The sequence below is a fragment of the Tetrao urogallus genome (assembly GCF_951394365.1).
Source record: "Tetrao urogallus genome assembly, chromosome: 11".
Lineage (NCBI taxonomy): Eukaryota > Metazoa > Chordata > Aves > Galliformes > Phasianidae > Tetrao > Tetrao urogallus.
The window spans coordinates 1,235,396-1,375,971 of record NC_136824.1 but is presented as its reverse complement, the minus strand read 5'-3'; the positions used below and the strand labels follow the sequence as shown (position 1 = coordinate 1,375,971).

The 140,576-nt window shown below is 49.6% G+C and overlaps 7 protein-coding genes across 9 annotated transcripts in view; 4 read left to right on the top strand and 3 right to left on the bottom strand.

Moving 5' to 3' along the window:
* MAP2K5 (mitogen-activated protein kinase kinase 5) overlaps positions 1 to 1,094 on the top strand; it is a gene marked incomplete at both ends in the record, with an annotated part of 110,928 nt that extends 109,834 nt beyond the window's left edge. For both annotated transcript variants that reach the window (XM_079541166.1, XM_079541165.1), the window contains one exon: positions 990 to 1,094. In XM_079541166.1, the coding sequence (XP_079397292.1) occupies positions 990 to 1,094 (105 nt within the window). The remainder of the gene's footprint in view (positions 1 to 989) is intronic.
* A 6,747-nt stretch (positions 1,095 to 7,841) lies between these two features.
* On the top strand, positions 7,842 to 11,770 carry SKOR1 (SKI family transcriptional corepressor 1; the record flags this gene model as incomplete). The annotated part of the gene is made up of 8 exons (XM_079541039.1): positions 7,842 to 9,788; positions 9,853 to 9,943; positions 10,338 to 10,445; positions 10,579 to 10,647; positions 10,858 to 10,932; positions 11,000 to 11,074; positions 11,507 to 11,572; positions 11,673 to 11,770. 8 exons carry the CDS (start codon positions 7,842 to 7,844, stop codon positions 11,768 to 11,770), a joined length of 2,529 nt encoding a protein of 842 aa, XP_079397165.1.
* A 15,871-nt stretch (positions 11,771 to 27,641) lies between these two features.
* Positions 27,642 to 75,907, top strand: PIAS1 (protein inhibitor of activated STAT 1; the record flags this gene model as incomplete). The annotated part of the gene is made up of 14 exons (XM_079540681.1): positions 27,642 to 27,770; positions 47,292 to 47,736; positions 58,963 to 59,047; positions 59,624 to 59,671; positions 60,194 to 60,284; positions 60,935 to 61,069; positions 63,140 to 63,245; positions 64,773 to 64,846; positions 70,032 to 70,192; positions 71,778 to 71,908; positions 72,184 to 72,361; positions 73,592 to 73,734; positions 74,082 to 74,119; positions 75,611 to 75,907. 14 exons carry the CDS (start codon positions 27,642 to 27,644, stop codon positions 75,905 to 75,907), a joined length of 2,061 nt encoding a protein of 686 aa, XP_079396807.1.
* A 4,788-nt stretch (positions 75,908 to 80,695) lies between these two features.
* CALML4 (calmodulin like 4) lies at positions 80,696 to 83,996 on the bottom strand (the record flags this gene model as incomplete). Its single annotated transcript, XM_079541092.1, has 5 exons — positions 80,696 to 80,793; positions 81,348 to 81,536; positions 81,936 to 82,076; positions 82,967 to 82,997; positions 83,940 to 83,996. 5 exons carry the CDS (start codon positions 83,994 to 83,996, stop codon positions 80,696 to 80,698), a joined length of 516 nt encoding a protein of 171 aa, XP_079397218.1.
* Positions 83,997 to 84,095: 99 nt separating this feature from the next.
* CLN6 (CLN6 transmembrane ER protein) lies at positions 84,096 to 90,378 on the bottom strand (the record flags this gene model as incomplete). The annotated part of the gene is made up of 7 exons (XM_079541088.1): positions 84,096 to 84,410; positions 85,814 to 85,936; positions 86,288 to 86,343; positions 86,462 to 86,650; positions 88,474 to 88,572; positions 89,136 to 89,250; positions 90,296 to 90,378. 7 exons carry the CDS (start codon positions 90,376 to 90,378, stop codon positions 84,122 to 84,124), a joined length of 954 nt encoding a protein of 317 aa, XP_079397214.1. The 3' UTR covers positions 84,096 to 84,121.
* FEM1B (fem-1 homolog B) lies at positions 89,963 to 97,905 on the top strand (the record flags this gene model as incomplete). Of its 2 annotated transcripts, none has more annotated exons than XM_079541087.1 (2): positions 89,963 to 90,018; positions 96,270 to 97,905. In XM_079541087.1, the coding sequence occupies 2 exons, from the start codon at positions 89,963 to 89,965 to the stop codon at positions 97,903 to 97,905; spliced, it is 1,692 nt and encodes a 563-aa protein (XP_079397213.1). The 2 variants fall into 2 exon arrangements, with proteins under 2 accessions (XP_079397213.1, XP_079397212.1); XM_079541086.1 differs by lacking the exon at positions 89,963 to 90,018 and adding an exon at positions 92,682 to 92,929.
* Positions 97,906 to 102,003: 4,098 nt separating this feature from the next.
* Positions 102,004 to 133,951, bottom strand: ITGA11 (integrin subunit alpha 11; the record flags this gene model as incomplete). Its single annotated transcript, XM_079541062.1, has 30 exons — positions 102,004 to 102,078; positions 102,372 to 102,485; positions 102,743 to 102,838; positions 102,943 to 103,053; positions 103,181 to 103,267; positions 103,504 to 103,617; positions 103,699 to 103,789; positions 104,335 to 104,424; positions 104,817 to 104,893; positions 105,737 to 105,835; positions 106,486 to 106,693; positions 107,261 to 107,346; positions 107,957 to 108,067; positions 109,038 to 109,180; positions 109,761 to 109,927; positions 110,560 to 110,690; positions 111,241 to 111,444; positions 111,605 to 111,745; positions 112,003 to 112,151; positions 113,009 to 113,153; positions 113,624 to 113,694; positions 114,361 to 114,526; positions 114,606 to 114,750; positions 114,953 to 115,101; positions 115,996 to 116,123; positions 117,101 to 117,215; positions 117,509 to 117,600; positions 119,094 to 119,203; positions 127,926 to 128,037; positions 133,900 to 133,951. 30 exons carry the CDS (start codon positions 133,949 to 133,951, stop codon positions 102,004 to 102,006), a joined length of 3,579 nt encoding a protein of 1,192 aa, XP_079397188.1.
* Positions 133,952 to 140,576: the final 6,625 nt, after the last annotated feature.

Below are 140,576 nucleotides of genomic sequence, written 5' to 3'. Positions count from 1 at the left end.
GAGCTGCCTAAGCTGGCTGCTGAAACTGCACGCTGTATTCCTGTTCTGATTTTCTGAGGTGTCTCAGCCAGTAACAGCCCTACGATTCCATGGGGCAGCGCGTTGTACAGCCATCCCTCTTTCCATCATACATGAGTGCCCACAGTGGCTTCTCACAAAGGCCTGTTGGGGTTGTGCATAGGTGAGATTTCAGTTTCGTTGTCAAGTGATGGCTCCAAAGGCCACAGACAGCTCACGTCCTGCTGCAGCTGCAACGTAACACTTGGAGGGACGTGGCACTTTCTGTGTGACTCACACAACCCTAAGAGTGAGGGTGCACACAGGGCAAGGTGTGGGGTTTGTACTGACTGAAGTCAAGGGTGCAAATATATGTGTAGAAGGTTACTGCTACGAGTGTGTGTTCATGGTGGCGTGATTCAGGCTATGCCCCTAGATAGGGGAAGCATTTTGGAGTGTGACCCAGTTGGACAATTTCCTTTAGGATTGGGCTGGATTACTGCTGGGTTGCGTTGTGTTAGGTTGGGTTGGGTTGGATTAGATTGGATTGGGTTAGGTTGGATGATGTTAGATTGGGTTGGGTTATGTTGGGTTATGTTGGATTGGGTTGGGTTTGGTTGAGTTAGTTTGGATTCGGTTGGGTTGGTTGGGTCAGTTTGGGTTGGGTTGGGTTGGGTTATGCTGTGTTGTGTTGTGATGTTACTTGCACAAAGGGGCCATTAAAGGGAGAAAATTAAGAGATTGTGGACCTTTAAAACCTGCGGGTCAGTGACCTCAGTGAAGAGTTTGGAGTCCTCCAGCCTCCTCTTTTCTATATCAATGATGAACATGGACAATATGCATCCAGCTGAAAGCCCACTGATTGCAATCCCACTTTCATTGCAACCACAGAATTTTCCAGTGTATTTTTTCTAAAACATGGATGAGATCAACTCTCTCAGGCTCTCTCTCTCTCTGTGTCTGTTGGCTAACCCTTCCTGTCCCGTTTGCAGGGCCACCCGTTCATCGTGCAGTACAACGACGGCCATGCGGAGGTGGTTTCCATGTGGGTGTGCAGGACGTTGGAGGAGCGGCGCTCGGCGCAGGGCGCACCGTGAGCTGCTGGGTCGTGGGACAGAGCTTTGGGCTCCCCCCATCCGGGTCATATTGTGCTAAAAAGCAACACAATCTTTTGGGATGTTGGTTGTTGCCTTCCTCCCTCCCACGCAGACACGTTAAGGAATTCCCTTCACACGTTTCTCTCGTTTAATGTCCTCAAATTAATCTTCAGTTAAACTGTACACAGCCTTAAAGCGAGTATTTTATATCTCTATTTTTTTTTTGTTATTGAATGTATTGTATATTTCATGGCTCCAGAGTATTTTTGAACTTAGTTTTGCTATTGTATGGCTGACCAGCAGGCTGTTCCGAGGGCTGGAGGAGGAGCCGTTGGCTGTCTGGGGAGTGTGGACAACCACAAAACACCTGTCTGAAATGGGTTTGGTATTTTTAAGGACAAAAAAAAAAAAGAAGAAGAAGAAGAAGAGGAAGGGAGAGTGTGGAGTTGCTGGTCCTGGGAAGAGGCCATCACCCCGCTGCAATACGAGCATTGCAGGGGCATCGGCCGTGGTGTCCTTGGATGGCAGGTGCTGCACAGTGCTGCATCCCGTCGCGGGGGCAGAGCTGTGCTGAGGGACGGTGCTGTGTGCCCTCAGGCTGTGGTTTCACTGATAGTCACAGTTAGTGGCTCATCTCCCCGTGGCTGGGAGCACACAGCAGCCCCCGGCACGCGACAGCAGCGCCACTGCTGTGGGGCACGGTGTGAGCAGGGGGGGGAGCGCTGTGCCCAGGTGTCCCTGCCCCGATCCCCTGTGTGCTGTGGGCAGGGGTGGGCACAGCACTCACTGCCGTCGTGCAGAGCGCCCGGCTGTGCTCCCAGTGGAGCAGGAACACTTCCAGCATCTGCGCCGTGCGTTTGCTGTCCCTGCCATCCCTGTGCGTGCTGGGCAAACCGTCGATCCTTATGTTAAGGCACTGGAGGAGCAGAGGGCGGAAGGCGCTGTGGGAGCTGAGGGTTTGCTCAGCAAACTGCACACCTTGGGCAGGGGGGGGAGGATGGGGGTTTCCTTTGCTCGTTTTTGCCTCAGAAATAAACTTTTGCTATAAGAAAAGCTCAGGTAGTGCATTCTATACCAGCAGCTTTAAGAACAAAACAGTGAAAAATTCCTCCCCAGTCCCCGCAAATCGTAAATGTTCCTTTGGAGAAGACTTTGCTTCCTTCCTTGGAGGGATCATTCGTCTTCTTTTGAAGTATAGGGGTTGCAGGCATGAACTTATAGACTAAAAGTTTATCTTAATTGCTCTGATGTCACCGCCTCCCCGGCAGATAACAGCACAATGAATGAGTCAACAGGACCCCACACCTTCAGGTCCTTTTTCTAAAGTGAGACAAATTTCTTCCCTTGGAGCCATGGGGACCGCGGGCAGCTCGCCTGTTTGTTTATCTCCCGCGGTTCGCTTTGGCTTTCTCTGGCTAAAAAGTCTCTCCCTCGGGTTTAGGTAAGAAGCCGGTAGGAGCAAGGCTGTGCCTTGGGGGGAGCGATGGCACCGGCTGGGATCCGGTTGTGATCGCTGCTCCCCGAAGCCCACCGCAGGGATGGGGTGCATCCAGGCTCCGTGCACAGGGGCTGGGGCTGCTCCTCCCTGCTGCAGCTTTCTGAAGCCGGAATCGGGGCGTTCCTCGGCCGGAAAGCTTGAAGAAAACAGCGCCGTTACACCCTGCAGCCACGTCCCGCTCAGCCGCAGCACGGGGCGGTGCTGGTGAACAACACCTGAGCGAGGATGAACGCCCTGCGTGGATGTGGGCGCACACAGGATCATCGCAGGCTCTGCGATGAACCACCGTGCGCGTGTGAAATCTGTGCAGGATTTGGAATGCGTGCAGCTTTCCTCTGCCCGTCACCTTTGCTCATCCCACGAGCCCGGGGCAGCACGGAACACCTTCAGTTTCTCGCGTCCCGTGCCCATGTGCATCCCGCTGCCAGCTTTCCGAAGGCGAAGTGTCACTCTTTGTTTTCTGACTAACAGCCTGTGTGTGTGTGTGTGTGTGTGTGTGTGTGTGTTTGTGCAGGCAGACATCTGGCAAAATATAAAAGCAGAAAGTGGGAACTGCAGCAGGAGGCGGCTTGGAAGGCTGCGCGGTCCCAACGTGTCCCTTCTGCCGGACAGGGACAAACAGCGGCCGCCGACCGCGCAGCTCCACCGACACGTGGAGCAGCTCCGAGAGGCTCCGTGTGCTCCTCCGCCGTCCAGGAGGCGGCACTGACCCTGCGAGCAGCGCGGGGGCTCCGCGGTCCCGCCGGGAAGGTGGCACTGAGGGCTGCCAAGGGACGGGGCTGAGCACAGGGAGCTCCGTCTGCCTCTCTGATGCGGGGAGGTGGGACTGGGGCCGAAGCAAACCCCGGGAGCCGCCCCACATCTTTGGGAGCTGCAAAGCAAGGCGCTCAGGATCCGACTTTTCTGAAAGGCGCTCAGAAGCTTCTTACGCTGTGCAGGGCTGTTCGCAGGCGGCTTGCCACAGCCACCCACATCCCTACAGCTAACTTGTGCCTGCTCCTCCTTGTCCTTCCACCCTACACAGCTCCCCTCCCCCCGGGCAGGACCAACCTGAACCCCAAACACCACAGCGCCCGCAGAGCAGCAGTGCTGCACCCCGTGACCCGTGAGGGGTCCGGAGTCCCAGTTTTGGGGAGCCCCATCCTCCACCTTCAGTGGGGACCCTCAGCCTAGGGCACCAAGCAGCAGGATGGGCTGAGCCGAGCGCTGCTCGAGGTGCTGCAGTGCTGGGCTGCCCGGCGCGGGCTCTGGAAAAAGAAAATAATAATAATAATAAAAATCAAAATGATAATTGAAAAACAAAAGAAAAGGAAAAAGGAAAATAAATAAATAAAGCCACTCGATACGTTCAGATATTTTGGGCAGACGGAAATAGAAAGAAGGCAAAAATCAAAAGCTCGAAGGTGCGCGCCGATCTCCGCCGAAAGCCGCAGTGCGCGGAGCCGCGGTGACCCGGAGCGGCGCTCCCTTCGGGGGGGCGCACAGCCGGAACGCGCTGGGAACGGATGGATGGGCTCAGCTTTCCCCGCTCCGCAGCTCTGCGGCTCCGGCGAACCCCTCGTCCTGCCGGAAGGTCAAGGTTTGTCGGCCCGGGCGATGGATGGCGGGAGGAGAACAACTCGCGGGGGGAGCAGAGCTGCGGGTCGGGGTGCTGCAGGTTCGGCACGGCCCGGTTCGGTTCGGCTCGGCTCGGGGACGAAGCGCCTCTAATTGCTGCCCCGGGCGCACGGCGCTGCTTTAACCCCATCGATAAACTGCGGGCATCGATCGTCAGCGCTGCGTTCCTCCGCATCCCCTACAGCTCCTACACCGGGCCGGGCGGGATGGGGCTGAATTGGGCTGGGAGGTAACCGGGGGGGGGGGGGGGGGGGGGGGAGAGAAAGGTGAGGGGTAACGGGGAGAGCAGATGGAGGGGTGATGGGAGGATGAGAGGGGGGGAACGGAGTGGAGATGCACGGCGCTTGGGAGCACAGACGGGGCATTCGTGAGACACAGCCGGGGGGGCACACACAGGCGCCGGGAAAAGGGCCCCGGGCTCTGTTCACCGCTCTGCGTATCTCTGCGCACCCGCGGGCGCTCCGCACGTCGGGGCGGGGGCAGCGCTGCCGGCCCGCAGAGAGCCGCCGCCCGCTTCCTTTGTCAATGTCCAGTAATTAAAATGTCACCGTTTAATTTTCAGGCCTCTCGGAGCAATCTTTTCCTAATAAAGAGTGTGATCGAAGCGCTCCTTTTCCCCCCCCCCTCGCTCCCCGCAAAGGGCCGCGGAAGGGGCCGTAAACGCAGAGCCGCTGCGGATCGATGGAGAGAAGCCCGGATTGATCGGCCTCTAAAATTAAATTTATTGGGGTCATGGTTTTATATGGTGCTGATACAACTGTTAAATGGGGAACATTCATTTCCAATAGGAGGCGTTTATTAAACTTCCACTGAATTAGACCGCCGTGATTTATGTGGCAATCTCGGCACAGCCCTCCAGGAGGGAAAGGGAGAGGCAGTGAGGGCCCTTCCGCGGCCGTCTCCGGGCGGTTATTTATTTATCCCCACCCCCACCCCCCCGTGCCACGGCTCCATAAGTTTTAACCGAAATTATCCGCCGGGCTCAGCCGGGAGCGGCACCGCCCGCGGGTCCCGTCGGGGCGCCCCGCACCGCCCCGCACCGCGCAGCCCCGGGGGTGGAGGGGGGGGTCGGGGGAGCCCCGCAAACGTCCCCGCTCCCGCGTGCGGCGATCGTTGAGCGTTAATTAGAAATTCATTACAATTAAAAGCCGCGCGCACACGCCTTAATTACATCTGATTTTTAATTCCGAATCCGTGTTTACACAGTAAGCGAGACGTACCTCCTGATTATCCCCAATACTCTTTATACTGTACTAATTATGTAAATTAAACCTAATTAACTGACAAAAACTGCAGTCAATTCAACTGTTCGAAGATAACGGAGGCGGCGAGGAGCGGAGGAGCCGCGGCCGTTCCGCGCTGTCGGGGCGGTGCGGTGCGGTGCTGCGGGGCGCGGGAGCGGGGACGGCGGAGGGGGACGCGGTGGAGGCGAGGATTTGGGCCCCTCGGAGCCCCTCGACGTGAGAGCTGCCCGGTGCGGATGGGGCGTCGGGCTGCGGCCGGCGGTGGCACAGCGAAGAGGAGCGGCTCCGTGGGTACCGCGCGTGTTTAACCCCCACCCGTGAGCCCAACCCGCAATCACGAAAATAAGCGGTGAGAAGATGTGGCAGCGCCGGAGGGTCTCACTCACTCCCGGCTGGAGGAGGAGCGGGGATAAATAACTAAAAAAAAAAAAAAAAGAAAAGAGGAATAATTACCGGCTCGGGTTGCGGCCATTGCGGGAAGGCCGAGCCCGCAGCTTCCAACCTTTGGCTTCTCTCCCCGCCCCGCCCCGACGGGGCGTCCCGCACCCGAATTGCGGGGACCCGCAGCCGCCTTCGGGCAGTGCGGAGCGGCCTCACCGCGGGGACGCAGCGCCGGGATCGGCTCCGCGGCCGCGTTTCTCTCCGCACCGCATCCTCTCGGCAGAGGGATTATAAAATAATCATAAATAATAAACAATAATATAGAGAGATAAATATATATCTATAAAAGCGATAGCCGGGGGCGACGCGCGCCGTTATTAACTTCTGTTTGATCAGTGTAATTGCGCCGATCGCGGCCGGACATGATGATTAATTACAGTTTAATTAATGTGGCCGTGACCAACCCACCCAGGGCGGGGACGCGGAGCCGGGGGGGGGCCCTTCCACGCCGGCGGGACCGAAGGCCACCGGAGCGGTACCCCCATTCCTACGGCCTCCGGTCCGGCCGGCGTGGAGGAGACCCCCGGAGCGAACGAAAAACCGCGGCCGTCGCCCCCCCCTCCGCCTCCTCCCGGCGATTTCGTTACCGCCCTTCTGTCCCCCATCCGCGCATCCTCACCCCCCGGGCGGAGCTCTCATCCCGGCTACGGAGGAAAGGGGAAACGGCGGTGAGAAGGAAGTGGAAGATTCGTTGGGGCCCTAGCGGTGACCCCCCCGGGGAGGAGGGTTTTCGTTGCATCCCGCTCCCACCGGTACGTTACAACGAACCCCGGGGGGCGGCGCGGGCCGAAACGCGGAGAGACGCGCGGTAAATGCGCGGAGGGCAGAAGAGATGCGCGGAGAGCTGCGGATCCCCGCTCTTACCTCGGGCAGACCCGGGCGGGTCCCCGCTCGCTGGCGGCCCCCCGAGCCCCCCCGCCCCGCTCCGCTGTGCCTTAAAGCCGCGCCGTGATTGAGCGGAGCGCATCGGTGATTGACGGCCGCGGGGTCCCGGAGGCAGTTAATGTAAATATGCTGGTGCTAAGTGGGTGTGTCTTCCCGTTATTTTAGCTGTCACCGGATCAATGTGCGGCGGCTCCAAGTACGGATCCGGATCCTCCCTCGGCGGCGCGGTTGCCCACTCGCTCTTGTTGCATCGCGCCCGGGCGGACACGGAGGAAGCGGCCGCCCCGCAGCACCGCTGAACGCCCGCACCGCACCGCCCGTCCCCGCGGGGAGGAGGGGGCCGGGGGGGCCCGCACTGCGCCCGGCGGCGGATGAGCGGCCCCGGGGCGGCGGATGAGCGGCGGCCCTTAACCTCGAGGAGCGCGGGCCGCTCGCACGTCCATCCCGGCTCCGCGCCGCGGTAAGTGATGGCGGTGCGGGGCGGCGCGGGGCGGCGCGGGGGAGCGATTTGGGGAGCGGTTCCCCCGTTCTTTCGTGCGCCGAGCGCGGAAGCCGCTTACAGCCCTCCTCGCTAAGCCAATTTGCCTCGTTCGCTTCCCTGCTGCTACGTGCGGCGGGGGCTGTCCGCCCCGGCCCCTATAATCCCCCTCCCCGCCCCTAATCGCCTCCCGGGGACGCTCGGCTGCAGGGCCCCGGCTCCAAGTTTCGGCCCGGCCGGAGCCGCTCCGCGCTCCCTCCGGTGCGGTGCGTTGGGGTACGGCACAAAGAGACCGGTGTCACCCCCGTCCCCCTCCCCATCTCCATCCCCGTTCCCGTCCCCGTCCACATCCTGATCGCCACCCCCATCCCGTCTCCGGTTCGGACGCCCTTGGCCGCAGCTGCGGAGCGGCGGTGCGGTGCGGGGCTGCGCGGAGCCCTCCGGGGCCGCAGCCGGGAACGTCCCCGCTGCTGCGCCCGGTGCTGAGGAGCGAGGAGCGGGGGGAAGACCGGAGGGGCCCCCGGAGCGCTCCTCACCGACGCCTTTCGCCGCTATTTTGTTTTGCAGGGGCGTTTTCGAGGGGAATGGAGGCGATCGGCAGTCAGCTGGGAAACGGGAGAGATGCAAGCTCCTCCCCAAATTCAAAGCAAGAGCTGCAGCCGTACCAGGGCTCCAATACCCTGAAGCCCAACCAAGTGGGTGAGACCTCTCTGTACGGAGTGCCCATCGTGTCCCTGGTCATCGACGGGCAGGAGCGGCTGTGCCTGGCGCAGATCTCCAACACTCTGCTCAAGAATTACAGCTACAATGAGATCCACAACCGGCGCGTGGCCCTGGGCATCACCTGCGTGCAGTGCACGCCCGTGCAGCTGGAGATCCTGCGGCGGGCCGGGGCCATGCCCATCTCGTCGCGCCGCTGCGGCATGATCACCAAGCGGGAGGCCGAGCGGCTCTGCAAGTCCTTCCTGGGCGAGCACAAGCCGCCCAAGCTGCCCGAGAACTTCGCCTTCGACGTGGTGCACGAGTGCGCCTGGGGCTCGCGGGGCAGCTTCATCCCCGCCCGCTACAACAGCTCCCGCGCCAAGTGCATCAAGTGCAGCTACTGCAGCATGTACTTCTCCCCCAACAAGTTCATCTTCCACTCGCACCGCACCCCGGACTCCAAATACACGCAGCCCGACGCCGCCAACTTCAACTCGTGGCGCCGCCACCTCAAGCTCAGCGACAAGACGGCCACCGAGGAGCTGTCGCACGCCTGGGAGGATGTCAAGGCCATGTTCAACGGCGGCACCCGCAAGAGGACCTTCTCCCTGCAGGGCGCGGCCGGGGGCGGTCCCGGGGGGGGCTCTCCTGCCGCCAAGGCCCCGCTGCACCCCCCGCCGCCCGCCGGCCCCGAGCTGCCCCCGGCGCACAAGAGCCTCCGCTGCGGCGGGCAGGAGGCGCCGGGGGAGCGGGGAGCGCTGGGACTGCCGTCGGGGCACGGCGGGGCGGCGGGGGGGCACGGCGGGGCCGGCGCGGTGCGGAGCTACCCGGTGATCCCGGTGCCCAGCAAAGGCTTCGGGATGCTGCAGAAGCTGCCGCCGCCGCTCTTCCCGCATCCTTACGGCTTCCCGGCCGCCGCTTTCGGACTCTGCCCCAAGAAGCAGGAGGACGCGCTGGGCGGGGCGGGGGGCGGCGAGGCGGGGAAAGGCGGCGCGTTGCCGTCGGGGATGTTCTGGGGACCCCCGCACCCGCACCCCCCGCAGCCGGCCCAGCCGCCCCACCAGCCCGGCGCCGCCAAGGACGCGGCCGTGTACCCCTCGTTCCCCATGTTCTGGCCGGCGGCCGGCAGCCTCCCCGTGCCGCCCTACCCGGCGCAGAGCCAGGCCAAAGCGGCGGCCACGGCCGTGGTGGTGGCGGCGGCGGCGGCGGCTGCGGCTGCGGCGGCGGAGCCGTCGGGGCGGCACGGCGAGCTGGAGGGCTCGGAGCCGTCGGGCAGCGGGCGGAGCAGCGCGACGCCCCAAGAAGGCTCCGGGGCGGACGGAGAGCGCTGTCCCAGCGCGCTGTCCAGGGCGGCCGGCGAAGAGGAGCGCTCCGGCGACGAGGCCCTGCTGGGCCCGCTGCCCCTGCCCAGGAAGGGCAGCTACCTGTCCGCCTTCCGCCCGGTGGTGAAGGACACCGAGAGCATCGCCAAGCTCTACGGCACCCGCGAGGCGTACGGCGGGGCGGCGGCCCGAGCGCCCGGCTACCTCTCGCCGGACTTTCTCAGCGAGGGCAGCTCCAGCTACCGCTCGCTGTCCCCCGGGGGGGACACGGCCGAAGAGCCCGAGGTGGACGTGGAGTCCAACCGCTTCCCCGACGACGACGAGGAGGACACCGCCGCCCCCGCGGAGGAGCGGGAGCCGCCGCCGCCCCGACTGCTGCCCGCGCCCGAGGAGCCGCTCCCCGCTGCGGAGGGGCCGGAGGAGAAAGGGGGCGACGGGGCGGCGGAGGAGGGGAGCCGGGGCCCCGACGGCAGCCCCGAGCGGAGCAGCAGCGGCGGCGCCTACGAGGTGCGGGGCCGGGGCCGGGGGACGCCTCGGGGTCGGCCCCGCGCCCTGACCCGCTGTTTTGTAGGTGTACGCGCCGGAGCGGGGGGAGCACCTGCAGCCGCTGAAAGCCGCCGCGTCCCTGGGAGCCGCCTTCCTCTGCACCCCTGAAGCGAAGGGTAAATCGCACCGCGGGGGGGAAGGGGGGGATCGGGCACGGCACGGAGCCGGCGGGGGCCTCCGGAGCGCCGCTTTCGTTTAGAGGCTTTCGGGAGAAAAAATGAAATAAAATAAAAGGCAGTGAACGGATTTTGGAGAGGGGACGGGCCGGCCGAGGAGCACGCGGGGCCCGCGGATGCCACTGGAACGGCCGTCGGGAGGGCTCGGGGCGGGGAGGGGAGGGGGCCGCCCGAAGGGGCAAAGCTGCCAGCAAGCTACTTTCCAACGGCAAAGCGATTAGGATGTCCTCTAAGAAGGTTTTAACGAGGGCTTTGTCCTTAATTATGTAATTAAGGATATATCAGGACCATACTTTCATTGCTTACGGTTGAAAATCGGTTTATTAACTTTAAGAGCAAGATAAAGAAGACAATCACTCGACAGCAGAGGATTTAGAGACCAGAAAATCCTATCAGGACCAAAGGAGCGTCTCGCATCCCAGCCCTGTAAATACTGACAGAGGTAAGTCCTCACCGCGGGGCGCTGCGCGGCCGCCCAACACCCTTCCTCCCCCCCCCCCCCCCCCCCCCCCCCGCTTCCCCCGACGGCGCGGAAGGAGCTCCGAAATAAAAACAACAATAATAAACCAACGCAGGAGAAGAGCTCGGCATGGAGGTGGCGGGGACGCAGTTGGTGGAAAAGGACATCGAGAACTTGGCCCGAGGTGAGAGGGGGCGGCCGCTGCGGGACCCGACGCCAGGGGATCCCCCGGACGCCCCCCGGGCCCCCATCGCGGCTCGAAGTCTTTGTGCTTTCCGCGGGAGTGATTAACTCCTGTGATTAATGCAATGTAATGCGATTAGCGCCGCGCTGAGCCGCTCCATATGGAAAAGCTCGCGCTCCCCCCAAAACCCGGCCTCGTGTTTTTCAACAGACGAACTGCAAAAACTCGTCCTGGAGCAAATGGAGCTGAGGAAGAAATTGGAAAGGGACTTCCAGAGCCTGAAAGGTACCGGGGGAGCCCCTCCTTGCGGCCGGGGCCGGGCGGGGCGGCACTGACCGCGCTGTGCCCGCAGATAACTTCCAGGACCAGATGAAAAGGGAGCTGGCGTACCGCGAGGAGATGGTGCAGCAGCTGCAGATCGTCCGAGGTGCGGCCCGGCCGCGGCCCGTCGCGATTCTTCCCTTTCTGTTTCGTTTCATTATTATTATTATTATTATTATTATTATTATTATTATTATTATTATTATTCTTTTAAACGTCTTTTATTGGTTTTATTATTATTTTTTAACATTTCATTATTTTTATTTATTTATTTATTTATTTTTAGTTTAGTTCTTTTTATTCTTTTATTCTTAGGGTCGCGTTTTATTATTTCCTCGCATTATTTCATTGCACTTTTACACCCGAGCCACCTACGGGCGCTGCCCCTTCCCCCCCCCCCCCCCCCCGCCCTGTTAAGCCCCCGGCCGAGGAGCGACATTTCTCGCTAATTCCCCTTTCCCTTTACCCGCTCCCTTCGACGGGGCGGCCGCTCCCGGATCCCCCCCGGCTCATTTTGATGCTCTTCCCCCCGCTCCAGACACGCTGTGCAACGAGCTGGACCAGGAGAGGAAAGCGCGCTACGCCATCCAACAGAAACTGAAAGGTACCGAGGCAGGAGGGGGGGCTCAGCCGCCTAACGCGGGGTCAGAAGCCCCCCCTTCTCCGTCGGTGGGGCCGGGGCTGACGGCGATGTCGCTTTGCAGAGGCTCACGACGCGCTGCACCACTTCTCCTGCAAGATGCTGACCCCTCGGCACTGCACGGGGAATTGCTCCTTCAAACCGCCTCTGCTGCCCCAGTGACCCCCCCGGACCCTCCCCATTCCCCCCCCTCCCGAAGCCATGCGCCCCGCGGCGCGCCGCAGCCCAGGGCAGAGCCCACGCAAAGCCATTTCCACGAGGAGCCACGTGTACATAAGGGGACTCGGAGCTCGGCCCTCTCGGACTGGCAATAGGGCGGGACCCCCCCGGGCCCCCCACCCCGCTCCGCGTCCTCCCCCCCCTCCCTGTGTGTCCGCTTCTTCCGCCCTCGTCCAGACTGGAAACAAACGTGGCTATGTGCAATGGATATAAATGTACTGTGATTCTCTTGGTACAGTATTTGTTGGATTTTTATTTATTTATGATGTATATTTATTTTCCCCCCTCCCTTCCCCGCCATCCTCCCTCGGGCCCCCTCCTGCCTCAACCTCCCCTCACCCCCCCGTACATTTCTGGATGTGACAGCACTTTAACGGGCGGTTCGCGACTCCGGGGGGGCACCACCTCTGTACGGGATTTTGGTTCTTTAATAAAAGCCGACTTTAAGCACCGCCTGCTCCGTGCGGGGGGGGGAGGGAGGGGGTTGATCGCTGCGGGCCGCCCCCTCGGGGCGCCACAGCCCGAGGTGCCCTCGCTGCAGCCGCCCGCACCCCACGCAGCTCCTCGCTCCCTTCTCCTCCTCCGCACCGCAGCCGGGAGCTCATTAATGCCCATTTATATGCTCGTTTCACACATGAAAGTATCACATTAATGAGCTCCGGGAGCGGGCTGGGAGGGAGTTTGCGCACCTTATAGCCCGAAATTCCCGCTTCCATCCCCAGCGCCGCATCTCTGCGGGACACCCGACAGCGGCGCGCCGGGGGCGGTCCGGAGGGGCTGAGCAGCTGGGGCACGGCGGGAGCGTTTGGGACGGAGCTGCACCTCGAACACAAGGCTCTCCGGGCTGCGGGTACAGCGCTGGGCCGGGGGGATGCCTCGACGGCCCGGGGAAAGCTGCGTAATGCCCGTCCCGGCGGGGCGCGCACCCCCGAGAGCGGAGCGGCCGCGCTCAGCCGCCGGCGCTCGTTGGTGAGAGAAGCGGAGCAGTTCCGCAGCCTCGGCCGCCACCGCGTGGGAGCAGCCGGAGGTGCAGCTCCTTTTCCCCCCCCCTCCACCCACCAACCCGTCGGGGCAGCGCTGCCCGAACCCCGCGCTGCTCCGGGTGGTGCCGCAACCCGAGGTTGGGCTCAGCTGTGCGGGGTGGGCAGCGGGAGCGGATCGCCAGCACCTGGGGTGAAGGGGGAAAGGGGCGAATAAACGGGCACTGCCCCTTCCCCTGGGTTCCCCTCAGTCCTTGGAGCTTTGCTTTTACTCTGAGGAGCTCTCGTGGGTTTTTTGGGGCCGTCGGTTGAGTTGCAGTGCGCGACCCTGCTGGTATCTCAGCTGGATGCAGGTGAGCCCATTGGGGAGGGGTTTTCCTGCAGGGACGTGGAGGGGATGGAGAGATTGGAGGAGCTTTGAAAGCTTTGATAAGAAGTTAAAATCAGGCTTTGCAGGCTGAGAGGCCGTCAGCTTGTGGGGGTGAAGCGGTTGGGACTCTGCAGGTCGCAGCATCTTGCACTGCACGCTTTTCTTTTGCCGCTCTCTGGTTGGGTTGCTGTGGGTCCCTTGAGATGTGGCACGAAGCGACCCTATGGAGGAACCTGGCCTGGGCCTCTGTCCCTGGGGAGGAGCACAAGGCAGCGCTGGCAGCACTCTGGGCAGTGCCATCACACCCCGAGGAGCCCCTGCAACCCAGAGGGGACCCCGCTGCCACCCCATCACAGTGCCCACCCCTCCAGCCTCTCTCTCCCCACAGCAGCTGTGGGACCATGCTGGTGCTCACCTGCCCCGCACGTCCCCCAGCAGCGTGGGTGCAAAACCCACTCCTTGTCTCGTATTAATATTTTCACACTACTTAGCTCTCATTAAAATGTGCTTTGCTGAATTTAATATGCGACATCAAATGACACAACGTATTAAGTGCTTAATATACTAGAAATTATGAAACTATTATAGTCTAAGTAATATGAAATAATTAGAGTGAATTAAACTTCAGCAGCACAATGAGGGAGAGGCTTCAAATTTTTATTTTATTTTTTTTTTTTTTCAGTCTTAAAATAGTTGAAAGCAGTAATAGCCCACGAAAATAAACAGGCAGAGTTAGGGTTTTTAAATAATTAAAGCAGGAAAAAGCCTGGAGTGCCTGTACTTGAGCCCGTGATGAATTCGAACTGGGGGAAGCAGAAGGTCTGTGTGCTGCAGCTGATGGAGTCGTTCTTTCAGGCCAGTGGCAGAGCAGCTCCGAGGAGCTGAGCAACAGACCTCCAGCCTGGCCAATGCTTCTCCCCATATGCTGCTCCCTGTTGCACTCAGGGCTGCATGCAGGCCTTGTTTGGGGGTGGTGACAGTGCAGTGCCTGCTGTGGGCTTTGTTGCTGTGTCACCTCTTGGTTTGGAAGATGTTTTGCAAAGCTGCTTTTAGAGGGGATGCGAATATCAGACGCCCCCGAAACATCTCAAAGTGGCAGCGGCTGGTTGGAGCTCAGCTGCTGGTCCTGAGATGTGCTCCAAGCTGTTGTGCTGCAGTTGGATGTAATGGCACGTGGGTCTGCAGCAGCAAAGTGCAGCACCTGACTGTGCAGTGGGGCCAGGTCTGTAGGATGCCAGGATGTGGTGTTCCCTGTGCCCAGATGGGCTTCAGCTGTGCAACTCTTATGGAAACTCCCAAATTACCCCTTGAGGAGGCGGTCTGGGGCACAGATGTGCCTGGTCCACGCTGAAGTTTAGGATTTTAGGTCTGGAAAGCAACTGGGGATGTGGGGCTCATCCTCCTGTGCCCTCTGATCCCACAGCTCTGAGCAGAGGGAGCTGATGGAGTTGGAATAGTTTGCCTTGAAATGGTGATGCCAGCTGGGAGTCACTGACCCTGTGCTGGGGGCTCACCAGTGGCACTGTTACAGATAATTTAAGATGCTCTGTCATAATGCAAGGACAGGCTCTGCTTTTGCAGACATCTTGAGCATCAGCAGATTGATGGAGCGGTGTCTGAGAAGCAGTGCTGCTCTCTAACTCAAGTTAGAAGTGAGGAAATATTCCTTGAGCACCATTTAGGTTCCAGCAACAAGCAAAAGATTGGTTGGCTTGGAAAGTCAGAGCGTTATGTACCCACAATTCACCAGTAAGTGTCTAAAAAGTATTCATTTTTATTTATGTGGCTCTTGGATTTTCAGCTTCCACTTGCTGTTGGTGATGAGGAGGAAAAATACTCACCTCTTCTGTCTGTTGGGTCAAAGCTGTGTTTGGCTGCGAGGGAGAGGTGTGTGAGATCCACAGGACAAGCTACAGAGCCTTGGGTCGGGAGGGGGCCCAGCATTTGCCTGGCTCCAGGCCCTGCTGTGGGCTCCTTCCTCTCTGTGCATCCCACGTGGGATGAGCAGCAGCAGTGAGATGGTCCATCCCTTTCTTTGCACCTCAACAGCCTTTTTTTGGGGGGGAAAATCCCTGATATCTGATTGCTGCCTGGCTGGAGGCCCTGCTGCCCTCATCCTGAGTGTTTGGGTTATTGGTTCAGCACAATGTTTGGCTGCCCTCTTTGGGGTTCATTCAGGTGGGTCAGGGAAGGCAGCGAGCTGCAGGTGAGCAGCTGCAGTGCCTGCGTGCAATCAGCTCTGGCTTTAATTAGGCTGACGGAGGTCTGGGTGCTAAGGAGGCTTCCTGTAAGGCATGGCTGAGAGGATGGTGTGCAGTTGCATGAATCCCACATTTACGCTCATGTAGCTAAGTGAACTCCGCAGCTTTCTCCCCCCTGTTCTCTCCCCCTTTACTATCCCCTTTCTATGCTCAAAATTCCTTCCTTTCATCTCTTCCCAGCTCCTAATGAAGCTGTGGCCCCGGCCCTGCATTGACGTGAGCTCTCCTCCCAAATATTTTGCACCCGGTGCCACCGGCCCTGCTTCAAAGCAGGGCTCTCACTGGGGCCCTATGAGCTGGGCACGTACCTCCAGCGGTGGAATTAGACTCTAACGAATGAACTCCCATTATTTTCCTGTGGAACTGAGCCACTGTTGCCACCGTGCGGGCGTTTGGCAGAGAGATGCTCCGCAGCCTCAGTGCTGGGGCAGCAGCGATGTCCCTGCAGTCTGACTGCCCACAGCCACCCCTCTGCCATTGCTACGAATCGGTGCTGATTGCTACCAGGGAGCAGTGGGCTGTGCCACCGCAGCTCCTGCATCCAAGGAGGAAGGAGAGGAAGGAATGCTTTCTGGGGATCCTTTGCTTCTGCTGCCCCAGCTCTGGAAGCAGGCAGCCTTCAGCTGCTGAGGCTGTTAATGTCACCTTTCCCAAGTGCTACGCTTGCAAAGCAACCTGCCAAGTATAGCACGTTTTAATTTGCTCCTTTCCCATGCATTCCTGGATTTACAGCTTGGTTTCGTCTGGCTGCTGCTTGCTGGGAGGGGTGAAGCCCCTCTGGAGGGCTGCTCTGAGCCTTGTGGGTTCCCATGCTGCTCCCTGAAAAGCATCACCCAAAGAGAGGTTCAGGTTTGATTGGGCAGAAATTGATCTCCTGGCATCGCTTATCTATGCAATGACTGCAGCATTCTGCTCTCCCGGCACCCGTACGTTGTTCTGTATTCTCCTTAAATGCTTTTTAGGTAGTGTGGATTCGGCACCGCGGTAATAATGTGCAAAATGAAGAAAAAATGAAACAGCTTAGGAAAAAATGCATTTTCAGTGATGCCCGTGCTGGGCTGAAAAGTACATTTGCAGTCGCTTGCCATCTGCGGCAACTTGTCCAAAGCAAACATTACCCGTCGGGCCAGGTCTGGCTGCGTAATTGCCATAAACCATCACGAGGGCATCCAGAATAGCACAGCCCTGGAACGACTTCGAGGATTAGGTCCTACTCCCTTGAAAAATAAACCTTGGCAAAAGCTCAGCTCTCCCTAATAAAAATTCCATTTTCACAGCTCTAATCAAGTTTTCCAGAGCCGCGGTCCAAATTAGGATCTGCGTGCAGAATATCCGACCCAGGAGAACGGGATGGAGCCTTGCGTGGGAAGCTGTGCCAGGCTGGAAATTTCCAAAGCGCTCAACAGTTCACCTGCACTGCAGCACAGACTGCATCCCCCCCGTGCACAGCTCTGCCAGTGCTGAGCTCCTGCTCGCAGGTGGATGGGTAGCACTCCATGCGGGGAGAGTGTCGTAAGGCAGCTTTGCAATTGCTTAATAATCAGTGAAATTGCTTTCTACCATTATTTCCACTCCTGGATCCAACTGTCCATCAGCAGCTTTCAGCACAAATGTGTTTTTGAATGCTTGTCTTGCAAACAATGGATCCCTTATTGTCTCGAGTTCAGATGGCCTGGTTATACGTAACCATGGCTATCCGTATGACCTCCTTGTTCTGTTGAGCAGTGCAGAGGATGCAAGCAATGCACGCCGTTCTGTGAGCAAACGCAGAAGTGATCCATACTGCACAAGTCACAGTGGAGCTTGGCCGGGAAGTGGCTGTACAGTTGTAGAAGGGAGGCAAACCCAACCACAGCCCATGGCTGAGCCGAAAGACGGATGGGAAAACTCAGGGCAAGATCGCCACTGAAGTGCTCACGTGGGCCCCTGATTGTGGAAACATGCTGAATATGTGATACTATGTGAAGTTAAGTAACACCTTGTATGAAATGCTTGGCGATAAAACAATGCATAAAAAGAACAGATGTGGCAAATTGCAGCTACGGTCTGATCCCTTTCTGGAGTTGGGTTTAGTGGAAACAATGGAGTTGATTGAAATTCATTCTTTCGTTTTCTTTCTTCAGTGTCCACAGGCAGGGAAGTATTTGAAAGAAAAGCAAAAAAGCTTCAAGTGCAAATGGGGTCTTGTATGGAGAGATGTGAGCTCCAGTGAGGGGTGAGGGAAATGGGGGGCCCAGCTCTGCCAGTGGGGCTTCTGCTGCTGCATGGGACACAACCCTGAGCTGTGTCCCTGGTGGCAGAGCAGCTCAATGAGTCTGAGCTTGCCTGGGTCTCCATATTTTCAGGAATGGACGTTCCCTCACCGAGCTGCTGCTTGTGTAAGGCCCTGAAGCAGCACAAGGCGAAGCTTGGTGTCCCCACAGCACCGATGCTGAGTGGAGCCCAGCTCCTGGCCTCCAACCTATTGCCAGCCCCATGGGTTTCTCAAAAGGACCCAGGCTGCACGGCTGATAAGGGGCTGCAGGCTCTAATCAGAGCTGCATCTGCATGCACTGTGGCTCCTGATAAGAGCAGCGGGCTCAAAAGATGGACTCTTGTTTGTTGTGGTACCCAGTGCCCTGAATGTGGGCAAGCTGCTGCTCCAGCCCCTAAAACCAGACCCAGAGCTTTGAACAGCAAAGCAATGCTCCACTGCTGCTGCACAAGCAAGAAGGCAATGGTTGTGGTTGGGGGTTGGTTGGTTGATGCACATATTTTTAATCCTATTTCTAGCTGTTAGCACTGTATATAGGTGGTTTTCTATATCAGCTCATGTTCTGGCTCTGTTGAGACAACAGCTCCATAATAACCAGTCTTCATGAAACCCAGCCCTAGCTGTGCTCCAGGATGGCCCAGGAGCTGGCTGAGATGTGCCATTAGCTCTTGGCATTGTCTGAAGAATTTTTGTTCTTGGATGGAAGAAAACAGGATATTTTGAATGAAAATAGTATAAAAAATGGTATTAACAGCTGATTTTTTTTTAAATAAATAAAAGGCCTTCCAGCTAAGGCTTCTGACTTAAAGAAAGGAAATTTCAACAGAAAGAGGGAAGTGACTGTTTTGAAAGCGTTCGGGGGGGAGGCATCAAACTGAAAGGATCTTGTGCAACTCTGCTCGTTAGGTCTAATGCTAAATCCATCCATTTATTCCTTACCATAGGGAAATCACGGAGGAATGCTAGGAAACAGACAGATCTCAGGTCTGGCTGGAAGCACGCAGCACCTTGCAGGGTGACATGCTGATATTTGTCTCTGGTTTTGAGGTCTGTCTGTTCTCCTCCCCTCCTCTCTGCTGCTGTAGATGGACAGCTGGGGGCTCTGATAAGGGATGGGGAGATAAGGGGCTCTCTGCCACCCCTCCCTGCCCTGCAGCTCCTGCATTCTGAGGCTCAGCTCTCAGTACCCTGTGAGCTCTACTAAATGTATGGAGAAGTGGCTCTCAAACGGAGTGGGTCTCATGCACCCCTGTCTGTGGGGGACATTTAAGTACAAACATATGGGAGAGAGCAGGTTCCCTTCAACCAGCACCCACTGTGTCTCTCAAGAAGACACCCTTAGAGCTCCGGAACAGCTTTCCCTTGAGTAAAACCCATATTATTGATGTGACAGAGTGGGCACAGGCACACCCTGAGGGAGACAGGTAGGAATGTGGCTCCGGCACTGCTCTCAGTGGAAAACAAAAGGGTTTCTGTGACAGTCGGGAGCAAGTGCCAGCCAAAGGGCATGGGCTCCTTTCATCCTGTGTTCAGCTGCAGTTCAGCAAGTTTCAAACCGACCGTCGGCAGCTTTCTGCACCCTGCTTCATCAGATGGGCTGATTGCAACACGAGGATGTGCTGCAACAAACTGAGAAAACTAACTTTTGCCTTCATGCTGGTTGTTTCGTAGCAACGCCTTTTCTGCATGGCCACAACATGACGTTCCATTGCAGGCTGTTCTGAACCAGGGCAGGGGGAGCAGAGCACGAGGAAGCTGTGGTGGGACTTTGAGCTTTGTGGCTTGTGCAATTCCTAATGCAACGTGTGCTGCCTTTGTCACAGGGGTGCTGGTGTCGTGGATCTGGCTGGTTTGGGTTGTTCCTAGCTGGGAGTGCTTCGGTGTCAGTGGAGCTGCATGGGCTAAGTTACGATGTCAAAACACAGTGATGCTGTCACATAACCATCTCCCGTCCTGGGGTCAAGGTTCTGCTCTATAGCTTGGAAACCCATTAGTCCATCAGAAAGCATATGGCCGAGAATGGACAAAAAAATCTTGTGTTCAGGTCAGAGCTGTAGACAAAAGGCTCTTTGTGCTGCGGCCTGACAATGACAAATAAAGAGGAACCTGTTGATCTAAAAGAGAAATTGAGGATTATGAAAAGATCACATGGTGAGAAAAAGGCCTTGGCTGCTTGTCAGTCCTGCCTGTCATTAAAATGCAGTTTGTCCATAGAAATCCTGCCTCCTGCACAGGCTGTTTTTCTGTTCTACAGGCACTGCTACCTGCGTCTGACCGTGCTGGCTCAGGAGCACACAGCAGGAGCGATTCTCTTAGCTGATCCTTTGCTGTGTGTTGGGTGTTGTGTGAAAAAATTAGTTCCTATAGACTCTTCTGGCAGTGTCAGGAACAGTAACTGCTTAAAAAGTGTCCACCCCACCATGCTAAATAGGCACACAAAGAAATGGTAACAAACCCCAGATAATTCAGCAGAGTTATTGGAGGTAAACCAAGAGCCCTGCCTAATGCTAATAATAAGCATATTTCCCAAAGGTAACATTTGATTTCTATCCAGACCTGGACATATTTGAAGCGTTGCCTGCGAGTCGTTGTGTTGCAGATTAACGGGGACAATACAATCTGTGATAACTGTGAAGCCTTCAGCCGGCTCTGAAGGAACAGCAGTAGAACCTGGATGGAATGCTTCACAACATAATGTGTTTTTTCACACTAAACAGAAAGAGAAAACAGAACTGCTTTGGTTTTGTGGGAAGCACATCTGGCAACTGCGTATGTCTTATCGGTGTGCAGAAAACACTCTGAACAGAAAGATTTCTATTGAACGCTGATGGGCTGCCTAAAATGACCTTCAGGGTCTATGGAGTGCACCATGGATTTAAAAAAAATCTATGATAGCCCATTATGTTCTGGAATGTATCCGAGCACGTCATCCCTTGCTGTCTGAAATAAAGGAGACCCATGGCAATGTGCTTAATTCAAACAAAACAGGGGCAGAGTAAGAGCAGAATGCTTGTCCTCTGGTTTTATTTATCTTTATAGCTGAAGAAGCTGAGCTGGGGAAGGTGGCTGGGAGATGAAATGCAGAGGGGAACGGCCCTCGCTGTTCTCTGAGCACTGGTTTGAAATCAATGTAGATAATGCACTTGGAAGGGCTGCCTTGTTTTCTGGTTTTCAGTAAACTGCTGGGCTGCATTTCCCTGTGGTGATGTGATAGTGATGTCTGTGCCAGTAAGAATGTACCTGGGGAAAAAAAAAGTCGGCAATTCCTTGCAAGCAACATTTGGGTAGTTTAGTCTGGGATGCCCTGAGTTTTCTGTATCGAGCAGTGCATATCTGGGGCTGCTGTGTCTCCCTCCTGGTGGTAAAACGTGTTTCTGAGTTCTCTGCAGCTCATTCTGAAGACCCAGCAAACCCTATTTCGACACGAAATCTGTTGGGCAGTGAGATGCCATCCCTCCCTCACTGCAGCCCTACGCGAGCACCCTGCCACAGCAGAGCTGTTCTCTAAGCGCTGCTCTCCCTCTTCTTTAGCAGCCTTGATTTTGGCCTCTGGAAATCAGTGATAAGCTCCAAGTGACTCCAGTGCTGCTGGATTAGGCCTAGGGTCCAATTATCCTCATTAAAAGCACAAACCAATAACTCACAGTTCTAAGAAGGCTTGCTATGGACAGATCCACTGGGGATTTAATGCACTATACTGGAGCTGATGCTTGAATTTTTCTATTTATATATGCTTTGGGAGAATAATTTTATGGGTAAATACGATATTCATTAATATTTTTCTTTGTTAATTCACTGACGCTAGTAAAGAGCTTTGAAGATGAAAGCCGTGGATGCAATAAATATTAAGATGACTCCAACTCATTTTAACGTTGCCAGCATTCCAGCTCCACCATCTTTCATCCAAGAATCTCAAAGTGCTTTCCAAACGCTAATAAATTTCCTTCCAACAGTCCAGGGAGATACCTCGTATTATCATCATCCCCATTGCATAAAGCAGTGTGTTTTACACCATGACGTGGTCAAAGGCAGGTAGTACGGCAGGAATCTGTTTGGGAATGATTCAAAAATTCCTGATTCCCATTCTCCTGTCCTTGCTGCTAGGCAGCATTCCCTTCGTGGGAGTGTGGGGTGACACTCACCTGCGCCGTGCCTTCGTTCCTCAGGTGCTTCTATGGGCTGCCCTTAAAACACAAAGCAGACAACAACAGCGTGCCACACCCAGGGCAGGAGATGAAGCAAACTGAAGCCCTATTGCGGAGGCAGAATCTTAGCATCCATTCTCAGAAGGCTGTTAAAATGGAAATGTTTTCTCAGATATACCACAGCTGAGGATGTGCTGAGGAGTGCAACCGAGCACAAAAGATCTGGGCTAAAGAGCGTGTGCTGCAGCTGAACTCCTACAACTCTTTCCAAAGCAGAGGCTAAGCTAATGATGAGACATGAAGACCGTTTAGAGACAGCATGACTCCAGCAATCCATGAGAACAATGCAAAGTTCAAAAATAGCAGTATCGACTGGTGGAAAAACAACATACATATAATTTTCAGGTAATTACTATAGTATAATTAGCTTTCTTGTTTTCCTAAGAGCCAGCTGAAATGAACTGTGCTTGCTGCTCGAGCTCAGCTTTATTTACAGCGTTCCCAGGACTAAAGTGATTCTTTAAAAAATTGAGATTAAGTAAAAAAAAAAAAAGAAAAAAAAAAAAGGCATGAGTGCTTGGTATGAGATAGCATCTCCATGCTGTGGGTGGAGGCTGCCTGCTGGCGTCTCCTCAGCATTTCATCCAGCTCTGCTCCCAACCTCATTAGACCACATCAGAGCTGAAGGACTGCAGAACAGGAGCAAATCTGCTGCCGTGCTATCCGTGTTACTTCCCTGTGCGGGCAATAGAATGGGAAAATGGTGCGATGCGGGGAGCAAAGAGGCTCAGACTGTAGCCTGCCTCTATCTTGTTCAGATCGCTGCCTGTGGCCGATGCCCTGTGCAAAATTGTTACAAAACAGGACTGTGTGGAAGTGCTGCATTTCACGTGCACAGTGCAGCGGGAGAGCAAAGAGAGGGGGAACGACGTAGCGCTGTAACAGGGATTTACTCTCAAAGTTCTGGAAAGTGCAGTACCTTGAGCTTTTTAATTCTTTTTCTCTGCCACAGAACTCTCCTTATTAGGAACTGTTTGGTATCTGTAGAACTTAACCTCTTGAGTGATGAGGCCTTGCAGTCTTACTTAGAATCACTTGTAATCAAAATGGAAGAATTTGTCCAAAACCAAAAACTTAGTTTTGTTGGTGCTGTAAGTCTGCATGGTTTATTACAAACCTGCCTCACCTCTCTGAAGGTATGTGGAATCAGAAGTTAATTTCTGCAGCTTCCAGTCTTTGGGTTTGGATTGTCTTTGGCCAGGGGAGGACGTGGCTGTGGCACAGCACGGCGCGCTCCATGGCTCAAGGTGAACCGGCCGCAGTGCTTTCTGCTCCTTGGTCCTCATCTACGTGCTGTGAAAATGGGTGCTAATGGGGAAAAATCACAGTTGTGACTCAGCGAGGTGGAATTCTGTTGACAAAATCTGAATTCAGCTCAGCCAAAGGAAATGCTTTTGCAAGTGTAGATGAATATCTCAGGAATGACCATTTATTCTAGCTTTCTTGGAAAAAAAAAAGAAGAGCAAGAAGAAAGAAAGAGGGGAAAAAGAAGATGAACATTTAAATACATTTTCTCACCAGAGGAAGGTGAGCAAATGTACACGCAGAAACAGATTCATTCCTTGGGGGCAGTTTTTTCTGAGATAAAACTTACAGGAGTTACCTTTGGGTAAGTTAAACCACTGCTGGAAGGATTTGGTAGGAAGGCGGGACGCGGTTGCCTTCTTAGCTAGGACAGCGTGTAACGTGTGTGCCTCACCTCATACAGAAAGCAGCTCTCCTATGGCACAACATCATCCAGTGCAATCGAGTTTTGAGTGAAGGAATCGTTAAGGTTGGAAAAGACCCCTAAGATCATGTAGTCCAACAGCCAGCTCACCCCCAGCATGCCCACTAACCATGTCCCTCAGTGCTACATCCAAGGATGATGAATCCACCATCTCCCCAGGCAGCCTGTTCCAAAACATCAGCAAGGCTGCACGGATGGGTTTTCACGTGTGGGTTTTCACGTGAACACTCTGCAGCAGTGCTCACCCAGCCTCTGTTTTTCATTCCGCCCCTTGCTTTATGAAGGTGTTGGACCCAAAGGGTTTGGGCAGGTGGGAATTTCCTCTCCTGGGGAACTGTAGGAAGACCCCGTCCTGTCCATCCTCGCTGAAAGCCACCGCTATTTGACATCGCCAGCACTTAATTTTGACACAGTGCATATGTAGAATAGCTTAACTCCAGAGGGCAGGCCTTAAGAATTAGCAGGGCGCTGTGAGCCAGCAGATAGTAGTGAGCCCATTGATAGCAGGGCAGAAAAGGCTAAGCAAATAGTTTGAAAGAATGGGCTAATTGTGTGCTTATTGCCATTGTCCTGCAGCTGCAGTGCTTTGTATGGCAGCAAAGCACACCGGGAGCCAAGCCTGGCTTGGCATCCGTAACTCCAGCCTGGGAATACAATATACAGGGCAGGCAAGTATCAGAGAGGACAATTAGAAGTTTTGAAAGATTAAACACAAAATTGCAATGGAAAAAGAGTTTGTATAGCTGCCAAGGCTGGCTTTGGGGGCTTGGTGTTGTAAAATGCACTCGTATGTGTACAGAAAAAAGGCAAGTTGATATTTAGGAACTGAAAAAACAGGAAATATGTAGATGAGGCTTGTATGTGTCACACTGTAACGCTGCATATGTAATTAAAGATGATAGTAACTCATTTACATGTGCTTTCCATCCTGCAATAACTTTGCTCTATCAGCAGGCCTGAGGACATAAAACAGGTAACCTTAACAGAACGGTTCAGATTTTTTTCCTCATTTAGGATTTTAGGTGGTTAGCTCCCTGTGCACTTTAATAACACGGGCACCGGTGATGTAATGAACACTTTCCTAAATAAGTACCAGCTTTATTGTGGGCCTAATTTGGGATGGTGGTAATATAACGTTGCACTTAGATGTGAATTCAGAGATGTGTGCACCAGCCGAGTTTCTCTTACTTTACACTGCTGAACTTATTGTACAGCATGCGGAGCAATTCCGTGCACACTGTATATAAAGAATTAAAAGCATTTATTTGATCATTTGATGTGCTGGCTACTCTATTCCACAATTTTCTTTGCATGTAATCAAGTAATTTCCACTCAAATGTATTTCTGCAACCTTTTTTTTCTGCCAGAAATGTCCATTTCAGTGACGCATCTAAGTGGTTCTTTCACCTCCAACAACCTTGGGAATAAAAGATGTTTTTAATGGTCTGATCGTGTTTTAATATTAAGAAAGAGAGATGTTGAGAGCCTCTCTGTAAATGACTTAAAATTCAGGACAAAAATGCAACCTCCACGACTTGGAGCAGAAAGCAAGTTTGCACTGTTAGAAAAAGAGGAAGGTCTTGGAGATTCAGGCTAATGAAAACAACATGTCAGTAGAAAAACTGCATATCTGTATAAAAATGTTATTGTGTCTGAACACGGTTTTCAGAACGTGAGTTATCTGACATGGTGGGTTTTCTGGGAGGTTACAGCATAGAAAAATGGAAGAAATTAGGCTAGAAGGTGCATTCTGGCAGCCGCTGATTTTATTGCAATCCAGCAAAAAAAAAAAAGGGGGGGGGGGAAATGAGCTTTTGAAAATTGGGAACTGAAAATACCAAAGCTTTGAAAGTTTGAGGAAAACCCTGGGTCTTTATTTTTATCTTTTCTCCTCCTTTGTTGGGGGAATTCTTAACAGAAAAAAAGAAAACTGAGTTTTTTGCTTAGGAAAAGAGGTTACTGCCAACTGGGAGGCTGTTTTGGAGGTGTTCTCACCTGCTCTGGTGCCTTCCTGAAATGACAGAATGGGGAGGGATCTGAGTGTTGCTACCACCGACAGATCTGCAGCAGAACTGGAGCAACTGGGAGCATCTCCGAAAAACTGCTGTCTGTTTGACAAAGTTTTTCTTGGCAAAGAAACCCTCATTTAAGTCTCAGGAGCAGAGAGGAACAAAATTTCATTACATGTAAATAATTGTCTAAAAATAGAAGCACAGATTGTTTTTCACATTAAGTTCCTTCTTCAAGCTGAAGTACATAGCACATTACAAAAAAGTGACTATCAAAAGTCTCCACTGAAAAACAGAGGGTCTGTGTTAGCACTGCAAAAAATACAGCGTTTAGGGAGAACCATTTTGAATGGAGTTGTTGGTATCCTCTCATTTAGCTTGCTCTTTTATTTTAAAATTTATCTGAAGACATAGTCTCTTTTATTTAGAGCAAGTTTTGAAAGAGGACACTGTGGTTTATGGCCACGTGTCAGGTTTGATAGCACTATGCCATGATTTAGCAAAGCACTTAAACACATGTCCACATCCCACTGAATTTGGTAGGAAGTGAAGAAGTAGAGGAAGAACTGTTTGCTGTGCAGCAAGCTTCTTTCAGGGGGGGGGAAAAAAAAGAAAAAAAAAAGCAAATGAGCATTTGCCTTCATATGATCATAGATCTTTTTGTCAAATTCTTTGTGTTAGACACAAACCAATAAACCATATGAAGATTATGTTTATTAAACATATTCAATCAGTCAAAATGAAATATTCTAACACGGGCTGGTTCAGACCACTGAAATAGATCAGCTAATTATGGTACGTGTGGGTGTAACGGGTAGTCATCTGACTTTTGCTTTTTTAGACATCTTGCCTAGCACCCTGCCCCCTCCCCAAACCAGCCTTCAGACTCTGCATTACGTGCAGTATTAAGCCAGAGTATCTGCTACTTAGCAGCCTTTTTTCATCGCTCATTTTCTAAACACTTCATTCGATGCGCCAGTGTGCAACGGTAAGAGAAATCAATGGGAACAGTGGATGTTCAGTGTACCTGCAAGACAAGTGGGATGTACCCACGACCAGGAGCACGGAGCAGGCTGCCACAGGGGAGTCCAAAGATGCTCCTGAGCTTTTTCTGCCATTCTGGTCCTGAGACCAAGCTGGGGAATGCTTCTGGATGAAACACTTGGAAATAAAACGTTTGTGAAGGAAGGGGGTTGCTTTCTGTTGTTCAGAAAACAGCACTTCATGTGTATTCTCACCGCAAACAGGATGGTATCAAAAAGCTACTTAGTAGGAGATATTTGATACCGCTATCACATCTTCCCCTCAATGGAAACTGCCTAATTTTAAATTGTGGCTAACTACCCACGTCACATGGGAGACATAAATTATAATTCAGAAATAATCACGAGTAGTAATCTCTTTACTATCGATTCCCCGTGTGGCCTCAAGCATGCTTTCCTCCATCCAGAGAGTGGAGGCATTAATGCTTTTCTATCTCGCACCGCAGATAATGTAAGTGCTTTCTGAATGTATGATGATGAATTTTATGGAAGCTGCGGAAAACGGGCGAATTTGGTCTCACTTAAAAGGATGTACAATATTGACCTTTGCGCCCAAGACCATTTTTCTACCCCGCGTGCTGGAGGTAAAGGCCAAGCGGAAAAAGTGTGACAGCGATCGGTAATTAGAAGGAATAAGAAGCGGAGAGGCAAATTCCAGTTTTAATCAACTTATTGCTGCAGGAATGCGTGTCCACCGCTCCGCCGGCGCCGCCCCAGGGGGGCCCCGCGTTCCCCCCTCAGAGCCCCGCTGAGGAGCGCGGCTCCCCCAGAGCCCCATTCCCTTGGCGCAGCGATGACAGCGGGCCGCGGGGAAACTTTCCGCGCTCAGGGCTCGGGAACGATCCCGCAGCAACGCCTGCGTACGGAGAAAGAAGTGCGGGATCCCCCAGCCCCGTGTGTGGAGCGGGAGAGAGAGAGGGGAAAGAGAGAGAGAACCCTGAGGGAGCGCAGGGGAGGGACAAAATGGCGCCGCGATTCAAACGCTGCGCGCTGCGTGCGGGCGGGAGGGGGCGATGGGGGGGGCGGCGTCCCGGCGGGGTTCACTGCGCCTGCGCCCGGAGTTGCAAGATGGCGGACAGTGCGGAACTAAAGGTAAAGCGCAGCTCCAATTCCCTCCGCGACGCCGCTCGGGGCCGCGCTCCTCTCAGCGCTGCGGGGCGAAGCGAGGCGCTGCGCGGTGACTCCGCGGGGCCGCCTTCATCTGACGGCTGAGGGACGGAGCGGGGCGGGCGGCGGAGCGGAGCTCTCCCCGCCGGGCAGTGCCCCCCCAGGCTTGGGGAGCAGCCCGGGGGGGAGGGGGGGGCAGCGGTCGAGCCGCCCTGAGATCTCCGGGGCGGGTACGGAGCGCTCCGCTCGGGGCCGGGGGCCGAGCCCGATGGCACGGCTCCGTCCGGGGCTGACAGGCGGCCGGGCCCCCCCCGCTCGGCCACGGGGGCCGTTAGGAGGCGTTGGCAGCCCCCCCACGCAGCCCTCCCCCGGCCCTCCCGTCCGTCAGCGAAGTTATTTCTCCTTTAACTCCTCGGGGGTGGGGAGCGAGCCGGGCTGCGGTGCGGTGCTGAGCTGAGGCCCAGCGGGATGAGGCCGTCGGGGGGTGGGGGGTGTCAGGGAGTTCATGCTGAGAAATTAAAGCAAAAACCGACGGAACTTTGCGATCGTTTCGCGTTGGCGAGCTGGGGGTGTGTGGCAGCGAGCTGGAAAGTTTGAGAGTTTGGCTGCGGCTGTCACAGGGCTCTTAGCAGGAGGGCTTCGCTTCCCCGCTCTGCACTTCACATCACGAGAGCCGTACGCATCAGAAGTGCGTCGAATATGACAGAAACTTGAGATTTACAGAGCGTGACCGGGGAAACTTGTCTTCCCGAGGAGCCCTCTGCTTTCTGCACGCAGCTTTCCCGTGCTTTCATTTTCAGGGGCTGGCAGTGCAGGCGCTGTGTATGTGCCCCGAAGTCTGGGCTCTGTGCCTGCCAGACCCCCATTCCCTTCAGTTCCCCTCCTGTCGTTTGTTTTTAAGCTGCCTTGCTTGAGCTGTGTTGCCCTCAAGATTTTTTTCCCCCCAAGTTATCCTTCCACGTAACGAGCTAAAGCATTGAGGTTTGATTCCAGTGTTAAACTTCTGTTAATCTCTGCATGGCGAATGTGTACAGGTACCTGGCTCTGCAGCTTTTGGAGCTGGGCTGGGTGCACGTGGTGATGCCTTTATTAGCATCTGATTTGAGTGCAATGAGGGAATGAAGTTTTTACTCTGTGTGTTGAGCTGGCAGGGTGGTGGTCCAGAGACAGCACTAAAAGGCACATTTTCCCTATGAAAAGTGATGATGTATTGATCTTGAGAGCTTTGAGATCTGCCTGCTGAACGCCCTGTCCTGGTGTCTGCAGCGTTACAGCCACAGCTCGTGCAGAAGTGTATTTGTGCCCACGTGTCATCCCTGACTTCTTCATCGATCTCTGTCTGAATGCTGCTTCTTGAGTACCAGTGCTGAGAAATTATGATTTATTTTTTTTTCTTTAAAGTACTGTTGCTACCTCAGGGACCTGAAGGGTAAATGTCAGTCTGACCGGTTTATTTTCAATTTCACTTCTCGGCTCGGGATATTTAGTGGTACTTGCAGGCTGGGACCGTAGGATGGAAACTGTGCGGTCTGTGAGAAGTTGGCTGGTTTTGGTGGCTGCGAGGGCTTGGCAGTTTATGGAAGAAAAAACCCGGTAGCTTCATATATTCATGCTTTGAAGACTTCAGCATGGAGGGGCTTGACTGCATATTTTTTTTTCCTCTACAACATACGAGAAAAAAAAAAAGAGGTGGGTGGGTGCCGCCCTCTGGGAGGGAGAGGAAAACATGGAAGCATGGAAGTTCTGCTCGGGGTCATGTCTATCATGTTCTGGGTTTTCCAGGAGCAGGCCGGCTCTGTTATTGGGTATTGGGTAAGGTGAGTGATCCTTGAAAAAAGGAGGCTAACAGAAAGCTGCTCTGTCAGGTTTTGGTGCAGGGAACGTTTTCGTGCAGGTGTACATCCCCAGAAAGCAAGCTGTTATGTTTGCTCTTTTTGTAAAGTTTAAAGGAAACTAAGGGGAGGGTTTGTGATCGAAACTCTGCTATTTGAGGAATGAACGCAGACTTCTTTTTATTACTTTAATTTTCTTAGGTGAAATTTTTCCACGTTTCTCCTCTGATTAATTAGGAAGTGGCATTGATTTCAGATCTAGTGACCTTTAAAGCTAAAATCAAATGTAATAATTGGCAGTATCTGCCTTGCCCGTGCAGGGTGAAGTTTGTCAGAGTTTTTCTTTCTCTAAAACTTTCTTGCCTTCCTGTGCAAAGAACCACGGGGTGACGTGTGGGTAATGTACACACATTTAAATTGGGGAATGTGATACAGCGTGGGATATTGCCAGATGCCCCAAGTAAAACAAAAGATCTCGCTTCCTTAAGAGAAACAGCGGTCATCTTGCTTGCTGTAATTTTTCACATAATGTTAAGTCATGAAATAACGTTTCCTGTGATGTATTTTCTTACCACGATCAAGAGCGTTTCAGTTTTGTGCCCCATTAGAGAATGTTTGTCCTATTGAAAGAAAAATAACCAGATAAGATCAAACCTACTTTGCAGATCGTAGCCTTGTAAGGTTACTGAATTCTTTGGTACTCTCCGAGTTCTGGATAAATTGAACCAATATGTTTTTATTTCTGCTGGTGAAACAAGGTAACTGGGAAGTCTGTTCTGCAGATTACCTCCCTAACTCTGGAGGTTGAGACATACGTGAATTTTCCCGATCTTAATTACTATTTCTGTATAATTGCATACAGACTGTAATTTATCTCAAGGTAAGCTATTTAAAGCTCTTTCTAATTGGAAGGAGTATACTTGAGTGATTAAATCTTTCCTTCAATATTTCTTACATCTCTTTAAATTGGTTATTAGACTGTTGTGATCTTTGCCTTCTACTCGAGGCTTTTGGAAATCATTACACAATTTGCAATAATCAATTCAATTATACATGGATCAAAGAATGAAAAAGAAAAGCTTATGTTCTAGTATTGTCATTCTTGATACTGTCCTAAGAAGCTGGTTTGGTAAGCACATGCTGGGAGGTTTTCTCCTTTGTTCTCTTTCCTTTTAAGAAAGTGCCTTTGGGGATTGAAGAGATCCCTGGTGTGTTTCTTGTTAGACACAATTTATACCATTATAAAAAAAAAAGTGAGCCAAGAGTTTGAATGAAAATTCATAATAGCATTTCCACACAGCGTTGATGAAAACGAGCCATTTAAGAGCACGCAGTGGGGAAATACCCCTCCCCTAAATACGGGGAAGTGGAATTTTGGGGGGGGGAGGCTGGCAGCAGGGCTTTCAGGTGGTGCTGCTATCAGTGACAAATGGATCTCTGGTGTGGAAATGCGGTTGTTAAGTTGCGTTGTCGATGCTAATAAGCATAAGCTACCTATTTTGGTATTCAATTAGAATTTTACTCTTCTGTATTATGAGCTATTTTTGCTTAATCCTTTTATAAGTTGCTGGGGTTGCGTGTTTCTGTGATTAAAGGCAATATAATCCACTTTTCATTGTGAAGTGAGTCCTGGATTACGTTGTTTTCATGCCAGTAATTTGGTGCGTGTCAGTATCGCTATATTTTTATCTGTACTGTGGTCTAGGTATCACTTCTCAGGCTTTTCTCTGCAGCATTGGCGTTGCAGATATCAGATGGATAAAATTGGCAGCTGAGCATCACTGTTGAGCTGTCAAAATCCCAATCCGTAACACTTCTTTATTGCCGATAAGGACAGATTGCTTGTTGTGTACACGTAAATACAGTGTCAGCACATTTCCAGTAAAAACCCCTCCCAGACGCCAGGGGCCATCCTGGAAGTGTTTGTGGGCTGTGCAGATGAAGTTTGTATTTATTGCCGCTTGTGAGAAGGGGGAGAGGATAACCGCCGGCTGCTCCAAATATCTCTGTTTTGGTTACAGGGAGATTTAGCAATCACAGTTAAAAAGCTTAGATGGGAAGAGATGGGCGGGGGCAGGAGCACCTAATGTAGCCGTGTTCTCCAGGAGCAAGAGGCGAGTGTCAGCTGCGTAGGGGAGTGCTCAGGGAATGCTGACGGGAATGGCAATGGATCAGGTGCACGAGGGATACTTAAAAGCATCCCTTGGAGCTGGATTGGGGCAGTTAAGATTTCTTCAGATAGAAGTTATTTATGGGGATGGAGATGACGGATACGGTTTATAGTCTGACCTGTGCTTATGCAGAGCGCGGAGATAAGTGTGGACTTGTCACTAATGTGTTTGGCATGACGGGTTTTATTTCCTGTAATCTGTTCTTGTGGAAGTCAACATCTGATCATTTTTCTCTTTAGCGCTGTTACAGTGGAAAACAAAACAGAACTTGTAAACACTTGAGGCTCGAGTGCTGCCTGTAATTGTTCAGAGATACCCCAGCTCTCTCCATGGCTGCCGGCACCTTGCTGCTGTGCAGCCCTGGAGCAGCACTCGTAACCTTGTGCTGGTGGGAGCTGAGCCCCAGGGCTGTGGGTTCCATTGGCAGAGGGATCTCATCTAAAACAGCTGAAGTTGGGGTAACTGTGCCTGCCTTGCTGTGACTCAGTGTTTTCAACAGGTAGCCTATGGACTTCTGTATTACCTGTTGTCCCAGAGGTTTGTGGCTGGGAAATGGATGGACTGCTTGCAGCTTTTCTCTTACGGGGTGATACTGGTGTTTGGCACTGTGGCCCCTTTCTGCCTGCGACGTTGAGTTGTCTCAGCATTGACTGTTTACTTTTGCTGCTGCACTTCCACTTGACAAAATTCTGCTCGGATGTGAGATGCTACAGGTGCTCCTTTCTTTCTGGTCGGAGACCCTGCTTTATGGCCCTCCATAAAAATAAAATCTTAAGAAAGCCAGGAGTGAAGAATGCAAACACGGTTCTGCGTTTAAAAAAGCTGACGACACGTCCCGTGTGCGTTCTGCAGTTAGCTCATGCTGTCCTTGGGGAGCAGGAACTTCACCTCTGGGTAGCAGAGAAAGGAGAAAAGTTTGTTCTGTTCTTAGGGGGAGTGAAAAAGGAAATCATTGTTTGGGTGACGGCTGGGACACGTGCTTGGCAGTTTTGGAGTCCTCTCAGTCAAGCTCAGGTACTGCTTGTCCTGTTGCTGTGTCACCATTCCAGCTCTTTGTAAGCTAGTACGTGCTTGGAGTGTTGGGCTTTTTGAAATGAGAGTAATTGGGTTTTACGATGCAAAAATTGCAAGTAGGACCTTCAATGGTAGTCTGTTCATGAAATTAAATGCATTTCTTAAGAGCAGATTCTTTTGCTAGTAAAAATGGTGGGGGGTGCAAGGAGAAGAAAGGACCTCTAGTAGCTTACAGAAGGGTGTTTATTTCTGTAACTTAACTCAGCGCTGTCAAAGCTATTTTGAACAGCTGTAAGTCATTGCCAAAAACATGGCCGTTTTGGAGTAAATGAGAAACTTTGGGGCTACAACAAAAAGTCAAGGATCTTAAACCTTTGCAAATGAGAATATGTGGAGTTAGGGATGCATGGGATGGGACGTACCGCCTTAGCCAGCTTTATTCTAGTCTTGCAGAATGTTCCATAGCAGGCAATGCTGTGCTGCTGTTCTGTGTGCTGTGGTTCACGGCTTTCTGTTGTCATTTCTCTTCTTCCTTTGCTGATGCTCCCATGTCTGATTTAGGAATTTCTCAGCTCTTTGCTTAATCTTAGTCTCCCGCTGGTATTGGAGGTGCTGCATCCCTGCTCTTGTGTTAGCATGTGCTGAAGGGATGCCAGAGCACTGTAGACAAGCGCTGTATCCCAAAGTTAAAGGAGAATGGGAGCAAGCAGCAGGCGAGTGTTACAGGGCTTGTCGAGAATGAAAGAAGTGGAAAGCTAGTATGTGACTACCCAGGGGTCAATCTAAGCTTGACCTTTATAGGAAACAATATATGAGAGGCTTATACAGGAAGGGACATGATAAGTAATGGAAAAGGAGCATCTTAAAGCCATTGCTTAATGCAAATAGAGCATGAAGCTGTGTGAATAGGCTAGAGTTTGCTTAGCATGCAGAGATGGTGTTACTCATTTATGCGCATCACTGAAGATTGCTCTGTAGTGAAGTTCCCTGGTTTTGTTTAGGAAATGGTAATGAGCTTCCTGGATGTATGCTATTAGCCATGTATGAGTTCTGCTTCCACCTGAGCTGCACAGGCTGCAGGCAGCGCTTCAGTTGCCAGATTCCATCCTAGAGGTCTGTTTTAACAGCAAGACAGATTAAGAAGAGGTGAGTTTTAGTCTTTACCCTGCTTTGGGGCCGATGCACAACCAGCTGCTTTTCCAGAGCAGTAAGCTGTGAAGCAGCTCTTTATCTCTGTAGATGTTTCCTTCACCGTGTTTTACATGTTTATGGTATATACAAAGAGGCTCTTTCCCAGTTTCCAGCCTGGGTCTGATCTGTCTTGCTAAATTCATCAAGCTGAGAGTTCAGAAGGGCTCTCCTGTTAGCTTTTCTAAGTATTGCTTTCAGTTTGACACTTACTTGCCTCCTTGATCCCGACCACAGATTGTACGGTGCTTCGGGTTGAGTGGCCATGAGAAGTCCCCAGTCCATCTCCTGCTCACGGTGGGTTCAGCTGCGAGGTCAGAGCAGGTTAGGCAGTGCTTTATCCGGTCTAGCCTTTAAACCCTTGGAGATGGAGACTGTGTAACCTCTGTGGGCGATCTCTCTCACTGCTTAGCTGTCCTGTGGTGGAAACGGGTTTTTGTTTGTTTTCTGTACCTAGTCCTAACCTTTTGTTTCAGTTTGTGCTCTCTGTCTTGCACCCTGCTGTGAACCCCTTTGAAGAGCCTGGACCTGTCCTCTTGTGCGTGCTGGATGGGGAGTGGAAATGTAGGAACAAATCATTACCAGCTTCAGAAACGTGCACCGCTGAACGCTGAGACCATCCTGATGCTTCTGGGAAAGATGAGAGTTGCTTCAGAGAGCTGGACTTCAAAAGTGGCCAGTCTTCTGTTGGAGGTGGCGGCAGGTGGCCGGCAGGAGCTGGGCATCTCTTCGCCAGCAGGCTCGGGAAGGCTCTTGTCTATTCTGAAAGCTGCTACGTGAAGCTTCCCTGCTCTTTCCTCCAAACCCACTCCAATTAAATATACGGTTATTAAGCAGGCTGAAAGCTGAGCACCTTCTCCTTACTGCTCCCTCACTTTCATAAGGTGCATCCCTTGTGGTTGTAACCCATATGTGCAGACACACAGTGAGTGCTCTCAGAGTCTGTGCTGGGCTAGAGCTGAGTCACAATCTTCAGGCGAAGGTGACGACAGAGGGATGGTATTTGCAGGCAGGTACACCAGGGTTTGTGCTTAATAAGGCAGCTGTTCAGCTTTTCAACTGGAAACATCACCAGTTAGCAGGCAGAGTAGAACGTAGGATGGAAACAGCAGCAAACTTGGTTTTGCCTGGCAATTCAGCAGAGGTGCAGCTATTTATTTGTTTATTTTTAAACACCTAAGCAGAAGTCAAATCCGGTAGGGATAATACATCTGGTTCAGGTAGAGATCTGTAATATGAGCTGCGAAAGTGAGTTGTAAAAAAGTAGCGCGGATGGGAATGTTTTCTGGTATACTCATTCTTCGTGCTGTTTCTTGAGACTCCCTTGATAAAATGATCTCACTTCTGTGCAGATGTTGTATCTTGTTTCCCTGGTGCAAAATAAGGGCCTTTCAAAGAGTCCAAGTATTTGTGTAGATTTTCAGCTTATTGAAAATTCTGTGAGGGACGGCTGTGCTCGGGCTGTCTATGGAGTTGTTAGCACACCTATAAATACATCGCACCAAAATGAAAAATGGAGGAACTTCAGCAGTGCTACAGAAACAAAGCTGTTCTTTTCCTTAGGTTCCATGTTGATTTAGCAGTATCTCAGCAGGGAATCTGCTGAGGCCATTTGATGGCGGGGCTTCAAATTTTTTTAATCAAGTATCAGACAGTTGTCAGTTTGAATTACAAGTACTTCACATAATATTTTTCTGAAGGGAGTACACCCAGGTTTTCATACAGTTTGTAATCTTTGCCTTTACCTCTGCCGTTAGGATCTGACTCTTTCAGCTGAGAGGTAACATTTTTATGCGAGCTCTTGACAATGTCACCTGGAGTTCTGAGGAAACAGCTAAAAATAGAGATGTGCTCCAAACGTGAGTTAAAGAGTGCGAGACCGAGGGTACGGTTAGCTCAGTTTTGTTTCCTTCCAGCTTCCACAAGTGAATGCATAGGGAAGACCAGCAAGGGGGCAGATAGGAGAGATAAGTCCCACCTCCCTGCAGAGCTCTTGCAGCGTCTGGCTCTTTTCAGCTCAGCCCTCTCACCCTGCTGGGGCTGCAGGCTGGGTGAGCTGCAATGAGCCCTTCCAGGTGCTCACGCAGGTTGCTCCTGAGCATGCGTGTGCTGCTTCTGTTCCCAGCATTGTTGATGGCAATTTCTGTTGTTCTGCTGCTTTGCTGCACGGAGGCCCTTCTCATTTTGTTTGGAGTCTGGTTCTGTCCAGCTTTGTGCTCTGATTGCTCTTCTGTGTCGCTGAAGAGACTGAACAGCTGATCCCTGTCTGCTCTGCTCAAGCTGCATGTGGTTCTATGCTGTCGTGTCCATCCCTGCGTTCTCTGTTTTCAAGGCTGAAAAGTCTTAGCTTTTGCTAAATGACTTGTCATCCTTCTGTGACATTTGTGTATTTTTAAATTGAGACAACCAAAGCCATCTACTCTTCGATATCTGGGTGAACCAGGGATTAATACAGCAAATGATGGTTTATCATGTTCTCTACTTCTTTTTGAATAATCAATAACAATACCTTGTGTGTTTGACTGCAACTGAGCCGATAGTTCCACGTCCTGTTTATCGAGGGGCCAGAAGCTGCTCTGGGGGTGGGAAAGGCTGTTCAGAGCCCATTGCTGCCTGCACCCAGCTCGGTCCATCTGTCTCCATAGGCATCACGTTACGTTTACGTGCATTGAATTGCTCTGGCACTCAGTTTCTTGAGCTCTTTCAGAGTTTCCCCTGTGTGCCTTCATCCTTATGACCACATGATATTGTCAGCAACTTTGTCACAGCTGATCACTTTGTTTTCTAGGTCACTAACAAGCAGGTTGAGCTGCATGTGCCAGCGTGGGCCCCTGCAGAACTCCATGCATGACCTTCCTCTATTGTTTTAACTTGGACGGGATTGAAATAGAAGAACTTTGAATAGCAAACGAGGGATCTCTGACCCGTTTAAAAACAAAAAAGCTGTAAGAATACCTGGCTGTGTGCGTGGACTGGATTTTCAGAGTTTCTTTCAACCTGTGCTACACAGTTGTTTTTAAGCATAGGTAGGACTGAGGAGGTGCCCAGCTGTTTGAAGGGGAAGCAGAGATGTGTTGAAACTTGTTGCCTGTGTTCGGTTAATTAGAAAAGCTTTTTTTTTTTTTTTTTTTTTTTTTTTTGGAGGCAGCTTTGTTTTTCAGCCTACGTTCTCATAGCTTAGTGAAGGAAGTGAAGGACTTGAGCTCTGTGTTAGTGGATTAACTGCATTGGCTGCCTCTGGTTGTATTTTTTCCTGAAAGAGGGCTTTTGGTACCTGTGGGATACGGGCTGAGCCAGGTTGGGGAAATAATGCACAGCTTACAGCATCTTTACCTGGGAGGAAACTACTTGTTATCTAGTGAGCCTACCAGGAGACAGGAAGATGAAGACACTTCATCGTGAAGTGCTGGACTGAAACCCAGAAAATCCTGCTTTTGTCAGGAGATCCTAAATCTCTTTTTTATTTTTTTTTCCTTAATGCCTTTGGTCTGTGTATGTGAAAAGCGTCAAACAGAGTATAAATTCATGAGCAAGTGAGAGTCGTGCAGATGACATTAATGAGCTACAGAAGGCTTGTATATATGCAAATTCCTCTTGAGAGGGGATTTGGATGAGTGCTGTTAACGAGGGGGGCAGTGGTTCGGCCACCACAGATTAAATAAACGGGGCAGTGGCTGCAGCATTGCCCCCTGTGCTCCATGGGGAGCAAGGAGAGCTGTCTGCGGGCACTGCTGCCGAAAGGCAGAGCGCCTCTGTGCTCACTTGGTCAGGGTTTCCATGGAAGTTTGAACTGTGCTATCAAAGTTTTCTTAGGCAGCTCTTTTATGGAGAAAGCCAAGTTAAACGCAGTATCGTTTCTGGAGTTTACTTGCAGAGTTATAATGTATTTTAAATCATAGGTGGGGCTGAAAGTTGGCTTGTTTTTTAAAACAAAAAAAAAAGAAAAGCCAAAAAAAAAAAAAAAATCCACCTTCATTCCATCAGGCAGTTTGTTTCCATGCATGGCAGGGGGTTCTTGTGTGAATAGAATTCAATTAATCCAGCATTGTTTTGACTCTGAGAAGAATCCGGTGGCAGCGAAAGGCGCCGATGGCACGTGGCATGAAATGTCCCTTAGCACCGAGCAAGGTTCCTTGGTGTGTCTCCTTAGGCAAGCTTTGGAAGGAGTGTTTCTGTCTGTGCTGTATGTGGGCCAGGAAAATATTGCATAGAGGATGTATTCTTAGCTTTCTAACGCTGCAGAGTGTTTTGTCCTGGGATTAATCATTGCTAACTAATGCGTTCTTAAGCACTGCCTGCTTGTCTTTGAGCCTGCAGGTAACACAGTGCAGTTACTAGATGTAAAAATACGTTTGTCCATCATAGACAACACTGGAAGGGTTGGGAGAACAGAGCAGCCCGAAGTCTGAGGGGTGCAGCAGGAATGTGGTTTTAGGATCACTTTGTGGCAGCCTGGATACATCTCTGTGTGCTGCCACTGGCCAGTGTCATTGGAACTGATGTCTTTGTCTTCTTTTGAGTGCTGGAGAAAAGCAGGAAGGTCTGCTTCCTCTCCTTGTGGCCATTGGCAGCATGTTCACCCACTTTCGACATTGGTATTTTTTACCCAGGTACTGATTTCTCCTCTGCAGTAATAAATGACACTTTAAGATAGAGGTGTCTATCTTATAAATATAAATACATATTCCATGTCATGTTGTTGCGTGTTATAAATAATTCCATATTTGATGCACCTGTACAGTTAGGAATGCCTTAGATTTTAGAGTGCAGTTAAATAGTCAGACCTGTGGTCTGTATTCTACATTGTGCTGTGATGGTCAGTCAGTACGTCATCAGAGTTTGCTAAGCTGGCTTCTCTTGGCTTACCAGGTACCCACACGTGGTTCAGGCATGGCTTTCTTGTGGCACTTCATTGGTATGGTGTTTCTCTCTATCCTAGATCTTTTGTCTCAACAAAAAAAGGAGCTAGGATAGGTAGAAGTGGTTTTACTCAGCATCTTATTGATATAGTTTCATGCATAGCCCCGTGTGTTCCTGTGGTGAGCCTAAATAGTAATATTCCACTGAACTTTTCCCCAGTCCCCAATTAATGCCTTCTTCCCTTCACTCAGACGTGTTTGAAATCAACACTGTGTCAAAGTAGAGGTGAATTCACATTAATCTGTGCTCTGAGAACACTGATGTGCAAACTGGAGGCTTCCTGCTGTGTTGGTCTCTGCAGGTCTGGTGAGATGGTTCCTGTTGTGTGGTGCTTCTTACCTGGGGCTTGGAGGAGTGGTGATGCAAAAGGGAGGAAAAAACCAACCCCAAGCTACATGGATGGCAGTATGATTGCTTGATGGAATATTTGCTTTTCTGCTTATTGACACAGTGGGAACCTTTGCTCTCTCCCCCTCCCCATGCTTATTTCTGCCGTAACAATTAAGAACACTTGTTAGCAGCAATAAATCATTATTCTCGGTGGACCCCTATTATGAGGGAATAGGGTATTTGGCCAGCATTTTTCATAGGTATTTGTTGTGAGGAGATTTATTTCGTTTGGGTTCCGTTTCCCCTTTTGGCAATCATGATATTCTAATGATGAATCACAAGTGTTTCCCATCCGTGATGTTTCATCTGATCTCTTAATTTTCCTGTTCTTCTTCCTTCTATTCTTCTTTCCTTCAGCACTTCCTCCCTCTCCCCTTCTTCCTCTGGTTGGATTTATTGACTGTTGTTTTTATACTCCAATGGCTACAGATGAAAGCAGTACCAAATGCTTCCGTGCCCCCGGTGAGGCACTGGTGGTGCTGGTGTGTGCTTCACAGTGGCAGGGCTGGTGTGGCTGTGGCTTGGCCTCGCAGGTTCACAGCTGCTGCCCGTGGCTGTGTGTGGGTCCTGCAGCTCTTCCTTGGTGCAGGTCACGAAGCCTGGGAATGTGTTTTTCAGGTGGATCTTCCTGAGGAGGGCTGCTTGGAAGTCTAACAGAAGATGCCTTCTTAGCTTTTCTCTTTATTACTTTTTACGTTAATGAGATTCCAGTTACTCAATTTTCCTTCTCCGAGGGCATAACTGGTTACTTCCAAGGGAAGGGAGGATCAATTAGATACTGGCTTCTGCCTGCTGTTCCATAGTTTTCAAATTGTTACCCAAGTTTAATATGATCGTTAAGACTTCTTTGGATGACAGGATAAGTCAGTGATGACTCAGTCTGTATCTTGTGTTGCATCCTAGGAAAATGAGCACTGAGGAAAAAAGACCCAAACAGAACAGCAGCCTATTGGAGAATGTGTTGAGCATCTGTTTGTGTAATTTCATATCCCGAAGTGTTATATCAAGCGAGCTGAGTAGAAAAACTTCATTTATTTACAGTGGACAACTAACTCATCAGTACTTGGTGCTAATGTACAGCACGTGCAGGATAGAGCACTTTGCAGTTTTGTAATGTAAAGGAATAGAAAAGTGTGTTTTTCTTAAAAAAAAAAAAAAATAATATATATATCCTTGGGGGAAAGGAAAGCAGGCATGTATTATAGCATTAATTTGTTTGAATCAAGTGATGCTTAAGTTAGCTATCGCATGTGAGGAACCAACATCTGTTGATGCAGCAGAGACTTGAATAACTGCTGCAAGCAAACATCAGAACTGACAGTGAGAATGTAAGTCCTGGAATTGCTGTGCTTTGCTGCTCAGAGCTTCTCTAAGCTTCTTTTGGAAGCTGCCTCTCCATCCTTGCTGCAACGTGAGTGCATTCATTGAATTCCAGGTACATTCTTCTCCAGCTTCCCTTCTGGATTGACTTCCCAAAGCTAGTGTGCTTCAAGCAGATAGTTCAGATATTTAGAAACTAACCAGAGCTTAATTCTCTGGTGTTCAGCTGAAAAATGAAGGCTAACTGCTCTTGTTTAGCAGACTCCCTATCTCTATATCTCGAATTAGTCACACTGTTCATGTAACCATTGCTTTTGTGTTTTAATTGCAAATTTAAAAATGCATGTGTACTTTTTTTTAAATTGAAGATTGCTGGGCTTAGGAATGAATGATTGCCCAGTGTGGTTTCCAGAAGTTGTAATGTCTTGATCCTTTTGAAACTGCGAGATGATCTTTCAGACTCTTACTGAATGCTGTACAAGATATATTTTGATTTTTAGTGATGCAGACTTGTGGTGTAAGCAGCTAGAGACTGTAATGTGACATGGTGTGTTTAGCAGCTCTTGGGACAGCTGTGTTTGCAGCCCGTGTGGGCTCCACTGAAGTGTATGGCATAGGAATTCTCTCTTGTCTGCCAGCTGAAAGGCTTTAGTTAAGAACGCTGTTAACAAAAAGTAAATTTGTCTGGCAGTGACCCTCTCCCAAATAGCTGAAAGTAATTGTCTTCCTTTTTAGCCCTAGGTGTAAGCTGTTAGTCTTGAGGCACATTGTTTTGTATCCAGGGATGGTCTAAGCTGGTATTTCTGCAATTACTTGTCATGAAAATGATGCTAGTGCGTAGCTCTGTACGAGTAATTCCCCTCTGCGAGGATAAATACGCTGGGGACAATTAAGTCTGAGTGTGGCTGAAAAAACCCCTCAAGTCTCTAAGAACTGGAATGAAGATTAGTACTGTCAGCAACCTTATTTAATAGCAGAAGTCCTAATATAGCTCACCTAGTGGGTGCTGTCTCTCAAGAGCAATAAAACTTTTCTTATGGATTAAGATAAAAACGTGAGTGACTTGAAATCGAACCCAGCACAGACATGATGGAGGGCTGCGCCTCTCCGGCAGATCTCCGCTTCGCTGCACCAACAGGTTGCTGCCTTTGCTCCACTGGGAGAGATTGGTGCAAAATACAAACAGCCCCAAACTCCAAAGTCAAAGGAAAAAAACAAACAAACAACCACCAAACAACAAAACAGAAGAGAACTTTTAGTATGAGAGTATTACAGTAAAAATTGTCTGCTTGGGTTGCTTGTTGTTACTGGCAGCCAGGAGGCTACAGCAGAGGAGGTGGTTGGTCTGTTTTCTCAGGTGCCAAGCGATAGGATGTGAGGAAATGGTTTCAGGTTGCACCAAGGGAGGTTCAGATTGGATTTCAGGAAGAATTCCCTCCTAGGGAGGTGGGCAGGCAGTGACGTGGGCTGCCTGGCACTGGTGGAGTCCTCACCCTGTAGGCTTTTGGGAGATGTGCACTTGGGGATGGCACTCAGTGGGGCGAGTTGGTGGTTGGGCTTGGCCACGTGGAGCATCCTTCCAACCTGGGTGATTCTAATGGGGTTCTTTGCACTGCTGCTTCTGTGGAGTTTGGGGCAGAGCTGAGCGGTTTGGGCATACTCAGCTGTCACGTGAGGACAGCAGGAAATTGCAGGACCTACTGGCCAGAGTCATAGAATCATAGAAACCTCAGAGTTGGAAGGGATCTCTGAAGGCCGTCTAGTCCAACTCTCCCACAGTGAACAGGAACATTCACAGCTCGATCAGGTTGCCCCAGGGCTGATCCAGCCTCACCTTGAAAGTCTCTCAGAAGCTCTTGCAGAGCAGAGTTCCACGCTTTTCAGTGCCAGAGAGGGTTCCTGCTCTTGGAAGGTGCTTGCAGCTGAGGTGGGTTCTTTCAAGGGCTGGAATGTTTATGTTGAAGATGCTCAGCCGTAACATTAGTAGCAAGGAAGCACATTGTTTGTTAGCTCACTGAAATAAGAAACACAGGGTGACTTCAGCTTGGCCGTGTGCTTTCTTTGCTAGCATGGGAGCTAGTGAAAATCATAAATGCAGAGTCTGACCTTAAGCCCACAGCCGCAGAGATGCTAACAGTAGGTCAACCCAGGCTGCTTCTGGCGTTTGCAGCCGATGTCATTTTGATGCATTTTTTTGTGGATCAGAACCATTTTTAATGCCAGGGAGGTGAACGTGTAGTTCTGGTCATACGGCTGTAAAATGTTCTTTATCAGCATGGATAAACTGGTCAAACAGAGTACCTTGTAAGCCAAAGAAACCCAATCTCCTTGTGCGTGCAGCGAAAGGCAAATAACACTGTACCTGCCATTGGTTTGTACCTATTCTTTTAGAGCTGCCCTGCTTGCCTAAACATTGTATGTATCACACTGGGAGACAGCTGAGTTTCTCATTATGAAAACCAATTGCCTCCTTAAAGGTTGCAGTGTGTTGCATATTTATGACCGTTCTTCTGTGCTTTTGCCTCCCTTCCCTTTTGAATTACTGTGACTTCAACCCTTTAGTATTTTGGTTGCATTAGACAAATGCAGGAAGTTACAGCCTGTCGTGGAGGCCTCAGCTCCCATGAATTGGCTGTTTCACTCCCTCCTGTAGGTTTTCGGTAGGCTGGTTTCATTTTATACAGTTGAGCCCTTTTAGTTTCCTCCTGTAAGTCTTGCAAATAGAATTTAGGACCCAGGAATGTGCCTTCGTAGAGGTAAAAGTATTCCCATCTTTTATGATCCGTCACTTTCACAAATCGTAGATGTGTGGAAGCCCAAGAGCTCCGTCTGTGCGGAGGGCTTGTGTAGCTCTTTCTTCTCAAGAAGATTTATATCGGGTTAACCAGGCCGCTTGTAGCATGCAGGAACTCTCCTGTATTTTTACAGCTGGATGTCGGAGGCATACTGAGATTAATTCCAAGACCATTTCCATACTAATCTAATGCTTCCTAGTTGCTTTTATTCAGGGAAAAAGAATCGGAATCTTGTTTCTTCTTTTACTTCTCTCATTGTCAGACTAGGGTGAGGCGTTCAATTTTCCTTTTTTCCCCCCTTCAGCGTTCATGTTGATGATTAGGGAGCTGAGGAGGACCTGTTGCATAGCTCTAGGCACGCCGTGTGGTATGGTACCCAGCCAAATGCTGCCTGTTGTCCTGGCAGATCTCTTGGATGTGTTTTGGAGCTTGTTCACAGCTTCAAGTTATCACAGGCATCCGGAAATAACTTGTTAAATTCTCCAGATTGATGCTGGGGCTGATTATTGGAGCAGTAACCCTCTGTAGAAGGCATTATCTGCTTGTTGGGTGCTGCTGCTGAGGGTGGTTGGGCACTGCTTTGTAGGCAGCATCTTCTGACTGCTGTTTGTCACTAGTTTTCAGTACTATCTACTGTGCTTCCCTGTTGATGCTTTCCTGTTAATTTAATTAAAAGAAAGAAAAAAAAACTAGCTTACTGATGCTTGCTTTTACCTCCCAGGTCAAGGTGTCTTTCCTTCCAGAGAAGTCCTTCCCCCAAAGAAGCAGAGGAGGGAGCAGAAAGTGAAGATTCTATAAAGACTTCTTTGCTGCTTTCTTTCGAACAGAAGTAGCAGTAAAGGGCACTTAATGTTGATGGCTCTGTACGCATTTGTTCCCTAGAAGTTAAGGTTCCTGGGAAAGTGGCTGTTCTGCCTAAATAGCGTTGTGAAACAAAAATTTTGTGTCATAGGTGCACTTCTCCAAAGTGGCCTGTTTGCTGATGGGGGCGTTGGACTGGCTCAGGAGCTGCGGGGCACACACTGACACTGCAGTGTGCACTGAGCACACTTGTTGTTTTGTGTTTCGTAGCCCTACGGTGGATGTCTTGGGTTTTGAAAAGAGAAAAGTGTTCCTGTTAGCCTGAGACGTGTCCAGATGTTTTGGATGGGTAACTTGAACGGTTTTCGTATCTGATATGTAGGTACAACCTTCAAAAATGCAGCAGCTCTTAAAACAGAGCTGTAGGTAGAACATCCTTTGTAATAAGTAGATGCAGGAAGGAAGTCAGTGGGTGCCTTAGGGCGATGCCCATGGATTGCTTCAGCGTCCTTAAGCTGTTGATTATTTTTTTTTTCAGATCGTACTGGTTACCTGAAGTAGGTGTGGGAAGGATACATCCCTGTGCTTCCTCAGCCAGCAGCAGGGGTGCAGTGGGAGCAGGATCGAATGGCTGCGTGCCTGCCATCTGGCTGCCAGTGCCGTGGCCCAGATTTGGAAACAAGCAGCTGGGAGGTGGGAAAGCAGTGGCTTCATGCAGTGCTTCTGCGGGCCTCCTGCCCGACATGTGCAGTTGGGTGACCTGTGGTGAGGCAGGGAAGTGGCACCCAAGGCCTGGGGGAGGGCGCATGGGTGGCGGAGTGCATGCTGCCAGGCAGGCAGCCCTCGTGACTCACAGCTTCCGTGCAGGAGCACGTGCTTGTGTTGTGCTGTTGAGCAGGAAATGTCAGATGGGTGTTCATAGATTAGAGTTACCTTCGGAGCTCTATCGAGGGCTACAGCAAGTCAAAACTGAGATAAGTTGTGGTTCTGTAGAGCTGGCTTTCACACTTGAAACAATTTTTCTGCTGTCCTCCCTCCTTGGACTTTAGTTGTTACCTTAGTATGACAGGTACCAAAATGCACAGTAGCATCAGAGACCCCATTGGTTTGATAGCAGGGTTCATCATGCATGGAACCAGCTTGTGGCCACATTGCTGCCTCGCACCGCAGTTCCGCAGCGGGTGAGCAGCTAAATTAAACAGCACCCGCTTCTGTGCACTAGCGTGAAGTTGGGAGGAATGTGCATTTACCTGTACTCTAGGCTGTAACACCAGGTTACCTATAATTGCAGTTTGCAAACTAGTCTTCAGTCTTTGATATCTGTGTTTAACTTGAACCAACCTCGATTTTTATTTATATTTTTACCTTCTACTTGTTTCTGCATTAGGAAGAACTGAACAAGCACTTTATATTGATAAACAGCCAGAAGTAGGGGCAGCTCTCTGCTACAAACTGCTAGTGCCATTTCTTCATTGGCTATTTCCAGTTGGTGCATCTGCTAGTGCTCTTAATATTGCAAACAGTGTTTTTCGTGTTCTTCTTTTTAAGGAATGTTTCAGGGTGGGGAAAACATGAGGAATTTTATTTGTTTTGGTTCAAGAGTCTGGCTGCACGATGGGCCCTGCTGTCTGTGTGCTTATTTCAAACTTCTCCATAAGTTGAGAGATGGACAGCATCCAAAATTTAGCAGGAGTTTCTCATTTAGCTCAATTATTTCTTATTCCTCTGCATTTTTTTGCAAGCTGGGCCTGCGAGTTTCTAGCAGTACAAGAACAGAGTGACACTGAGACTGCTGCTGAGGAAGTGGTGTTTATAAATGGTGATGGTCACAGGCAGAGCCCTTCAGCTGTAACTCCTCATTCTGTTGGAGAAATGTTTGTTGAGCATTACAGTGTTCTTTTGCGTGTTTCAGATCTGTTTGTTTCGCTTTCCTTTCAGCTGTCAGTGCCTCAGAGTGTAACTGAAATGCCTAGTTCTGCCAAGGCACCCCTGTTCTTCCTATGGAAGATCCAACTAGCTGGTGGTAGCGGTGGGTTTTAGGCATTTTGCTTTCATGAAATTCTTGCAAATGCAGAATTCTGCAGGAATATCACTTCATTTTGTGTCATGGGCTGTGTTATGGTGAGTAAGCCACTGACAAGCACTGAAAGACGTTCTGAAATAGGATGCAGACTTGTGAGTTGGCTTTCTGGCTGCTGATTGACATGGGGAAGCACTTGGTGTGCACAGGGGATTGCTGGTTGCTCTGCTTTGCATAGTGTGTTTCTCGGTTCCTGGGGAAGTGAAACGGTTTACAAGTCCTACTGGTTTGATTCGTTAACTATTGGGGGGACAGTGAAAAACTGCTTCAATAAAGATGCAATTGAATAGAAGGCACAGTGGGCTCCGTGAACCAAAACAGAACGTGCAGCTCTGATGAGAGAACAGATTGAGGATAAGTGAGGAAATTGAAGCCCAAGGAGTTTCCTTTAACTCAGTAATGATCATGTGGGGTTAGGCAACTCGAATTATAATTACCTCTTTCTATTTCTTTAAGCATCAGTCATTTCTCTCCTTTCCTTTGAACCTGCGTGGAATAGTTAAGCTGCATGGCGAAAGTGAGAGAGGGACTTAAAAGTGAAGTAGGGCCCTGGAGTGAAGTGCTGACACAGCTTTCAAGTGCAAGTAGTGGAGACTTGGATATTGGCAGTGTGTGACTTCTGGTTCCTCTAGCTGCAAGTCAGAAGAATTGTTAACGTTATAGATGTTAGCAGAACACTGATTAGAAAATAGTTATGCATCCCAGTGTTATTTCTCGTACTGACAAGCTGTCCTTGTCTCAGTTTTTCCCCAGTGTTGCTATCCTGAATTGCCTGTGGCAAGTGGAAATCCCTTTAAAAATTGCTCGTTACAGACTCTCTAAGTAGATGCACCTATCTTGTCCTGTTCTCATTATATTTCAGTTCAGTAATGGAAGAATAGCAACGGTCGTGTGCCTTCAAGAATGTTCTGCTTAACAAGATTAAGCTACATTCTAATGTTAGTGCTTGAGATGATGAAACTTGAATACTAATTTTTTGTTTTGTTTCTTTCAAGCAAATGGTTATGAGCCTTAGAGTTTCTGAGCTGCAAGTACTTCTGGGCTACGCAGGGAGGAACAAGCACGGACGGAAACACGAACTTCTCACGAAAGCACTGCATTTGTTAAAGGCTGGCTGCAGTCCTGCTGTACAAATGAAAATCAAAGAACTCTATAGGCGAAGGTTCCCCCAGAAAATCATGACACCTGCAGACTTATCTCTCTCCAGCGTACACTCAAGCTCCATGCCAGCAGCCTTGTCTCCATCTACCATTCCACAGCTCAGTTACGATGGCCACCCCGCCACGTCACCATTGCTCCCCGTTTCGCTTCTGGGACCTAAACATGAACTGGAACTCCCCCACCTCACATCTGCGCTCCACCCTGTCCATCCCGACATCAAACTTCAGAAGTTACCTTTTTACGACTTGTTGGATGAGCTGATAAAACCTACCAGCCTAGGTAAGCTTGCGTTGTGATATGTTTGTGTTAATGTTTGTGACTGTGGTAGTGTTAGAAGATGGACTTTTTAATAGATGGATGAATTAAGCTGCTAATGCAGCAACTGGTTAAATATTGCATCACAGCAGTGTTTAGAGAATTGCTATTTTTGGTAACTTTGGGAACAGATTGTTCTATGCAGAGAGACATCTTACGTAATGCTCATTAGTTGCTTTAGCCGAGCCATTAAATATGGTTCAAAGTTCCGTTATGTTTAAGGGGTGAGTTTGAAAAGAAACAATTGAACCTTAGGAAAAGGAACTTTAAAAAAGCAAACAAACTCCACAACTGTTTAACTTTAAAAAAACAAAAAACACACACAGAAAAATCCCTCAAAACATAGAGCTTAATGATTAAAAAAAAATATATAAAGTACTCCAACAACCTTGAGTAAGGCCCACAAAGGTCTTCTCATCTGTGCTGGGAAGGAATGCTGTGCTGTTTGCCATGATCCCTTATGGACTGAACATCCGAGTTTGGGATGACTTGTGGTTCTTCAGCTGTTGTGGCTTCTTTTCTTTAACAGTTTTTGTACCAAGGTATAAATCTCTTGGATAGCTGCTGAGCACCAGATGATGCTTACAGAGCGTTATGTAACAACGTGGGTTTTTTCTGGCTCTGACTCCACCTTGCATTTGTGAGCACGGCAACTTTTAATACGACTTCAATGCAATAGTCCTGTTGATTCCTGGAGAGGCTGCTTGTATGTTGGAACCTTCTGCCGTCTTGAAATCCTGGTGAAGACTCACAGCGAGAAGAGTTGGCAGGAGGGGGAGATGGGAGGGAGAGATCTGGGAGGTGGTGGGGCGTGAAAAGATTGTCCTTTGCAAAAGAGATTCCTTGTAAGCAGAAGTGAGCAGGTAGTTTATGCTTGTAGCCTGCGCTGCCGCAGGGCTGACAGGAGTCTGCTGTGTGAGCGAGTGTGGTTGTGTGCAGACTGCAGCACGTTGCACAGTTGTGTTTTGTTTTAGCTGTTGAATCTGAGACTGTGAGAAGAACAGACGGCTTTTGATCCTCTCGGGTTCTGGTTCAGATATTGTTTTCAAAGGTGTGCTGTATCTGTTCAGTTCTAGTCTGAAGTCTGATGGATTGATAAGCGTTCCGGGTGGTGTTGGTGCTACAGGACAATTAGGTGCTCAGAATGTGTCTCATCACTTCTACGTTATAACAACTAAAAAATAACCATGTCATTTCAATAAGACATCCCGATGCAGGAGTTATGGTTTGCTTTTAGTCCTAGATGTGGTAAGAACACTTTTCTGTCAGTGCTGTGCCTGACAAACCAGCCCTGAATGAGGAGATCGTAATTCGTGCTCTGTCATTTCTTATTGCTTGAGGATTCATGTACAATAAAATGTTTTTTCCCCTTGGTGGACTCTGAGTGCCAGGGTAAGAAAATGCGAGTGGGTGAAGCTCCAACCAAGCAGTTGAAGTAATCTCTGACCTTTCAGTTGGTGTCAGGGCTTGTTCTGGGTTTTTGTTTAGCATGTGCATCCCGTGCTGTTTATCTGAGGCAGTACTGGTAAAAAAAAAAAAAAAAAAAAAAAAAAAGCTGTTTCTTCCTGTGCTTTTTGGGAAGAATGTTTCAGTGTCCATGCGTGTGAGCAGAGTTTGTTTCCTTTTGTAGTGGAAAGCAATGCTTCTGCAGATTGTGAAGCTGCCAGCTCTAAACGTCAGGAGGATGTTTGAAAGTAATAGATATATGTGTCGACTGGAGCAGGAAAATAACGATTGGATTAGTAACCAGGGGTGTGCAGCTCTGTGCACTATCGCAGAATTGCGGGGGGTTGAGGTGGGAAGGGACCTCTGGGTCCTCCTGGTCCAACCCTTACCTGAGCAGGGGGACACAGAGCAGGGTGCCCAGCGCCGTGGCAAAACAACTCAGAGCCCCTGCGTGTCATCTTCATCTGTGCATTTACGAATACTCTGACAGAAAGGAGCTCCAAGTGATATTTTTTAATACTCTCCCTAAATAGTTTGGACATTCTTCTCACTGTGGCAATGCACGGCTCTCCTCAGATAGCCAATTTCTTGGTTCTCGGGTTTTGTTTTCAAATGGCAGATGCAGACTGTGAACATTCAGAACTTTGTCATTTGGCCAGTATTTTGGGATCTCCTGCTTGCTTTTTCCTAATAGGTTCGTTATGGGATGGTTATAAGAAACTTTGGTTTTTTTCTTCATTTTCTTGCACCGCGAGAACTAAGAGATGAGCTGCTGAAGAGTTTTGAATGAATGTCTCTGTTCTTAGAATAGAACCTGTCAGAATGGTAAAAGTACGTGGGGATGAGTGCAGACTCCATTGGTTTGAGGATTTTTGGATTCTTCTGAAAGAAATCATTACATATGAATTCGGTGGATCGCATCTTTGGATCTGATTCTCTCTTGGTCTTTCCCTATTCAATGTGGGGCTGCTTGAAGGATTGCCTGGAGGAGTCTTCTGTGCCATCAAGAAGTAATTATTAATTTGGAAAACGATAATTTGACAAAGCTTGGGGGAAGGGAGTTGCACAGCAGGACACTTGAGTATGCATTCTGTGCCCAGATATTCTGTGCAAGTAGGCAGTATGCAAGCTAATGTGAATAACAGATAAGGAAATTAAATTTGCTAACTATTATTTTTAATGTCAAGAACAAAAGAAGGAAATGGATGTTACCTTCTTATACTTGCTTCCTCAAAATGTAGCTCTGAACTGCAATAAAATCTGCATGCTGACAGCTAGGTGGGCAGGATTCATTCACAACAGGGAAGAAAACAGTGCTTTATCAACCCCCCTCCTCCTCACCAGCAGCAATTACTAAGGGTCTCGTCTTTAGCATGGCTGGCTGAAATGGCTGTGACAAGCTAACGTTAGAAGGCTGTTGGCTATCTTTATTTCTGTTTGCTGTGCAGCAACCCTTAAAACCCCCAGCAGTGAGTAGGATGCTCCCAGAGTCGCCTAACGAGTTGAACGTGTAAGCACAGCCCATGCTGCTTCAACCTGCTTGTCTCTGAACAGCTGACAGTAGCACCTAGATCTGGGTGGTGGTGGGACCGCTCCTGCTGCTCTGCTCACTTAGGTGCCTTGTTTTGCTTCCAACTGTTCCAACTATGTAACTCCTACACAGCTTCTTGGAGCCTTGTGGCTAGTGCTGCTGGTCATGGTTCTGCTGCCTGGGCTGCTGGAGGTGACAGCGTTTCTGTGGTCCTGTGAAGGCTGCCAGTAGCCTCGTTTAGCTGAAAGGAAGAGATCTCTCCAAAAGGCAGCAGAGCTGTGGAATTTATCCATCTTTTGTTAGTCATCATCCTTGTAACATTGAGAAGGAGCCCGTATTGGATATTTTTGTGTACGAGCCAGTTCAGGATACTCATTGCTTGTTCTGAAGGTGTGTGGTGGTGGATGGATGTGTACTCTGAGCTCTTGCAGCTCTAATGAGAAGTGTGAGCACTCTGCCTTGTGCTGAACAGCCATTTCATGTGATTATATGAAGATGTTTTGGAGAAGGAGATCCCATTTGGCCTTGACGAATGTATGAAAGCTGCTTATTATTTTGACCTTTTTTTAATAGGAATTCCTTTAAGTTAGAGAATCTCGCTTCTTAGTTCCTTAAGAGAAGCTGCAGCTTTCACTGTATTTTATTTTCAGCCTTCAGTCGGTGTGCATACGCTACTAATTGGTAATTTTTTAAGAACAGGGCCAGTTTTCTAAAAGTAACTTCTATCACACCGATAGATCTCTTGTGTGGTAAAATGTTTACTATGAGATGAGTAATGAGTACCCGAATTCTGCCAGCTTATTATGGAAGGAACCTTAGATTGTTAAACAACATCTTAAAAATACTTCTTGTTACAGCATATGTCAGTTCTAATTGCTTTAGCTATGTAGTTGTTCCAAAAAACATTGTAACTAGGCTACGGGTGTTTGTTTACCTGTGTGTAGTGGAAGATTAACTTTTGCTTTTCAATTTAAAGGATGAGGGAGGTTATGGGCTGTGCCATTCTGTTTTTATGAAGCTGTCTGAACTCCACGTGGGTGATGGTCCTATGATTTGTTTGCTGTGTTTCCATGCTAAGTGATGTTTAAAGCACTGAGCCGTGGAAATGGGAATTTTGGCCCACGCATCTCAGCCTTCTGGAAGGAGGAGGCAACAATGCGGTGTTCTGGGCATCACCCCCACAGAGCAGCATCTCCTGCCTGCCAGCACCTGTGGGCTGTCTCCATTGGGCAGAAGGAGCTACTGTGGCTCTGCTCAGGTTTGTTTAGGTCCCGGTGGAATTTCTTCATCTGTGGACTATAACAGGGTTTCTCCAGAAGTCTGGGTTCTCCCCTGGTGCCTGCCCTCAGAAGAGCAGCTCTGCCTGGTGCTCACTGACTGGCAGTCATGCTCCAATATAAAAGCTCTTGCATTTACATTGAAACTTGTTTTCACGTGTGCTTGGCCGTGGTTATTTGGACATGGCACATTCCTGAAGGCAGAGCTTGCGTCTGGTCTGACCAAAATCTTTAGTGTGGCTGTAGTTCAAGTTACAGCTATTAAACAATTAAACAAATCAAAGCAGCTAGAAATCTAGGTTGGAAACTGGAAGAGTTTTGTTTGGCAAGTATTTCACCCTTCCATATATCAGCGAGCTGATCTGCTGCTCTGTGCAATCAGAATCATGGTTTATATGAAAGTCACGCTTTTACTGTCTTCTGTGTTTGTTATTTTTTCAAATGTTCTTTGTGGGAGGAAGTTCAGCAAAACCCTGCATTCTCAGCCCAGGCCGCGCTCCGACTTCCGGCTCTGCAGCTTCGGGTTGCGCAAGAAGGAGCTGGAATCTGCGCTCTTGTTTGTGTGCTGTGGCAGAGCAGAGCTACGGCGCACTGAAGTTTCTTTTTTGGGCTCCAGTTTTATTTGCATATGGCCTTCTGCAGGTTCACATCTTTCCATAGTTAGTTTCTCTTAATGTTTTTAAGTTTCGCACAGCTGTGCAGCTCTTGTGCTGCAAGAGGAGGAGTGTCAGTGCTCACTGTTCACCTTAGCAGGTGATTGTTGGCTCCTCACACGTGGATCTGAGATCACCCCGGTCCCAGGATCCTGCAGGATGTGGATGCTTTCTGATGCTACTGCTCTAGTGTGGATGGATCTAGAAAGCTACTTTACTTCCCGAGATCAAATTAGGATATCTTTTTGATAATTAAAGCTTGTAGTGGAAGGAATTACGGCAGACCACACTGTTGATTCAAAGTCTGAGTAATCCATTAATAATCAGTGAATAAATTTTGGGCTGGCATCCCACTGAGGTGCTTTGAGGCTCGGAAGTGTTGCTCAGGTATCATGAGAGGAAGCTGTGCTATACACATATGTGCTTTTAAGATTTCCACTTGCAGCTAAGACATGGGTGTCACTTCCCAGCAGCATTTCCAGCTTCCGTGTCTTGAACAGCTTTGTTAACTTGGAATCTTGATGCTTTAATCTCCCTTTAGGATGACTTTCAGAAGAAGGTGGTGTGGGTTGCTCTAATTGTAGGAGAGAACTTAGTAGGGGTTCTTATCTGATCATAAATGTTGAAGTTACTTTTTGCCTTTCTTATTAGGGTTATAAAACTTGATGCTGTCTTGCTGAGACCAAAAATATGTTAGAATCAGGGTAGGCAGTGCTAGCAGCTTGTTTGGAGTGTTTCACTGCTGCTGGTGCTCTTAGGAGCAGAAGCCAAGTTTTTTCCAGCCTGAATGGCAGGTGATTTTTGGGGTCTACATTCAGGTGTGAGTAAATCAAGGGACTTAAGCAGGGTGTGGAGGATCCAGTGATGTTCCTTGCCCAGCAGAGGAGGTCAGTGGGCCCAGCAAGAGTAGTGGTGAGAGGTAGAATGGAAAGGAGAGAGTTCTGATGCTGTTGGTCAGCATTGGATCGGTCTTGAAGGTCTGCAGGAGTCTGTGTTGCTCAGAAATGCTGTGATACGTGGCTGATTAAACATAATAATGCCTAAGTATGTGTCCAATGGCACTGGAAGTTCCAGCTGATCTATTCTTTTCATACAGTATATAATGAAGTGCTATAAAATAAGTGATATTTATGAATTAATTGTAGCCTTTGGAATATTTCCAGGCTATTTTCGTATACGTATGTTTAGGCACAGTTTCAAATAATGCTCAGAAGCAATAGGCATAGCTCCTTTGGGAGTGGGAAAGGCAGGGAGTAAAGAGGGCTTAACTATTAAAGGCGGTGACTTAAGCCAAGTGGAATCTGAAAATGATCTGAAGAGAGAAATGCTGCAGAGTGACCAGAACCCGAGGTCAGTTTTTCATCAGTTTTAAGCCCAAGAACTCAATACTGCCATTTCACAGTGATGCAGTGTTCTGGAGTGCAGTTGTAACCCTTGGGAGTGGATGAGGAGCTGGCCACTGCTGTCAGGGGAAGAATGACTCGTGTCTTTACAAAAATACAGCTTTTTGAAGAGCTTTGATGTGCTCCTCGGCGTCTGGCCCAGGGTCCTTCTTCAACTGGGGTTGACTTGGCCCTGTTCATCAGCAGGGGGTTTAGGTTGGATCTAAGGATGACGTATTTCTCCATCCTCACTGAGAAGAAAGGCAGAGGCTGCCCAGGGAAGCTGTGCACACCTCATTCCTACAGGTGGGCTGAGCCAGGTTGGATGGAGCCTTGGGCAGCCTGCTCTGGGCATAGGATGGCTGTGTGTAGCGGGCAGCAGGAGCCCAGGGCATTGGGCTGCTGGGTTCACAGCATGGCTGCTCAGCTCTGGCTGGTGGCAGGGGCTCGATGCTAAAGGGCTGCGGTTGATAGAAAGGAAGTGTTTGTGTGTAAATGCTTGCATTACCCAGGAGCTTCATAAATTGTGGTGCTTTTAAAAGGGCAGCGATGGATCCTGAGGTGCTGCGGATCTCCCAAACGAGAAACGGCCTCTCATCGTTCCTGTCCTGTGCAGCAGCCTGCTTTCTGCTTCGTTAAAAGCACCGTGCGTGTAAATGAGCCCCCTTCTGGATTGGTGCGAGGGGATTTGGGCGAGCTCCGTTATGAGCAATATGGGCATTGTGTTACAGGTTCCCTGGCTTCCGCTGCAATTGAGCGCGATTCAAAGCCTGTCTGAATTTTACCTTTTAAAAAGGTAAATGTTTTCTGTGCCTTAATCCGAATGCAGCCATTTTTGTCTTAGCTTGGAGCCGGTATATTACGTTTTCAGTGGTGCTACTTGAGAGGAGATGGAGCATAAACTGACACAATGCCTTCTGTAGCTGAAAAGAATAAAGAAGCAAAATGTCTGTCTTGCAACAAAATGAGGAATCTTATGTGTTTAGGGCAGATACATAAATATTTATGTGCTGGATTGGCATCTTCTATAGTGTTTGGGTTTTACCGGTCAATATTTTGACAGATGTAACTGATGAAGATGATGTACTCTATTAGCTTGGTGAATGCCCAATTAACACCTCTTGTTCGGCTTACAGCATTGGGCAAAATTTGCTGTAGTCCTGATCCTCCTGCTTAACTATTCCTGCGTTCAGCAATAAACATGCTACTATTGCTTGCGACTGGTCAAAGGCCAATTCACTGATGGCTTTTCTTGTCTTCAGCTAAGGTAGAGTATAAAATGTAAGCTTAATTTTAGTCCAGATATGTTTCTGCATTAGAAAATAGCGTGTCCCCTCTGTAATCAGCTGGGTGAGCATGAACCTTAGCACTGACAGCACGATGGCCAGCTGCTGTTGCATCAGGAAGCATCCCCATGTTGATGGCGTAACGACCTAAGCTTTGTTAAAGGTTTGAAGGTTTCTGCTTTTGAATGGAAACTTAGAGCAGCTTTTTCTCGAGGCAGCAAGAGGTATTTTACTGCAGAAAGATTGCGTGGCTATTTTTAGCCCCGGGTGCTGGTGAGGTGGAACAGAATATTTTTAGAGCTGTAGAAAACGCAGCCACTCGAGCTGCCTTCGTTCATTCTAATGCCATGGACTTTTTTTGTGTCAAAATAGAGTAGAACTGGTAGGAAATGTTTTTTACGCGTCATTGTTATTAGTTATGCTCATTATCTCTTTAATAGAAATATTGATATAGAATTTAAAGTGTTTTAGACCTGTGAATAGCGCTCCAAAGGATTACGATGGTTTTTACTCCAACTTTGAAAACTCGTTACTCATGTGAACCAGTCAATAAAAATGCAACAAACAAGGTGTGATTGGGGCACGCTCGATACATACCAACCCCATCTGCTGCTTGGATCATTGCTGGAGTGAAGGAGGTGGAATAACCAGCAGCTGGTGCTAGTGGTGACTTGGTAAGAGGAAAAAGAATTGCTGCACTGCAGTTTGTGCAGCTCGGTGTGTCTCGTGCTAACATCAGGGCCTGGGTGTGCTGAGTGCAGGTCAGTGTCAGCTGTGCTCAGAAGAGAATGTGCGTTTGGTGCCTTGCCTTCTCTGGATTCTAAGCTGGGTGCATTAGGTAGTAGTGAATCGTTGGCTCCAACACCTCCTCCAAAACAGAGAGATTGCTGGAACAGGAGGAGTGGGTTTCCATATCGCTTGTCTGAAGCTCTTCTGGTTGACATCCATTTAATTACACAAATTGGCTTGGAAAGATTGTTATTATCCACGTTCAAACATCTACCTTTTCCAGTGTCTGAGTAATTCACAGGACTTGTTAGCAGTAATACATGCACGGCATTCCTTGGAATTATTGTGTGCATGTGGAGCAAAAAATATCCAGTAGGCATTTGTGCTTGGTACCTCTTTTCTGGGATGTGAAGGAAAACGGCCTACAAAGTAATGCTCTGAGCTCTGCCATTCAGAATGCGCGAAAGAAAAGGTTATAAAGCTTAATAATTTATAATTGTGAGGGGAAAAATGTGTTTCTGGCAACTTTCATAAGAATTTTTGTATTAACTGTCTTGGCTGTGTTCCAGCTTTATCAGATTATAAGTTCTATTTTAATCTGCTCCGTTGTCAGCTGCAGATCTTTCTGCCTCCCTTTGTTAAATAGAAGCTGTTTGCAAGGCGTGGTTGGATGTTTTTTTTTTTTTGCTATAAAAATGATTTTCTTGTATAAAACTGTATTTGCGTATTTCTAGTTGTAATTGAATTCCATAACTCTGAAAGTAAACAATGTGTTGATCTGGTCAGGGTCTGCTTGGCTCTCCTGAACCCAGCTCATCTGCTGGATGAACTGGGAGAAGTCTGCTGGCTTGTCTGCCCTCCTGATTTCCCAGCTTCCAAAATCGCTTCCACGAGGAACGCGAACTCCTTACCAACAAGGGAGTTTGTGTTGTCACAGATGAGCTTGGGAGCCTTGCGCTTAGACGTGGAGCTGCTAAATTAGCTCCCTTTGATTTGTTTTGTTGAAATTTTCATGCATCGTTTGTAGGATAAGTAGATCTAGAAATAATAGATAAGGTTATAAAAAGATATGAGAAAACATATGGGAGATCAGAGAAAACCACAAAGAAGAAAAACATTTCTCATTTCCCTCTCAGAAGATGCTTCAGTTTGGTTTGCAGCCCCCCCTCCTTTCCTCCTGTACGAGGGGACGAGAACACATCCTCCCATCCTCCTCCCTGCTTCTGCCCCTGCAGCATTGTCACCCCAGCATTCCCCTCATACAAAGAAATGACCAGGAGAAAAAAAAAGCCACCAAATGTTAGTTTTGCTTTCCAGTGGCACACGAGATGGCCAAAACAAACAAAGGATGGGCCGAAGAGCTTGCCCTTTTCCCGGCTGGTAGCAGTGGTGGGGCTGTGTCCCACGGCTCAGAGCCTGGCTTTGGGTCTTGGGTGCTGGGATGTCTTCCCTCTGCTTGCATCACTCAATCTGTCAAGAGTTCTGCATCCTTTGAAGATTAGCTTTTACGTTATCTCTCTTTAATTAACAAGTTGCTTCTTCCTTCTTCCCAATCTGACCCTGCTCCTGTGTGATAGCTTGTACACAGAAACAGCGTCCTGAAAACACTGCAGTGGATATTAGCACTGCTTTACAGCTGGGGAGGGTTGAGCAGCATGTGATAGAATGCACCTCTGACCACTGGGGACCATCAGCTCGTAGACTTCTGCTTCCATTTCTTGGGGTGAGTGCGTGTGAGGGGTGATAGCGAGCCCAGGTGGAGGTGCTGGAGGCCTTCTTGTGCTGTGAGCCTCAGCTGGCAATGTTAGAAATGCCCTACATGTAAGTGTTCCTTCAGATAACTTAATGCTTAGAACAGTAGCTGATATTTTTACAAAAATTCTTGTGCAGCTGCTATTCTGCTGCTGGCCCCAGCCTACCACATGCTGGCTTCAAGGGAGTACCTGAGGTACCACCCTGAAGTTGTCTCTTCTGTTGGTCGAGGGTGTCAGGGCATGTATTAGAGTAACTCAGAAATGATACATTTGAGTGCTCAGAACCAGAGTTGTTGGCAACCTGGTGCCATTATTAAGAGCAGAACTGAATGGTGAACTCACCAGCACGTGTGTTGGAGTGAAAGCTGTAACCCCTTGGCCATTTCTGCAGGAAGGTGATGCGGGCTCCTGTTTGTTCCAGGCCGTTTCCTTTGCTTTGGATGCAGTCAGGCTTTGTGTCCTTGTTCCCCCCCCTCCCCCGGGGAGGAAGTGCCTTCAGAGCACTATTTTGGAGATGCTTAATGTTTCTTTGATTTTTCAGCAGGTGCATTAATTGTTAAACACTGTTTGTGTTGTTGTGGAGTAAGTAGTGCAGAGTTGAAGGACTTCAAAGCCAGATTTCACTGCTGTGTGTTTCATGATTGCTGGCATAGTACATATTTGATGCATCTAACCTTATAAAATAGCTCCTGGAACTGTGAGAAGTTGCCTAGTTGTACTTTTCAGTCCCTCTGTATGCTTTTATGAGGTAACCCATGGTCTTGTGTGTTAAAGGAAATGAAGTGATTGAGAATTACCTTAATTTTTTCATTTAATATCAAATCCTTAATGTTGCTACTGTGAATGGTAAAGTCTGAAGCTGATTTATCTCAGCTTTGCTGTTACCTGCATTGCTTTTTTAATGTATACTTTATATAGAAATATAACAGTTGTTTATTGTTTTTATTTACAAGAGAAATCAAATGACAAATTCCATCTTGGCTCCAAAATTGCTTGCAAAAGCAGATGTGTATCAGGTGATTGGGCTATAAATGTGTTGTGTATATATATGCACACGTTTTAACGAAAGGAGGCTGTTGTTAATTATTCTGTATTTACTGTTTTAAGGCAATTATCTCTTGTTTTCTTCCAGCATCAGATAACAGTCAGCGATTTCGAGAAACCTGCTTTGCATTCGCACTGACGCCACAGCAAGTGCAGCAAATCAGCAGCTCAATGTGAGTTTGACCAGTGATACAGTATTTAAATATTACAGAATCCTTGAAAATACCCCAAACTCAGCTTACAACAGTTTTCATTTTAAAATGCGATCTTCAGTGTGCATAATGCTCACAGGGTGCTCGTGTGGGGAATTCTTTTCTCCTTTGTGTGTAAACTGATGGAGGAGAAAAGGGTGTGGAATGAAATACCTCTGCTGTGCTGTGGTTTCTCTTGCAGTAAGTGCTGTACAAATACAGAACTCTCCTACTTGCAGCCCCTTTTCACAGGTCAGATCCTTCGTCGAGTTCTATGTTTATTCAGTATAAAAATGTTCCTCACACTTACCATCAAAATTTTCTCTTTACTTTATCAAAAAAAGGAAAAGGTAGAGATCAGGTGAGGCTGTAACTGGTTTATTCCCTTTGAAAAATAAGAAGTAGTCTGTATCTTGGGAGTTGTGTTTTGACTGACCAGAAGGGAAGCGCGGTGCATAAAGGGCTGTGCAGAGATCTGACTTCAAGCAGTGTCTGACAGAGCATTGGCAAACCTATTGTACAAACAGTGCATCTTAACCTGTTGTCTCTCTTTACCAGGGATATTTCTGGGACCAAATGCGACTTCACAGTACAGGTCCAGCTAAGGTATGTATTTGTATGGCCTGTTCTCAGTACTGTGATTTTTTTTTTTTTTTTCTTAAATTACATTGTATTATCAAAAACTGTCTGAACTTAACTAGAGGGCCTGTCGTAGGCATCAGGATAGTATCTGATGGTGTCTACTGAAATTGGAGTAGGAGCAGTTGAAGAGACTGTATGTGCTGTCCTTTGTGAAACCCTGGTCTGGAGTCAAGGTCAGGCTGGAGAAATGGTAGGAAAGAAACTTGGATGATCTATCTTTTGTAGTGAGAAGCTGCGTATCTGAGTGAACCTGTTGTTAGGCAGACCCAGCCTGAGGAATTCAAGAAATCTGAGGAGGAACCTACAGCCATCTTGACCTAAACCTGTAATCAGGGGGGCTTTCCTGCTTAAAGATCCATAAGGCTAGTTTGGGAACTGTATTTAGCATGTTTTCACAATTCAGTGGGAGGAAAAATAGTCATCCTAGGAAGAGATGGCTTTTAAATCATTTTATTAGTGAAAGGTGATGAAGCTCTTTGCTTTTAGGTTTTGTTTATCAGAAACCAGTTGTCCACAAGAAGATCACTTCCCACCCAATCTGTGTGTGAAAGTAAATGGGAAACCATGCAGCCTTCCAGTAAGTAAGATGTTATTTTGACATACATAATTGGATAGCATTGTTAAGAGCTGTCTGTCAGAAATTAGCCTGAGAATTTATCCTAACCTTTGTTTTCGCGTTTTGGAGCATTTGAATGAAGACAGATAGAGGAATGAAAAAGATAGTTAAGTAAATTGTTTCTCCTGAGACCAGCCGGCAGATCTAGGAGACTGATATTCTGAAAGCTTGACAGTCAGTTTTTGTTTGATAAACATCCTGGGAGTCTGGCTAACGTGGGGCTCTGTTTCGGAGATCACGCATGCACCGCTGACCAGCAGGGCTGAAGAGTAAGGCGCAGACTTGGAGGACTGGGGCAGAGCACGGGGTTGGGCTGGGCAGTGTTAGCCAGGCACATGCAGGGAGCGCCGAGAAAGAGGTGTCGGAGCTGCCTTCTGATATTCCAGTGGATAGGGCTCAGATTTGCACAGCGTGGAGCTATGTGTAAGGAAAAAGAAGTGGGGAAGCACGTGGTGTTTTGCTGTCTGATGTTCATGCTTTTTAAACTGAAGAGGAAGCCCGGTTCAGGTGGGACCCAGCAGGTATTGTGGCAGGGCTGTGAGGAGCGGGGAGGGAGAAGGCGAAATCACTCTTCTTCTTTTGCTGAGGGAGAAAGTCCTTTTGATTTCTAGGGCTATCTTCCACCAACCAAAAATGGTGTTGAACCAAAGCGACCTAGCAGACCAATCAACATTACCTCACTCGTCAGATTGTCTACGACGGTACCAAACACAATCGTTGTTTCGTGGACTGCAGAAATTGGAAGAGTAAGTAACTTTGTTTGGTGCGTAATGGTGTCTAAAGCTTACTGATTTCTGCTTGGCATCTGCTCGAAGGCTTTGGAAGAAAAACAAGATTCATTGTGCAGGAAATACTTCATGGTTTCGCAGTGGATCCTTCCTTATATTGACTGTATTACTCTGTCACTTCAGTCTGGGCTGATAAGACATGCTCCCCTAGGTCAGTAGTCCTCAATTTTTATTGGTGTGAGCTGTCTCTCCTTACCTCTCACCCAGCTGTCTCTGTGAGTCAGGGCTCAGACAATTTGCTTGTCATAATGCAGGCACCTTCCTGGTTTTGGGCATTTGAGAAACAAATGTGGCATTGTGTATAGAGCGGGGGCTTATGACTTTGTAAATGCAGACACTCAGCATAGCAGCTCCATAGGATTTGCATTTAATTTCTCTCGCATTTCTGTTCTCACAAATGCTGTCCTTCTATTTAATATTTAAAAAGTCATGATTTTATAGCTTTCTCTTGTCTGTAGGGAGAGTGTCAGAACGTTACAATTGATGCTGTAAAATTGCTGATGTTCCACTGCACTAATTAAATCTGGAACGTGGGGCAAAAGCATAATTGAATAAGTTAGTCCCTGAATTAGTGCCTTACTTTCAGTGATGACAAATAACCGCTGGTTACACGTTAAAAGTTGATACGTGCTTGAAAAAACTCTGGCTTTGCCATTGCAACCGTCCTGTTTTTTGAGGTCCTGAGAACTGTCCTGGGCTGAAACGTGGTCCAAACATTTGTCTGAGTGCAAAGCCCAGGATTCCTGAAGTGAAGTGGAAGAATGCTTACAGCCCAGCCATGCACAATAGGCAGTTGTAAAACACCACGATGGTATTTCATTCCCTCTCTGTCATGATGGATTTCTTGTGGAGCGTAAAACAATCTCCATTCAGATTACAGAGTAAATGATGGCTGAATGATTTTTTTCAAAGTCATCTTTTATCTAATGAGAGCCACAGGTATCAGAAATAAGCATTTATTTTTACATCCATTTTGGTTTCTTTTGCAGAAGTGCCTGTGCACACTGATGTTATGACTTCCAGTCCAGTGCTGTGCTTTTTCTTAAGAATACAAATGGGGACTTAGGGAAAAGAAATGTCACAAGTTTGCAGCCTCTAAGCTTCTCTTCAGTGACCTAGCAATTTCCTTAGCCTTCGTAGATACCAGTTACAAAAGAATATACTGGCTAACTTCCAACTTACAATATGAAGCTGAAGATAGGGGCAAATTCTTAGCGTGCTTCATGGGAGTTATGTGCCAGTCAGAACTTCCCCTCTCATTAGATAGAATGCTTCCTAATGTGATTGATTGAGCCCTGGGCAGTTAAATGTGAGGAACTGCTCTATTTTCAGATGTGCCTGCATAGTACAAAATCTGAATGCCTTTCCCCACCTTCTCTGAAGTGTCAGTTGCACATCTCAACTAATGTACTCTACCTTTCCTAAAGTCATAATTGTGATTTTTACACAATCTGTTTCACGAGCCTTCTGTACAAGACGCCTTGGGCAAGTTCCTAGCTTTGTAGATTCAAGCTGTCTGTAAATAATTTCACAATGTTAATTAGCTTTTTTTTTTTCCTAACTTCTATACTAATTGAGGCATTAAACAAACAAGTTAAAGCAGTAGTGGTTTTTAACGATGTGAGATGCATTCATTGTACGAATGAAATATTTAAAATGTGCTTCTGATGCTATTTGAATTTGTGTAATTTTATGCTAAGATGTATTCCTGAAACCCCATCTCTGGGTTCTGGTTGCATCCTACGTAGAGTGGCAGATGTCACAACTGCCTGGATTTTTCTGGTTTGTTTTGCTAGTGAAAACATACATGGTAATTGCTGGGGGTCAGCCTTTCATTTTTCAATTTCAAGTGTGCATCTGCAAGTCTGGAGAATGCTTTATATCAAAAAGTAATGGATGCACCTTAATGTGAGGCATGTTCTGTCCTTTCCATTATTTTTCTAGGGAGCGGGGGTGGTGATGGTGTTGCTGGTGATTGAATAGCATGATATGCCAGTTTTAGAAATGAACTTCTATTCTGTTTTCCAGAACTATTCCATGGCAGTCTATCTCGTAAAGCAGCTGTCCTCTACGGTGCTACTGCAGAGGTTACGAGCAAAAGGAATACGGAACCCCGATCACTCGAGAGCATTAAGTATGTCTGATGCACTGCTCTATTAAAAAAGTAGCTTTTGTAAGTGGAGATTTGAAATGGGGCTGTACTAATCAAGGCTTGGACTTCCTACAATTCTCTGGGTTTCTAGAATCTGATAGTGGTGTTCTTTGTATTCGGTTCCAATTCAAAGACTCCGAGGCTTTTGTTTGTGTTAGGAGCCAGTCCAGGAACCCTGTTGACACAGTGAAGAGAAAAATGCAAGAGAATCTCTTTCAGTTCAGTCATGCTGGTTTTGTTTCTTCAGAATACAACAACTGTATTTACATAGTTAACTGGTAATTCAGTACCTCAGCAAGCTGAACTAAATGGCAGAGACTGAACCTTGATGCTGAAGTGCTGGAGGAAGGTCTTCATCAACACACTCTTTGTTCCTTTGGCACACTGTTGTGGAGTGGGCTCCCAGAGAGTCTGGCACAAAATTCCCTCTGCTCCCTCCCCGCTCCTTTCCAAACTCGGTGTGAGCTTTATTGCTTTGTTGTTTTCTGACAAGTTTGCAGTGGTAGAAGAAAAATGCAAACAAAATCTGCTACGCACCCTTTTTTCCAGGGGAAGTATGAAAAGACCACTTGCCAGCTGTTGGAGTTGTACTCCTTCATGCTCTTTTGGGAGATGCTCAGATAATGCGCATTGCCCACAGGAAAGGGAGGAAATCAGCCCTCCGGTGACTGCAGGCCCACAGAGCCAATGCTGTGTAGTACTGAGCAGAGCTGATGCTGTGTAGTACTGAGCAGAGCTGATGCTGTGTAGTACTGAGCAGAGCTGATGCTGTGTAGTACTGAGCCGCAGCTTATGGCGCACAGAAATCCAGCTTTCCCAGGTGGCTGCCCCTGCTTGTATGCAGGAGGGCAGTGAGGGTGTAGGTATGGTTCACAGAGCAGGAAGAACGTGGAACTGACTTGTTCACTTAAACAATGGCTGCTTATAAAGCAGTCCTCTCGGATAAAAATAGAGGCTGGGTGGAGACTGAGGACTAGTGTATTCACTAGTGTTAATGTTTCACTGCAGTTATTTAAAGCTCCACTTTTGTCAGGGTACTTCTGCTGTGATTTCCTACTTCTCGGTTTGATTTTTGGTCTTTGAATTGGAGGTTTTCCCCATGAATGTTTCGGAGGGTTGCACAGACTCGTCCACGGGAGAGTTACTGAAGCTTTTTTAAAAACAGTTGGAGTTAACAGCAGTGTTACTGTTGCTCGTGGTGGTGGCTTTTGAATAACTTTCAGCTGAGCAGTTGTGTACGTGGGGAAAAAGTCATTTGTATATACGTATTTTTTCTAGGTATCTGGGTTTAAGAAGAGCTTTTCCTACTTTTAGCTTTCTTAAGTTGTCACTTAGATCTTTCTAGAGGTAAAGATGGCTTACATTGCACCTTTACTGTGCAAGTTAGAAACACTGCAGCTTGCCTCCAGCAGATGTTGTAGAATGATTTTATTTCTCTTAACAAATTTATTTTAAATCAACTGTAAAACTAACCTACTTTCTTTCAAATAACTTACTCTCTTTCAAAAGTCAAAGAGAAACTGACTGCAGATCCAGACAGTGAAATAGCAACGACAAGCTTAAGAGTTTCTCTTCTTTGTCCGGTAAGTGGTTTTAGTTCCCTTAAAAATCACTGTGATTTTGAAAAAAAGAAAAAAAAGAAAAAAAAAAAAAAGGCCAAAAAAAAAATCTGTGGCTGTTGAGGGACGAGGTTTCGGTAGAGGTTGGCTTATGTTCCAGCTTCATGGAATAGGATCCAGTACTGTAATAAAGCACGTGACTTGCCCCTGAGCAGGTGAGTATTCCATTAACTTGAAGATGCTATTCAGAACAACATGTAAGCACACATCTCAATCTATCACTAGGTCGTGCACGTGTGCGAATTGGGTTCCCAGTGTTTGGTTGTGGTAACACCACTCTCAGCAGGTGATTCTGTCTGTTCAAAACAGCTCTCCAGCTAGTGCCTGCTAGCTAAGAGTTGAGGGTCTTCTCAGTAAAGGTGACATTATATGCATTTGTATGCGTTGAATATTTCGGAGTCCTAGAGAAAAAATGAAGAGGTGATCCAGAGAATGTTCAAATACTACTTGTACCAAAGGTGAAGTGGGGGAGTGTGTTTCCAATGAATGTGGAAGTGACAGACCTGCTGTGTCTTGACCTATTGTTTTTCAACCAAGTGCATGTAGGGTTTAGCAGTGGTTCATGGCTGGCTTTGTTACCATTGGCTGAGCTGCGCACTGTTAACAATATGGGTACTTTAAAAGTCTTTGGGATGTGGTGCTCTTGTTTTAAATATCAAACACTTTCAGAACACTTGACTGTTCCATTGTATTCTTATTGTATTGTGTTCTAGTATTGACTTGACGCAGTGTCTTTAGTGCAGCATAACTTTTTAACCTGCCCTCAAGATTGAGGATGAATCTGTTTTCCTGGTTTGGCTCAGTCTGCTCAAGCCTGACATTAAATTCTCAGTTTTGAAATGGAAAGAGAGTTCTCTTTATTCTTGGGAAGTTGTGGTTCATTTCAGTAGTTATTAAATGTCTACTTCAGCTCTGTCAATGTAAAGAAGCTTTTTACAAAGCAAAGCTTTTGTATCTAAAAGCACAGTGATTACATTCATGTCGTTTTTTTTAAAGACTATTGTACATCTTTGTGTGGTATTTTCACAGCCTTTCTTAAGGTTTCACCGTCGATATTGGGGTGGAGAACTGTAAATAATAACACATTTATAGACTAATAGGATTTGTGTGTAAATAAGACCCAGGGATTACTTTTACAGATCAGACTTTTATCTTAACCTTCTAACCTACAATCATAGGAACACAAGAACCAGTGCACCACACTGAAACTGCTGCAGACTGGCAGTGCTGAAGGTGCTTTAGCTGCACTTGTGTTGTGCTGTTTGCATTCTGTTGTTCTGGACAGCACACTGACAGTGCTGTTGCTTTGTCTATCATTCATTAGACAAGATGTTTTAACCCCATTATTAGTTTCCAATACAGACAAAAATAATAAATCGGTTAGTAGAATTAAATGACAGCAAGAGTTTAGAAGTGCCCATGTATTCCTTATCTTGAATTAATCCTCGTGCATCTTCTGGAAGTAGTTTATTGCTTTGGCCATGGTTGATTTGTCAAAAGAGCCACTTGAGGCAGTTGGGTTTCTTCATAGATTGTTCTGTCTCAGTTTTCTGACACGCTTCTGTTTGTCCTAATTGTGTCTATTAATGATTAAAGTTCTTCAGCTTTGATATTTTGAAGCATATTTTTTTCATGCTGTCTGTGATTTGGATGAGTTAGTGTTAGAGCAGGAAGATACAAGATTGTTTTTAGGATTGCAATTTTACAAATACGTGCAGATGTCAAATTTTAGTTAGCTTTCTCATAGTTATGTTAGGGATGGAAACGAGACACCAGCTGGACATTAGGCTGGAGCTCATCAGAAGCCCTGCTTTTCTCCCTGATGCCTTTTGGTTCTTTGCTGAGAGACATACAAAATGGAGTTCGCAGCCACAGATTTATCTGCATCATTTTAATGATTGTGATTTTAGTGATTTAGTGATTTGACTCTCTACAAAACGTGGACTTTTTTCCAACGTGTTCCTCACCCAGTGCTGTCTGATCTCACTGTAGCTCTTGGAGTAACCCATCATTGCAAAAGCTCTGCAGGACCAAGACTGCACCTCTCACACTGTGCTGTGGAAAGAAGGATGGCTAGCAGGATTCAGGCTGCCTTCGACTCTGAATTCAGTTTTGTTGGAAGCTCCACGTTTTCACTTGCAGATTTGTAAACATTTGGCTTAGGGAGAAATTTTTGTCTGTATTTTGTGCTCGCTTTCTATTGCGTGAGTGCAGAGTGGACGATTTGAAAGTGTAAGTTGAAAAAGCTTACGTGGTTTCCAACAGCAAAACTAAAACTTAAAGATCAGTGCATCTTCAGGTCTGTCGATGTGAGGATGCTGATCCTCCTGTCTCATTCGTTATGTGTGGTTCTATCATGTATGTACTTGAGCAAAATAAATGGGATTGCACGTCTGGAAAAGTGTGGCAGGTTTAGACTTGATAACCTTTATTTTGCCCTCAAAAAGTAGTAATAAAATTAAAAGGTGGAGCCAGGCAGCTTGCTGTGGCTGTGTTTTGGGTTGCTGCAGAGCTTTTTTTAGCACAGAGGCCTGCTTTCCCTCGGAGAGCATACAGCACAGAGAAAAAGCTGCCCTTAACAGTCGGCTGGATCAGCCTCAGATGCAGCAGGCAGAGGCTGGGCTGAATCTGTGCTTCAGGAAGGCACTTGAATTTGTGTTCTTTGGTTTTTTTTTTTTTTTCCCCTCTCTCCTCCCGCCCTCAGAATAAAAATAAATCCTCAGGCTCTGCAGCAGGACCAAATATTTAGCTGAACAAAAATTCCAAATCTAGCATTTCACTGTAGGTTTAGCAGTTTTGTTTACAAATCTATAACTCCTGTTTTGGGTCCGTTCTTTCAGCATGAAAAGATAGCCACGTTTTGTAAGCCTGGGAAAGAAATGAATGCAGCATTTCTTTTGCTGACAGCAGGCAGGAACCAGTAACAGCACTGGGAGTTTTTCAGAAGTTGGGAAGCATCCCTTCTTTTATGACCTCTCCTTTTGTCAGTTCTGACACAGCTTGGCCGGCGTGGCAGAGCTGATCCAGGCGTTCGGTGCCAAAAATGGGGAAAGGAGACCTTTCCTGTTAACACTGTGTGTGCTGTTTGTGTGCATAGGGCTTCTGTGAGACCCAGGCTCAATTTCTGTACCGAGAGCTTGCAGAAATGTTTCTGGTGGAAATGTTTTCAATTTGGGATGCTGGAGTATTTCAGTTCTTCCTGCAGCATATGTGTTTGACCTGTCTTGTTTTTCTCTGGCATCACATAGAAGCACCCAGTTTAATCTCCAGCACTCTTACTCTCGATCCTCACTGAGCTAGGAGACTCCCTGTGCCCAAAAGACAAATGAGCCATTGACTGCCATCTGGGAGATAAGGATTCATAATAGACGTGGGTCAGGGGCCCTTGCTTTGTTGGGGACTGATTATGGTATAGAAATAATGTGCTTGGTCATGGATTTTAGAGGAGGGGTGCCAGACACATGGCACATGCAGCACCTCCTGCTGCCCCAGCTCCAGCACCATTACTGCAGGCTCCTCAGGGAGGTCCCTGCTTTCCTCCATCTGGTGGTGAGGTCTGTGACAGTGACGGACAGCCAGAGGGGACAGAAATGAGCAGGGTCCTGTAATCGAGCTGAATTTGCTGAGAGTGGGGCGGGGGGGGGGGATTTCTGCTTACGGGGGTCCAAAAAAAGGGGAGGGAAAAAAAGCATCATGGAGGAAGTAGTGGACGGTGAGTAGAGCCTTTGTTCTTGATATTGTTTTTAGTTTTGTGATATTCTGAGATTGAGTGCCATCCTGTGGCACCCATCTTGTACTGCTCGCAATCAGTATGCATGACCACACTGCTTAAGCTTACTAAAAACAGTTCCTCCTCCCAGCCACTGCTGGAATTAGCTGGAGGCTTCAAGTGAAGTCATAACATATATTTTGGTCAGTTATCTAGCTTCAAAATAGTTGGCATCAACTTCTTAATAAATCGTTGTGATCTTTTTCCACGTAGGGAGGAGTCTCCTTTGGACTTCGTTGCTTTTTAGTGTAGGCAGTCCCTCCTAGAGTGCAACTTCTGCAGAAGCAGCTGCCTGTTGAAGAAATTTTTTGTCTCAGATGAATGTGAAATGCCCACCACTGTCCAACCAGCGTTGCGTTTGTTGTAATCGTGTGTTGATATTTTATGGCCTGGGTTATCATTAATCTATCTAATCCAAATCAAGCTGTTCCTGTTGTCAAATCCAGTCTGTGCACCTGCTGTGTGCAGCACCCCTGTGTCTGCCTGCTCTGCTCAGGCTCTCGTTGTGCTCTTTGTACTGAGAGTGTGGAAGCTTTGTGCAACCTGCAGATGGGAAGGAAAGGCTGTTCCCCTCTGAAGGCTTATGTTAGCACTTACATTCTTGCCAGCCCTTTGTGGTGTTGAAAAGATGTAATGTATAATAGGGGATGGGTAGCTATTTGCATTTTGTATAAGAAGGCAAAAATATTTCAGGGTAACTCAACTGTATGCATAACAATGATGTTTAGCCCAGCAGAGTGAGTATAAAATAGTTTCTTAATGGTTAACAGGTATGGTTTATTTCATGAATTGCTGCTTTCTGATGATTCTTTAGAGAAAGTGCTGAAAATAACAAAAAACTTGAGGAAACACATTTCCACACTCGGGAGCAGGCATACAGCAGCACGTTTGCAAACATGTCCTGAGTGTGGAAATGAACCAGGTAGTTGCAGTAGTGCCCTGATGGCTGAGACATGGACAGCAGTTTGAGCACACACTTCATCAGCTGTGAGTGAATAGGAGAGGGCTGACCCACATTCTTTGGATTTCAAATACTAATGAGCATGAAGAATTATTTTTCATGACTTGTCCAGAACACTGGTATGCTGCGGGTGGTTGGGAGGCTCTGTGTGTTGTTGCCAGCATGGAGAGGGATGTAGTCATCAGTTTACTTGATCAAATGTAGCTGAAAATGTGACTTCAGTGAGGTTTGTATTGCCAGTCAAACCTAGAAATGAGGAAGGGAGGGAACAGTGTATTATGGCATGTGTGCTGACTGAAACTTGGATTTGGGGAAGTGTTCTGGAGTAGAATTCAGCCCATCGCAGCCTTTCTTTAGACAGAAGAGCCCTGTTTGTTAATCTGATAACAAGGTGATGCAATCTTCTTTTTTTCCTACAGCTTGGCAAAATGAGGCTAACCATACCATGCAGGGCTCTGACCTGTTCACACCTGCAGTGTTTCGATGCCACTTTATACATCCAGATGAATGAGAAGAAACCAACTTGGGTTTGCCCTGTCTGTGACAAGAAGGCACCCTATGAACATCTCATTATTGATGGGTAAGTACAGCTGGATTCAAAGTGAAGGATGTAACTTCTACTTTCTGTCACTGTGTTTGTGCAGTACAGGATACATTGCTCTGCAGTCTTGGTTATCTGATTATGAGCTGTTCTAAGTGGCCACATCTTTGAATTTCCCCACTGTTAAGGACTGCTTACCAGGTGTGTCTTCTGTCAGTGTTCCAGAAGAACAAAGGTGATCAGACTGAAGGTTTATAATAATTGGAGGTATTCTTTCCAATCTCAGACAAATGTTTTACTACTGTGCCTCAAAGTTGTCTGTTCTTTCACATATTCACATATGATGGATTCCTAGTTGAAAATAGCACATACTGACCTTTTTCCCCTTAAATAGAGCAACTGCACAAATCTGGCATAATTGATAAGACATTTGTGTCAGATCAAATAAGTGCTGCCATCTCACCCCCCCCCGTGCACATACAGTTTCACACTTGGGGAGTTGCTGTGTATGGAAAGTGACAGAGATCAATTCCCTGGGACTGCCTACCTACAGAGTGTTAGGAAAGCAAGCGTTGGTCTCCATGTGGAAATGCCAAATATGAATTCCAGAGTTTGTAATTCTGTTTTTTAGATAGGAGCTATCTTTTGGAGGCATATGTGTTTTATGCTGAAAACAAAGCTAGAGCTGCAGAAAACCACTCTCCAGCCCTTTTGGAGACCCTCGGGTCTTGTACAGGCAGCTTTGGAATCGGGGGCCCTTGGATTTATGGGTCTTCTGCTTTGGATTGAAGAACTATGAGGATTCTTGCTCCTGTACAGCAGTAGAGACTAACAGTTTCAGCCTCTAGTAGCGAAGACTAAGAGTTAGTAAATAATTAAAGGAGTGTATCATTCTTATTACCCCTGTGTTGTCAGGTGTGGATGTTGGAGATTAGGTGACAGAACAGCAGCATCCCAGAGAAAAGGCTCTTTGTAGAAATGTTTTAACCTGGGAAAGAGCAGACTGTCTCGCTAATTAAAGCAAAGCTCTTTCCTAGGCAGAACCACGTGAATAGTCTTGGTCAAAAGCTGGAATTCACACGGGGTGATGTGGTGCCAGGATTCTCGATGCTTTAGGAGACGCAGATAGGAGAAGAGCATGTGAGTTTAGATTCCCATGCTCAGCCTTTGTTAGGAACCTTTCACTTAGAAAGGAAAAGGAGCTTTCTGGAAGTACTGGCCCTGAAATGCTCAGCTGTAGGGATTGCTGTAAGATATAGGCTTTCTCAGGTCGACACTGTTGAACAATCTCTTACTTCCCCGTGTTTATTTTCATGTTTGTTTACATTCTTCCTTTGTTTTGGGAAATACAGAGTTCTGTGTTGTGAGATCTGGAATGTTCTAAACCCATCTTTTAAGTGAATGTGCAGATCTGTACTTTAGGTAGTTTTAAAAATGAAAAACAAAAAGGCAAAACAGTAACTCCATTTTAATAAGGCAGTGGATGAGGGAGGGATAAAGCAGCAGCAGTTATCAGTCCCTTTTCAACACTTTTCAAATGTAGAGTGACTGATAACAAAGATTTTGAGTTAGAAATGAGTTATCCTCTTTTTGAGGGTGGATACTAAAAGATTTTGATTGACAGGTTGTTCATGGAAATCCTGAAGTATTGTACAGACTGTGATGAAATTCAGTTTAAGGAGGATGGCTCATGGGCTCCTATGAGATCGAAGAAGGAGGTGCAGGAAGTGACCACATCTTACAATGGAGTTGATGGTAAGTCGTGTTTTGGGACGTGTGCACTGAATGTCCTACTGCTGGACTTCAACTTTGATATGCTTATTTTTGCTTGTGGTAGCTTTTTTAGGCATGTTTGCAGCAAAGACTGCTTGAATAATTCCCTCTTGGGGCCAGTAGTACTTTTTAAGGAATAAGTAATGTGTCAATTTGCTGTCTCTAAGTTGTTTCTGGAGGCAGTATAGTAAGCTATGATGTGAAGATGATTGTAGTGTTGTTGTAAACTACAGCTGCTGTTGTCTTGCCTTGTACAGGATGCATAAGCTCTTCCTTAGAACATCAGGTTTCTTCTCACCAGCAATCAAACAAAAATAAGAAGGTAGAAGTGATTGATTTGACCATTGACAGCTCGTCAGATGAAGAGGAGGAGGAACCCTCTGCGAAGAGAAGTTGTCCTTCCATATCTCCAGCATCACCAATGAATAATAAGGGGTGAGAGTTAAAAATGCAGGCCAATGCAGAGAGAATGTATTTGCAACAAAATGCTGACAAATTTAAAACTAAAGCATACTTAAATTGTTCCCAAAGTTAGCAGTTTGTTACAAAATAATTTGATCTTGGCTTACAAAGCCTAAAAAGATTGGAGTACAAGATGTTAGATGTATATTCTGCTATGTAAAACACACATACAACGCTGTGAAGGATATGCAGCTCATAAGTGAAGTTGTATATACACGTGCTTTCATAGCTTTGTAAAGTTAACTTCGTTCGGCGCGTCGCATGATGCAGGTTTTTAATTGCATTTGTGAAAACGAGGTTTCACGCAAGTGGTTGTGGCTTAGAGGTATGTTTTTGTGGCTTTGGAAATGCTTTCCTTCCATAGGGAAATATAAGAGCAGCACATATGGAGAGTGAGCAGTGAGAAACATACTCGGGTGTGGTGTAGGACGTGTGGGTTTTGCCAGTAACTGCTGCCAGTAGCATAGCAATAAAGAATGCCAGAATAAGCTGACTGCACTGAAGTAGCCATGCTGTTAATAGCACCCTGTTCACGTAAACATGGGGGGATGAAAACTGAAGCTAAAGCTGTGGGATCCTGCCGTTGAACTCATTACTTCTCCAGTGATGTTAAACCTCTCAGTGATCACTTAAAACTCTTCGAGTCCTTTTTGGGTGTGTTCTATTGTTAATTGCCTTGTAAAGCAAGACTGTTAGGCAGATTCGTACCTCCTTCTAGGATACAAGATGCCTTAGGGTTGTCTTGTCCCAGCTTAGGAGTGCATGTAGAATCTTTGTAGTGGAGATTCCTGTACCATTTGCAGTGGGTCCCATCAGTTTCTTCTGTTAAGATTGAACTTTGCTTTGCCTTAGTTTTGCTGAACTTCAGCAGGTTGGCAGTCTGTCTGGAACTGAATCAGTTTTCTGATTTAGCAGCTTAATCGCAAGAAAAAAGTTTGGGGAACATGTAATGCTCAACCTCTTTCCCCTGCAGGACTCACTGAGGTATAGCAGCAGCTTGATGCTTTCTAGAGAAGCTTTGAAATTTAGCAGGGGAGCTGTTAATGCCTGTCACAACAGTAATACAGTGTGCTGAGATTGTTAAATTTGAGATGGGCACCCCTGCATGGGACAGCAGTAGAAATAAGGAAATCTTCGAATGGTGTACTTATAGTCTTGGCTGTAAGGTTAAATTTTATCCTTTAAACCTTTTGCTTTTTCTAGTATTTTGAATTTACCCCATCAAGCATCTCCTGTGTCAAGAACACCAAGCCTTCCTGCTGTTGACACCAGTTACATCAACACATCACTTATCCAAGACTACAGGCATCCATTCCATATGACACCTATGCCTTATGACTTGCAAGGTAAGCTTCTGACCGTTCCTAGCTGTGGGTACAGCTCTCTCAGCAGCTGTGACTATTAGAGAAGGATTCAGACATACAGTTGTTTCACAATCCAGTTGTGCAAAATAATATTTTTACAACCGTAGAAGATAAGGTGGTATTTTAAGAGAAGGAAGGTTTAAGTTAGTGTCTTAGGGTGTTAAAAGTCTGATTTCTTATTTCTTCCAAGATCTGGTGGTAAAGAGAGTCTGAAATGTCGTTAGTTTTATGCTGATTGAATTTGTTTCATTTCAAAATTTGGTGGGAGAAGTTGGGAGGTGCTTGTTTGTTTTGAGAAGCTTGACCTCTTTTTCTTTGGCTCTTTTCAGGTTTAGATTTCTTCCCTTTCCTGTCAGGAGACAATCAGGTAAGTTAAGGAAAATCAAATCATCTGGCAGATTGCTTTTCTGAAAAGGACTTGCTGACTTGGACGTATAGGCAAGAAAAGAGCAAATCTGTAACACAGGTGTGAGTGCAGGCAGTCTGTACCTCTTCTGTGCACGCAGGATGTAGCCAAACATGAGCACTGGCCTAAATACAGGTGCAAGATAAGGCATAATAACAGATAAATACTTCTCTTCAAGGCCTTCAAGCTGGTTAGCTGCAGGTGTATTGTGGGATGACCATTGGCTGTGGCTGAAAGTGCACCAGCCACCTCCTGAGCTTTCGCAGACTTTAAATCTGTGTGACCTGTCTCCATCTGACAGAGCTAGGCCCCACCACTGGGCCTCTTGGCAGTTTTCTCTACACAATTTTGAGCGTCAGGACAGCTCTTTTTTTTTCCTTCCCCTGAGTCTGTGTGCCTGCTCACACTGTTTGCTGCTTTTCTGTGAGCGCTTACTGAAACGAGCTAGATTTGGTGCTGGCTTCTGCAGTTCTAAAAAGATCATTCTCAAAAGGATTGGCAAGCCCTCCCACTTGATCACAGTGCCTTCAGTGTGTCCAAGCAAAGGAGAGGACTGGGGTTCACCCACCTTTCGTCCCTCCATTCCTGTTCAGCAGCCTCAGATAGGAGAATGGTACTACAAACAAGGGGACTTCATGTCATTGCAAAGACTGGAGCCAGTTTAACAGAGCTTGGATTCAGAGAAGCTTTCTTCATATTCAGTAAAAACATAGATGTGGGGATTACTCTGAAATGAGTATTGCCCAAGTCTGGTGTTGCACTGGCATGGCATAATTGTACCAGTGCCTGAGTGTCAGGAAACAAGGCTAAATGGCCTGCGTGGCTGTTTCCTCCTGGTGAAAAGAAATACAAAGTGCAGAATTACCATACGGACAGATAGCATTTCAAATCCAGATCTTGGTAATAGAAGTTCTTGCCTTTTGGGGGCTGCCTGTCAGAGAGTATCACCTTGGACAGCCCTTGCTGCCTTCTGATGGGCCTAAACGTGCTATTTCTAAAGGTGTTTTTCACAGAAGTATGCTGTCCTCCACCAGCAATGAGTAGCATGTAGTTATAGCAGCTGTAGTTGATGACTAATGAGCAGAGGGATGGCCAAATGATTCTTTGAATTTTGGGGAATTTTTCCACCAAGGAATTGTATGGAGAGGTAAAAGAGTGCTTCTGCTTGCCGTTTCTTACTGTTTGCCTGTCTTGCGATGCCGCTGCCTTTCTAGTGTTTTTTCTTACTAATTGCCAGTATTTCCCATTTCGTTTGGCTCTGGAAGTCAGGGGCTGCAGAGGTAAAAGTTGACTGCGTCGATCCGCTCACCTTACAGAAAGGTTGAGTGGGCGAGCTGGTGTGAAACCCAGCAGCTGTCAGAGCTGTAGCTTACAAATATATTCTTTTTTGCTGGTCTGAATCAAACCAATGGTGTCTGAAATGTAACTTGCAAATGTTGTTTTTCCCCCCAGCATTACAACACATCCCTTCTTGCCGCTGCAGCTGCGGCAGTTTCTGCATCAGATGATCAAGAACTCTTACACTCTCGTTTTTTCCCATACACTTCATCTCAGATGTTTCTCGATCAGCTAAATGCAGGAGGAAGCAGTTCTCTGCCAGCCACAAACGGTAGCAATAGTGGCAGTAACAGCAGTCTTGTTTCCTCCAACAGCCTGCGAGAGAATCATGGTCATCCAGTTGCAAGTAGGAGCGGCGCGGACACGGCGTCTATCTTTGGTATCATATCAGACATTATTTCCTTGGACTGATTTTTGGAGAAAACGAACTGGTCAGAGGAAGTCTTTGTGCTTGGTTTTACTTTATGTTAGAAACATAGACAGGTTTTTTTCCTTTTTTAGGGAAAAAAATTTACATGTACAGAGAACAAAACTATATTTTCAGTTTTACTTTTGTATATAAATCTAAGATGGCCTCACAGATAAAAAAAAAAATAACAAAAAAAAAAACCCACAAAGCAAAACACACACACAAAAAACCCACAAATACAAGGAACTTCGATTTTCTGGATGCTGAAGATTCTACACCTGTGCATTTGTCATGTGAGTTACTTTTTCTGCCCTTAGTTTGGACACAAATGGCATTATTCTCTTCACAGTAACATAAATGGGAAAAGGAACTGAACTTCTGAAGTTCAAGCTCCTAGGTTTTTTCTTTTTTTTCTTTTTTTTTTCTTTTTTTTTTGCCTCTTAGAGACATCTGTATTTGGTGGTGGAATGTAATTCCCCCATCCCATTTTGGTGCAGATTTTGTTGTGCTTGAAGTGGAATAAACCCTACCCAGCCTGTTCCGTACCGTTCCCTCAGTTTGCAGTACGTAGCCTTTCAGGAGTGTTTATTTGTCATTTTTTGTTCTACGTGACCCTGTTCAGCTGACTTTCTTTTTAATTCCATGCTTTAATCAAGCATGTTGCAAGCTCGTTAGTGCACCAATTATTCTGGAGGGCCAGACTCAATAAAATGTCAGGCTGAGAAATGTTTTGGCTGTGTTAATGTGGGACAAGACCAAATTGGTACAGAATCTAGCCCCAGAGAAAAGCATTGACACATCCCACTGCAGGTTTTTGTTTCTAACAACTTACTATGAAATCCTTTTAAAATAACTTCAGATCCTAATCACAATATTAAGCATGTGTCAGTTTGAGATGTGTGGAGCTGCTTGTGCTTTAAGGTCAGCCACGCGTGTGGAGCTGGCCCACTGGGCTGGGCCTGCCTGCTGGCTGGGAAAACCTCCTTTGAGCTGCAGTACATCAAATTTCTGCTTCACAGTGAACTTGTCAGCAAAAGGAAGAAAATCCAAATGCCAACGCTCTCTTGCATGGTTTGTGCAGCTGATAGTGGTCTTGGTACACCGTCTTCTGAGTTCGCCTTCACCGAGTTAAGTTGATATTCAATGTTTAATGTGAGTCTGTTAAACCAAAAAAAAGCCCGGCGCCCTTCCCTGCACTTAAACCAATCTCTGCCTATTGAAGGTCATGGGTTCCTATTCAGTTTTCTCCCTTTGGCTTGGCGATTGTTTTGATTCCCCATTCCTTTCCATTCATTTCCATTGCACTTGGAGCCACGTTTGCTTCCTGGTTTCACTTCTTTTTTTTTTTTATCTCAGCCATGTGTGACATAGGAAAATCTTTTTGTAAGAGCTGGTGGATCATTTGGGCTGATCCGTTCTTGTTACAGAGAAACGTGTAAATAGCTGGAATGCAGTTTTTCAGGAGATTCTTTAAAGTGAGAGTAGGGGGAGGGAAGGAGGTGATTCTCTTGTGTCCCAAAGTCCGCGTCAGAGAGAAATGATTTCCTCTGGTGTGAAAACTATTTTTGTAACTGGTTGAAAGTGCAGGTAACAGGTTTATCAGGAAAGAGAGTGAGGAATACAGAGGTTAGCAGATGCTTGTCTGAGTTTTTAATGTCCCAAGCTGTTGATTGCAGCTGTAGTTTGCTTTGAGCATTGACGAGGGCCACCTTTTGCCTATGAAGTTGTCTCAAAATATTGCATTAATTAAAAAAGGAAAAAAAAAAAAAAAAAGAAAAAAAAAAAAAGAAAAATGACAAAAAAAAAAAAGAAAAACACGTTAATCCAAGTAGCATTAGGTATTGCTGTATGATCAGTTGTATGGTTCTTTGAAAGGTTCACATGATTATGTGGCATCAAAATTGTTTTTAGTGTTTTTACAGCATCCCTCTGCCACTAAATAGTTGACTTGAATTTTGAAAACAAACGTTTGTGTTTATATGTATATGTGTGTGTATATATGTATTTATAGATCCGTGTGTGTGAGTTAAAAGTGAGTTAAATAGTTTTTCCCATGCATGTGTATTTCATACATATCTGGCTGATATATATATATATATTTCACCATACACCAATTTTATAATTTATTAAATGTCAGTTAAAAAAAAAAAATAAAATAAAAGGATAGAAAATGGGAAATACTTATTTTTTAAACTCAGTCTGATTTCGAAGTGATTAAACCCCCATGAGGAATATGGCTGGTGCATTTTAGCCGTGCGTGCTGCCCCGTGCCGCAGAGCAGCCGCGTCCCGTCCGCGCCTTTGGTAAAGCAGAGCAGCCAGAGACGTTGGCAGAGCCCAGCGAGGCGATGCCCCACTGACTGAGCAGTGTGCTGAAGAGGAGCACAGGAGCAGCCTGCGTCCGTTTGCACCGCGGTATTGAAATCCTTGTCGTTCACGTGTCAAACCGCTTGTGGCAGGCGTGGCGAGACAGGATGCGGCACCTCGCTGCCCGCGCTTGGAGAGTGAGGCCGCCTGGTGATGTCTGGCACTCCTCCTGCGTGGCCCCGGAGGGAAGGAAGGCTGCTCAGTTTGCTGCTGCCGTCTCCGACCTTCGTTGCTCTGCAAAGAAGGGAGAGAAACGTTCCCGAAACTCTTTGCGGTGTGAATCCTGTATGCTTTGAGTGTTGGTGTCTCACGCTGGGCTGTGCTGTATAGTCCATCATCTCTGTGCCTCTGACCACAGCTAACGTGACTTGGGAGAAGTCTCAGTCTGAGTTCTCAAAGTTCCCTGCAAACGGAGCTCTGATCCGCGCCGTCAGGTGGCTGAGGAGAAGAGCTGCAAAGCGCTGCCTGCTGATGCTGGGCGGCCGCGCTCTGTGGTTCACGTCCCCGAGCTCCTGCAGGGGAGGGCTGGGGGTGGGAGCCCTGCGTGGGGTCAGGGTGCGCGCACAGCGTGGGCCGGACGTGGCTTTGGGTGCTGGTGGGCATCAGTGCTGCGTTGGAAGGGAATAAACCACCGCTTGGAACTGCAGTCTGCACAGGTCGCATTGAGAGCGTTGTGCTGCCGCCAGCAGCGCTGCAGTAGTGGCTCCAGGCCGACCTGCTGCCCCCCATGCAGGGTGCCTGAGGGGCGGCTGTGGGGCGGCCCCCATACGCAGCGCTGTGGGGAGAGCAGTGGGCTGGGAATTCCTCCCTGCGGGTTCACATTTCAGGGTTTGAAGCACATTTTAAATATATTCAGAAAGGGTTTCGTTTTGTCAGTGTAACTGTTTTGGGTTTTTTCCTTTCTTTTTTTTAACAGAGCTTAGATTTCTAACAAGGGAAAATTGCTGGTGGTCCCCCAAAGTGCTGCTGTTAATTGTTTTAATTAACAAAGGGAAAAAAAAAAATGTATATAAGCAGAATATTAAAATGACCATTAACTCAGATCTGTCATTCATTGCCTTAAAACTTTCTCATAGTTTCCATACGGCATGCCAAACCAGTACATGGCTTTTAAAGATGTATAGTAGACCAATGTCAGTTTGTATAAAAGTACCAAGTGAAAATATTTATTATATGCATTGGAAAAAAAAAAAAAACAAATGGTTTACCTATTGAATGTTACCTGTTTATGTAGAACTCTTTAGATGTAATAAAAAGCATTCGGCTACATTGTGTTTCCTACAGCCACACGCAGCGGGGGGGGGGGCTGGGGGTATTTGGTGGCCCAGGTCCCTGTGAGCAGGAATGCTTTGCTGCTGTAGCATGGGGTGATTCCTGCTGCTGCCTTGCAGCTGTGGCCGTGCTGCTGGGGTGCTGGAAGAGCCTGCTGGTGCTTTGCTTTCTAAGCAGTGGTGTGCTGCTGGAGTTCCTGCCTGACTTCACAGGTTGTGTGATGGCGTTGGAGCTGTGCTGCGTGCCTTTGAGAGCCTGAAGGCACTGCACTGAGTGTTGCTGTGAGGGTTTCCCTGCTGGCTGTCTCACAGATGGAGCTGGGAGTGTTGGTTGCTGCAGAATGAATGAGAAGAGGGAGAGGCAGCAGGAGGCGGTGGGGACGTGCACAGAGTCCAGCCCTGCTTGGGCTTCAGGGCTCTGCTGTGTGCTGCCCTCAGTCCTCAGCTGTGCTGCCATGCTGCGGGTGGGAAGAACACTGACTGCCCTGCATCACCTCAGCTTTGAACAGTCTAGAGATGCGTTTTTGCTTGGTGTTGTATTTTTTTTTTGCTATTATGGAAAGCTGGATTTCCATAGCCTGTTTTCCCTGCCAGACACCTGCAGGAATGTGTTCCAGCCCAGCCCAGTGCTCGGCGGCAGACCCAGGTGCTGCCTGAACGCAGGGGCAACTGAACAGCACAGAGCCGACCTGTGTGATGCTGCACCTGAGCAGAGTGCAACGCTGCAGGAGGGGGCAATGAGAACTGACACACTTTGAGGCTGGCAGCATCCCCTGCAGCCAGCAGGCATCGCACCCAGCTGCACCCCTTCAATGTGCAGCACTGCTGTTGGCAGCACGTGGCCGGGAGCTCTGCTGCTGGGTCAGGCTGCGGGGCCTGGCAGTGTGAGCGCAGCAGGACGTGGCTGTAGGTTTGCTGTATGATGAGAAGTGGTGTGAAGCACGATGCTTTTGCCACGTGGGAACGTCACACCTCATTTATTTCAATATCAGCTCGCATTTTGAGAGAGCGCTTCTCTGGGGTCCTGGGGAAGCGCAGCCAAGGCAGCCCCTGGGTTCCCAAAGGCAAATGATGATTCCTGAGTGCAGGTGGTGATGAGGAAAGATGGAGTGAAGAGAAGTTGCAGGTCTTGCTGCTCACAAACCCCTCCTGGTCAGTAATCGACTGCAGGGAGGCAAATGGTGTGGGTGAACTCTTCGTATTTAATTGTGCCATTTGGCCCGATTTTGGCTTCTTTCAGCAGGTCATCGACTGCAAGGAAACAGAAGGAAATACAAGGCTGTATTGGGTGTAGGTCAGTGGTACTGTGCTGCTTGAACAAAAAGGAACATGGGACATGGGTTTGTGAGGTGGTCAGGCTCTGTTGGAGGTGCCGTCCAGTCTGCGGTTACTGGACCTGGGTATGGCTCTTGTGAGCAGGCTGAGCACTCTGCTCCTCCTCTCAAAGAGAACGTCCTGCTGGTGTAATTAATTCTTCAATTGAAAAATAATGAACGATTCTCAGAACACTCAAGTAACGTGGGGAGGGGAGAAAGGGTCGGTGCTCACTGGGTCAGAGCGCATTGAGTTACAGCACAGCTGAGGTGGGATGGGGTCAGGTCAGCATCAGGTGCTTTTAACTGCTGTCCTTCTGCATTGTTTGGATGAGTGGTGGTGGCCGTGGGTTGGCAGCAGCATGGTGAGCCCACGCTGATGGGTGTGTAATTAAGAACAGCACGCTAATGAGGCTGAGGGAGCGCTCTGTGTGCATGCATGGGACAGGGGGACGGGGAAGAGAAGGAGTGGGAGCTCCGAAGCTGCCATACCCTCTTCCTCGGACAGTTTCTCCCCCAGTCGTGTCAGCTTTGCCCTCAGCTCAGCAGCAGAGATCAGCCCTCGCTTCTCCCGATCGATCATGGCCAGCGCCGTCAGGATCTCCTTCTCAGGCTCCTCCTGCTTCATCTGCCTGTACATGATGTTGAGGAAGGTGGAGAAGTCCAGCTCTGCATTGCGCTCTGGCAGAAGGGAGAGAAAGGCTCAGCTCTGGACTCTGGGGTAGTTCTACCACTTCCCACATCCCCCATCTTCCCTTCTTGGGGCTCCTTCTGGTTTTTGTCTGACAGGGGCAGCACTGCTGGTGGTTCCCACAGCCCACGTACAGCTGTTCTCTTTTGCCCAGCTCGGAACTCCCCCTCTATGTGCCAAATCCTGGGGTGCACAGTGACACACAGCCCCCTCCTCCTCTCCCATCATCTCCCAACTCCACAAAATCAACGTTTTAACCACAAAATACCCCCAGCCATCTCCTGCTAGCATCAGCCAGCTTCGCTCCCTGTGCCCTCCCTCTCAGACCCATTTTGGGATGTGTGTTTGGGACTGGTGGGCTGATTTTGGGATGTGTGTTTGGGACTCACCGATCTTGTGCAGGTGCAGGTGCCGCTGCGCCTCAGCCGGCGTGGGGCTGACCCCCAGGCAGCGCATCACAGCCAGCAGGTCTGCAGCCCTGATCTTCCCTTTGTGGTTCTTGTCGTAGAGCGAAAAGCACTCCTTGAACTCTAATTAAAAGCCAAAAGTCTCTATGATGGCAAAGGAGGGGATCGGGTGGCTGTGTCGGGTATCTCCTTACCCTGTGGTGCAGGGAGGGGACGACTGAGGTCGGGGATAGGGGTGGGGCTGGGGATCCTGGAGGATCTTTTCCAACACTGCTTTGGCCTTAGGTGGTGTTTGGGTTGGATACAGAGGAACAGTTTCTTTTCCAAGAGAGAAGTAATAAATTGACACAGGCTGCCCTGGCAGTGGGGCTGGTCCCCATCCCTCGGGCTGTTCAGAACCACAGGGCTGCAGCACTGAGGGATGCGGGCATGGTTGGGGTGGATTGGGTTGGGGATCTTGGAGTCTTTCTCCAACCTCAGGGAATTTGTGATTCTGTTCTTAAAGTGCCAAAAGTAATTAAAAGTGCAGGCTTGCAAAGCAGGAAGGGATGGAGCATGGCACAAACCCCCCGAGGTCCCCCTCCCCGCCCTCCCACAGGCGTTGGGTCCCGGTGGGGCCGCGGCCCCGGCTCCCCCCGCCGCGATCCCGCTGAGCAGATTGGCCATAATACTCTTATTGCTCTGCAGCACTGCTGTGCACACGCTGCCCCCGCCCCCAACCCCTTCCTCGGGGCCCCTTCCGCGGCGGGGGGGGGGGGGTCCTGGTCCGTCCCCCCTCCCCACCTCCTCCCATACGGCTGGTAGCCGGGTTTGCCCCTCGGCTCCCACCGCAGCTGAAGCCTTTCTGCCTATGGTGGCCCCCCCAGACCCCGCACACCCCGTGGGATGGGGGGGGAAAGGAGGGGAGGCACGGGGGGAAGGGAGATTGCTCGGAGAAAAAGGAGGGGGCAACACCCTCTGCTGCGAGGGTCTGCAGCTGGAAAGTAGGAATAATAGCAATCATAAATACATACCATTAATTTGATCCTGGGACAGAAACTTGGCCTGCGGGGAGGGAGAGGAGAAAAACAGAAAAGAACCAAAACTTCAACATCGTTACGGGGACGCGGCGCAGCGCGCTGCCCCCCCCCCCAATCCCTCACCATGGCGGAGCTCCGCGGGTCGCACCGCGCGGCGCGGAAGGGCCGAAGTCCGGCGGGCGGGGCGGGGAGGGCTGAAATAACAGCCGGAGCGGGGCGGGAGGCGGGGGGGATCGGATGGTTCCGCTGGGCTTTTTCTCTCTTTTTTTTTTCTTTTTTTTTCCCTCTTTTTTCCCCCCTTTTTTTCCCTTTTTCTTCCTCTTCCCCCCCCCCCTTCCTCCTTTTTTTTTCTTCCTTTTTATTCTTTTCCTTCCTTCTCTTCCTTTTTCCTCAATTTTTTCTCTTTTCTTCCTTCCCCCCCCCCCTTTTTTTCCTTTTTTCTTTTTTCCTTTTATTTTCTTTTATTTGCTTTTCTCCTCCTCCTTTTTTCTTCCTTTTTTCCTCCTTTCTTTTTTCCTCCTCTTTTTTTTTCCCTTCTTTTTTTCCTCCTCCTTTCCCCCCCCCTTTTATTTTCCTTCTCTTTTTCCTCCTCTTTTTTTCTTTTTTCCTCTTTTATTTTCCCTCTTTTTCCTTTTTTTAATTTTTTTTTTTTTTTGTGTGGGGTCGAGTGTTTCCTATAAAAATGCCGAGCAGACATTACAGCTCAACCCTAAATAATCATTCTCACATATGAACGTATCACAACGTGTCCCGAATAAGCAATAAACCAAAGAGCAGGACCCCAATTGGTGATAATACATCGACGTCTGGTAATGCATCACAGAACGGTTGGGTTGGAAGGGACCCCAAAGCCCCCCCTGATGTGAGCTCAGCTTATTCTGCCCAGAGCCCCACCAGGGCCGGGCACAGCAGCCCCCCCTGCTGCTCCCCACCCCCAGCACAGCCAATCCTCCCCTGCAACCCCCACCTCCAGCAGCTGAATATTGCAGGTGGGCTCCCAGCAAAGCCCCCCGGCTGACAGCATTCACCTTGCAGCCAATGTCGGGCAAAGGATTTATTTGAAACAACCTCTACATTAGAAAAACTAGATTTTATTTTTTTTATTTATTTATTTTTTTTTCCCTTTGATTCGCTCCCAAATATCAAAACCTATAAACTCTCCTTCGCCGCCTGGAGGTTGCTCATGTGCAGGGTGTAAAAAGCCCACGGCTCGGGGATGTAAATCACCCCGGGGTATTTCTTCCTGAGGGTTTTGTCGTTCCACAGCCACACCACCCACACAGCAATCAGAACCAAGGTGATGATGAACGAGTAGAAGAGGAAGAGCCCGTTGCTGTCCAACACCAGCCCTTTGCGCTTCTGGTGCATCACCAAAGCCATCATGGCGAAGAAAGTGAAGATGTAGAGGATGAAGATCTGCCCCTCGGTCACGAGGTACCTGCAAAGCAAAGCACCTGCAGCGTGCACCCCAAAACACGTGCTGGCAATGCAGTGTTGTCCAAAAGGTTCGTACTGACTGTAGGAGCCCATTGCAAGCACTCTACAATGTTCTTTCCCCATTAAAGCAGCTGTTTGGGTTGGTGTTCTCCCTGCTTGGCTCCAAATGGGATACATGGCACTTGTTGTCAGCCCAGAAATCCAGAGAAATGGCTGCGGTGAGTCCTGAAAGCTTAAGGAAAAGGTTGGGGAGGAGGGGGGGGGAACAGAGCTCTCGTACTTCCCTGGCTCTTGTTTGTGTCTATGGGAAATGGCGAGGATTTGGTCCTTGTCAATGGCAAATAGTGAGGATTTGGTCCTTGTTAATGGCAAATAGTGAGGATTTGGTTCTTGTCAATGGCAAATAGTGAGGATTTGGTCCTTGTCAATGGCAAATAGTGAGGATTTGGTCCTTGTCTATGAGAAATGGGAAGGATTTGGTTCCTGCCCATGGGAGACCTGAGGAACTGTTACCCACGGCTTGTTACCCATTTGTTTTCTCCTGCACCACGCAGAACCGTGAGTGTAACTCAGGGTGCTGCACTCATCTGGGGGAGTGCAGAGAGGCAGCAAACTCATGGGGAGTGTTGGAAGCCAGGTATTGTTTTGGGTACCAGCCCCCAGGAGCCCGTGGGGTGGGGGCACCCATGGATGCCTCCTTGTAGGGAGCTGTGCTGAGGATTGGTCTGGTGCTGGTGGGTGGAATTGTGCTCAGAGCATCTTAAATTGTTTTCCTTGGAATGGCAGAGACTCGGCTGATGTATTTAAAGGCAGAGCAGCAGGGTAAGTGGGAACTGACCAAATCATCCTGATGATTTTGACGATCAAAAATTAATTTAGTGTATGAGAACAGCCTCAGCAGGGGTCAAAGCCACAGGCGCAGTCACTGACAGTGAATGGGAAGTTGTTTGGCTGCCATTAGGGAAGTTGTCTGGGAAGAGGAGGCTAATGAATATGGGAAATAAATAAGACCTCTCTCAAAAGGCCATTTAGCCCTGCAGGATGTGTTGGTGTACATCCCTGTGCTCCAGGGAAAGTGGCACCAGGAGAATCCCAACGCCATGCAGATCTGTCTGCCCACAGCACGGGGGGGTGGGAGCTCAGGCTGCAGCTGTATGGACCCTGTGCTGGGATTCCTAAGGAACAGAAGAGTGGGAAAAGCATGGGATGCCTGCAGGTAGGGCTGGGACAGCTGTGCCAGTGGGGGGAGCGACACAGAGGGTGACCAAACACCTCAAACTGGGACAGGGACACGCAGTGCTGAAGTGGTCCCAGCTCTCAAAGGTGATTTGATTGGATTTTCCAGCTTGGCACGGGAGCTGCAGCTCTGCCCTGGCACCCCCAGAGCCCCAGTGAGGCACTCACCAGTAATAGAGGCTGCTCGGCCCCGTCAGCAGCAGTGCAGATATTGGCATCCTGCTCTCATCCTCGTCGGGTGTGAAGCAGCCGGTGAAGTATATGAAGAGGATCAGGAAGAAGGGGATGTACCTGGGGGCAGAGGCAGCCTGGGGTGAGTTGGGGGCTCAGAGCCCTGTTTGGTGTCCGTCCCCCCCACTGTGACCATTCGTGGGTCAAATGAGCAGGGTGGTGGTGGTCATCGGTTTACATTTTTGGAGCAGAACTGCCAGTGAATCTGCAAAGAGGAGGGGGGAACAGTGCTGCTCTGCCGCTCCCCGTGGCTGCACGTCCCCAAAGTGACGGGGATCAAAAAATGCTGGCAGAAATGGGCAGCGTTTGGAGGGAGAGATCCCTGCAAGCACCGCAGCGGAGTGCAGGGAGCAGCTCTGCCTCTCAATGCATCGTTCTGAGCCCTCCAGATCAACCCTGCAAAGCGCTTACCACATCGAGTGACCCAAATACTCGTCGTAGTAATACAGCAGCTCAAAGGAATCAATCTGCAATGCAACGGAACAGATTCAAAAGGGCAGAGAGGGCAGGGCACGCTCCAAAATAAGAACAAGCAACGACGATGATGATGGTTTTTTAAGCCCTGATATAAAGAAGTGGCTTTACCAGCGTCTCTGGCTTCAGGTTCCTGATGATGGGGTTCTCCCTGACGGACAGGTGGTGCTGGTAGCCGCTGAAGATGAGGCGGTGGTTGACGGAGTCGCCCACCAGGTGGATGCTGGCGCCCATCACGAACGTGATGATGCTGACGTACACCATGGATCGTGGCAGCGTCTTTGGGGAGCGCTCGATGAGCTGCCAAAGGAGACGCTGAGCAGTGAGGAAGGACAAAGCCATGCTGTGACAAATTCATCCCTCTCCCGCTTTGCAAAAGTCACCCCACGCCATGCGGGGACCTGCAGAAAAGCACAGCCTGTGCAGCTTTCTGTTCCCTGCACGCGTTCCAACCCTTTTTGGGACGATAAATCACATTTTGGGGCACTCGCACCTGAGTCACCGCTCACACTGAGCCACGATTCCCAACCAGGACACCCAGCAATTCCTTCCCCAGACGTGACCAAAAGCATCGTTCACCAGCCTCAAAGCAGCAGCTGCTGGCTCGCCTCCCCTCGTGTTTCCAGCAGCCTTTCTGTGCCCTCCAGCGGTGAGAGGGACCTCCCGCACCGCTCCTCTGCGCCGCATCCCCGTACAGAGGGTCTGCAGGGGGCTCTGCTGGGTGGTTTGTTCTCCTTTCTTCCTGATGGAAGTGGAGCCCTCCCTCTCTTTCTGCTCCTGAAGTGGAGCGGAATGAGCCCTCCTTCATTTCAGCCCACCCGCTGTGGGCAGGGAAGCGTCGTCCCTCATAGCCTGGGGATGGGGAAGGTCTCAGAGCCCGCCAGGGGGAGATACGGCGGTGTTGGGACCCAGCAAGCCCTACGCTGCCAAAGCAGCTTTGCAGCCCTTCGTCTGCACGAATGCAGAAAAGCTCCTTATTTGTATTTAATTCTGAGGCTTAACTTTCCCTCTCTCTAACTGCTGCCACTGTCATAGCGTTTGGGGAGGGGAGCCCCGGGCTCAGGGAGCTCCCATCTGGTGTAGGAAGAAGGGCAGACGTGTCCTTTAGGGCTACACGGGGTGACCACAGCAGCAAACTGTGTCCTACGGAGCACTGAGCTCCCAGAAGCTGGCTGTGCCACTCAGCACAGCTCACACTGAGTGTGAAAGTGCCCACAGCCCCACCAGGACTGGGACTGAGCTTCGCTTTCCAGCCCCAACGGAATTCAATCACTCCCAAACTCAGGAGAGAACCATTTCCATCTCGGGACGTAATTCAATTCCTGGCTAACGAAGGTTAAAATATATTTATAATTGCTTTTTGTATCTCCTCACTGCCAAGTGTTTCATAGCAAAAGATTCCCAGTGACAGGACAGTCCTTAACCTGAAAACGTAGCTGCAAGATCTGGTGGCTGGATGAATTTGAGCTACAGACGCAGCTCTAATGCTGAACAACAAGTGTAATTAAGTGATGAATGACTTGGGAAACCAGCTGCAGTTCCAGCTGCCCCGTAAGGTCTGGGTGGGTGTTGTCTTAACAAAGAACTTTGGGGCGAAGAGCTTTGGTTCTGAACGTGGAGCTCAAGGGTGAAGCGGCGTGCTTTTACATGCAGGGAGCATGAGAACAAGCGAAGGGATTTCTCCCGGGCTCCGACTTCTGCAGCCTTCCCCTTGGATCAGAGCTTCTGTCAGAGGCTGAGTCATGTGGGTGCAGAATGCGGTCGGACCGGGTTTGTTCCAGCTGACGGCACACGGATGGGAAAGCAGCCCGACTCCCACGAGCTCACAGCCACCAAACTGCCTCAAAGCAGGAGAAAAAACCTCAAAAGCCCCACATCTGTGGCTTACGGCCGGTGGGTGGGGAATTGCTGGGAAGGTGAAAATAGTTTCCAGAGCGCAGAAAGGTGGGGAGGTGGTCGTGGGCTGCATGGAGGTGGGCACTGCCTCAATCCTGAGCAGCCAGCATCCTCAGTTCCTTCTGCACTGCACAAGGAGGGCTCAGTGGTGGTTGGGGACTGGTTTCACCTGAGGAGAAGTGCCACTCGCCCCGCTTTTACAGCTGGCAGCGTTAAGAATGGTTTACCTTTAGCAGAAGAAACGGTGTTATAACATTGTAAGCCATGTGGAAATAATCTCCAGCACTCGGTTTGTTCAGGGGAAACCACTCCAGCGGCAGGATTATCTGAGGAGAAGGGGAAAAAGATGCATCAGTGCACAACTATGGCCCAGCTCGCCATTACCACACCTTGCTTTGGGAGCACTCACAGCCTCACACCTACTTTGGGATGGGAACAGAGCAAAGCTCAGTTCGGGGCTTTGGCTGCTGGCCTGTGGTCTGGTGGCCAGCTCTGCGATGCTTCACACTGCTGTTAATAAAGACAGTGGGGAGCTGTTCTTGCAGGGAGCATCCCTCTGGCACCATTGGGATACAGGAGCTAAAGGAACAGTGCGGTTGAATCTCAGCTCTGCATTCCTGCAGTGCTGAGAAAGCACTGAGAAACCCAACAGCAGTGATCTGTGCAAATGCGCTGTTCTGTTCAGGTGCCAGCACTAAAAAACCTCATTTTTAGGGCAAAGGCCCCGAAAAAACCTCCTGCCACATGCTATATGGAGAGCAAGGGCCCCATGCTCAAGACATTCAGGCAAAGGGACGGGGATGAGCAGCAGAAACATCACAGGTGTTATGAAACAGTAAACCTACAGGGCTGGGGATGCACCAGCACTGCTCTGCCACCCCCAGCTCACCATGGCGATGGGACGGCCGAAGTCCAGCACCCAGTTCTGCAGTGTGAAGTAGAACCAGAGGTCGAGGTGGAAGGGAGAGGTCTTGGAGGTGTCTTCGTTCTTTGCTGCCCCATGCCTGGTAGGGACAGAAGGAGAAATCAGTGGGGATTGGGAAGGCAGGAGGAGGCTGCAGGGCTGCGTGCCCAGCCAGAGCCGGTGCTTTGCTGCTGGGTTGGGATCGGTGGTGTGTGTACAGAGCTGGGGCTCTGAGCAGAGGAGGAGGCAGCACGGAAAGGTAAAGCAGCAGGAATAAAAACCCACACGTCTCTTATGAAGGCTCTCCCCGGCTGAGGTGGGAGCACAAAAGCAGGATGCAAAGCCCGAATGCTGAATGAAGTGCAACTATTTTCAACTTGTGTGTGACAAAACAAAGCTCCCACCAGGCTTCCAATCCTAAAAAAAAAAAAAAAAAGAAAAAAAAAAAGAAAGGGGAGTGCTATGAAAGTACTCAACCTAAAAAAGTATCGAATGCAAGAAATTATCCCTGCCCTGCGGTGCTCCAGCATGGGGATGGTCCGGCCTTGCCGTCAGCTTCATCCTTTGCTCTCAGGCTCATCCCAACCCCTGCCCCTGCAGAACGGCCCCACTGAGCCCATTCCTCCAGGCAGCCCCCCGGACTTCACCTGCCTATGGCAAGGGAAAGCAGCTGCTTTAGGACCAAGGTGCCACGTGCTCTTCTGGGGTGCTGGGAGCAGAGCCCCGAGATGAGCACGGAGCTGTGGGATGGATGGTGGTACCCTGGAGGGTCGGGATGAGCCTGAGAGCCGTAGTTGCCTTAAGAAATTGCCATGAAGTCTGGGGCACCCAACCGCCAGGGATGCCCGGGAGCACTGCAGCATCTCGGATGAGGAGGTGGTACCCGGCAGGAGCTGGGCCGGGGGGGCTGCGAGGGACCGGAGGGGTCCACATTGATCCAGGGGGCGGTCAGGATGATGTGTGCAGGGAGGGAGCTGCGTGGAGCTGGGCATCCGATACAGCCACGATGGGCTGGGGCGGGGGGTCAGGAAGATGCGGGCAGGGGCGCTCCGGGTGATCCCAGGGATGGTGCCGGGAGCACTGGGCACGATGGGCCGCCTCCGTGTCCATATCCCCCCCACCCGCACCCTTTCCCTGCCGCTCACCTGCCCGCGTAGAGCGGCCCGGAGGGCTGCGGGGAGCCCGGAGCCGCCGCCGGGAACGGCCGCCGCCGCGCCGAGCCCTGCATGCGCCTGCCCGGCCCGGCCCGGCCCGGCCCGGCCCGGCTCGGCTCGGCTCGGCTCGGCTCGGCTCGGCTCGGCTCGGCTCGGCTCGGCTCGGCTCGGCACGGCGCGGTGCTGCTCTGCCCGGGCCCCGCCTCGGCGCTGGGGGAGGGCGGGCGGCTGCGCGGCTGCGGGCGGCGGGACGGGCGGAGGGAGCGGCCGGGGGGAGCCGGGGCTGCTGGTGGTCGGAAGGGCTGTAACGGGCTTCGTTATTGCGACTCTTCGTGTTTGTATTCTGTTCGTTTTCGTTATTGTTGCGTTCGTTGTTATTTTTGTTGTTTTTTTGTCGTGATTGTTTTTAATTATTTCTTTCAAACGATGATCGTTACCGCCTCCATGATCCTCCTGTCCCCCTCTTTATGCACCCTGATACTGGAAGCAGCCGGCCAGCACGCTGCTGCTGCCTCTGCACGCAGTGCCCTGCAGGATGAGCGCCAGGGCTGAAATCCACCCCAAAACCGAGAGCAGGCATTGCTCTGCGGGCACAGCATCGCTCTCCTTCCTCCTCCAGCTATCAGAGTAGAGAGATAACGCACAGAAAACCCTTCAAGCCTGTAATCGTCCCCTGTATTCCACGTAGAAATTTTAGTTCGGCTCGTTTTATTTCCCCGTCCAAAGCGTGCTCAGATAATCCTTGCTATTTTTGAAATAGAGGAAGGAGGGTGAGACGATTTTTAACTCCTTAAGCGCTCTTTAGAAATAAAACCCTATTGGTCCCGAAGTGCCATCACATGCACTGATGTGAGTCCTCACCTGGTGGAGGAAATGAGATTTGGAAGTGGGAAAAGGCTGACGGAGTGCAAACGCTGCCTCACACAATTGGCACAAAGGTGTAACCTGGTGAGTCAGGAGAACTGCCTGGGTTGGAAAAGACCTTAAAGATCACAGAGTTCCAAACCTCCTGATGCTGTGCTGCCTTCTGTGACCAAAAGTGACCCAGTGCACGGCCCCAGTATGTGCTGCCGGGCTGGGACGACAGAGCTCTCTTTGCAGAGAATGAGACTGGAAGTGATTGCAGGCTGTGCCACAGCTTGCATGATGATGACTTGTGGTCCTGACAGCACCGAGCATGGCAGGAGAGGCTGCGATGAGGCTGCAGAATGGACCTGGTTTCTCCCTTCGTGGCTGTTTGTGCATTGAGGAGCACGGCTTTTGTTGGGAATGTGAACACCCTGCAAGGCAGAGGGGATGGCGGAGGTAACAGAGAACTCCACTTACACTCACCGTGAACTCATCGTGTTGGGCACAGCATGGGCTGCGTGAGGCTGATCCCCATTGACTGAACACCCCGACCCCTCTCCTCAGGGCTCCTTTTGGTGACTGCCTGCAGCACGGCTGGGCCACACAGCCATGCATAATGCACGCTGCAGCCTACGCACAGCTCCGGTTGCATGGCTCTCCATTAATTCTTTATTGGGCTGATACCGGATCCCCTTCAGGACAATGGGGCGCAGCAGACGGGCTGCGGATCGGCATGGGCCGTCTGTCACTGTGCTCGCGGTGCCCTCGCTCGTGCCAATGGGACCCCAGGCCGCAGGGGGAGCTCGGGGGATTTCGAGGCGTCTTGCTGAGGGCACGGTGGGGGGTGGCTCAGTGGGACGACACACCTGTGTGCACCCTGTTGGGGATGGAGTTGTAAAGCTGCTGGCAACTTTAAGCCACGCGTGACTTCAACCCAAACGCAGCACCAAGGGGCCAACCCCAAGGCCGGGCTGCCCTCGTCGAGCGGGCTGTGGGAGGCCCCGCGACGGGCAGCGGCGCTGGGGTCAGGGGGAACGATGGAGTCCGCAACGCGGAACGTCTGTGCGCGGCTTATGTTTCCGGGTGGACAACGAAGGAGATCGCGCGGCGCTCACTTCCGGTTTCACTTCCGGAATCGGGGGCGGAGCGGCCGCGAGAGCCCCGTGCCCGGCGCGCGCCCCGTCGGGCCCTTCCGGCGACCCGTAGCGGCGGTCCGCTCCCCCGTCGCCCCCTCCCACCCCACCCCGCGCCGCCTCGGGCTGCGGGTTCGCGTCCCGGCCGGGGGCGGCGGCGCCGGGATGGGTCGTGGGTGAGGAGGAGGAGGAGGAGGTGGGCGCTGGGGCTGCCCCGCCTCGCCGCCGGGCCCGGGGGGCGGCTGGCCCCGAGAGGGCCGCATGTGCCCCCCGCCGGGCCCCGAGGCAGGACGGAGCGGGAAGCGGAGGGAGAAGCGGCCCCGGCGGCCGCGGGCAGGCCCGAGCAGGGCCGGCCGGGCCGGCGGGGCCGCAGCCGAGAGGAGGAGGAGGCGGCGATGGAGGGGCTGGCGGGGTACGTGTACAAAGCGGCGAGCGAGGGGCGAGTGCTGACCTTGGCCGCGCTGCTCCTCAACCGCTCCGAGAGCGACATCAAGTACCTGCTGGGATACGTCAGCCAGCACGGCGGGCAGCGCTCCACCCCGCTCATCATCGCCGCCCGCAACGGCCACACCAAGGTGGTCCGCCTGCTCCTCGAGCACTACCGCGTGCAGACCCAGCAGACCGGCACCGTGCGCTTTGATGGGTACGTAGGGCCGGCCGCCCGATGCCCGGGGCCTGGTATCGGGCCTGGGGTTGGTGTTTGGATGGGGCCTGAGCTGCTGCTGGTCACGGTGTATCTGAGCCCTGCCTTGGGCCCGGTGGTGGTTTGGCCGGGGCCTGGTTATGGTGTGCGCACGGCCTGTCCTGGCTTTGTCATAAGGTGTCTTGTGGTTCTCTTGGAGCATTTTTGGGCCACAAAAGTGACCCAGGGGATGGGACACCTCCCCTAAGAGAGAGCTGGGGCTGCTCAATTTGGGGAAAAGAAGGCTCTGGGGGGAGCTGAGAGAGGCCTTTCAGCATCTGAGAAGGAAGGAGCAGTCTCTTCAGTGTGGTCTCTGTGACAGGATAAAGGAAATGGTCTCAAACTAGGAGAGAAGAGATTTTGGCTGGGTGCAAGGAAGAAAATTTGTTACGGTAAGACTAGAGAGGCACTGGCACAGGCTGCCCTGAGAGGCGGTGGATGTCCCCTCCTTAGAGACACCCGAGGTCAGGCTGGAGGGGCTCTGGGCACTGATAGAGCTTTGGGTGTCTCTGCTCATTGCAGAGGAGTGGCAGCAGATGGCCTTCAAAGATTCCTTCCAACTCAGACAGTTCTATGATTCTGTGCTGATAGTCTGTCCTGGACGTGTTACGTTGTGCCCAGGGCCAGCACCAGGCTGTGGCTGCCTGCTTGGCATTGCTCAGCTGGTGGCTGGGCTGTTGGGGTGGGCATGGCACTGCTGTCCCAGCCACCTGATGCGCCTTCACCACTTCAAGCTGAGATTGCAGGCAGGGTTTTATTAGCCTGGTGGGCAGGTGACCCCATATGCATTCTGCACCAAAGCAGCTTTTCTGTGACATCAAGCATTCTGTGACAGGCCGCAAGTAGGATGAGAGTGGGGTGGTGCCACCTGCTTGTTCCAGGTGAGGCTTTTTTCCATTCCAGCTCAGATAAGAAGCAGCTTCCTCACAGCTGGGGGCTGGCACGGGGTAGTAGGGAGGAAAATGCGATGGTTTAGGACGGGCTGTGCTGAGGAACAAGGGCATTGCCCAGGAGCTGGGGTTCGTGGTGCTGTGTGGCAGCAGGATGAATGCTTGTGGTTTGCTCCTCGTCTGGGGGGCGTGGCTGGCTGCAGAAAGCCTGTTTCTAAATAGATTTTAGACTCTTAACAGCAGTGTTCTCTTCACAGCAAATGAGCAGCACATCCGTTCTGTTGGGTGTTGAAGTGGTTCTGCCTGTCCTCGTGTTCAACCTGCAGGCCATTGTGCTCCCACGTTCCTTTGCTTTGTTGTCACAAGCTTCATTACCTCTCTTGTTTTTAAAGTCTTTCCCAACTCTTGTCAAATAGTTGCCCATATGTCATTCTTAAAGCCAGGAATCGTGAAGGACCTTTTACCCTTTGAACAGCTCCAGGTTAAGCAGGTAGCTGGCTGTGTGCTGGCACAGGAAGGAGAGCTCCCATCAGATACTGAGAGGGATCGTCACCGTCCCCCTGTATCTCTCATCTGGCTCCTGCCTGATGAGCTGCAGAGATGTCTGTGCAGCTCCACCTAACCCAGGGGAAGGCTGACTTGCTTCTTGAATGCTGAATGAAGGGGGAGGAACTGGCTTCCCTGTGTGTGTGCTTTTTTATTCCTCTTTCAGCCCTCTTTTCACAAGTAAAAACTGGTTGAGAATACCTGCTGGCGTGAGTGTCTGTCCTTATTTTAGATAAAAGAAGGGCCTGTGTTGACAGAAAGTGATAGAAGGGCTGTTGTCTCCCTTGTGCTGCTGGATTTTCTCTCGTGCTGTGCATTGATGGGATGCTGATCTGCCTGCCAGAGCCTCTGCCTGATGCAGATTAAAGGAGGTGTTGTTTGACTTACAATGGGCACAGTGTGCCATCACCTCTCCCCTGGCCTCAGTAGGAGTCGCAGCCTGGTGAGAAGAAAGGCAGCATGTGATCCCAGATCATGCTTGGCATTATTTTCATTTTTGTGATAAGGTGGCCCAGAAACTCCCCTTGTTTGGGCTCCAAGCTTTTGACTTGAAAATATGGGCCTGTAGTGCATTAGTAAATTACCTTGTGTTCACTCACAGGGCCTACATCCTGATTTACTTCTGTTTTAATAGAAAAGTACTTTGATGTGGTTATGTATGTGCAAAATAAGGAACTTCTTACTGGGAACAAAGGTAGCCACATCTGTTATATAGACATCTCTGCGTGCCAGGGCTCTTAAGTGGCCTCTGAAGTGTTGTCTGGAGATGCTGGATTTACAAACAGGCAACCAGCTGCTTCTGCAGAGCTTTGTAGAATGATGAAAATTGCTGCTGAAGCTGAAAGTGAGCCGGTGTCTCCTGATATTTTAATTCTGAAAAACGTGACTGCGTGGACGTATGGAAATAATCAGATATTTCTCCCTGCTCTGTGATCCGGGCTGTGCCTCCAATGTATATCGCCTGCAGGGCGAACTGTGCTTAAGTGCTGCTTCAGAGATCGAGGGGGAATGGAAAGGACATCAGCCCTTGTGTTTGTAGTCGTAGAAGGTGCTGAAGATTTGGGGATGAAAATGGCTTAAGGAGCAGTGAGGCTTTGCTGGAGTTAACTGTCCCCACGTTTACGAGTGCCAGCAAGCTGTCTGCAGGGCTGTAATGCAGAGCAGAGCTCTGAAGCACTCCGGCTTAGAATAGCTTCCTCTTTAAAATTTTATTATATTCCTCAAAGTCTGTTGTTGTTTTTTTTTCTAAACCTGAATGCTGGTCTGCTGTGCGTTGTGGTGTCAAGGAATGGGCACAGCAGAAGGGGTGACAGAGGGCACCCCTGTTCTCTGTCAGGGGCAGGGAACAAGTGAAGTGCTATGAATTTCTTCAGGCAGCCTTGCTGCCAAATGTATGCTGTAGATACACTGTCAATCGTGCCTGAATTCAGAGTTTTGTTGTTGTTTTTTGTCAATATGTAAACTTAAAGATAAAACTATCTGTTTCTTTAATGAGTTTCTGGCACGAGGGATGAAAGGAGTGGGAATTCCTGCCGCTGTTCTTCCGGAGACCTCCGCAGGCCGGGGCTGCAGCTCGCAGGTAGGATCTTCAAAGCAGCCCAGGAAGCGCTGCTGCAGAACGTGGCTCCACCCTTGGCTGCTTTGAAGTTTCCACTTCCAGCTCTTCTTCCTGCAGGAGGTCTCCTCGGTAGGTCTCTTGTTCTCTTCCTTTGGCTATCCCACTGAGTCTCTTCGCCTTTAGAAACAGGGTGGCTATAAAGCGGTGAGGTGCGTGTTGTTTTTTTTTTTCCTCAGCTGTCTTTAAAAGATGCATTTGAAAGAGCAGCCAAACGTTTAACTGCTTGTTGCTTGCTTTCTCTTTCCAGCTTTGTCATCGATGGCGCCACAGCCCTGTGGTGCGCGGCAGGAGCGGGGCACTTTGAGGTTGTCAAGTTGCTGGTCAGTCACGGAGCCAATGTGAATCACACTACGGTGACCAACTCGACTCCCCTGAGGGCCGCCTGTTTCGACGGCAGGTTGGACATCGTCAAGTACCTGGTGGAAAACAATGCCAACATCAGCATCGCCAACAAGTACGACAACACCTGCCTTATGATCGCAGCCTACAAGGGCCACACGGACGTGGTGAGGTATCTCCTCGAGCAGCATGCAGACCCCAATGCCAAAGCCCACTGCGGGGCCACGGCGCTGCACTTTGCGGCTGAGGCCGGCCACTTGGAGATAGTGAGGGAGTTGGTCAAGTGGAAGGCGGCAATGATGGTCAACGGCCACGGGATGACTCCGCTGAAAGTAGCGGCCGAGAGCTGCAAGGCAGACGTGGTGGAGCTGCTGCTGGCGCACGCCGGCTGCAGCAGGAGAAGTCGGATCGAGGCGCTGGAGCTGCTGGGCGCCTCGTTTGCTAACGACAGGGAGAACTACGACATCATGAAGACTTACCACTACCTGTACTTAGCGATGCTGGAGAGGTACAGAGACAGTGAGAATATCATCGAGAAGGAAGTTCTTCCGCCGATCGAAGCGTACGGAAACAGGACGGAATGCAGAACTCCTCAGGAATTAGAGTCCATCAGGCAGGACAGAGATGCCCTCCACATGGAAGGCCTCATTGTGCGTGAAAGAATTCTGGGCTCGGACAACATCGATGTCTCTCACCCCATTATTTACCGTGGGGCTGTTTATGCGGATAGCATGGAGTTTGAGCAGTGTATCAAGCTGTGGCTCCATGCCTTGCACCTGAGGCAAAAAGGCAACAGGAATACTCACAGGGACCTGCTGAGGTTTGCCCAGGTCTTTTCTCAGATGATACACTTAAACGAGCCGGTTAAAGCCAAGGACATCGAGAGTGTTCTGAGGTGCAACGTCTTGGAAATAGAACAAGGCATGTCCCGCATCAAAACCACCCAGGACGCTGACATCCACACAGCCATGGACAACTACGAATGCAATATTTTTACCTTCCTCTACTTGGTCTGCATCTCCACTAAGACCCAGTGCAGCGAAGAGGATCAGTCGCGCATCAACAAGCAGATCTACAACCTGATTCATCTCGACCCCAGGACGCGGGATGGCTCCAGCCTGCTGCATCACGCCGTCAATTCCAGCACTCCCGTGGACGACTTCCACACCAATGATGTCTGCAGCTTCCCCAATGCTCTCGTCACGAAGCTGCTGCTGGACTGCGGTGCTGATGTGAACGCTGTGGACAACGAGGGGAACAGTCCTCTCCACCTCATTGTCCAATACCACAGGCCCATCAGTGACTTCTTGACGTTGCATTCCATCATCATTAGCCTGGTGGAGGCCGGAGCCCACACAGACATGACAAATAAGCAGAAGAAAACTCCTCTGGATAAAAGTACCACGGGGGTGTCTGAAATACTCCTTAAAACTCAAATGAAGCTGAGTCTCAAGTGCCTGGCTGCCCGTGCGGTGCGGATCTATAACATCAGCTATCAGAACCAGATCCCCAGAACTCTGGAGGAGTTTGTGAAGTTTCACTAGGCTACACAAAACCTTTTGTGGTGGTGCTATCCCACGATGACATCGATTGCAGGCGACAGAACATGCGTGTATACATGGAGTTGTGTTTCTCTCTCGTTTTGGTTCCTTTGGATTCGGTCTGCAGCCTCTGTTCTCATGTGGATCCTGGGGGGGGGGATAAAAGCCACGTGATTTTCCCATAGTCACATCTGGTGTTTGAGATTTTGGTCATTGCTTTTAATTAGAAAAATAATCATAATGTTTTCTCCCTTGTTTTCAGGAACAAAAGAAAAAGATTCCCCATGTAAGTGGTGCAGAATATTTTGTTCCAAATCTATCTCTCTGCTGGTGATGGCAGTTGAATGCTCTGAGTGGTTCCATACAAAGGCACCCCAGTGCCCCACTCACGCTGCTCCCGAGGTTTTAAAGCGTCTCCAAGTGAGGTAGGGGATGGAATTCCCTGGTCGTTACATGGTTAATGTCTCAGCACACAGAGCAGCCCATTGCTCTTATACCTCACAGTCTTACAATGCCTTTCAGTTCACGCTGAAGATGTTGGTAACATCTTAAAAGCTTTTAATTTTCTTTTTAATGACTTTCTGAACAGCAGTTATCAACAGCTACCGAAGTAAGGGATGCTCTGTTAGGAAATACAGGTTCAAATTCAGATGTGGTCTGTTCCTCTCATAACAGTTGAAGTAGCAAGCTCTTCATTGGCAATACTCTGGTAAGTGTTGAGTAGCTTCTGGAGAATGAACTGGCACGTTAGTCAAAGTGAACCAGCAGCATGGTTTCCTTTTATGCAGCTAAAAGTCCCTCACATGTAAAGGCCCTGCATGGGTACCTGGGGAATGGACAGGGTATCTGTGTCTGTGTGTGTCCCAGCATTTCAAACCGCTTTTCACTTGTTTTTGGATGCTCAACACGCACCTTCCTTGGACTCAAAGTGTGTGGAGCTGCACTCTCAGATTCCAAATGCTGTATCTTCCTAACGGGGTCGTCGTCGCCAAAGAGAGTCTTCCTTCAGAGCGTGATTCTGCTTGAAACTGCTTCCTCCAACAAGCCAGGAGTCTGTGCCTCCCCCAGTTGGACTCTGTGAGAATTTTTTCATCATTTTTACTCCTTTCATTATGGAAATCTCTCTTAAAACTGATTTTTACGATGAACTCTCCTATCATAAAGTCTTCTATGGTAAGCAGCTGATTGTACAGTGGAACTGTTGCCTCAGACGGGGCTTGTCCTGGCTGGGAGCTGCAGATGCTGTGGCAGTACTGCGTCTCTGGTCTCACTGCCCCCTGGGGACTCTGCCATTTTAAAAGCAGCTTTTTAACCCTCAGATGATGAAAGAATGTTCTGTAGGTTTGTTTTTTTTTTTTTTTTTTAAACAACGATCCGGGTAGAACTCCAAGGCGAGATTATGGCACACGTTTCTATTTGTATGACAAATAAATAAACACTGAATGTGGGGTTGGTCTGCAAGGTGGCTTTTTTGTGCAGCACCAGGAAGAAGAGCAGGGCTTAAGGTGGGTGGTACTGCTGGCATTGGTGGTTGTGTCTCCTCCAAGGGCAAATTTAGAAATGCATGGGCTTCTCAAACACCATCTTTTCTCTGCTGGGAACTACAGGCAACAGGGCGTGCACACCTTCATCTGTGCACAGATAACTGCTCACATCATAGCTACACAGAGCCATGTGTGCACACAGCTGTATAACCACAGCTTTAATGCAGATATCAACATGCAGACATGTTAATATGTCTATTTGCATACAGACATACGCAGTATGTAAGGCTGTCGCTCACTTCCATACACATAAGACATATATTTACACACAGTTGATGTGTTGTGTGTAATGGTACGTGTGTGTATGCACACACCATGCACATGTGTGCACAGGCATGTGGATGCACATGTGTACAAACATACACAGGTGTCCAAATCTGTGTGCACAGATGTATGACAGAATGCATTATCTTACACAGCACATGCTTACAGTGTGTTGTGTTAACATCCATCATGAAGGTGTAATACCTACAGCTACATATGCACACAGCTTCTGCTCTGGGAAGTTTTGGTCACAGGAGAGTCTGTGCTTGGTATGGGGGATCATGATATGGGGGACCATGTCTGTCCCACAGCTCTGTGTGTGTGCATGTAAACACATTTTAGGGGTGTGTGTGTATATGTGTATACACACGTTATGTATGTGTACACATATACATATATACACACATAAATGCATAAAATACACATATATAATGTGCTTATATACAAATATACATATGTGTGTACACATAATTATAGTCCATGTGTATACATAATGCATTATAGGTATTGAGTGGACATACAGATATAAATATATGCTTATGTCTTTGTGTATACCTAAGTATATAGTGTGTGTGTGTATGTATATGTATGGAGGTATATGTATGCATATATATGTATATCTATTTTTACATATCTATGTAAATAGATACATAAATGCTGTATGTAGATTATACATATATATATATATATGACAGAGAAATGCACATGCACTCCCTTGATAATGCACAGTCTCTGCTATGAGCAGCATTTCCCAGAGCTGGAGGGGGCTTTTCTGTATGTATTTTGTATACATAGACATCTGTGGGTGTCTTTAGATGGGTGTGTGTTTGTGTATATGTGTGTGTGTGTGTATACACATATATATAAGGAGTGTGTATCTATCTATATGGGGTCTGTGTGTGTGATTATGTACATATGGGGTGTATATATAGTATATAAATGGTGTGTTTGTGTATGTGTGTGTATATATATAGAGGCATACATATTTATAGGCTGTGTATATATAGATACACAGTGTGTATATGGTGTATTTGTGCATTATGGTGTATGTGTGTGCATATGGTGTATGTGTATGCATATATAGCTGTCTATGGGCTGTGTGTACATACATATATGTGTGGTGTTTGTGTGTGTATATACGTGTGTGTAGTTTGAGTACACAGGTGTGTTTCTGTAAGTGTATGTGCATGCCTATATACATTCATGTGTGTGTGTAAGCATACAGACATCTGTGTATGGATATTTATGTGTATCTATATGTTCTTCCCCACCTCTGCAGGCACTGCCTGGTGTGAGCAGTGGTTTCCCATGCTTGACACAGCTCCAGTGCTGTGCAGAGCCCTGGGCCTGGGAGGAAATTCCACCCACAGCCCTCAGTCCATGGGGAGAAGCAGCTCCCACCTCCCCCCCGTGGCACAGAACAGGACAGGAGGCCTTCAGTTTTCACATACCCTATTTTTAATCCTTTAAAACAAAACAAAACACAAAACAAACAAACAAAAAACAAACAAACAAACAAAAAAAACCCAATTAAAAATAAAAAAACCAAAAAACCACCCCAAAAACTTCTTTACCAACCGCCGTTACACGTTGGGCGGACGTAGCTTCCTTCCCCTCCGTTACCATTAACATCAGCATAAATAAATTCTGCTACGCCGTAAAGGAAGAGCGTTGTCGAACAGCACTGACCCTCTGCTGGGTGCTGAGCACGGCCAGCCACCACTCTGCCCTAAGGTGCTTCGCTCTGCGACTGCTTGTGTTCAGTGCATCAAGGAGAAGGCAACCCCAATCCTCTGCCTGCCCCAGCGCTGCCCTGCGGACGGAGCCAAACTTTGGTCCTTCTGCCCCTTTTTTAGGGGAAGGGATGGGACAGGTTGGGCCCTGGGGTTTGACACAGCTCCGTGATGGAAATTGGAAGGTATACGTATCTGAGAAGTAAGGAATGCAATCGAGGTGGTGCCCACGGAGGTGCTGCAGCCCCACGTTGTGTGCTGGGTCCGCTCCTGCTTGTCCCATCGGTGCTGCTGCAGGGGTGAGCTGTGCCCAAGGCAGGCTGAAGTTCCTCTCGCTGCGCTCCCCTAGGGCCACCAAACGGGGGGTGGATGTACGGCTTCTTCTTTGCCACCTATCTTTGTGTTTTCTTTCGGGTTTTGGAGCTGTCGAGGAGATTTCACAACCCCCCCCACGGCGAGCACCCTCGTCCCGATGCACCCCCGGTTCTCCCAGCACCGAGAAGGGCGGTGGGCGCTGCGCCCAGGAGGCAGCGAGAGGCCCCCCGAACCCCCCGCCAGCATCACTCCAGCACCGCTGCGCTCCGCTGCTGCTCCTCCGCCTCCCGCCGGCGGCTGCCGCTCTGAAAAAAGCCGAGCTGTAGGGATCAGAGAGAAGAGAAAAACCCCAGCATCACTCGGGCTGGCTGCGTGGGAACGCCTCTCTTTTAAAGGGATGGTGTCAGGCGGTTGAAGCCTGGAACGTGAACACAATGGATGTGGGGGAAAAAAAGGAGAGAGACGCTGTTGTGATGCCCAATAGAGGCACCCTTGGTGTGAAGTTGCATTTTTTTTCCCACTCAGCAGCCACAAGAGAGGTGAGTGCTGTAGGCACAGAGCCACGAGTCCCCCTAGCACGCCTCCCCTCCTCCCCCCGCAGGGCACTGCTCACCTTCCAGAGCACCAGCACCAGGAGTGCCAGCAGCAGGAGCCCCCCCAGCGTGCTGCCCAGGATGATCCAGATGGGGATCTGCCACTCCTCTGGCTTGGAGATTTCGAATGTTATCTGGAAGGCAAAGAGCGCAGAGATAGATATGCCAGTTTGGGGTGCAGGAACGAGGAATGGAGGTGATGCTGGGGAATGCTGGAGCCAGCGGGTACCCAATGCGGGTTGCCTGGAGCTGTGTTGTGTGCCCAGCATGGGTTACTCCAGCCCTTCTGCCAGCCATCACCATGCTTTTCCAGCAAGATCAGAACAACCCCAAAGCCATGGGGTTGCATAGGGTTGTCCCAGCCCGACGGGTTTCCCAGCCCAGGGCTCACCTGGCGGCTGGGATCCTCCTCACGGAACACAAAGGGGCTCCCAAAATGTCGCTGGAGGGCAGCATTGGTGGTCAGCTTCAGTGACTTGAACTTCAGCTGCACAAAGAGAGGCTGGAGCTGAGCACCGGCCATGGGGCTGGGGAGCTGCGCCCCAGGGGGTGTCCCCTGCGGCCCCACAGCTTTGCCTTTAGAGGACTTACTGCTTTCAGTGACTTCATCCACAGATTGCCACGCAGGTGGAGGTTCATCTCCTCATTGGGGGCCAATTTCACATTGCAGTCGATGGAAATGATGTCGGAGTTGCTGTGGTTCTGCAAAGGGGGAACTGGTGGATCGGGAGCATCAACCCTGCACGCTCTGTGCCCTAACTGTGTCACTGAGCAGGGACAGTCCCAGGGTTCCCCATGCCAGGGTTCCTCTGCAGGGCTCAGTGCCTACCAGGAGCGGGGTGCGGGTCAGGTCCTCCTCCGTTGGTGTGTAGCGATAGTCGGTGTTATTCCCCCCGATGTTGCAGGTTGTGTTCTCCTGTGAGAAAAGGAGATGGAGATGTGCTGGTGCCACTTCATTGCATCCTGGTGGGAGCGGTGGACCTGACACTGCCCTGTCACTCAGAGCTGTCACTGCTGCACCGTGGCCTGCAGTGGGGACATCAGAGTGACCGTGATGTGATGCATGACGTGGGGCCATCCACCATGGGGCATCTCCATCCTCACCTCCAAACCCAACGCCAAGGTGTTTCACCAGGATGGACCCCTCCCTACCTGGTCCACCAGGAACTCGGTGAGGAGCAGGAGGCGGTTGCCAGCCCTGGTGGCCACGGGGACGGTGAGTTTGATGGTCACCCCCTCCACGGGGAAGAAGCCCAGGTTCTGCAGCTGAAAGGGCAAAGAGTAGGGATGAGGGATGGGGGGTGAGCAGGGCGGTGACATGGGGGTGGGATGCAGTCAATTCTTTACCTTGAAGATGCAGTGAAAGGGGGGACCGATGCTGTCGTATCTTTCCAGGGAGCTGTTGGATCTGATCTCATAGTAGTCCAGGCTGGATGTCCTGTGGTGACAGAGGGGCACAGAGAGTGCTCACATTAACTGTCAGTAATGAAGTGGATTTATTTTCTCTGCCCCAGAGCCTCTAGTGTTTAAAAAAAAAAAATAAAATAAAAGTGACTGAAGGTCTAGAAAACCTTCCTGGAATCACAGCAAGCAGTGCCAGAGAATGTGCTGCTTGAGTCCACATTTCATCCTGCAATCAGGTTAATAAATTATCAGCTGTGCCTTCACTCCGTCCTTGCTTTGGACAGAGGACACACTCTGCTCTAGCAGATGCCCAAAGCTTTCCATGCACGCTCTTTTGCTCGGAGAGGTGACTGCAAACCACGCAGCTGCCAGCCCAGGTGCAGCTTTACAGCCCCAGCACAGGCTGTGGACACATGCTAGGAACATTATTACCTACAGAAAGCTGTTTTTTTTTTTTTCCCCCTATGAATAATTGCATTTAACACAACACAGCTCCCTCCTTGCTTCTCACTGCTGATTTTCCAAGCACAGCACCAAGCAGCGATGCAGAGCCCCGCTCTGTATCCCCCTGCCCCACACCTGGTGAACAGCAGGTCGGCCTCATACTTCAGCTGGAAGTTGAGGTGGGCAACGTTGTCCTCTTTGGTGCTCTCCTTCTCCTCGCTGTCACTGAAAGAGCAGCAAAGCACAACGTGAGCAGCTCTCAGGTATTTTTGTTGTGTGGGGTGCAGGAGTGCAATGGCAAAGGGTCCACTTCTGCTTTACAGCCAGAGCACAGAGAGAAGCAATTCTACTGCAGAGCTGTCATCAGCCTGAGGCCAAAACTGTGAGGTGTTTGGTGGAAGGTTGCACATGGACAGCAGCAGAGCAGCCCCGTGGGCACTGAGCGGGGGAACACACAGCAATGGTGTTTCCATGCAGTTCTTCCCCACCTGGATGCAGCAAACACAGCACTGAGCAAAGCACCGCAGGGCCCCTCCCCACCCACCCCCCCCAGCATAGAGCTGCAGGCAGAAGGGGAGCGATGCTGCAGCCAGCAAGGGGGTGCAGCTAGCATTAACCTGTTGGCAACCAGGTAGATCTCCATGCTTTGCAGGAAAACTGACTTGCTGAACTCAAAATCCAGGCGAAAAGCCACCTGTGGGTATTGGGAGAAAGCGTTACATGGGAAAAACCTCCTGCACCACTGGGGAGATGCTGCAGGGCACTGCGCAGAGACCCGTCTTCCCAGCAGGAAAGGAGGTCGTGCTGGGGACGTGCAGGATTTGCTCCCTTCTTCTGATGTGCTGCATTTTTCTCTCTGAGGCCGGAAAACAAAGCAGCCCCTCAGGAAAGGGCACTGCTGGGGGGAGCAGTGCAGGGCTGCAGTGCACATCTGCAGTATGGGGTCGGCCGGTGGGGCTGGGAGCCAATGGCAATAACATGTGATGTGTGTCACATCTGTGAGCGCCATGGCGATGACCTCAAGCTGTCTGGGACTGCACAGCTGATTATGATATTAAAGCTCCTGCTGCTCGCCGGCCAAATTTCCATCTCCAGCTTTGTCTTTGTCTTGGCAGGACAGGGGCTACCTGATGCCATGCAGATGCGCTCTCAGCCCTTGGAGGTCATGGGGAGCTTCTCCCTGCTCGCTCCCTGCCACAAGCATCCAAAACGCCCTTCTGGGAGCTGTCAAGGTGCCTGGCGTTCTCCTATCACTTCCAGGCTTTGACACGGTGCAGCTTTGGCCAGATTTGGGGGCTGGGAAAGTTTTATGGAGGGCAGCTCAGTGAGGTGTTGCTGTGGGAGCAGGCAGGGAGCTGATTGCTCTTGGTTAATTTGAGGCAGGAAAATGCATGGTGGAAAGTGAAGGTGGGAAAGTTGGCTCCTTGTCTTGGAAATGGAATCACGATTGTGTTTGGGCTGCAGAGCCCACAGCTGGCTTTGGGGTTGGGCATACCTGGCCCCCCGAACCAAAGGTTTCTTGAGGGGATGGCATTACCTTGGCTTTGGCACGGAAAAAGGGGTAGCTCACATTGCAGACCCTCTTGTTGGGGTGCTTCTCTTCGGTCGCGCAGTCGATGTTGATGTCTGTGTCATCCTGAAATGGGATGCAGGGCAGTTGTGACACTGGGTTTGGCTGCAGGCACCACCTCATGGCCATGCTCCTCATGAAGTGGGCAAACATCCCTTATGAGAGAGACATTTAACAAATGGGCAAGGAAAAGCCTCCCCAGGAACCACCGCAGGGGCAGCCCCCCCATACAGCTCCTGGAGAGCAGCATTTCCAACAAGCCCCTTTCAGCTTTCCCATCCAAATCCTCTTCCAAAGCTTAACTACAGTGCTGAATGAATGAAACTGATTGTTCTTGGCACCGTATTCAAGATTTTTCTATGCTTCCCTGTGAACTCTGATCGTCAGGAGATACTGTCCTGCACACTGACCAGATGAGAAGTAATTGTTAATCAGCTCAGCTCAAGGATTGGGTCCCTGCTGTCCAAACACCTCCAGCTCTTTGGGAAGCTCCAAGCCTCCAACAGCCCCCACACCTCTGTCAGCAATCTGCTTATTTCTGAGCCGCGGCAGCCAGGTGCCCACAAACAGAGCAACCTTTTGATAGCCTCCCTTGAAATGAAAAACACTGTTGTATTTCCAAAATAAGGAGCTAAAGCAGCAACAAACACTGAAGAGCTAAACGTACAGGGTGTAGGGCACCCTTCTCCCAACCACCGGAGCTCAAAGCAGCGCACCTTGGGGATGAGGCTGGCAAACTGCAGGTTCCTGGAGAAGGAGATGTTGAGCACAGTGCTGTAGGCGTTCTCACCACGGTTCTCCAGCACTGCCTCCACAGCCACCCTCCTGCGGGTGCTCTCAATGATGAAGACTGAAGTGTCGAAGGAGAGGCTGAAGGCAGAGCAGGCGGGAGCTGCACGGCGCAGGGCTCTGCTGCAGAACTCCCTGTAGGGCAGGGGCAGGATGTAAATCCCACGGCATCAGTCTCTCACATCCCTGGGTGTTGCTTTCTTGTTTTTTTTCTTTGCAGGAGCAAGTGAAGCCCTGCAGCCTTGCTGGGGGACGTGAAGGAACACGTCTGTTCCAACATACAACCTCAAAAGTGATTTTCTCAACAGATGTCACCTCTTTACCACCGTGAGCTCAGCGCAGAACCCACTGCCACCCCCGTGAGGAGAGGCCCAAGCCCCCTGAGATGACCTTTCAAAGCTCTTTAAGGGATCAGACATAGCATATAATTATTTCTGCTGTGTGAGTCAAGCCTGGCATTTATCCCCCTGTTATTTTCTGATTTGTCTCTGGGGCCCCATCACCATGGCATCAGATAGGAGTTGTTGGGAAATACACCAATCCATTCCCAGCCGAGAGTAGAGATGCTCGGAGTGGAGTAGGACTGCTCTGTGCTCTGCCAGCCCCATGCCACCCATACTGGGAGCATCCAGGTGCTCGGTGTGGGATCTGCACTGCAGCTAGGGTTGGGTTGGGGAGCCAGCCCCAGCATGGCCAACTCACATGGCACTGGGCACATCGCTTCGGGCATCCAGGACCAGGTCAGGGACACAGTGTTCATCCTCGTTGCACCCATTCCAGAAAGGGACCTGGTGGGGACAGCAAGAACAGACCACTGATTGTTTTGCCCTGGAGAGCATCAGGCTGTGCTGACCACAGTAGAGATTGGGGTGGCTGCCCCAGGGTAAGGCAGCAGAGGCTTCCTTTGGGGATAAGCCCACTGACCACACTGACCGCTAAATTAGACTTTCAATTCCAACTGCAGACACCAAAGTCCTCGACAGTCACCAGTCCCACCCAGCTTCCAGTACTGCTGGGCAAGACTAACCGTGCCTGGTATGCATGCACCCTCCTGCAGCTAAGCTTCCATGGGTAACATCTGCTTAAAACCAGGGCTATCATGGATGCACACCCCCACAGTGCAGCACCTCCAGCCAGAACTCCCAAATCCCATGGCAAAATTCCCTAGGAATAAGTAATAGAAACACTGAGCATGTGGCGCTTTGACAGGGTGCCATTGCTGGGTGGATTTTCATAGAATCATAGACGTATTTGAGTTAGAAGGGACCTTTAGAGGTCATCTAGTCCAACTCCCCTGCAAGGAACAGGGACACCTCGCAGCAGACAGCAAGGATTCCTTGCCCACACCATTTCAGCCACCCCACTAAGTGATGCCCTGCGTGAGGATGCTGCACATACCGAGACCCGGAGCGAGGTGGGCCAGCCATCATCCAGCACAGGGCCGCTCTCAGGATGCTCCAGCTCGTAGTCAATGGAGAATGTCACTGGTTTCACATAGTCAGCTGTGTCCTGCAGCAGGCAGAAAGCAATGTTGAGGAGACAGCCCACTGCTCGTGGTGGCACGGGTGGTTATTTTATGAATCAAGAATTTGCAATACAGTGCCCTTTGTGCATCATCCTCCCTCTCCAGCTAACCCTCACCTAGGGACAGGGACACTGCAAGCCCTGTGGTGCTGAGCAGCACCCACCCATGTGGATATCCAGTGGTGCAGGTAGGGGCTGATCCTGGGCATTTCACACACCAGAGCTGCCCCGGGGTCCATCCCTGGAGCTCATCCAGGTGGTAACAGCACACACATTGCTGCACCTCCATAAACTCCCCCTATGCCATGCCCCAAACACATGATGTGCACGAGGCTGCTTCAAAGCGTGATGCCTCTGGAGCTAAATCCCAATCTCCATCTCTAAGCTCCATCCCCAGAACCAAAAATTTCCCAGAAGTTCGTGGCAGTTCAGGCTGAGGTTTGGGGACAGGCCAGTCTGGCAGCCTCCTTGGCCTCCAAAGAATTCTCATCATTTGCTGAGAATGTTTGAGTTTGGCCAGATTTGTGCATCAGCCGCTCCCCACGCACGACATCAAGGATATTGCCGGCTCCTGTGCTTGGGGAGGATACCACAAGGCTTGGGATGCAGCAGATAGTAGCAGCAGGGGCTGAATGGCTTCCAATGGGAAAAAGTGAACTTGCATTGACTTTGGAGTGGGAGAACCACCCTGATCCAGGCACGGAGTGCATTCCATCCCCAAGAGCAAGCTGGAATGCAACGCAGCTCCATGGCTGTGACCCATCCTTGATGACATCAAACCCAGCGCAAATAAATCCAGGCTCAGCAACCAGGCTCCTTCCCAGCCACACAGATCCCTCAGCCATCACCCTATGGATGCATGCTGCTGCATCGGTGCTCTGCACAAAGGGGAGAGCATCCTCCCTCCTGCAGATGCAGCTCTGCAGCAGCAGGACCCCAGCACAGCCCCACTCACCAGCACATGGAAGCGCAGCGTCTCACAGTGCTCCTGCCCTGCTGGCAGCACCAGTGCCTGCTGTGCGTGCCGCTCACCGCTCTCATCCAGCAGCGCCCGCGGGGCGTACCGCCGCTCGTCGATGGCCGCCTCGTACCTCAGAGCTGCAACGAAAGCATGGGGTTATGTGCAGGATATCTGAATATTTAGCTCACACACTGACACCTTGGCCTGTAACTGCTCTGGAGGTGCTGCTGCCCAGGTGTGCTGTGCTTTCCCAGGTACACTACAGCAAAGCAACTGAGTATTCTCAAGTGGTGCCAAGCAGGACAACTCCACACCCGGTACGTGGGGAAGCAAAGAGTTGGTGGCACGTGAGATTTGCTCGGGGCCAACTTTTTCCCAATCTGGAGCACCCTTTGAGAGCATTTGTTGCCAGCTTTGGGGCTGAGCTGCTCTCACCCCCACTGAATCCCAGGCACTGGGGTGGATGTGGGGTCACAGCAGCACGCGGTGCTTTCAAAGCAGAGCGCTCATCAGTAAAGCTGCTCCGAGCTGATCGGAAGTGTGCACATCTGGAGTGCAGATGTGTCCTGCTGCTGCAGCACAGAGCAAGGGGAGCTCTGTGGGACCGCGCACGTCCCATTGTCCTGTTGGCTGCAAAGCAGTGGGGCAGCTGTGTCCAGGGGCAGAGGTGAACCGGGAGCTCCCTAAGGAGCACGTGAGGGAGTGCCTACTGCTTACCCACGCTGGCTGTCTGGAAGTGTGCTGAGAGGAAGATGGCAGTGAAGCAGACGAAGGCTGTCATGCAGGTGGCATCCTTCCCATTGCGCTTACAGTCCTTGGTGAAGATGTTAATCTTGGGGGGCTCGAAGCGGATACTGGCGTTGATCTGGACAACGCTGCGGGACCTGAGGGGCGAGTAAGTTGCTGCAGCATGGAGCACCTGTGCATGACCACAGCATCCTACAGAAAGCCCAGATCTCTAGATTCACCTTTTTCACACTTTTTTCTCGACATCGAGAAGACCCAAGGCAGCATGCAGACCTGCTCTCAGCTCAGCTGTGTAGCATTGGAAGCATAGGGTCTCCTCTATGCATTTGCCCCCTGCTTATGAGCAGGAGAGCAGGACTTGGTGCCTTGCATGCACACTAGTGCTTCTGCAGCATCAGGGGGTGTGCAGGTAAAGCATTTCCACTGGGGCAGCTACTCGCATCCTAACAGCCCCAGGGAACCTCCCAAGTGTTAATCAATGTTTGAAATTATTGTTGTCCTATTAAATAAGAGTAGGAAGAGTCTGGGTACCATCACAGGTAAATACATGGCTTTGAAACTCCCAGGGAACTAACAAAGAGATTCCATGTAAAACATCCCTGATGTTCTTTTAGGGCTCAGCTTCATCTGGAATCCCACAGCCCCACCAAACTGCGGGTGTTATTCTGGAAAGATGGGTCAGGATTCTGGAAGATCATTTTCCCCTGAAAACATGAGCACATTGCAATGGACTTTGGGCAGAGAACAGTGCCAAATGAGATGGACTAACCATAGCACCACAGCGTTCCCCAGGGAGCCGACAGCCAAGTCTATGAGCCCGTCCTCATTCAGGTCCAGCTGTCCATGGATGCTGCATCCAAAATACATCAGGCCTGGTCTGAGGTCTGCAGCTGCTATTCGCTGAAAAGCAAAAGGGAAAGAATCCAGCCTGGTTTGTACCTCTGCCTGCAAAGTCAGCATTTGTGAAGGTGGGGTGTTCATGTGAGCACGGGTGCACCAAGGTCTGCCGTGCCAGCTCCTTGGGTTACTGGGTTACTGAGGATACCTATTCCCAAGTAATTGCATCAAATCTAGTTTGTCAGAGGATGTGAGGAATTTCCTTTTGGAGACATGATCCAAAAGATTTGTGCTGACATTTGCTATTCTTCAGGAGTATTTTTAATATTTTATACAAAGCAAACTGCTGCTCTGAATGCTGAGCGTGTTCTCCATACTGTGCATTTGTTTTGTCTTGGGCCCACCAAAAGAGAAAATAACAGATGACTGTGCAACAAGAAAAAACAACATAAACTCCCAGCCCATGTAAATCAATGGCCAAACGCACTATTGCTGTGTTCATGGACACTGATGGACTTTGACTTCAGATTGGGTTTGGTGAAGTCAGTGACCATCAGTGTCCATGGGTGCAGTTGATGAAGAATGGAGCCAACCAAAGCCCTAGGAGCTGTACCTGCTTGTACTTCTTCAGGATGGTCTCCTCAAAGCCAAGGAAGATGTAGATCGCTCCTTGGTGGTCATCTTCCAAAGGTGCCCCAATGACAACATCATTGTAGGAGTCCTGGTTGAGGTCAGGCACGGCAGCAATGCAGGAGCCAAAGCGTGAGTTCTGGTAGCTCTGCAGGTCCTCGAGGGCCCCGCTGGAGACAAAGTGATTCTGCAAGGAGAAAGTGGGAAATTGTGTCAGCAGAAAGCCTGGAAAACCCAGAAAGGGAAACAGACGAGAGGTGAGTCCTACAAAATAATTGGTTTGTGGCACATGGGTGCCATAACGAGCCACGATGCTGAGCTCTGTGGTGGCACTGACATGCTTGTACCTCTTGCAGGGTGTAGACGTAGACTTTGCCCCTCTCCCTGCCCTCGCTGAAGTACATGGGGGCTCCCACCAGCAGAACGTCTGTGACACCGTCGCCATTCACATCCAGAGAGTTGATCTCACTTCCATAGTAGGAGCCAATCTGGGGGAGACAAGAGGGAGATGGGAGCACCTGGGGACAGTGACCCCGCCTGCAAGGACAGCTCCAGTCCCCTCCTCTCCTACACTTTCTGGGGCTGCATGTGCAGCAACAGCCCGGAGATCCCCAACTATTCACACATTATGATACAAAATGAACGGGGAACATCAGTACGGGAGCACACAGCAGCTGGGCAAATCCATGCTGCACACAGGGAGAGGAGGAGCAGAAAGCGGCATTGCAGCCGTGTCTCACATTACCTGCTCTCCTTTCAGCGCCTGGTGGATGGTCAGGTTGCGGTTGCTGTGCATGGTGAAGATGATGACCTTCCCAGTGTGGTTGAACCTGGGTGCTCCCGCGACGTAGAGCCTCTCGCGTGCCGTGGACACAACAGAGGAGACGGTGTAACCTGTGGCGCGGGTGTGGGGTGAGCAAGATCTGCCTCCTGCCTGTCCCATCCTATATCCCCATGGTCGCCTCTGGTGGCTGCGGAGGAGCTCACACAGTGCCATAACTGACAAACCCCCTTTTCCAAACTTGCAGCCTGCTCTGGATTCCTACAAATTATTTTAGAGTCTCAAAGCACAGCTGGCTCTGAGGCTGGTTCAGATCTCTCCCAGGGTCAAAGCTGGCTGAGATGTGAGAGCCTGGAGGCTGGTGGGACTCACAGACGCCTTTTCCTTGGGCACTGACCCTACCTTAGGCTTTGTCTTCTCTACTTTTTCCCCTCGTGGGGGGATATTTCTAAGCAGAGCATCAACCTTGAAGCACTCAGATCCCAGGGCAGGGCACACTGGGGCTTTCTTGCTATGTCTGTCTTTCCCACTGCTTCCAGTAAGGAAATGAGTGCCTGGGGCTCTTGGTGTCCTGGTGGGTGAACAGCCCCCAGTCTCAGCACTCATAGCTTGGGCAGAGGATTCATTTTGCAAGCCAGTCCGGGATCCTCACTGCAGGACTCCCACACATGGAACAGATTAGCACAGCAGGTATTTCCTCCCTGGGCATGAAATTTCATCAGTGTTTTTTAAGCTGTTCCGGTAAGCACTTGGGGTGAGCTGGGCCTGAGCTCCTCCTGCACTAAAATTGCATTTGTGCTGTGTGATGCAGTTGCTGTGGGGCTCTCCCTTGGTGCTGGGGTTACCAGAGGCCTTGCACGGACGGACATTACTCCTGACATTGGCAACCCTTCCCAACTCGGGAAGCATGTTGTGCTTCCTATTACTGAGCATCAAATCCCAGCTGCAGAGCCCAGCCGAGCCGCCTCACCGAGGTATGCGCCGTGGTTCTTCAGCTCCTCAGGAAACTCCTGCAGGTAGGACTCACGCAGTGGGATCACCTTCCCACTGCTGGTCTCCTTCAGCACGGCCCCATTCCAGTCGTAGGCACCCACAGCACCCAGCAGGATCCCATCCTGCAGAGATGGCACGGTCAGCACAGCACGCAGGAGGTTCGCACTGCATCTCATTTGGTTGCCTTTTATTTTTAAAGCCTCTTGCCATGCTATTTCTTGCGTATCAGAGACAATTCTCCCACTTGTTACTTGTATGAGTGAAGGTGACCCACGAGCGAGGGGCTCAGTGATTCTATGATTCCATGACCCAAGGGGGCTGGTTTTGCGAGATCCCTAAACACCCAGTTTCTAGGCTATCATAGAAGCATTGAGGCTGGAATAGACCTCCAAGATCCCCAACCCATCCCCCTGTGCCCACTTCCCTGAGTGCCACAGCCCCACAGCTCTGAAACACCCCCAGGAGCAGCGATCCCAGCACTGCCTGTGCAGCCTGTGCTGATGCAGCACCCACCGATCCCCTTCGCAGCCCTTTTCCCCAGCTGTAAATACCCACAGGTATTTACAGGAGCAAAGTGGTTTTACCCTCTTACCTCCACAATGTGTGATGAGAATCCAGTCTGGGACATCTCCAGTCCAAAGGAGATTTCGTTCTTGTTGGTTCCTTAAGAAGGAAAAGAAGGGATTTAATGCAAAATTCCCCTGCAGGGGATGATATTGGTTTGGATGGGATGAAAGCACCTCCACCCTGCTGAGCACAGATGACCTCAGCTGGCACAAATGTCCCTCAATCACCACAATTACACACACTTGTGCTGCTAATGAGCGACTGAATAAATACAGAATAAATAGTGTGAGCACTGCCTCTGTGCAGCTGCTTTGTTTCATAGCTGCAAATTACAGGATTACATAAAAAAAAAAAAAAAAAAAAAAAAAAAAAAAGTGTGGATTCAAAGGGTTTTGTTTTGTTGCAACTGGATGCAATTCCTCAGCCAGTGAGATATTGTGTCATGGAGGAGCACTGGGCTGGCTGAGACAGCTGGTAGGGAGGTTAGGAACTGTTTGACCAAAATTCCCCCAAATCCTCTTTCTTTTATATTCAGTGAAAGCCTTCCATCTTCAGTTTCGATGGCCTGTCCCAGCATGCCCTTTCCTTATGAAATGGAGATAAATTCAGTGGCGAAAACCAAAAAGCTCACCCCTGTTTGCTCAACCTAGGGCATTCTAGGGCGTGAGCATCGAGCGGAGGCGCCACATCTGTGCTCTGTGGCCATTCTAGCTCCTGTTGACTGGGTTGGAATCTGGGGAGGGCAGGGAAGACATTGCTCACCTTCCAGGCTGAAAATCCTTTCCCCCAGGGCGTCCACGATGTCTTTGAGCGCCGCTTCGTCCGTGACATTGAAGAAGTGTTTGTCATCAGGGTCACTCGCTATGAATTTAATTTCATTCAGAAAGGCTTCGGGATTGATTCCTCTTCTGTTATAATAACCCAGCACCTGGGGTGGAGGTAGGGATGTGAAGATCAGGTCTTTTCATGCTACAGACACAGCTGTCCCGAAGCAGCCCAGTACTCACAGCCACCGCGTATCTGGTGACGTTGTCTTTCTCGCTGTCCTCAATCACCTTCTCCAGATCTGGGCTGTCGTGCGACTCTCCATCTGTGATTACAATCATTACTCTCTTTGCCCCTTTCCGGCCACCTTTCTGAAATGCTTCCGAGCTGCAATTGAAGAGATGCCCTGGGCTGCTCAGAGTCACCGCAGGGGTCACAGCCACCCCAGCGCGTCCCCTGCATCCCGGCTGCGTCCCTGTGCCCACACTCTGCAGACTGCAGGGAGAGATGGAGCGCGACGAGGGAGAGAAGGGAAGAAGACACTGAGTTTAAGCTCACGGGAATGAAGGTGAACGTGAGGGATTTTTACCGTGCAAACTCTATCCCATAGGCAGTCCTGGTCTCTGTCCCTCCTCTTTGCTCTATGTGGCTGGCAGCTGCTACCACGTCTTTTACAGACCTGTAGTCATTCAGATGGAACTCGTGGACCACGTCTTCTCCGTACTGAACAACTCCAACCTAGAGAGCACGGACAGGTCACAACACAGCTTGCTGCATAGTGGGGCACAGCAACCTGAGGGATGATTTCCCAGCCCCACACAGTGGCAGATCTATGGCGTGTTCACGTTGCATAGGCTGGGAACAGCAACCCAAGCAAAAGTTGGGCCAAGAAAAAAGGGAAAAGGAAAATAGTAAAAAATCAAGGGGTATTTTGCCAGGTTTTGAGGCTAGCAGTGACAACCGAAATGTTGGATCTGAGATTGTTTGGAGTTTTGCTCAGCTACAGAAGAGAAAGCCATTCAGAACATTGACACAGCAGTTCACTGCTCATTGTGCTCCATTAGTGGAGGCAGCAGCTGAGCATCCACAGCCCCGCTGGGACCCAACCTCCCCAGCAGCCTGCAGCCACCCTCAACATCTCTATTTGCTCCAGTTTTCTCCCTATGGGACCATTGATAATGCTCAATTTTGTTTCCATTTTCTGCCTGCTATTGCCCACTCTGGGTATATAGGTGTGGGATGATGCAGCCGTGCTGTGATCCAGTGCAGAACCGCATCATCTCCAGATAAGACCCACTGGGGGTTATCTGTGCAAAGTGCTGAGGAATCAGGAGTGGTCATAACACCTCTCTCCTCCCTTTCCTTATCACAGAGCTGTGCAAAATCCCTGCACAAATAATTGCACAATTGCATATGCCCAGGGCAGTGCTCCTACATTTCCATATGATTTCATCCTCCCCGTGCCTGGTCAGCTGTGCTCCCCATAGCTCCTTTAGGGACATTAATGTGAGCATTATTTCCATGGGCTCAGCATCACGACGCATGCATCCAACGCTCAGTGCCAGATTACAGCATTTTGTCCAAGCAGAGACTTTGCACAAAGCCACAACACAGCAGCATATCAGGGCTTACTTGGATCTGGCCGGGCCCGATGTAAAATTTTTTCAAGATGTTGATCAGGAAGTGCTGAACTTCAACCCAGGGGTATATGCTGTTTGATCCATCCAGAACAATGATTATGTCCATGTACGTCTGGCATCCTGTGAAGGATACGCAGCGCGGCATTGAAAGGCCTTGGCAGCCCTTGAGAAGTGGGGATTTACGGCCCCATTCCTCACCATCAGGTACTGATGATTTGTTTGAAAAAAAAACATCTTACTTCAATCCTTCATAAAGCCCTTCTGGGTGTATTCACTCCAACAGGGCATAAAGAAGCCACATGCATCCTCCCTGCCAATAGCAGTCTGAATAAGAATAACATCCCACAGTGTATTTTCTAGTTCAGATTTGGCCCTCTGTTCTGTATCACACAGTCCTCTTTATAAAACACCCATTTGCAATGAGAGCAAGAAGCATCTGATCATAACGAGGGAAGCAACACCTGAAATTTGGTGCTGGGATCCACCCTACTCCTCCACCACCCAAATCTCCCCTTTTTTTTCTTATGCCAGGCTGAGGAAAAGGAGCGTTTGCAGAGCTGAGACCCTGGGACAGCCTTCTGCAATTTCCCACCACCCACAGGAAAGCCAGGAAGCTTGTTTAATATCTCAGAATCAAATCATGCCCCTGAATCTACAAATTGGGGCCAGGTTATTTAGCTTCCAGTCAATGAGCTCTTTGTTTTGTGTGGCCAAGTGCTGAATTCTTTCCCTATTTTGCCTTCTGAGCTGCGCTGATAAAATATTCTGGATGCTTTTTCATTCTGCTTTTGGAAGAATAAGGTATTTTTGTCTTCCCCGGGTGTCAGTCAGAAGGAAAATGTTTACCAGATGTCTGTGCTCGTAACCCCCTTTGAATCACTGCCCTGCAATAATTTCCTTTGCTATCTCGCCTTCTCTCAAGCACCAACAGAGCTTTGTTTGCTCAGTGGTATCGAAGTGCTCAGGGAGCACAAAGTTATGCTAGCTTCAAGCATAGGATCACAGTAGAATTGTAGGGGTTGGAAGGGACCTCTAGAGAACATCAAGTCCCAAACCCACACAGGGAGGGTTAGAGGGCACACAAGAGTTTCTCCTACTTTGCAACGCTGGGGCCACCGTCTTGGCAAATCGGAAGTTGGCGTTGACACGGGAGCACATCCCAGTGGTGTAGTAGGAGCTGCCACACTCGTGGGACCAGAGAGGGCTGCAGGCCTGGGGGAACAGGAGACAGCATCAGGGATGGTCCTGGGAATGGCACTTTTTCATTGTGTGGGAAAGCAGGAGATCAGAACATCACTTGGAGCATCACCATAACCACCAGCATCACCACCATGCAGAGTTGCAGCTGCCTGCCACCCAGATCCTGAACGACCAACAGGGCATGCTGGGAGCTGGAAAAGCATTTGCACACGTGCAAATCTTTGTAAACATGCATATAAATATGTGCACAAGCCTATCTGCATGCGTTCATGCACGTGCATAGCAGAGAGTCCCCCCACTCTCACCAGGAAGCTGCTGTCCTTGGGGTTGGTGGCCAGGCTCAGCCCCAGGCGCATGTTGTCCTTGCGCTCAGACACATTGGACAGAGTGACTCTTCCTTTGGAGAGAGGACACGGTTAGCTGCTGCCTGCCTGCATGGAGCATCCCTGCCATGAGAGCCAGGGACAGGGAGAGCTGCAGAGTTTGTGCTTTCCCTTTTGTTTTTGAAGCAGATTGTCAAGATAAGGTGTTTTTGTTTGTTTTTTTTTTCCTGCTTGCCATAACAAATAAAGAGAAACGTCTTCTGGGAATGAAACTGTGAGTCACAGACTCTTACGTAGGAAGTCCTTAGGAGAGAAACCCCTCTGAGCAGCTCTAGCATCTCATCCTTTAATGTTGGGCCAGCATGCATTTATATTTGTGCCTTTCTTTCATTTCCCATGTCACAGTCCAGAAACCAGGAACGGCCCATGGGGCAACCCTTTATTTTGGTTAACATGAATAGCACTTAGCTTTGACAAAAACACTGTCTAACCCTTTCATTCCCCCAGTGCAGCTTTACGAGCTCGTCCAAACAACCTCCACCCAAGCTGAGGATATTAACCCTCACTGATGCCCACTGACCTGGGCTGGGAACCCAGGCAGGGCCGATGGGGCTGATGGAGAAAAGGGAGACAACAGGAACGATGAGGATGATGGGGAAAGTGGGACCAATGGGGATGATGAGCACAAAGGAGGTAATGGGGACAATGAGAATGTTGGGGAAAACGGGAATGATGGGCATGATGGAGACAATGGGGCGATGCTCCTGCCAGCCTTGCTGGCTCCTGTGGCAGCCAACAGTTGTCCTTCTGTTGGCCATGCAGGAATGCCTGGTGTCACTGCAGGGCAGCCCTGGGCTTGCTTTTACTCAGGTAGCCTCAGTGCTAAGTAGTCAAAATAATAAAAATAGAGGGTGCTCTCTGAACTGATTTTTTTTTTTCACTTGAAACTTGTTTCCAATGGAAAAAGCTTGCTTTTTAGCAAAATTCAGATTTACACGAGAGATTTATTCACTGGAAAAATCTTGAAGTTCTCATGAAACAAAACAAATAATAATAATAATAAGAAGAAACCACAATGTTTTCCAACTAAACCCTATTTGCTTCCAATCAATCAAGCACTGTGGATGAGCCAAAGATCCTTCTCTCTTATCAGCTCTGGTAGGAACCCATAACAGTTCAGATGAATAATGATGATAAATAAAGTGCAAACTCCTGCTCTGCTGTGAAACCACCCGAGAATTTGCCCCTAAGCCCCAGAGATGTTTCTCAAGACCCTGGGAAAGTCCCAGGCTCTCACATTCCCACTGACATGGGGCAATATGGGGAACTCATCCCCCAGCCTGGGACATCCTGCTCTTTGCTGGTGTGTGAGGTGGTCGTTACCCACTGCTGACTTTCTCCTGACCGAATGAATCAAACAATTTAAGCTCTATTAACTAAATGTAACTATTTAACTCCATCCTGACTCGCTTCATTCTATCCCATTGGTGCTTAAAGCTCATGGCCAGGAGTCACACAAACACCTGAAATAATGACCCAGCACCCCTCGTGCCCTGGGATGCAGTACCTAGGTTGAGTTTGGTGCAGTTGCTGTGAGCGTCGCTGGTCAATGGGCACTTGTAGACATCTCCTGTCTTCTGCTGCCCATTGGTCTCATAGGGGGCCCCCACAACCAGCCTGCAAAAAAAGGCACCTGTCAGTGTCTCAGGGCTGACTTTTTGTCAGAAAAATGGAAAGAAAAAAACAAACAAAGAAATCCTTCCCTGCGAGGATGTGGTCAAAATATTTTCATCTGTTGGCTCTTGCAAAATCAGACCCAGACCCCATCAGTCCCATGCAAACCTACAAACTGGCCGTGTGCCTTAGTGCTGCTGGGAAGCACTGCCTGATACCCAAAGGAAAAGGTAACTGTGACTCACATTGAGGTGCATGGGGAATATTCTCCACTAAAAAGGTAAAAAAAGTGAATTTTCCAGAGGTTTGCTCCACGCTGGGGTTGCTCACTTATGATCAGCCCACAGTGGTCCCGGTGGTAACCAGCTCAGGGGCAGGCAAGGATGCTGGGCATCCATCTGTACACTGAAATAAGCAGAGGTTTATCAGCTGACAGAAACACATAGTGTCAGAAAGGCTGTGGGATTCGTCTGGGACATTGCAGGCATTTTTCTCACTTTCTTGTGGACTTGACCAGACTGGAACAAAGCAGCAAACCGAAGGAGGAGAAGAGCAGGACCTGAGGAATTCATCCCTTTTTTTTTCCAGGCCAGTTCAAAAATAACCTGAACCACGGGTTTCTGGCACCTTCTGCTCCCAGCGTGTTAGCCCAAAATAAATCTAGTCCACTGCATTTTGTTTTCAGAACCCATCGGTGGATGCAGCCATCCCCATCCAGATTGCTGAACACACAGGACCTCTTTTGTTCTGAGCTGCTCTACACAACAGCTGGCAAAGCCACTGTTTTCCAGCACAGATGTTCCCAGTTAGGCCAGATTCGGTAATTTTTTTTAAACACTGCCTCTACAAAGACAGTAAGCAATCATTCTTTTATTCCATCACTATTAAATGGGATTGCTCACCAACCGAAAACCTTCAAAATCTAAGAAGTATTTAAGGATTCCCACGGAAATACTTCCTGTCTTACAGCTTCGCTGCTAACGAGGAGATTAATTAGGATAAAATAACAACCATCTGGAACCACGCTCAATGGCATCCAGAGGTTGTGTACCTTCTCCTGGACATGTAGGAGGAGTTTGCTCGTGTCTCTCTGCTTCTAGCCCGCACATTATTATGGTCAGAAAAAGAGAAGGCAACAAATGTGAAATGCGAAAAGATGTTGCAGGGGAAGACAGAAAAGATGAGAAGAAGTCAATGTTGAGGCATCCCAAAGGATGATCCTCATTTGTTTGCTCTTCGTTACCCAAGAACTGAACACAGATGGGATTTAACAGGAACTTGGAGCACCTTCACCTTGGTGGCTCCCTGTGCAGTGTGTCCAGGATCCCTCTGGGACTGCAGGATATGTGCTCCCCAGCCCAAGAATTACCCTCCCCATGGGAAAATCCAACCTGGGCATCTCCCGCTAATTAATACTCCCATATCACCATTATCACATTATCTGTTAATTAATAATCACCAGCATTCGACAGCAACCTGTAAAGCAAGAGACAGCGGTGATGGCAGGGCAGCCCATCCCACCCATTCCCCAGCCCTACATCACGCCTGCAGGCTCAAAGAAAGCCCAAATACTTACAGCCACTGCCCTAAATGTAGCGGAAACGCACGCAGGGGTTGAGAAGCTCACCAAAACAGATTTTTTGCCTTCCCAAGACAATGGCATTGTTTTCCCTCTCGGGTTAAATAGAAGTGATTAATTAGCCAAAGCTGTCAAACTCCCGTGGAAACTTGGCAGCTCAGGAGAAGGCTTCTGCAGCTGTTGGGAAGGTGATGGCGCAGGCTGTGGGATCAGGGGAATGTCTCCCCAAGGCAGTGATGCCAGCTTGCAGGTTACCAACCCCTCCCTTCATCTTGCTTTGTAAACTTGTGGTCTAAACAGTTCTTTTTTTTTCTCCATAAATAAAGAAAATAATGACAAAACTTCCTAAAATGCCCTATCTCAAATGACTCGGATCCAATGAGGGCACCTTGCTATCCCTTCCCATGTGCAACCCTGGGTCACCTCAAATCCTCCCCTAGCACTCCCAGTGTTCCTAAGCAAGCAAAGCCCTCTGCAAAGCCCAGAGCAGCAGCCTTGCATCATGCTTTGGCTAATAAAGGAAGATTTAAGAGCAAACAAGAACCAAACGACGCCTCCCTCGCCTTCCTTTTCATGCGGTCCTTATGGAGAAAACAAAAGCAAAAAAAAAAAAGGAATTTAATGTGAAGCGCATAAACCGCTCAGAGCAACATGACTGAGGACATATTTCTAACATTCTTCCCTGGGAAAAAAGCTGAAAACAGCGATGTTGGTGGAAATGCCCACGTTGTGTCTTCTCAGACGATGCAGTAAGAATTGAATTTCTGGATCTGTGCTTTGATCAGACCATTAAACCCACGCTCTGTCCTGCTTCGTGGTCTTGCACGAGCCACGGCTGCAAACCATGCAAGGCTCACATCAAACACCAAAACAATGCAAATCTGAGCATTCAAGGAGGAATTTTTTGTTGTTGTTGCTGGGTTTTTGTTTTGGTGGTTTTTTTTTGCACTGTTTCAAACGGTTTCATTGCATGGGAACATGGGTGGTAGCACAAAACCTGAAAGACAGCAGCACTGCGGTGTCTGGAACAACTGGAGTCCCAGCTGCTCGGTGCCAAACCATGCTTCTCTTTTTTCTCCCCTTAGCCAAACTACCTAGTGTAATTTCCTGCACCACAGACATTAATTCATGCAGGTTATCTCAGTAATGAACCCAGGAAGCAATGCTTGGCTGGAGCACACCTCCCAAAAGCCATTCAGCTGTGATTTGAAGGTGTTGAGGGTTGGAGAACCCATTCTTCCAATGGAGAATGTGTCGCAGAGCTCATCCCTTTCACCTCTCTCCAGGCAGAAGTGTGATCGCTGCTGGTGCTTTGCACCTCAAATTAAGGATGCCTGGGAGCCCCCTGTGACCTTCTGACTTAAGGGAGTGACTCCCCACACAGCATAGAGAGGTTGCAAAGCTCATTCCAAGCCCCCCAGGACGTTTTGATTAAATGGAAAGAAGTCGGGAAAAGAAGGTATGTGTCACTGGTGATCTGGGAATGCAGGGATTAGGAAGGAATGGAGAAGAAACTATGCTTTTCACAGGATTTTTCAATCAATGGGACACTTAATCTCCTGCAAGGCAAATTCACTTGTACTTAATTTATTCAAGATGGGATTGGATGAAGAAGTTATTAAAGGGGTTCGGGAAAGGGAGAGTTCAGCAGTGGAAAACTTTCAGTTGGTTTGTGGCAGCTTGGACTGGACACAGGAGGGGAAGGGACTTTGAGATATTTTTCTCTGTGCTGGCCCTCTCACTGCAAAATGAAAGATAAACACATCTGCAGTCCAACCAGCTGCTCAGGTTGATCTGGGAGGGGATGCTCCTCAATACCCAGCACAGCTCCATGCGCATCCCATAGCCCTGCCACCTCCACCCATTGTAGCCTTGCCATGGGAAGGGGCCTCCAACAGGACGTGGGGCCAAAGACCAAGCCATGCAGCCGTCCTTTGTGCCACAGCAATCCCGTAGACATTGCAAGAAGCAAAATGAGCAGAGTTCTCCCTAAAATAGTGTACGATGGGTGTGTTGCAGAACACGGCTGAGGAACTCGCAGAATACTGTGGTCAGAAATAATGATACTTTCTTGTTTTTCCTGGTGTAATTTTTTCCTTTCACGCAGGGCTATGGCAACCCAGGAGTGTTTACAGGCAAGGCCCCTGGGCTGCGGGTTTCCACCATGATGTTTGGGGTGGCTGGTTGGGGCATCAGGCACCACGTCCATCCTGACCCCAGCACTGATTTCTACTGGAAGTTTCCAAAGCAAACCCTGATCTCTGACACTGGCTCTCACTGGCTGCCTCTCGCTTTCCCTAATTGCCCATTATCACCAGAAAACAATGCTCTTGGGGGTTCCCAAACCACCATTAGGTCACTGGCTCCATCCTGCTGCTGTGCAGCGCTCTGAGACCACCCAATCCTAAACATCAAAGAAATGACCACAAAAGCCTTTTTATGGTCAAGCAATATGGGATAGGAGGGAATAACACCATCTCCATTCATAAAGATCTGCTGCACGGTATCTATAGCTCCACTTTTCCTCCCAGATTTGAGGTAGGCTGAAAGAATGCGCCCATGAGCACTGCAGGAGGACTTCCTCCTCCCTTCTGCAAGACCTGCCACAAGGATCACAAGGGACTGTTTTTCAGCTGAACCAAAGGCTTTCAAAATAATAATAATAATTATTATTATTATTATAATAAATACAAATGGTAGGACATAAACTTGTGATTGATGCCATCCATCTCTAGAGCTGGTGAGAACCAGTCGAAAGATTTTCTCCAAGGATGTCTAACATACCATGTCCTCCATGGAGCCCTGGGGCAGCCCTGAGGAGCCTGGTGACGCTACCAGCAGAGCCCTGGGGTTTCTCACAGTTAAAGCCCACTGAACACAGGCGTAGATTGGGGCTGCAGTGCATCCCCCATTCCCGGCACGGTGGGAGGGAGCGCCAGGAGCAGACGTTTCCCCGCGCCGAAGGAATGCTCTGCAGCTATGTACCCTTTCACCAAAATAATCCCAGCACTCGGGTACTGGCCAAACCACAGGAGAGTTGCAGCCAAGAAAGCCTCGCAGTAGTAGGGAAATAGCAAACCCTTTAACTGTTTTTCCAGATCAGCACAATTACAGCTTTAAATCCACCGAGCAGACTTTTCTCTCCTCTCCCTCCTCCTTTTTCCCTCACGAGTGCTCAGACTGGAAACGTCACGTCTGTTGCTGGGGCTGCTCTCTGTGGGCACTGGGGGGGGTTCATCCCCAGAGGCCCTTCTGCTGCTGTAGGTCCAAACCCCACAGCAGAGCAGAGCTTTGCAGCGCTGCATGTCACACAGGAGTCAGAGCAGCACGAGCTGCAGCAGCCGGTGATGCTCTTGGGACAACGCCACCTCGCCAGCAGCATCAGCAAAGCTCCGCTCTCAGCCTGCTTGAGAATGCTATATTTATTATTTTTATGGCTTCAGAAGGCTAATGGATGTTTATTCACAATGTTTCACTTCCACAGCCAGTTCTCCTCATGCCTCATTTTTTTGGATAGCTAGAAAACGCTCAGCACGCAAGCAGTGATGCTCCTGCTGCCCCGTGGCACAGCCACCTCCTCCCAGCCTCACATTTTTTATTTAGATGGAGAAAAGGATGTGGGTGTCTGGAATATCATGATGGAAAGCCAAGGGCGGCAGCTGGGGCTTCTGGCTAGGAGCACACTCAGATGACACACGGAGTGCCCCCAGCCCACTCACATCTCCCCACTTGCGCACACTGCCGCAGACACCTGCCTTCAGCCTTTCCCTATAAATCCCTCCCAGGTGGTGCAGTGGAAAGTCCCGTCTGGGTCAGCAGCACAGGGCTAATCTCATCAGGGTGGGCTTTGTGCGGCTGCAGCCCCAGCCCCCACCCCACATCCAGCTGGAGCCAGCAGGGGGTAATCCAGAACATCTGGCGGCAGGGCTGGGCCTGCTGCATCGCAAAGCTCCAGCTCCAGAGATGCTGAAGTGATGGAGAGCTGAGAGAAGCACTTGGGAAAGGGATCTCTAACAACATTTCCCTCTGAACTCCATGCAGTTCTGGTCCGTATTTGATATACACGTGCCTGCTGAGATTCATGGGATCATTAAGATTGGAAGAGACCTCTCAGATCTGTAAGCCCAACCCCAACTCATCCCATTGTGCTCACTGACCTCATCTCCAAGTGCCACATCTCCACGGTTCTTGGACACCTCCAGGAACAGTGACTCCACCACTGCCCTGAGCTGCCTGTGCCAATGCTCAGTTCCCCATTTCTGTGCTTGAACATCCTTACTTTTCCCAAATAAATGCACCTACAGCAACAAGCCTGTCTGGGTTCATGATATCCACACCTTGAATACTCCTAAACTGCATGGCACAGTGCAAGAAGAGGAGCAGCTCACTTCTTTGGGACATTGCCATCACCCAACCCCTAAAGCACCTCTATCAACCCCAAAATTCTGCCCACATCTCAAGGGGAAGCACTGACCCCAGTGAGTATCACAGCACTACCTGAGGCACCAGCACAGGGCTGTGGGATGCTCAGACCCACACCAGATCCACGCAGAGTTTGGTCAGCACACGCTGAGATTGCGTTGGGAACGCTGGGATGAGATTTGGGAGCCTGCTGTCATTTTTTCCATTTGCACACTTGGAGCACAGCTCACACCTCCAGCTTTGTGAAAAAGGGAGAGAAGCAGCAAGAGGGAGGTCTGGGAGGCACTGCTGCCTGCCAGCAGGGAACGTGACCCCACAAAGCAGAGAGCTCCTGGAGCAGTGCATTTCCAACTGCTTCTTCCCCCAGAGTTTAATAACCAGGATTCTTTCCTCCCAGGTTTTCCACTATCAGAGCTGTTGTCATAGCCCCACGTGCAAGCTGTCTGGATGCTACTGCAAGGAAAAGTGCCACAACTCCAAATACACCTGCAGAATTACATTTGTGTACACACACATAAATATTCCTATGCTCTCACTAACACATACATAAGCTGCTTTGCAATCCTCCTGCAGCCATCCACGATGGCCAAAAGCAGCATTAAAACAGTTCAGACTGGAGCAGAGGTGCCAAACTCCTCAGATTCCACATTCAATATTTGGCAGCTGTATGGCTGAGCGCTGTCAGAGCCGTTGCTCCTGGAGGAGCTACATTTCAGACACAGCCATTTCACTCCTCTGAGCTCCTGGGTGCTGCTTGCCTCTACTCCTGCCTTCCACTAGCCACAGTTCTGCCATATCACTCCCATTCCTTCTGCATCTGGCAGCTTTCCAGCCTGGCTGAGACTCTGCACAATGATTATCACATGGCTCTCTGTGTCCTTGGTTCATACTACAGACATTTTGTTTGTTCAGTCATTTCTCCTTTAACCAGAGTGAGTCACGATGGCTTCATTTTTAATGACGTGCACATTTAATAGACATGTTATACTATGTAATTGCCCATTCTAATACACACTGTATTTATGTATATGCCTACGCTTACCCAGGGCAGAGAACATCCATTTCTTCATGCGGTGCAGAAAAACTTTGTCATTTGTGGAGTCAGGAGTTGGACTCAGCGATCCTTATGGGTCCCTTCCAACTTGGGATTACTCTATGATTCTATGAAAATGACAGCTAAGTGCTGGCAGATGTTGACATGGGAGATGTGGGAGAAGAACATGCGAGCTGGGCTGGCTCCCTGCTACCACTGTCACAAAATTGGAGGGGATGGAAGGGACCCGTGGAGAGCACCCAGCCCAACCCCATACTAACACAGGGCCCCTACAATAGGTTGCAAATGGATGTCACTTTGTCACTGGAGGAACAGGATGGCACCTGAGTGCACACACCATCCTCACTGACTGCTCCCCGCTGAGGTTTTGGCACTTGAAGGATTAAAAGAAAAATAGAAGTAGAGCAGCAGAGGTAGGAATGTGATGGCAGAGACATTTTGTTCTGCTCCTTATCTGCTTCAAAGAACTGCAGTCTCTGATCAGCTCTTTCCTAGGCTTAGCCCCAGCCTCACATTTTTGGCAAGGTTCTGCCTCCCTTCTGGCACTGCTGGTGTAGCGAGAGCTGCACCTCCATTCACCAGTACAGCTTCTGTTTGGGTTGTGGCCTGAATGCAGAAAGTCTGTGAGAATTTAGGGCAAGAAAACGGGCTGAAAGAGCAATCCCTTTGGGCTCAGAGCAGCTGTGCTGCAGGGGCATGTGCCCCAGCATCACATGGAGCCAGACCATGCATGAGATCCTCCCAGCAAGGCAGCAGCACAGTGAGCTGCTCCCATGCTGTGCATTGAGGGAATTGCTGGAACGTCCTTTATTTACAGGAGCTGCCTCATGGCTGTGCTCACTCCCTGCTCCGGTGGCTTTGGCCATGATCAGCCCTGCTGGCAGGTTGCCCAAAATTCCTTATCCTTCCAAGAAAGCCTTGCTTTGGGTAAATAGCCATGTTCTCAAGCACGGAAAGGGTGAAGGAATTCCTGGTTTAAGTTCAAGTGCAAGTTGGACAGCAGGGAAAGAGTCCTGAGAATGGAAAGGGTCCCCAATGCCATGTGAAAACCTGCTCATGGACCACTGGGGTGTACCAATAGGGATGCTCCAGTGCTAGGCATGACCATATTTTGGAGGAGACCCAGCCATGAACTCTCTGGGGGCTACATCACATGCTCAGAACCCAGCTCTGCCGTGGGGATGGGGTGGCATCCTGGACTGCAATACCCCATCCTCCAATACCTGAGCAAAACTCATCCCTGTGTCACCCCACACTCCTGGCTGCAGCAGGCAGCTCTGATAATTTCTGCAGACATCGCTTCTTCAGTGGAAACTCTATAACATTTTATAGATGGGATGGCCCTAACCCAAAGCCCAGATGGGTTTCCAACAAGTGCTGGAGGCTGAGCAGCCCTGGGGAGCTGTGAACCTGCCTGGAGTGGGACGAGAGCCCCTGCAGCACCTGCAAACCCTGCTCTGTGCACATAACTTGGATCCAGCACCAAACCTCGCTTAAATCTTGCATTTTCCAGTCTCAAACCTTGCTTAAGTATTGCATTTACCAGCACAAAACCTTGCTACCCTACGGAGCCTGAGCAATGCCTGCCCCAGATCGGCAGGTTGGGAGGAGCAGGAGATAGGCACATTCCCATAGGGTGTTGTAGACCCCTCCTCTCAGTACTCACTCACCACTTCTTGCCCCCAATGTCGTGCTGCTGCACTGTGTAGCCAAAATACGCATCCTTAGAGCCAGTGATGATTTTGGGCCTCTTGGTGTCGATGTTGAAGGTGTCACTGAGCCCTGGGGAGAGAAGGATCCCATTAAACACAGTGCAGAGATGGAAGAAGAAAGCACTTGTTACAGCAAGAGTGGTCAGACCCTGAAGAGGTCAACCAGAGCTGTGTGAAGCCCCATCCATGGGGATATCCCACACAGCCTGCCCCAATAAGAACACAGACGCTCTCCAGAATTGCCTCCAATCCTAACACCATTGTCCAGAATGGCAAAAAACTAGTTTGATCACATCACAGCAGCTTGGTGGCACAGCATCACCTTGACAACCTGCAATCGAAGGGAGGCTGAAACCCCAGATGCACTCACCCCACCCCTCCTGTGCAGTCACTGAAGGATGTAGATGTGAGACTGCATTCCAGCACACAGCCATCCCCATTGACCACCTCCTGCCTTCTCCAGGGGCTTTGCAGCACCAAAGAGACAACAGAGTCACATCTCACGTGCAACCAGAAGCTGATGCCACCAGGGGGATGCCAGGGAGAACAATTATGGAACAGCTTAAGGTGGAAAGGACATGTAAAGTCCATTTGGCCCCATTCCCCTGCAATGAACGGGACACCCACAGCTCCTCCAGCCTGACCTTGGGCATCTGCAGGTACAGGGCATTCATCACCTCTCTGGGCAACAAATGCCAGTGCCTCACTATCCTTATTATCAAAAAAAAAAACCCACAAAAACACAAAACCTTTTCTTATATCCAGTCAAAATCTCCCCTTTCTACAGCTGGTGTGGCTGTGCTGCAGGGAGGCACTCAGCACACCCCAGCTTGTTTGCCTCCAGGCAGCAAGTAACTGCTGGACCACTGAGCCTGCCACAAATCAAGGATCCTGGCATTGCCCATAAGGCAGCTTTAGAGGCAGCAGAAGCGTCACGTTCAGTACTCATACAGAAACAAAGGGGTTGTCAACAGGAGAGGTTGGGAAACTGCTTCCCAGGCAGGAAATTTAGGATGGAAAGTCCTTTTGTAGGTAGGAATGTTAGGATTAAACCTGATTTATTTTTTTTTTTTTTGCAGTCATAGTGACAAATTGGCAATGTTGGCTTGATAAACAGAGAAACGCAGCCTTGCCAATGGAGAGCTGAGGTAAGAAGCTTTATAATCCTACAAAAAGAAATTCTAGAAAGCAAGGGAAAAAAAAAAAAAGAGACTGGGGAGAATGAGAGCCAGCACATTTTGTGGTAGTTTGACCTGATTTAACATTGCAAAACAAATCAAAACCTCCTTCGTGTTAACCATTGCCCACTGGAGACATGCAGGAGTCGAGCAGCAGGCACAGAGCGTGGCAGAGGGACAGAAGGGCACACAGGGGGTGAGAACATCCTCCAGCTTTGCACTGAAGGAGCATTTTCTTCTGTCAGTGCAGCTGGCACGAAAGCAGAAGGTTATAGGGAGCAGGAATGGTGGGAGAAGTTGGGGACAACCATCCTATGGCTCTTTGCTCTGATGCACTGCACAGCTTTGGGCTCCTGGAGAAATAAAGAGCAACTGAGCTGTTTGCAAGAGGCAGCCTGGAGAAGAAAAAGTACTGAGAATGTAAGCACTTCATAGAACACAAAAGTCTCTGAATAGAGAGAAGCAGGGAGAAATGTGAGGTAGGCCAATTAATGCATGCATGCAGAGAGTGAAGGTGAAAAGCAGTTTCCTGTGGGGTTTGCTGCTCCAAATGATAGGCAATATGAAGGGGGAAGCCAGACTGTGAGCCGAGCTTGGATAGATTGCATTTAGGGTTGGAAAAGAGGGGAAAAAAAGGAAAGGAATGGTAAAAACATTCCCTCCCATCCTTACTGATCCCCTTGAAATCCTTGGGAGGGGTGCAGCTCTGCTGCTCTCAAGCATTCACATTTTCCCAGGATGCCTCCCCAGTGATTGAAGTATTAGAACTCAGCAGTTTGGGATCTTTTTCTCTCCATATTCAAATGTCTCCACCGAGTCCCATAGCAGGGATGGAAAGAAAGAGACCACAACAGCAGAGCTGTGCTTGGACAGCAAAAACCACCACCCACCCAAGGAGCCCAAACCCCATTCTGCAGCACTGCTAGGGCTCCAATCTGCTGCTCCTGCTCTTTGAAAGCACCCTAAGGCTCTTTTTTTTTTTTTTAACATAAATAATGTCTGTGTAGACATGAGGGACTGCAGCTAACCCTGACCCAATCCCATAGTTTAAACCCATTGGCTCCCAAAGCTGCAGAGAGATGGATGTGGGCTCTGATGGCCAGCATGCCCCGTGCTTCCAGCAGGTACCAGGCAGAAAAACAAAGCGGTCAGGAAGAAAGCTTCCAGACAATGGATGGCAACACTGCTGGTATGTGGACACAGGAGGGAAGGAATTCAGGAAAGCAGACAGATGTGGGTGCATTCGAGGTAGGAAGAAAGAAAATAAATGTGTCAAGATTTAAGCCGGCTTAAATTAATGGAAGTTTCTCTGAAAGGTTGTCAAGGAGATTTAGCAACCCAGAGAGCTCAGCCTCATTTTCTTGTCAGAAGTGACATCACTGTCATAAATATGTGACCAAAACCCACATGTTTTGCTTGTGATCGCGCCAAGGCAGGAAGCCTCAAATACCTCCTTTCCGAACTGGAACTTCTGTTGAGTTGAAACTTTTTGATTCTTGTCAGGTCAAATAATGAAAGGGGGGGGAAAATAAAGCACATTTGAGGAACAATGCTTGGGAAAAAAAGGCATCTTTGCTGCCAGAAAGAATTAAAATAAGTCCTCCTTGTGCAGCTTTGAGCCACTCCTGTGCCAGGGATGCTCTCACGGTCTCTGCACCTTCCTCCTGCCCAAATCTGTGCCTGTGCCCCCAGCTGGGTCATAGGATCATAAGCAAAGGAAGAGAGCACTAAGATCATCTAGTCCAACCATCAACCCATCATCCAACCATCAACCTATCTACATCTGGTCCCCATGAGGTGGGTGAAGGTTTTGCCATGGTGCCCCAAGCTAAGAAGTTGGTGGCTGCTGCTCGTTGTTTTGCTGCAACCTGTCAATTTGAGGAGATCAGAGCCGAGCAGAGGAGCTGCTAGAATAAATTCATTCTTACTTTGAGGGCACCCCCAAAGCTAGTGCTGTCACAGCTTAGGACAAGGTGGAAGCATAGGGTGAAGACCAACCTCTGGGCTCCTTAGCCCAAGAGCTGTCCTTGCACCATTCCCTTTCCTTATTGCCCAAACCCATGCAGGAAAGACAACCTCCATAGTGTGGGACTGCACACACAAGACACTGCCACTGAACCACTGTGACCCACACCACCCCAGTGCGTCCAGGGCAGCCAGCCAGGCTCCCATGACGAGATTCCCATTGCCACATGGGCTTTGGTGGCATCAGACACTGCTCTGCAATCCATCTGTCACACATACTGTTTACTCTTACGCTCTGGATCGGCTTAGAGAAGACTTTGAGGTTGATATGGAGTATTTGGGCAAAAGCTAGCAGGCTCCAAGGAGAAACAGGGCAGACCACATGTTCCTATGCCTCCCTCCAGCCTCAGCCTCTATCAAACTCCGCAGAATGAAACACTGAAAGCACCAAATTCTTATCCAGGTCTCTATCTCAAAGCCAGCATTTGTCATCAGTTATTAGGAAACAAACAGAGCTCGGTGGCTGCCACAGCTGCAGATAGAGAGCCAGGGAATACTGGGGATGAACAGAAGATCAGTCATCACAGACGCATGTGTTGTAACATTCCTGGTTACCCACAAAACATCTCACAAACAGCCCTGGGGCACTAGCTACAGCAGTACCTTGTGCTTCCACAGTTCAGCTTTCTGGCCCCCCAAAAGCAGGGGAGGAGCTGTGTGGCTGCATTAATTGCAGCAGACCATGTTTAACAGCATTGAGGAACACACTGATTATTCATTTGCAATGTGTTCACCAGGAATAACACAACTAGCCATGGGGGATGAATATCAGCTGCTCTCCAAATGCTCCTTTCCCAGGGGAGCTGCCTAGGGAGCAACGGGGGGCTCATCATAAGGCTCTGGCATGGAGATTGACTTCCCACATTCAAGTTGCCCACTGACTTCCAGTGGCCAAACCTTGGCTGTTGGATGGAGGACTCAAGGTGTGGGACATTCTAGCCCTGATCTTTGGGTTCTGCAGCCACACAGCATTTAGTTCCCATCAGCAAAGCCTTAGGCACAACTGCTGGAGGTCCCCTGTGACCCCACCTGGACCCTCCCAAATATGTCCCATAAGGCAAACACGAGAGTTTTACCATTTGGTGACCCTTTGGTGAAGGGATGAGCTGACTTGCCTTCTCTGAACAAGGAAACTAATGCAAGAAAACAAACGCATGCTGTGAAATTACAGAAATTACTGCATCTAAGGATGACTTCCTGAAGAAATCTATCTTCATATCTGCTCAGACACCAAGTCCCCATGGTGTAAGTATCACCTCCCTTGCAACACAGCCTATGCCTGGAGGATTTATTGCAGCAAGCCCTCGGCCTGGATTTTAGCTATTTGTCCACAGGATGTATGGCACTGGTGGCCCCTGGGCACCATGATGCCCCCAGTACTGAGTAACCCCCGAAGGATGCCCCATGCCCACCAGCACCAGGGACACAGCGGTGTCTCAGGGCCTCCCAGCCCAGGGGAGTGCCTTGCAGACCAACAGAACACTCAGTGGCTGCCTGCACAGCAAAGGGACAGTTCCCAACAGCGCACATCCCAGCTCAGTGCCCTCGCATGGCACAGACTTGCTTTGAGTTAGTCCTCAGCAAAATACAGTGAAATACAGCCACGAAGCATTGGGTCTGGCTGGGCTCAGAGACCACCACATCGCGATGGGAGCAGCGTTAACCCTTCCTGCATCTCTGTCACCCCCAGCAGCAGCACCATCCCCCCTCAGTCACCATACAAAGATACCCATGAGCAGAAACCTCAACCCGAGGGCTGATTTTCATTCAGCCCAAAGCAGAAACACAGATTTACCACAGCCCTGAGCTCACTCTATAATAGCTCTACGAGCAGCAGCTCTTTAAGAGGAGTTCACTGAGGGACTCTGTTGCCCACGTAAGCACGGCCGGCCGCAGCGCTCTGCCCCGCAGCTCCACGCAGGCAGCCCCGCGCCCTCCGCCATGCGAGCCATGCACACATGGTCCCCATTAGGCACAGAAAAGCAGCCCCGCCGCGGCTGGCTTGAAATCATCCAGCACCAGCGCTATTAGCAAGGAGAAAAACAAAAGGAAAACAAAAAAGAAAGTGTTGGCTTGCTTTCCATTGGGATGTTTAGAAATGTTTACAGTGGCATTAGCTCTCGGTGCTGCCGGGGATGCGCGGCCGCCGGCGGTGCTCCTGGTAGTGGGAGCGAGCTCTGTTCTTCACTTTGAAGCTGAGCAGCCCCAGCCTGGGCTGTGTGCAGGAAGCTGCCAGCTGCAACCACAGCAGGACGGAGCCTCCTGCAAGCGGGCAGCAATGGGCTGAGCTCTGCCCCATCCTAGCCAAGCAGGGCTGCAGGAGCACATCCATAAGCGAGACACAGACCTAAAGATCTTCTTCACTTCTTTAATCCCAGGCACTTCTCTTCTGCATAGCAACTTCGCACACAACAGGGTAAGTTACATTATAAGCTAGATGAAGGATGCAAAAATTAACCCAAGGTAAAAAGGTCCTGTTGTCTAGGGGACTTATTTCTCCTCTGTTCTACACTCCAGAAAGCTGCTTGACTAATCCCACTCGTGCTCACAGCCCGGATGGGGAAGCACTCCAATCCTTTTAACTAACTCTCTGCTTGCCTCCAAGGCACCCGGCTCCCTCCCTCCTGCTCCAACAGCCCCATCAAAGCTGGGCTTTCCCAAACACCTTCCTTCCCTCTGCTTAAGCCAGCAGGAGTTCTTTTCCCAGACACAGGGGAGCGGGCTCTTACCGGGCAGGAGGCAGAGGGAGCAGGCGAGGAGCATCCTGCTGGGAAGGTCCATGGGAGCACCAGGGGCTCCCCGGCCCCACGCATCTGCCGGAGACACCCAGCCAGAGTGGTAGCCCTGCTCAGAAAGCCCTTTTCTTATCCCCAGCCTTCCCCTGCTCCCTGACAGCAGACGAGCATTGGGAGGGAGTGGGAGGGACGAGTGAGGCTTGGAGGAGGTACAGCAGGAGAGGGGACAGCCTGCACACGGCCACGGCACCCTTTAGGGATCGGGTCAGGGCTGGGGCTGTGTTGGATGGGATTTGCGTTCCCATGGCATGCTTCTAGGATCCCCGTGCCTCAATGGGACTGGTGGCAAAAAGTCTGCATGGGGCCACTGTTGATGGTGGTGTCAGCACTGTTGTGCTGTCACCCCATTTCAGGCACTACATCCACTGGGGGATGGGAGCAAAGCAGCAGTGCACCAAGGAGCACCTCCTGGGCTGTTCCCAGGCACTATGGAGTGCTTTGACTCTGCATGTCCCTTGGGTTGGCTTCCCTGAGAATTGTCATTAACAGCCCTGACACCTCCAGGTGGACTCGACAGCCCAAAACATACTACACAACATCTTCTGGGTGATATTTCCTCCCTCCCCAGATCTGGGAGCGACCTGTGGAGGATGCACTCAGCGCTGCAGGTTTAATTTCAGACCCCAAAGTCCCCTCCAAACCTTTCTTCCAATCCCAATCAAAGGGAGTTGCTACCTGCACAGACCACGCTCCACCAGACCAAGGTGTGCCCAACACTTCTCTTACCACCCAGCTGATAGGGAAGATCTGAAACAGCTTCAACCAGCAGCATCCCTGCCTGCCAACTCTCTGGCAGACAGCCTGGGGGCTGCAGAAGTAGTTCCTCAAGATACTCCTCTAGAAGCAAGGGAGTGCCTAGGAGAAGCAGTTCCTTTTCCTACTCCCCCTTCCATCCCACATATATATACATTCTGGGGCACCAGGGGGAGAGGACACATGTCTGGAACAGAGATCAAAGCAGTAGTGGGATCCAAACTGTCTCAGAAACGCAAATGCTCTGAGCTTGTTTGCACTGCACCCCTTCCCACAGCAAAATGCTGTTGGACAAAATCAAACGTTTTCAGCTCTTAACCATGCCTGCCAGCTGTCCCCCCCATACCTTAATCTGAAAGGAAAAAAAAAAACCAGAACTTCAGGGGGCAGCAAGAGATGAAGGGAGCAGAGTGCAGGGTTGGTCTGGTGAAAGTTAAGGGTTTTTAGGGAGCAGAGCGTAACGCTAAAAATCTCCATCAATAAGCAGAGATCTCCAACACAAGCACAGAGCGATCCCTGCTTCTCCCAGGCACAAATGCCATTCTCCAGGGCGTCAGAAACAGCACAGGACATTTCCCTGCTCACGAGCCTCGTGTTTCACACAGCACCAGGGATGCCCCAGGACGTGCAGCCCAGCAGAGGTGCTGCAGCATCTCCTGACCCAGCAGCACTGCTGCTCATCCCCAAAGCATGGTTACAGAGCTGAACCTGGGATTTTACCCTCCAACCTGCACTGAGCTGGGGAAGCTTTCTCCTTCAGCCCTGCTCTGTTCCATCAGCTGTCCACCAGCAGCTTGCACATCTCCTGGGGTCTCTCATTAGCTTGAGTTGGAGCCATTTGCGGCACATCACTGCGTCTCAGTGCTGCTTCCCCAGCACAAGTGCCGAGGGTTCAAGGAGAAGAGCTGTGCTAACACTGATGTCATGCTCCCAAAATGTAAACAGCTGTCTGTGGAAGGGCTAGATGGGAAAACACAAACAAGGAAATAGGGAAATAATGGCATTTCACCCCCATGCAAAAATGTTATTTGAGGAAAGCAAAGTTATTATGGGACATCCCGTGATATTCCAGCTGCAAGCTCAGCAGCAGGACTCTAACATCCAAAAAGCCTACACCAGATAAATCTCATCTATTCATCATATGATATTAATCCTGTAAAAAGCCAAAAACTGGGCTTATGTTAAGTGCTATTCTCCTTTTCTTTTTCTTGGATCCCAGTGCAATTTGAGCTCTGGTCTATCCAACTCAGTGCTTTCCAAAAACTCAGCCTGCAGAGAAAGGGTGAAGGGGGGGGGGGGGGGGGGGACACCAACGCAGTGCCCAGGGGCAGAACACAGCCCCAGGCAGCTGATGGAGGTTCTTTTTCATTGCCATCACTTTATTTCTGACATCTTTCCTACCCCAGCTGCAATGGGAGCATTTTGGGGAGGGCAAAACAGCCATCTCCAATAGAGACCAGTGGGGCTGGAAACAAACATCCCTCCCCAGCCCCGCACAGCCACTTGGCAGAGCACTAGGAAAAGATGTGCTGCGATCTGTGCCTGGCTCTCAGCGAGTCCCAATGATGGGGTTCTTCACTTTGGGTTCTGCTGGAGGCAGGGGGTGTTCAGAGCAGGGATGCTGCACCTGCAGGTGCACACAGCATCGCTCCTGCTGGTTGCTCAGGCACTGCACTGTGCTGCAAAACCAAACCCAACCCCACGCGAGTGGCATGGAGTCCTCAGGGCCCTCCAGCAGCCAGGAACAAATGGATGGAGAAAGTGAGAGGGGAAATTTTTGCCTTGAAATCAGAGCAAAGCAAAAGCTTTTGGTGTGGGAGGGCAGCTGCAGCCCCATGAAGACACATGGCTCAGGTGCCACAGGTTTGCAGCCCAAACCTCATGCTGCCCCTGCAAGGCCAACATGTGACAAAGTGCAAACCAAGATCCACACACGCTGTAATCAGTGCTCTGCATCCAGACGTTCCGGAGGTTAAACCCACCCCTCTAGCAAGGGAAGCAAATCCCAGCACTGAACCTGTACCTGTGCAGCGTTCTGCTTCCTTCAGCCCTTCCTGCAGAGAGCAGGATCTCACCCAGTGCTGCTGCAGGTTGGTAGGAAGCAAGGAGAGAGCAAGCAGGGCAGCCTCTATCCAGGCATCAAGCTCACTTGGCTGCAGAGCTGCACAGGGAGTGACACAAGCTGTTTCTCAGCCATTCCCAAAGGGAAGATCTCATGTCTTCCCCACATTAACAACCCTGGATGGGCTTCTTAAGAAATCTGGATAGGAGAAAGCTGTGCTGACTGTGCCCTCACTCAGAGCCAGGAAGCAGTGCTGGATGACCCCAGGTCCCATCCTGAATTGAGCAAGGCTTTGTGCACCTCTCACAAGGAAAATCCTGCAAATAAACTTCAGCAGCCATCCCTGAATCTTAGCTGGGTCACTGCTGAAGCTCCCACCCCCCAATTCTTCCAGAGCTAAAAGCACAGCCCGGTGTGGTGACAACTTGAACTTACTTCCCCTTGTGTTTACAACTCATCCCACACATTCCCAGTATGTTTTCCCACACGTGCTCAGTTTTTCCCCAAATTCAGCCTTCCCACCTCCTCTCTCCTGACCTTCAGGAGGGTGTCATTCACTGGACACAGCCACTCTGTGAGCTACAGAAGGACTAAGCCAGGATACAAGGAATGTAAACAGAGGCCAGGAATGAAAACAAAACCCCCAGTTCCCAAATCCAAACAGAGGAAGGGCTGATAGGGTCACACGGTGTGTTCTACAGTGAACTGCCTGGGATGAGAGCAATGTGGTACCCAAGGCTGCTCCTCCCCTATGTTTTGGGGAGGGATGGGGCAAGGGGGGGTCTCAGGGGTGGGCAGGGGGTGATCACCTGGGGATGGGGGGGATGAGGTGCACGTGGTGCTGCCACGCCTGGCTGTCATGCGGCCGGCTGAGCTCAGAGCCCAGGAGAGTCGGTTGTCCAAAACAAAGGCTGATGTAAACACAAAGCCATGCTCTTCCAGGGATTAGCAGCTCTGCACGAGGCCAGGAAACCTTAAGTCGTCTGAGAGCACGAGGCTGGAAATGAAAGCAGGCAGCAAGAAGGAAGAACTCAGACAGACAGGCTAAAAGCCCCAGGGAGCCATCCGGAGGGCTCCAAGCACTCAGCTCCTCACCCATTGCCTTTCTAACCAAAGCATTCCCTGCAGCACAGTGTGGGGAGCGATGTTGGGGTCCCAACACAGGGACCCCATAGTCTGTGGGTACCCAGCACAGCAGCTGTGAGCACCCTGGGCACAGCTGGGGAGGGTGGATGGGGAGAAGACCCTCCTGGTTCTCCAGGCTCAAAGCAATGCAAGGAAATAACTTCACCTCTGGAAAGCAGCTTGGAAGCAGTGCAGTGTTTGAAAGAACTCTGCCCTCAGCACTCCATCAGCATTGCTGTATTTATCAGCCATGGCCAGAAGGCTCCTCTGTGCCACCAGGCTCACACTCCAGCCAAGCACTCCCACAACAAGCACCAAGGCTCTCCCAGCTCAGATACACTTCCACACCTGGGCTTGGGATTGTGCCAGGTTGATTTTTTTTTTTACAAAAACCCTCCTAATCAATGTGATTACAATCTATCTTGCAGAGCCCCAGCAGCCAGGGTGCTCACTGCTGGGCGTTTCAGAGCTCTCTTGGCCCCCTGCTGTAAACATCCACCTCCCAGCAGACTGCTCCACAGCTTCCTGACGTGGATTAAGCCCACTCACCCCAGCCAGAGCCCAGGCTGACCCTCCCCAGGTGCTGTCCCAGTGACTTCACAGCTCAGGCAGCTCCAACACAGCATTTGCAGAGCATTAGCCTCAAAAAAAAAAAAAAAAAAAAAAAAGTACTGTTTGCTACTGAGGAATTTCTTTGTTTGCTTACCTAGCATTATTTTCTCCATTTATTTAGTCTCTCCTTCTTTATTTCTCACTCCAGATGAACAAACCCCAAGAATCCCAAGCAATCCATCTGCCACAAACCCGCTGAACACCAAGCACTGCACTTTTGCACTGACCTACATGGAGTCCACGTAAACCCCATCACCAGGACCACAGAGCTGGGTGCTCAGCCCATGGGGCCAGCATACAGCACCACATCCCACGGCCTTCCACAGAGGACGATGCTCCATCAGACCTTCATCCACTTAGTTGAAAGTATGCAAACATCTCTCCAATAAACCCAGAATATTTCCCCTGGGAAGTTTTCCACAGCAGGAAAAAAAAAAAAAACCTCTTGCATAAAGCTCAGCTATTTATTATTAATATTATCTCCCACTCCACGGAAGTTCTATTTACAGCTGCACACTTCTGCTGCCTCCATTTGCCCACAGTACAGAGATTCCTCTCAGTCTGGAAAGAGCTGCTGTGCAATATGAGTTCTGGCGCTCATCCCCCCTTCCCCCCCCCCACTTTAATTCTACTGAAGTGACACACAGCTCAGTCTGAAATACAAACGGTAAAGCCATTCAAACTCATTCTTTGGAGAGGATGCCAAACTGGCTTTGTGCAGTTGGCAGCCCATAAAAATCACAACATCAGAGGAGCGCTTGATTAATACGCTGCTGAACATATTGGAGGGGAAAATATGCAACAGGAAAGCGACTCTGGACACAGAATCGTTTGCAAAGGAGGAATTAAAAAATAGACTCCCAAACTTTTTCCTTTTTGCTGCTGCAAAATGGGGAGGCAGAAGGGTGCTGTGCACGTCCCCTAAGCACCCTAGGGATGGAACAAGGGGCGCCAACCACTGGCAAAGCACGAAGCAGGGCAGATTTTTGGGAGTGATGCTCCAGGTCCACCCAGGCCCAGGCCACAAGGAAGAGCAAAAGAGATGCAAGTTTTTTCCACTTTGAAACCAGAAATATGCTTTTTCCCGCTCTTAAAGGAAAACCACACAACAGTTTTCTTTAAAGTGAGTGCTAAGGGGATTCAGAAGCTTCAGCAAAGGGAAACAGCACAAATCTGAGACTCACTGGGAGCCAGGAGCAGTGCTGGGGTGCAAGTCACTATGGGTGAGATGGGAACTGCATCCTCACACTGCTCCAGTGCAACTGGAGAGATGGATTGGAGAGACTGAGTCAATTCAACATAGCAATAAATGCATTGCCCACTCCGAGAGGCAGGTAGATCAGCACAACCAGCCCTCATGCTTTCACAAAGTGTTTCATCCAAGTGTCTTGAATGCTTTTCCAAACCAGACAGGCCAACAAATTGGACCTGCTGTTGCCCATTCACCTGAGTCCAAGAGCAGAGCTGGCGCCCTGCAGACAGCCCTCTGTGAAGAACCAGGAGATGAGCCATTTTTAGGCACTGGAGAAAGATGTGACACATTCCAGGTGTCTGGAGAGCGCTGGGCTCTGCCAGCTGTGCTCTGCTAAGGCCATTACTGGCCCAGTGCTGAGGGAGTGCAAACATCTCAATCCCTGCCCTGCAGGCAGCAACAGCCAGGACCTCACATCCCTGTGCTGGGGGCATCAGCTGCTGGTTACCCCTGGACCAGCATTAACATGAACACAGAGGGGGGAGGTCAGCAACATGCAAACCACAAGCAGTCAGCCCTTTGGGAGAGCATCCAGTGTCCTTCATGTCTATTTGGAGAGCACAAGTTGGGAGCAAGGTGCTCAACTCTTCCCCCCCCCCCCCCCCATGGCTGGTAATAAATACAGGGCAAGTACCACAGTGCACACATTGCTACAGGCTTTTAAAGTTTCCTCTCTCCCATCCACCTTGGGCCACCCCAACAACCCCATCTTTTCTTTTGTAGGAAGCCTGAAGCACAGGCAAGCCAGGTAAGTGACATTTGCTGACACTATGGCCATTGCTTTGAAAACAAATGGGCTCTGCTGGG